The sequence below is a fragment of the Danio rerio genome, chromosome 9, assembly GCF_049306965.1.
Source record: "Danio rerio strain Tuebingen ecotype United States chromosome 9, GRCz12tu, whole genome shotgun sequence".
Classification (NCBI taxonomy): Eukaryota; Metazoa; Chordata; class Actinopteri; order Cypriniformes; family Danionidae; genus Danio; species Danio rerio.
In genome coordinates, this window is record NC_133184.1 from 1,892,971 (window position 1) to 2,037,149 (window position 144,179).

Here is a 144,179-nt window from a genome sequence, read left to right on the forward strand (position 1 = left end):
AGTGAGATTCTCCTCATTGATCGCTCTGAAACATGAGCTGTGCGTGATAAATGTGTGTTACAGTGATCTGAGGGATGGATTTTGCTCTGAAGTAAAACAGCTGATTGATTTTGCTTAGAGTGTTACAGTTTGGATGTGATGCAAGACTGGCTGCGTGACAGAGTTTTGACGAACCAGGCCCTTAAAGGCCTCGCTGAACAGGAAAGAAAGAAGAACATTTGACAAAAACAAGCCCTGCGGGGAACATAGGATCTGCCAGAGGAATTAATCATATTTTGAATGGTTTTTCTGTTCGCACAAGTTGTCTGTCTGAATATTAATGCGTTCATTTTTTTCGATTTCGTGGTGATGCTGTTTAAATTTTATACCTATCGGATTGTTTCGTGATGATGTCATGCTGTGCTTTATTTGCCTGATTCCCGCTGAAGTGAAGTTGTGTGACATTTGACTCTGGGGATGTTCTAGGGGAGGGGTTTCAATGACGTTCCACGAGCTACAAGTCTGACAGTGAAAACTTGACATGATTTCAGCCTCACTGCTCAACCTCCCGGGTGATTGGCCCGGCCCAGCCCGATAAAAGCCCTGGCTCGTACTGGCCCGACAGTGTGCTAATGATTTCAGGAAAATCCAAACTGTTGGACTGCTGTATCTTACTTAGGTCCATTATTTTTGCTAATTATAGTTTTGGGAAATGCAGCTGGAAAGAGTACAGTGGTCTCTCGTTAATCGCGGGAGTTACATTCTAAAAATAGCCTGCAATAGGTGAAATCCGCCGAAAGATGTAGTCTGCTTTATTTTTTACAATTATTAGAGATGTTTTAAAGCTGTAAAACCCCTCACTACAGTATTTTCTGATAGGCATTAACATTTGCTCACATTTCTATCTTGTTTAAACACTTGCGTAACATCTATGTAATGAATATGGCGGATGACCATTTATCCGCCCACCAGAGGGAGCCCTCACCCGAATATTGACTGGGTGCTACCTTGTTGGGGAATTCATTGTCTTGATGAATTTCTGATGAATGTATTACTCTCATTTGTATGCTTATTTGAGTGATTTCAGTATTATTATTATTATTATTATTAATATCTATTGTATTATTACCCATACCTGTGGCATTGTTATCAGGTATGTGTGCTTTGGTAAATGAAAAAGTCATTCTGTGTAAATGCAGTCAGAGATGAGAAGATAAAATAGAAAAGCAGCATTAATGTCACAATGAGGGTAGATTTATGGATGCAAGGCCATAGGGACACCTGCGTCCTGTTCTGTAACTCATGATAAGGCACCTGCACGTGCACCCAAACTCATTTGTACTGACATCTAAAAAATTATGAGTACCTATGAACTTCAGCTGAACTTATACAGTTTACAGCTCAGTGGACAGTGAACAAGATATACTGTTGAGCATTGAGTCCTGACTTTTTGGGTGAGTCCTAACTTTTGAAACAGGAAGGAAAGACCTTAACATGGGTAAGACCCCTGAAAGACCCTGAGATTCTGTTGGTGGCGGGCACCTGAGAGATTTAAGATCCTATTAGCGGAGAAGCTGATGGAGGTGTGTAATGTGTAAATTTGGGTGGAGTATTAAGACACAGAAATGTATTTAAACTGTGTGCAAGCCTGTGTTCGGCAGACACACGAATGACTTGTCTCTGTTGTTACTGATGCTGTAACAATAAACTGCTTCGTCTAAAGATTTCGGAGATCTCAGACTTAGAATATTTTGCAGACCAGAATCTTTTTTTCCACAACAACCTCGGTGGTTTTTCCGGGTAGCCACCATTTATAAGCACTGTGTTTATATCAGATCATTGCAAAGTATTACCAGTACCTCTCCCTTCATTGCGTTTGCCTTGTGTTATGACGCTTGCTCGCCTTTTTAACCATTGCTCATTGTGTTTTGGCCTAATTTGACGGCCTATTTGTGTATTGAACTTTGCCTGGTTACGAAAACTATTTTGTCCGGGAGCATTTGCGCTGTTTGTTTAATAAACCTCCAGAATTTGGATTCATCCAGCATCAATGTCTTCACCTACTGCTCCCTCACAATCTACCTTCCATTAGCATGTTTAGAAGTTCAACTTTTTCTACCGCCTTTGACGGTGCAAAATGATTCGTCAACAATATGGGGTTGCCATTCCAGATGACTTTATTAATCAGTGATTTGAGTCATGTCAGAGATGTATGGATGCAGTCCTCCAAGCTCATGATGGAGTCAGACACAATATTCATTCTGTCTCCACTGCAGCAGGACTTTATATTCTATACTGGAAATTATTTCTGTTCAGTGATGACACTTTAGTCTAAGCAGAGTCAGAGCTTACTGTCCTAATGAAATCATTAATAATCAAGGCATGATCAGATTTTATTGTGCTCAAATAAGCGTCATCTAGAGGCCTTTACCTTTCACCAAGCTACTTCTGATCTAAATGATCAACTAGAAGTCAAGTTATTATTTGCTGTTCTTAAAACTTGGATAGGCGGCAAGACTTTTGTCAGGTAGTATAAATGAACCCTATATCATTTTGACTCTAGCTTGATGACAAAACTTTGACAGAATTGCTAAAGGTCTTTCTAAAGAAACTTACAAATAGGAATGTGCTGGTTAATGTAGTTACAAGGCCTCAGGAGCATTCAAAACCATATGTGCTAGTGACAATCCTGGTGTTTTCAGCTTTGTGTGGATTTCAAGTAATTACCCAGAGTATAACAGTGTGCCATTTGCCAGTGATATTTTTAAAAATCAATTTAGGATTCATTCTAGATCGATTTAAATAACTTCAAGGCTGTTATGGAGGAATTAGATGTGACCATTGCAAGCAAAGAAGTACAGTAACTCGGTTTGCTTGTCCCTTTCTACACACAAGCTCGAGAGGGTGATGTTGTGTAGAAAATAATGTTATTAAAAACACTGGTGCAGCGGTTCATGGAGGCTGGAGGGAAGGTTTATTTCACCCCGGCACACAAATATTATCATGCACTTATTCACACAAACACACACGCGCGCACACAATGTGAGGAAATTCTAATTAATGTGTTAATGACAGTTGGACCTGTGGTTAGCTAGGGGAGTGTATAATAAATTGTGATAATAAAAATGCATCACTGAACCCTTCTGAGGCTTTATTTAATGTAGTTACAAAAATGCCAGCAGCTGATGTGGACCAGAGAGCTTCCCCGTACACTTCATTTTCAACGTCAGACCTCACACCGGGCACAGTATTGCTCTCTCTTCATTTCTCTTTTGCTCACACACACACTGTTTCACTTGGATGCTGGTGGAAGGTGAGTTTAGATTTAATGTGGTTAATTATGTTGGTTTAATGGCTGTTATTTCATGAAATATTACACCTGACTTTTCTTATAACAAAACAAAAATCTGAACTTTTCTAAATGAAATCTAAACCAATTTCACTATTAAGTAGTGGATTATTACCTGCCGATTTTCAAGATGTTGGCTGATTATTAGTAATTATTAAGCATGATCTTATTCTACATCCCTAATCTTTCCCAAAAGCTAAACTACTACCATAATAATGTTATGAAGCATAGGCTGACTATACATGTGTGGCCCCATTTACACTGCCAGTTTCAAGAGTTCACACTTAGCTGATGATTGATTATAAAGCTTGTTTGGCATGCTGTCATATAAGCCCTGAGCTTATATGATCTTGAGCCCGGGGCTCCCTCCCGTTTGCAGGGTGAGAGGGGAGTTTGAGCTCAGGTAGACCTCAAGAACACCCCTGTGGTAGTTCACAATTAAATGAACGTGTAAACAGACAGGCAAAAAAATAGGGAGCAGATATAGGGAGCAAATCAGGGCTTTAAGACCTGACAGTGTAAATGGGGCCTAAATGCAGTTTATTAGAGGACGGGTTGTACCGGGATGAGTCAAAAACAGGAGCAAAACAGGAGCGTAAAGGTAATCCAGTAAACATAATCAAAACACAGGCAAAAGGTCAGGCTAGGCAGCAAAGAATCCAATCATTCTAAAAAACGTAGTCACGTGGACCTTTCTGGAGACCGCGAAATATGTCCCGGGAGGTACGTAAGGCTGCATTTCATTTTTTAAGGGAACACTATGGGCCGGTGTGACGCCGTTCCCTTTCGTGCTTGCCGACTGACCGCTTACCTCCGTGTGGAGGGCTTTCCCGCTGCAGTCAGTTTGTCCGGTTAGCTCATCGTGTGCATCGGCGGACTTCAGATGCAGAGAGGAGGAGTTGACAAAGGTGTCTGGGTTCGAGTCCGGGGAAGAGCGGTTCCAGAAACCAGGTAAGACAAAAACAGAATCCAAAAAATAAAGTGAACGAGTTCATAACAGGTTGAGAACGTGGTCAAATCTGATAACGTGGTAAAAAAACAAAGCAGTCGTGGGTTTTTCTTTTTCTAGACGGCTTTTCTAAATTGTTGCTCGGGTTTAGGGAAGCGAGCGGGCGGGCGGGTCAATCGGTAAAACTGGTTGGGTTCAGGGAAGGAGGAGGGTGGGTCAGCCGATTGGCCGGTCGCGCAGTCAATCATTCGGTCAGTCAGACAGCGGCCTCTGGTGGGTTGACGCGAGAACAGCGCGGCGCGAACGGCACTTGCGAGAGACGTTTGAGATACGAAAAAGCGCGCACAGCGGCCTCTTTCGCGGATTCGCGAAAACAAAAACAGCACAAATATGTACTCCCGGGACATATTTCGCGGTTTCCAGAAACGCCTGCTGGACTACGTTTTAAGAATAAGCCTGGGTTGAAAGAATCAAAATAGTAAACAATACAAGAATCAAAAACAGAGAAAAACGCTTTGTAATGTTCATGGGAGAAACAAGACTCAGCAATGTGGATGTGAATTCTTTTAAGAGTTCTAACTTAGATATGCTTAGCGTTAATAGCAGGTTTGACATGCTGTTCCAGGAGAGAACCCTGAGCTCGGAGATACTTCAGCCCAAGATCAGTAAGCATATAAGAGGATCTGAGATCAGGTAGGTCCAGAGAGCTCCCCTGAAAAGGGAGGAAAAGGAGGAGATGGGGTGGAAGGGGGGATTCTTCCAAATACAAAGACATAAAAAACGATCCATTTATTGTATGTTAGGATCATTCTGATTGGATTACTACTGATTACCAATGAGAAGCCAGTTATGCTCAGTCATATCCCGTGCTCCTCTCAAAATGAGTTTATGAAACCTCACTTATAGTGCTGTTAATCAGGACATCATGAGCTACAGCTGTCTGTGTGAGAGTGTCCAGATTACTCTCAGCTGTTGCAGGAGTTGATGGAGTGCAAAGGCTTCTGGGAGTTGTAGTTCCTTATAGAAATACCGGAAGTAACATATCTATTAATAAGCAGCAAATTAGGCAAAAGTCATAGTTGATGACTTAGTTACTTTTTATGGTAAGTAATGCATTATTATATCATGTAATGCATTATAATGCAAATATTATTACCTTGGTTTTTAAAAGGAATGCATTATTATGCCTTAATATTTTTAAGGAATTTGCATTTCGTGCAATGCTTACCCCAACACTAATTCTTACTGTGGATGTCCTACAGAAAGCATGGGTTCATGGGAAACTGAACTCTTGTAATGGTGAGGAGTCGAGATCTGTGCTGGTGGTTATTCCTGCAGTGTGATGATCTTCATCAGCAGCATTATGAGCATGTCGACGTGTCTGAATGCTGATTAATTACAGAGTCCGCTGAAGGGCATTGGGGGTTAAAGGTGCCACAGTTTTGTACTCCTTCAGTTTGAACTGGAATCATTAGCAGCTGTTCAGCTAAAGCTGTACAGTACAGAGAGAAACGTCTGGAAACTTCCACGCCTTTGATGTGGTACACAAAGCCTCTTCTGTGGAGAGAAATCCTCTCAGATACTCTTACAAGATGGATTGCTAGCACACAATATCTGAGACATCAATTGAAACAGTATATTTTAACAATAACTTTTCATTTTTAAAGGGATAGTTTATCCAAATTATCATCATTTACTCTTCCCTGTGTGGTTTTAAACCTTTATGAGATTCTTTCTTTTTGTTTGTAATGAGTAACGCTGCTTTGACATGATCTGTATTGAATATAAAGTGTTTGTTGTTAATGACTTTGAGTCAATATTAGGATTTGCAAGTAGACTTTGACTTTGATTTCATTTCGTGCAATGCTTACCCCCAACACTAATTCTTACTGTAGATTAAACAAATGTTGACGGAGAAGTCAAAAAGAGTGATTTTTGCGGAGTGGGAATTGATCAGTCCTGCACTCACTGATGGTGCATCCAGCAGCACTGAACACCCTTTTACTGCTGCTGGCCAGGATGCGTAGTACTGTTCTGCTAATTCAGCTTTAGGTAGGATTGTTTGTTCATCTTCCACCAGCCAAGAACATCCATTACATTTCCCAGGACAGTCGTTTCCAACCCGGGCTCATTGTGGAAACGTAGCCCCGCGGACGTTTCTGCGGACTGCGAGATACGTCCCGGGAGGTACGCATTTGAGCGTTTTTTTGTTTTCGCGGATCCGCGAGAGGCCGCTGTGCACGCTTTTTTGCGTCTCGGGCGCCTCTCAGGGGAGCGTGCGCCGTTCTCGCCCACGCTGTTCTCGCGCGAAAAGCCGCCGGATCGGCTGACCCGGCCGCCCTCCTCTTCCTCCTCCTCCTCCTTCCCTAAACCCGAGCAACGGTTTGCAAAAGCTGTCCAGAAAAAAAAAAAAAAAAGGCAAAAGCCCTCGTCTTCGATTTCGACCGCGTTTTCGGATCCCGCCGCGTTCTCGCCCTTATTTTTCGGATTCTGTTTTTCGTCTTACCTGATTTCCGGAACCGCTGTTCCCCGGACTCGATCCTGGTCGTCGTCCCCGCGGCCGGCTCCTCCTCCTCCTCCTCCAGGGCCTCCGCTCCGCCGACGCTGTGAGCTAAGCGGACAAACTGGTTGCATCGGGAAAGCCCTCCACTTAGAGGCGAGCCGTCGGCCGGCGAGCGCGAAGAGGAGGAGCGGAACGGCGCCACACCGCCCCTTAGCGTTCGCTCGAAAAAAACTAAACACGTCCATACGCACCTCCGGCCACGTAAATCGCGGTCTCCAGAAACGTCCGCGGGGCTACGTTTCCAGAATGAGCTTGAGTGGGTGACCTCATCATCTTCCAGGACCGATCAATAATGTTCCTCAACAAAAACACGTAGCATAATCTTTGTGATTAAACGATTTTCAAATTATAACTTAATATTAATTAAATCAAAAATGCATAGTGTAGTCAGAGTATAGGCTAGTGTTGGCATTATTCTTTTATTATTCAGCTTCACCTTCGCCTTAAGGCCGGATTTTAAAGAGAAGTGGTGAAACAAATCCCACAGAGCCTTTATCTTAATCTTAATTTAGAATTTATTTTTAATTTCATTTGTTGAGAAATACTTATTTTTATTGGTGTGATGGTAAGTGTATGTACCTAGGCCTATTCAGAGTGCTACAGAGGACTTATTTTATTTCTTTATTCCAACTTCGAAGTGGCCTGTTCGTTTCTTATGAATAAATTGTTAAAACACATACAGTTGATGTACACATACAGCCCCTCTGAATTATTAGACAGCTTGTTTAATTTTTCCCCAATTTCTGTTTAACGGAGAGCAGATTTTTTCAACACATTTCTTTTTTTTTTTCTTTTTTTTGGGGGGTTTTACCTTTAATGATAAGACAGTGGAGATGTACAGACAGGAAAGTGTGGGGAGCAGAGGTAGGGGAAGGATCGGCAAAGGACCTTGAGCCGGAAATCAAACTCAGGTCGCCGCGAGCATCTCCGTGCTATGTGTCAACGCACTAACCACTAGGCTATTGGTGCCGACTTCAACACATTTCTAAACACAATAGTTTTAATAACTCATTTCTAATAACTGATTTATTTTATCTTTGCCATGAGGACAGTAAATAATATTTTACTAGATATTCTTCAAGACACTTCTATACAGCTTAAAGTGACATTTAAAAGCTTAACTAGGTTAATTAGGGTAACTAGGCAGGTTAGGGTAATTAGGCAAGTTATTGTATAATGATGGTTTGTTCTGTAGACAGCAAAAGATTCAAAGTAAATTGGCACACTGCCACTTTAGCTCTCAAAAAATTTTTTATGTCAAAATTACAAAATCACTACGTTTCGACCGACATGGTCTTCATCAGGTAAAGCGTTGCAAATGGAAGTCCTCCAGAAATAGTCAAACAGCTCTACACAGCACCTGCAGTCAATTATCACAATCAGCTAACAAGCCGGTAAACAGGAACATTTGCATACAATAATATACATCTAAACAATGTGAAAAAACATGCATACCATTACAAACAGACATTTAAAATACAAATACAAATTCTCACTATAGAATTCCTCGGAGACAGTATTCTATAGGCTAAATAGATATAGCGCATCACACCTGCACAAAATCACATCAATCAAACACAAGGCCAGTAGACCTAGGGGCAAAAAACATTATGTACATATTTAGTATACAACAATTCATTCATTAATTTTCTTGTCAGCTTAGTCCTTTTACCAATCCGGGGTCACCACAACAATCAAGAAAAAATATAGCTTAAAGGGGCTAATAATTTTGTCCCTAAAATTCTTTTAAAAAAAATTAAAAACTGCCTTTATTCTTGCCAAAATTAAACAAACAATACTTTTCCCAGGAGAAAAAATATTATCAGACATATTGTGAAAATTTCCTTGCTCTGTTAAACATCATTTGGAAAATATTTTAAAAAAGAAGAAAAAAAATTGAAGAGGGCTAATAATTCTGACTTCAACTGTATACAAGACTCGTTCTTGAAAAAAGGCAAAAGAGTTGTGTGCATGTGCAAATCAAAATGTACTTGTTGGGCTTGGTCCGAATACTGTCGGGCTCGGGCCTTATCGTGACTAACTTTTATAGCCCAATTACAGATCTACTTTGACACACTCTACAATTCACATTCTAGTGCTATAGATATAAGATAAATTGGATTGATCTGGATTAAAGGTTCATCATGGAACCGTTTCACACTGTGCCTATAGAAAATCATCATACCCTGTGTAAATCTATCCCCTTACTCACATTACAGCCTCCCTTCAAAAGACCTTCGGGATAAAGTTGAAGAAAGGCACAGGATAGGAGAAGGCTTAAAACTAAAACATTTCAAAGGCTGGAAAAGTTATGTAGAGTGTGATATGATTTCAGGCTGTATGACAAATAAAACTATTATTTCAAAGGGGTTTGATGTTTTCTATAGGCACTGTACACTGAAAAAGAGGATTCATTGGATTTACTCTTTTTTTTTAGGGTAAGTGGTTGCAAACTATGTATATAGGCTGCATTTAAACTAGCTGAACATTACTTAATTTAATTCATTTGTGTAATTTCAGCCCAAATAAATAGTTTTCAACCATTTACCCTTAAAAAATTCGACGTATTTTAAAATAACCAATGCCTAGTGCATGGTTTGAGATGTTTTTGTGTGTTGACTGGAGATGGTCAGTCACTATCTGGTTATGCTCAGTCAAGTGTGGCACCCCGTCGCCTGGTTCTCAGAGTCCCGGGTTCAAGCTTGGCCTACAGGCAGACTATAGCAGAGGCTGAACATGCACTGTGACACCACTTAACCCTCAAGCTTCATCCAGGTCATCTTGCCACAACATTGCCCTCTATGTGACACTGGGCAGCCGCACCGAGAGCACAAAGCCGGCCTGTAGCCTGCAGCTCTCGCGCAGACGGCTCAATCAACAGTCCTTCATTTCTGCTGAGAAACTGTGAACTCATTAGGGCTTCGCTGACCAGCGCCTCACCCTGCTGGGGTCACTCTCTGGACCAGACACTGGGGGGTCAAAGCAGGGATCCGTTCTGGGATAGATGGCTTGGGTCATCGTGAGGCCCACAGATGAACCAAACTGACGAGAGAATGAATGTGATGAACGGAAATGAGATCAATTGTGTTTATGTAATAAATCACAGAGGAATAACATGACAGACGTCCAGCTCCAATACCGAGGAGATGATGTTCTTAAACGCTGGCTCTGCGGGTGAGGCTTTACACAAAACAAAGTCATTTTATGCCATTTTTATTTGTATTTTATGTCATTTTTATTTTATCTGGTAACACTTTACAATAAGGTTCATTAGTTAATGCATTTACTAACATGAACTAATCATGAACAACACATGTACAGCATTTATTAATCATAATTCAACATTTACTAATGCATTATTAACATCCAAGTCCATGCTTGTAACATTAGGTAATGACAAGCAACAATGAACTACTGTATTTTCATTAACTAATGTTAACTAACATGAACACATACAGTAGTAAATGTATTGTTCATTGTTTGTTCATGTTAGTAAATACATTAATTAACATTAACTAATGAACCTTATTGTAAAGTGTGACCTTTTATCTTTATATTATTTTATGCATTTATGAAGTGTGCTACACATTAGATCTTTGGCCAAACCTGAAGGATCCGGATGGGACCTGACAGGTTTGGGCTTGATTTCTATCATTTTAGGACGTACTCACACTATGCTATTCAAACCGTGCCGAAGCCCGTTTCCTGGATCGTGCTCTGAATCAAAATAGGCAGAGTTTTCGAAACGCGTTTTCGAAACGCTCCGTTTTCAGCGCTCGCCTAAGGCCCCGTTTACACTAATGCGTTTTAGTTTGAAAACGCATTAGTTTTGCTACGGTTACGCCAACCGTCCACACTACGCCGGAGTTTTCGAGCGCTGAAAATGGAGCGTTTCGAAAACGCTGAAGAGGCCGTTTTCATTCTGAAACGCTTCTGCTCCGTCTCAGTGTGGATGGGGAAAGACGGAGACATCTGAAAACAGAGGCGGGGCTGCTGAAATTCGCCTCTCTGATTGGGGCTTTTCCTCAATATTAAGTAGCCTAACACACACAGTTCAGTCTTCCATCCTCTCCCTGTAAGTTCAGACTTCACAAGTTTGATATGGAGAACTGACCCTCGAGGACATGTCGGGTAAATCTTCAAAGGGAACAGTATAACCTTATTCACATCATCCTGGCTACGTTGTTTCACTTTCTCTACAATAAAATTAACACATGGTTTAAGGAACTGCCTATTTTCGATATTAACAACTTAACAGACAGCAGAAATGCTCCATGCCCCATCACTACTGAATTTATTTATTAACTCACAAACTACTTTAGGAGCAAGACCATGTACAAACATGTTTTTTAAAAACGAAAACTTTAAAAAAAACTATCAAAACTTAACAAACTATATTTTTTGAGAATTTGACAATGCACTGTGTCGCTTCATTGCTGATTAGATATTAGCATTAATGAACAGGTACACTTATTAAAGTTTCCAGGTGTACCTAATAAAGTGTCCGGTTATATACTTATAGTGTTATCTTTTTTTTTTTCCTTCTGTTTTCCATTTCAGTTTTCCCTCTTAGTTCCCATGATACTGCAACAATTACTCCCTGCTGCTTGGCGGTTGTGTTGCTCTAGTTGAGAATGTTTGTTTTCCTCTCTCTCCCTCTCTCTCTTTCTGGTGAACAGTATTAATCATAATAGAGAGTGTTATTTATCACCTGCCAGTCCAGAAATGATCGTTTTGGCACCGCTGGGCAGGACAACCAAATGCACCAAATTAAATAAAACATTTAAGCACACATGCACAGAACACACGAACACGGCTGGTTTCACACCACTGACAACCACATGCACAAATAACACACCCAAGTTTTCTTTGTTATATATTTTCTGTGTTCATCTTCATCTCTTTTCTCATTGCACTGAGCCTTGTTCAGCCGCATAGGGTTTACACCATTAACTTTTTTCATCACCAGCCACTGTGGTTAGTAGTTTTCCACCATTACAAGCCACTCGCCATTTTGACTAGCCACAATTTTGTTGTTGGGAAAATATATTTTATATGCATAAACTTGACTTTGGCATGGGTTTCGACATGCTAAAATTACTTAATTTAACTGTTTTATGTTTGAGTTTACTCAATGAGCATGAGCAAATGGGTTATGCTTTCATTAAAAAAAGTGTCACATTGCAATTAGTTTTCCTTCACAGGACTTTTCAGGACTCAACACAATAAGGATTTACCTTTTTTTTTCTCTGGCCACACCAAACTAATTATTTCCTTGCCACAAATTTTAAATAATGTGTCAAAACAAGCAAAATCCTGCTGTATACAGACACTTTTTATTCGACAAAACGGCTGACATTTGAAATATATATATTCTCACGCATCTAAAACTGTGCACAGTGATCTGTTCTGGCTCAAGATCCCAGATCACCAGTTAACTATGAATACAACAACATATTAAAGCAATATTATTGTAAAAGGTGATTAATAAACTATATTAACAAAAATAACAGCAAGCAGTTAAAAAACATTCTGTGTGTGATAATGAAAGGATGATGCCGAGCACACGGTTAGTGTTAGGCCAATTAATAGTCTGTTCAAAGACTTAAAGCGAAAGCGGCAACAACTGCTGCTGCTTACAAAGAATCTCGAGCCCTTGAAGGACTGTGGATGCTCGAGCATTGCACTAGTTTCGTTTCCGGGCACAGTTGCTTCGAGTGAGGAAACGGCACTGGAGCTTTCAAACACTCGCATTCATCAAATCATCTGTGTGCGCGACACTAAAGCCCTCGTCAGTGAGTGAGGAAAGCCTGTCTCACCGTGCACGTGATCCTCTTATTCAATATTCACCTGCTTTCTTTTGCTACCGTGAAAAGCTGTTTTTGTCAGTCGTGCTGCTTCTCGATTCTAAGATCACATTTGTACGCATATAAACAGTCATAAACTACCAGTGTAATCTAGAGACGACGGGCCAGCACTGGCAATTTAAAGATGAATTTCAGCCAGCCAAAGTGGCTATAGTGGGAGAGGCTGTCTAACCCGCCACAAATGTAATGTAATGTAATGTAATGTAATGTGTATTTATATAGCGCATTTATTGTGTATGGCCATACACCCAAAGCGCTTCACAATCATGAGGGGGGTCTCTCCACACCACCAACAGTGTGCAGCATCCACTTGGATGATGCGACGGCTGCCACAGGACAACGGCGCCAGTGCGCTCACCACACACCAGCTATTGGTGGAGTGGAGAGACAGTGATAGAGCCAACTCAGTGATAGAGCCAATTCAATCTACCCGCATTTGGCGGGTTGGTGTTAATGTAAAGCCCTGGTTACACCACTAAAATGTGTTTTGAAGTCCTCTATAATGTGTCTGTTTGAATAAGTTTGGGTTTTTTTTCCTCTTCTGTAAAGGGAATGTGAGATGAGACTCTGATTGGTTTAATGCACGTTATGCTCAATAAGCACAACCCTGTTAGACCATGAGCCAGGGCGCAGAGCGTATTTGTCCGTCCTTAAAATAGCAAAAGTGGATTCAAACACGGCCTTAATCCTTTTGCGGCATGTGCTTTAGACTTTGCGCCTAGATTGTAAAATAGTGCACAAACTCTAAGCCAACACAAGCCCAAGCTAACACACTGAGACACATTCCTCTATAATACAGACAATTCTTGAGCTTTACACCAAAGAAAACTCTCTGTCATTGCGCTCATGTCCCTTCCAGACAGGAAAAAAAGAGAAGGATGGAGGGAGAGAGAAAGAAGGAGAGGCAGTGGAGTGACCTTAATGTAAAACTCTACTTAATCACACTGCAGCCAGATCAATAGAGAGTCCTGGGTGGCCGTCCGTGGGGCTGTTAGCAAACGCAGCCTTGCAAGGAAGGAGAACTTCTTTGATAACCTCCAGGACTGAAAATACACAACATTTATTCTTATAGATGAAACGCCTCCAAACGCTCACCTTTCTGAAGGCATTTCATTGTACAGTTGGCTCATTTGGTCAGTATTTTAGAGCCAAATGGTGGTTTTCTGCATTTTTTGGTTGTACCAAAAACTATATAATACACAAGATGTGTTGCTTGTATAGTTTTGAATGGGGAAAATTGTAACGTCAGTATGGCGAATGAAGCTTTCTAGTACTGGAGCCAATCATTGAAAGGTATAGACCAAGGGTGGCCAAACTTTTTCGTATGAAGGGCCAAAAACTAAATAACATTGAGAGCTGTGGGCCATAGGTAAATATACCAAAGTATGGGTAATTTCCTAATTTATTTTCTAATATTTTAAAATAACTGACTTTAAATCATATTAACTAATTCAGTATAGCTTTAAAGGGCCATGAAACCCCCTTGTTTCAGCAGGGTGTTTTCACACCTCTACTTTGGAAAAAGTCTGAAAAGTGGGCGTGTCCAGCTCTGTTTAGGGGGGAGTTTCGGAGGTACTAAAGTGGGATGGTGTGGGAGTGTCTAATTGGGCGCGCTGAGTTTCAGAGTCAAAACACACACACACACACACACACACACAGGGGACAAAGTGACTGTGTTTACATGGACATCTGTAGTCGAATTATTTGCCAAATGATTAAATGGTGGACTTTAACTGCAGTTTGGCTCTTTCATTCAGGGAATTCATTCATGTTCCTCGCGACAAACGAGATATTTGATTCGAGGAACTGCTCTAAGCGTGTATTTTTCATGCAATGTTTGATACCGCACGGCGAATGAGAGAAAAAAAACCCTCCGCATTTCCCGGAAACTTAGATGCACACAGCAGGTAGCGTCAGAAAGCCGCGTGTGTTATTCCGGTCACAGAATGCTGTGAAAATCCTACATGAGGTTAAAGTTTGGTTGTGGTGCTAACATGTTTACACTCGGTGCAATAGTTAACTTAGTTCGATACGAACAAACTAAATAAACAAAGAGCACTGGTCACTCACTTACCAAATCTGTAGTGACAGGACAATCACCAGCAACTAGAGCCGCGTCTTTATTAAGAGAGGACTAAAGCGAATCCGGATCTCAGCGTTTGCAGATGAGAACAGCTCTCAGGTAAACAATAATCCTCCTTAGACACGTAAGTTATTGTTGTCGGGCGTCGCGTACACTGTTAATCCACACGTGACTCCAGCTGAGCTCTCACAGAGAGAAAATGAAAACAAAACTTCACTGCAGCAAACTATAAAAGCAACACTTCACGCTTGTTTTGCCAACACAACGTGGCGTCTCTGCTGTTTAAACACTGTGACAGTAATGAATATTAATGAAGTTGCACAATAGAGCGCGCTGATTGGTTTGAACCAAGCCTTACTCATGCATTAATGCAGCACACTGTAAGACGTAATAAGACACACTCTGGCACAGACGTCCAGTCTGCACGCTGGAATACACGCTATTATGTCATGACCGTGACGCAGCTTCAAAAGTTTGTTTCAAACCGGAAGTATAAATTTGCTTGAAATAACGCAAAAACAACCAATTTACACTCTTTAGTGAAATATAGGTGTCCTAATAGTGTTTTTAGCAGTGTGGGACACATATACGACTGTCAACAGCTCAACACATGTGTTTTGGTGTTTCGTGACCCTTTAAATGATAACTTATTGCAATAAAAACATTTATAACACAGTGGTGTACACTAGTCAAGCAGACTGCCTTTGACTTGATTTGCTCACCAAAGATAATCTTCTTAATTTACACTATTTAATTGAACCATTTAATTTCAATTAGCTTTTAACAATTAAACAAACAAGGGTTACATTAAATGTGAATTGACAATCTTAAAACCATCCGCACCATTCTCCCTCTCTTCTCCAGACTGTAGATAGCGGTACGTTTTCAGAATGAGCCTCAGATACAGCCTGTGCATTTGAGCGTCTGTATTTCAGATCCAAACGGTGGTTTCCTGCCTGTTTGTTTTTGTTTGTACATAAGGAGAGGGTTTGTTTTGGTGGCTGAATCCACTGTTTTAGCAGATGGAGGTCAGCTGAGATGCACATTCTTGGACACAGATTGTGAGATTGATTTGCAGTACAGTGTGTCAGCAGGGATTAATGAAGTGCTACAGCTTGGCACACAGATGCTGTCTTGAGATGCTCCTGCTTGTTTCAGGAACATTCACTCAAAACGGTATTGGTGCATCTCTAGATTCTGCCTTATTCAGAGATAGAAAGGCTGGATGGTCATGTAACACTGTGTTTGCTGAGACGCCTCCTGGAGTGCATCTGATATGCTCAATGATATATTCAACCTCCAAAACACATGCACACACCTGAGTCTGGAAAGCACTGTGATGGGATGACGCTGGTGGTGAATGTGTCAAGTACATCATTTTTACATTAGCTAATTACACTATTGTCTCTGGTCAGATAAAGTTATTATATAAAGCATATCAAGGATTTGTTACTTTACTAAAAGTGAGTAAAGTCATTGTAACTGTTATGTTTACAATTTTATTTTTATAATTACACACATACAGTAAGGTCCATATATATCGGGATATTGACACAATTCTGGCTCTATACACCAACACAATGGATTTGAAATGAAAGTAAAATGTGCTTTACCTGCAGACTGTAAGCTTTAATTTTAGGGTGTTTACATCCCAATCAGATAAACGGTGTAGGAATAACAACAGTTTGCATATGTGCCTCCCACTTGTTAAGGGTCCAAAAGTAATTGTACAATTCGGCTTTTAAGCTGTTCCATGGCCAGGTGTGTGTTATTTCCTCATTATTCGAATTACAGTGAGCAGATAAACGGTCCAGCATTCATTTCAAGTGTGTTATTTGCATTTGGAATCTGTTACTGTCAACTCTTAAGGTGAGATCCAAAAATCCAATCAGTAAAGCAAGCCATTATTAGGCTGAAAAAAAATGAAACAAACCCATTATAGAGATGGCAGAAACATCAGGTCTGGCCAGAACAACTGTTTGGAACATTCTTAACCTCTCAAACTCTGCAGACCCGGTACCGGGTCCGTGACGTCAACGACTTTCGCTTTAAGATTTAAAGCATCTGAAACAGAATCAGAGGTCTAGCATTGAACCAGAGCGCCTTAAGTGTTTTCATTTGAAAGTGTAGAATCTATATTTTATGCACAAATCTGCATCACTTTGGTTTTTATTCTACTATACAAAAGTTGTTTACACTTAAATAAAGTATTTTGGATACCCGAGCTGGGTATTGAACTATGGTTCATTTGCATATTTTTCATATAGTTCATATATGACACATGTACAAGTTATAGCTCAAATGAAAGCTCTTGCCGGTGCTCATACGGTTCTAGCATTCTTTTTACTGAATTATATTCACATATCAAACAGTTGTCGAATGAATCGCGGTGTTTCTATAGCGCAGAAAGGAAAACAATACATTTATGATCAATAAGCAGCCCCAGATAGCACAGACAGCTGTCATCTCTTACCTTATGCTGTGCGCTTCAGGGCCATTCTCCTCTGTTTTTAAGGTGATGTTCATAAGTAATCCTTTTATATGTCTGATGTGCTCCAAACACAGTGAATTATGTTTGATCAGTCAAAAGAATAGTGAAATATGAAAACAATGATCGCTCCCTGTGGCTTTACAGCACCTCTCATCAGTTGGAATACAATAACTTCTGCATAGATTACGGTGGAGACATTTTTCTTTTTTCCTATGATTACAGACATGTGCAGGAACCACCAACATTAATTACAGCACGCTAGAACACACACAACCTAAAGTGTACACTTTCAAATTTGAGTTCATAAAAAAAATACAAAAAGCGCCTCTTTTTTTAGGTGTTTATTATAACACAGACAACATATACAGATATTGTAAACACTTTCAATAGTGTTATATGAAAATTCAAAGGGTTTTCTTTAAAGTGATACAAAATTTTTGCATTTACACCTCTGCATGTGAATTTGAGAAGCTTTAAAATTAGGGTAGGCAAAATCCAGACTGCAATCCCAAAATAGCACTGGGGTTTAAGAGGTTAAAGAGAAAGTGAGCTCACCAACACCAAAAGTTGTTATTTTTTAATAAGCATAGTTTCTTATTAGGCTATTCATATGCCTTTATTTGTAAATACAGCTGATGTAAAAGCATTTTAAATGTTTAAGATTTATTCAAGCTACTGCAAAAAAAGACTGTTTTCATTGTAACCGAATGTGTGTGTTTATTTAACCATTAATGTTATACTAATTTAGGTGATTGATTGCTGGCATAACTATGTAGAGGATGTAAAGTTACCGTTATTAGCTAGGCAGTCAAAACTTTGCATTGCAGTTAATGTACTTTTTAAAGATACTTTCACTTAGCCAGATTGCTTGAGTTTCCACTTAAGAAAACAACTTGTTGAGTTTGATGCAACGAACATTGTCGATCTCCACTCTGGAAATGCAACCAATTTGGTTCACTCCTCAAGCTTACAATCAGTGTGAGCGCGAGTCTGTGTGACGAGCTACGTGTGTGTGCTCAGCCGAGAAATGTGAAGGCTTTTATACTTAACGTGCTCCCGGTATACACAAGCAATTCTCATGTGAGATTGCCAACTGTGCAGACGGATATCAAATATCGCAAATTAGAAAAGGTTGGTCAGTTAAATCATGCTACTGTAAATAATGTTTATTCAGCAATGATACTCCAGTACCGATAGCATTATCAATACTTCTGTCTTCTATCATCGATACTGATAAAGAACCGAGTTTCGGTACCCATCCCTAGGTATCAGGTTGCTTTAATCTTATATGTCATCAGTGCAGTTCCTCCTGGAAGTGCATTAGACACGGTGTAAGAGGGAATAAGAAAGAAAGACGGAACAAATGAGTGAATGATAGAGACAGAGAACGGCTGCAGTTGCAGCAAACAAAGCCGCTCAGTTTGAGGCAGTAGCGAAATGCTGAAAGAAATCCATTGTGTTAGCTCTGTTTCAGCCCTGACAGAAATTAAATTGTGTCCAGAGACTTTTTATATCGCAGCACAAGGTCTGAGACAATATTGCCAGTGGCTCAGAGTCGCTGTCTTCGCACAGATCTCTCTGTGTTTGCAGAAAAACAGATCGCACCGCCTCAATCCTGCAAAAAAAAGGATCTCTAATTCATCTGAAATCTGGAAACGCTTATATCTTGATTTCATTTTCCAGCAACGGTTATGATCAGGGATTGTGTGTATATAAATATATTAACATACGCTCAATCTAGTTGTTTGTTGGTTGAACTTTGAAGGTTTCCAATAATTAGTATTTAATCTATATCATGTTTGCTTTATGGCTTTGTGAGATCAGCCTTTCTCTTTCATAGTCGCTTGTGTTTCATGAGGTTAAAAATCAACGACATTATAATGTGCTGCTCCACTCAGGAAATTATACACTGGTGTGTTTTTATGTATTTAAAACTTCTCTAATCTGAAAACGCCAGGCCGTACTAATTATAATCACTTTTTTTTAATGCTGTGAGCATAATAACAGGGCTGTGCACATGCGCTGCACATGTACAGGTAGATGTGAGGTCTGATTCTCTTCTGCATTGAATGAATTGGAGCAGCTGTGCTGGAAAACTCACACAGCAGTGTAAACACACAGACACACACTGATGTAATCAGCACTGACAGCGGAGGCTCACAGATCACAGGCTGAAGCGAGAGAATGAGTGATGATAGTGGGAATGGAGTTTATAGCTTTATATTAAAATAGCACAGAGACATGGCAGAACAGACAGAGAGAGCACAGAATAAGACTGATTATACTGAGAGAGATAGAGCCAGTGTGTGGTATGCGAGCTGCAGGAGAGAGGTGTGTAGGCTCTGTTGTGTGTTGTGTTGCGCTATTGAGCGGTGTTGCTCTCTGCTGATGTTTTGTGATGGTGTATTGTGTCTCTAACAATTCTTGCTATTAACAAACCATTAACTATTGTTGTGTCTGAAATCACATACTTCCACACTATATAGTATGCAAACCAAGTAACATGCCCGAATCCATAGTATTCGAAAAACAACACGCAAGAAGTACCAGGATGACCTACTAATTCCGGTGAGATTTTGACGTGATGCATGTCATGATGCACCACAAGAGATTTCATGAATGGTAGTGGAGGGTGCAACTGACGTGGGTAGGTCACGTGGTCATGACAAAATGGTGGATGTAGATTGTCCTAATTCCATTCAAACTGCTCGCATTCATACTATGAAAAAGACACTTTTAAATAAACAATTTAAATTCAAATGTAGTACCTTTTGAGGCCCTGTTTACACTAATAGGTTTTAGTTTTAAAATGCGTAAGTTTGGCTCGGTTACGCCTTTCTTCCACACTACCTCAGAGTTTTCGAGCCCTGAAAACGGAGCGTTTTGGAAACACTGAAGAGTCTGTTTTGGTTTTAAGGCCGTACTTACACTAGGTACAGTTACCTCGAACCGGGCCAAAGCCCGCTTGTCCCCCCTCCCGTCTCCCCCGACGGCCAGCGCTCACACCACAAACGGGCTTCGGCACGCTTACGTCATCGCTGCTGCGCTGTTCAGTAAGAAGCGCGCTCTCACTCAGCAGCACAGTGGAGATTTCTCTAGTTATATCATTTCAGTCGTTTGATATGCCGTCAAATATTTCACCAAACAGTCCTTAGGGATGCGGTGACACGCAGTCAGATATTTCGCCGAACAGATCCGCCACTTTTGGTGCTCATAAACAATCATAAAGCTCTCGTGCTGCAGGGATGAGGAGGTCTGCTGAAGGCGTGCAGCTGTGGTGCAGTGAGGGGTTTACGTCTTTAATAAACTACGGCAGTTTGCATTCAATAAACAGTAAGAATGATTAATAAATCCATATGAAACAGTCCCTTAAAAGTCACGTCTCGCTTTCAGTTTCGGGCCTTGGCGCGTTTTGCACTCACACACAAGCATACCGTGCCAAAGCCCAAGTGAACCGCGCTCAGGCACACCTCTTCCAACTAAGACAGGGCCGGCCAAGTGAACCGTGCTGGAGCCTGATTCAGCGCACTCACACTTCTCAAACGATCCGGGAAACGGGCCTGGGCACGGTACGGATGGCATAGTGTGAGTAGGCCCTAAAACCCTGCTTCTCCGTGTCAGTGTGGATGGGGGAAAACGGAGACATCTGAAAACCGAAACGTGGCTGCAGACACATATTGAGGCTTTTCCCTCAATATTAAGTCCACAAATTTCAATCTTGCATCCTTTCCTTTAATTCAGACGCCACAAGTTTCATGTGGAAAACAAATTTCCCGAGGACACGTCAGGTAAAAACAGTGTACTTTATAATGTCATTCGCATCACCCTGGCTCTGTTGTTTCACTATATCTTAACAATAAAATAAAAACATGATGTAAGGAACTGCCTATAGATTAATAATATATTCAAAAGACAGAAGAGTCATTAGATAGAGACAAGATGAATAAAATATCATGTTTAACAACTTAAGTGAGATGAGATCCAGTGGTAGATCCTTGATGAACTGTCCGACCTGCGCTTCTCTCCCCTGGGGAGGTGTGCTCAAAGCACCCGCTGACTGCCTGGAGCTCAGGTGTGTGCATACGCTGCAGCAAGTGTGTGTGTGTGGTTAGGTGATGTGTGTTTTCCGCTGTGTAGTGTGGACTGAAATCTTTTCAGAAACTCTGGGTGAAACGCCAGTGTGGACGCGGTTCAATTTCATTCTAAAATGCCATTTTGAAACTAAAACATAGTGTAAACGGGGCCTGGGTAGTTGGCGATTTCGGACCCAGCCTTATGACTTAATAATATAGCTATAGCTCAATAAACACCTATTATGATGCTTATTAACACTTCTTAAGGTATTGGTTGCGTTTAGGTATTGGGTTAGGATTAGGATTGGGGATGTCGATTAAGATCATGCAGAATTTGTGCTTTATAATTACTAATAAACAATCAATTTCTTAATAATAGGCGGGTAATGTTACCAAATATACTTCTCAAAATGGTTAACAGATTAAGCCAGAAATACTTGGAATAATATCTTGATTATTGAAATATTGGCCAAAGACGCTTAGATTTTTTTATCAATAAAAAGTCCCATGAAATTAAAATAGTTCCTTAGTTGTTAGTTTCAGTCTTTTAGTTTTAAGGATATCTAGTATGCTCCAAAACAGTGATAAAATTTGCATTTATAAAGTAGTTGGACAGGTGTACCTAATAAAGTGCCCAGTTATTGTAACTGCAGGTTTGCTATGTTTATATATAATAACTTTAACTGTTAAAAGCTATCATTTGCTAGTTAATTAGTTAAAGTTACTAAATAGTAACTTAAGTTACTATTTATTACTTAATAGTAATAACTTAATAACTTAAAAGTACTTATCTACTTAAGTTACTATTAATTAATACTATTATAATAAGTTATGGTAGCTAATAACTTTGATAAAATTTAGATTTTGATTGTAATGAAATAATGTGCACCATTTGTAAAGCTGCTTTAAACAATAATTATTGTGAAAGTGCCATACAAATAAACCTGAATTGAAAAAGTCCATATTCTTGGTATTTTGTTAAGGAATTTTGCCTATAAATGACAATCGCAACAACACAACATTGTTATCCTCCGGGACCTGCACGCTACATTCAAACTAAACAGCATCCAACACCATCGAGTGTTTCAGCATCAGCTCCTGTGGCTGTGGTAATGTGTTAAATGGGCTGAATGGTGTAATTGTGTGTGTAGGTCCAGGGGCGTCTCTAACAGCGCTCTCTAGCTCTTTCTGGACACACCTCATTGCATTACTGGTTCCCAGTCAGCACAATTTGCCTCATATTCCTCTTATGAAATGTTTAGGTCCTCGTGTATCCCACACACTTAACCCTGAATCTGTTTAAGACTGTATTTATGCTTTGTTACCATCTAGCATTAACAGCAGTTTGCTTTGCTGAGACCCACCATGTTGGCGAGTAGCACTAGCAAGGTGGAACCATGTCAGTGTGACACACAGGGGACCAAACAGATGGTGAAACACACACAAACACACACTCTCTACTGGACACCGGAGCCCTCACACAGGCAGACATATTGTTCTTCAGTGCATACGAGAAAGGGACAGTACGAAAGCGAACAGAACGTGTCAGTCGTATAAGCGCAGCGCCCCTCCCCCACACTCGGAAAACAATACAGATTGTTCTAGATGTTGATTAATGGCCGAGATATAAAATGTAAATGTTTGCACTATTGTGCGCGTCCTCTGCCGCTGTGTGGAAATGCGGGTCAGACACCTTAAAGGCAGAGCAGCAGGGACAAAGATCAGCCAGGGGACAGCGAATGTATTCAGATTATACCGCCGCTCAGGACGCATCCCGAAAATCTCCCTGTTTGATTTCAGCTCATTTATCATTATTCTCTTTGGCAAGCACAATGTCATCCGCTCCCAGAAGAATTATAGGATTGCACTGCAGAAGACAAACAATTTACTGGCACTTTGCCTCACTGAACAACACCGTCTGCCTGCCAGCTCCCATCCATTTCACTGTTCGCACCGTACGTCACCACACACACTGTTTGAACAGGCACACTGTACACACCACGCACTCTGAAACCAACACACATCCGTGGATGCGACATGAATCGGACTCAAACATTTGTAACAAACAGAATATGTAATCACGAATCCTGCAAACAAAGGTCAAGCCGTTCACTTCATCTGAGAAGATGAACACTCGTGTGGGCTTCTCAAGTGTGATTGTTATGTGATGCAAACATACTTTCTATTATAGAGTGCATTACAGTACTTTCACATGGGGAGGGTGTGACAGCAGCCAATCAGGGGTGAGTTTCCGAAAACCATCGTTAGCCAACTAAGAGACTGAGAAAGGCTTGAATTAACTCCACAACAAATACAACAAATAATCATTGGGGAAGTTCTTACTGTAGTATTTCTCACAAACGTCACGTGAGATCTGCTTTCTTCATGTCTGTCACTGTGCTGTTTATCCAACGCAATCTCATGGCAATTCGTAACTTTTTGATTTAGTGGCTAATTCGTATGAATTTGTACGATCTAATACATACAATTTAGTCGTACAAACGAAAAAATCATACAAACGATTTGCTCATCCCCCAATGATGGTTGGGGTTAGGGGTGGGGTTAGGTGCCACGCTTCCTTTTTAAAATCGTACATTTTCGTACAACTGAACTTGTATGAATTCGTACAAATTAGCTACTAAACTTGCAAAACATAAAATACTTACGTTTTCTCGTGAGATCAGGCTGGTTTATCTAACACAGCTAGAGACTGAGGCACACTCTGACAGGCACGTGGGAATGGTGGGCGAGGAGAACCTGCATTAAAGGCCACAAAAGCAGCTACAGTGTGTTTAGAGCAGAAAATACCAATATTCTGAGAAGTCTAATAAATAATCTGATGGGTGTTTAAAGCTGAAACTTTACAGACACATTCTGGAGACACAAAAGACTTCTCTTAAATCTTGAAAAATGGTTAAAATAGGTGCCCTTTAAAGATTTATTGTTGTTAAAAATATATTTCCCTTTGGCGAATATTAAAGTTTTTTACTTCAGGAACCCTACTGTTGTGCTGCATTGCAGCTTAATGTACTGAAACAGCTACAAGTGAACCTTTCATTGATAGGTTGATTTAACTGAAGAAATAAAAATGTACACAGCATGTCTTTTGGGTCCACTGAAAAAACGCCACCGCTATTTCTGAACGGTAATGCTATAGTCGTCATAAAGTGCACTTCACCTTTTGGCTATGAGAAAGATGGAGTTTTTTAAAGCTTATAACAAGCGTGCAGATGGGAAAGTGCTTCAGGAAAAGGAAGAAACGTGAACGGTTGGCGTTTTCTGCTGCAAAAAAAACCCCTCCCTGTTGGTTTCTGCCGCAAATGAGCTGTGAGGAGCTGCCGCGGGCCTCAGAACGAGCGGAGCGATGGGAAGAAGGGATGAAGTGGAGGAGAGAAGCCCTGCTCCCGCCCCCCTCGAGTGTCCCACACTCGCTCTGTCCCCCTCAGCCACTGCATTCTCCAGACATTTACATTATTCAAAGATAAATGCATTGTCAATTCTGTGTCTCCACACACTAGATATGTGCGCCGCTCCACTCCCAGTACTGCCAAGGGTCTCTCACCCCTGCTGCCCACAAGACATGCTACAAATGAAATCAAATGGATACTGCTAGAGTGTAGAATAATTTAACCTCACAAAGAGAGAGAGAGTGTGTGTGTGTGTGTGTGTGTGTGCATGTGTGCGTGTGTGTGTGTTGGGTTGCACTATGATTAAAATACAACGTACCAAAAGCTCTGTGAATTTATCACCACAATGTCACTTAGAGTTTTTGCCCCAGATCCTGTAAGAAATGGGCAGTGATTTCAGACTTGCGGTTCGATATATCTCCATGTCATTTCTTGTCATGCGTAAGCGAGGTTGTCCCTGCGAGAGAACGTGATATTGATTAAGTGCATTACTATGTTCTGGCCACTAACAGATAATAACCTGTTCAGTTTCGCCCTCCTTGTGCATACATTATGCATCAGCGGATCCGTATGGTGACGTATGCTTGCTCAAACACAATGATCACTCTCTTTTCCATGAAGACAAATACCCTGTTTTTCGGTATTATGACATATCCCCCTAAAGCTCCATTATCATCAAGTGTGTTTGTGTGTGTGTAAGAGAGAGAGAGAAAGAGAGGGGGGCAAATGTAGCCATGCAATGTCCAGCGAGAATCAGATTTCCTAATGAAGGCAATCTCGGAGCACTCCTGAGAACTCCAGCAAACGACATGGGCTTTCATCAGCCATTTTGTGTGATCATAACATGGACTATAATGGACCAAATCTGCCCAGCACTAATTACCCATCCGGCTCAACCCAGAGGATTCCTGCACGAGCACGATTTCAATGGAAAAAGTCCCAAGAGATACAGAGAGGGCTTAATGTAAATTAGTGTAACGTATACTTCCGGAAATGCTATACGTGTTTACATAATATAAACAACACTGATTCTCAAAGGCTAACACACACTGGAGAAAAAATAACAACTAAAAATCTGAATTAACTGGTTTTATTCAGGTAAATAATATAATAATTTATACCAATAATACAAATTCCATGCATTAAAGAGATGTTTAAATGAACACTTTTAAAGATAAACGTTTGTTATTGTTTTCAGTTGTTTTACATAATGTCCTGTTGATGTAAATTAGTGTATTGTATACTTTCCAGAAATGCTACATGTGTTTACGCAATATAAACAACACTGATTCTCAAACTCTGACACACACTGAAGAAAAAAACTGTAAAATTTCAAAATAAAAACTTTTAAAAATCTAAATTAACTGGTTTTATTCAAGAAATAATAATAATAATAATAAAATTATTTCTACCAACAATATAAATGTTATGCATTAAAGATATGTTTAAATTAACAATTTTAAAGATAAAGGTTTGTTATTGTTATCAGTGGTTCTACGTCCTATCGATGAAAATTAGTGTAATGTATACTTTCCGGAAATGCTATAACTGTTTACACAATATAAACAACACTGAATCTCTAACCCCAACAAACACTTGAGAAAAAATACTTTAAAACAAAACAACTAAAAAATCTAAATTATCTGGTTTTATTCAAGCAATAATAATAATAATAATAATAATAATAATTTCTACCAACAAAACACATTTTATACATTAAAGAAATGTTTAAATGAACACTTTTAAATATAAAGGTTTGTTATTGTTATCAGTGGTTTTATGTCCTATCGATGAAAATTAATGTACTGTATACTTTCCGGAAATGCTATACGTGTTTACACAATATAAACAACCGCAATTCTCAAAGCCTAACACACACTGGAGGAAAAATACTATAAAACAAAACAACTAAAAAATCTAAATTTACTGGTTTCATTCAAGTAAAATAATATAATAATTTTGTTAACACTTTAGAATAACTATCCGTTATAACTAGCTAATAGATCATTAATAAACTGTTAGTTAATGAGTTATAAATGACTTGTTAAATAAAAGTTAATAATTTGTTAATTATTTATAACTGTGCCTTGTAAAACTTAAAAACTGTTAGTTAAGTTATAAATGATTTGTTAACTGTATTTTAATGATTTATAACTACACCTAATAAATTAGTAATAGATCAAGAACCAGCTGTTAGTAAATTACTTACTAAAGTCTTGTTAAGTATCAGTTAATAGTTTATATATGTTATTGGGGTGTTATTCTAAAGATGCGATATTCTTAATTTATTAACTCTTAGTAAATGATGAATAGTTGCAACTTTAGAATAACATCCCAACAACATACACAAGCTGATATCTAACACTTAACTAATATATTAACTTACACGTTACAGATCAGTTGTCATTTATAATTTTTTTACTAACAGCTTGTAAGTTATCTATTAGCCATCTATAAGGTGCAGTTATAAATAATTAACAAACTATTATCTTTTAGTTAACAAGTCATTTATAACTCATTATTCGGGCCAGATGGAATCTGCGGACATTTTTTGCTATTTCTGCAGAGAATTTTGGTAAAAATCTGCGGATTTCTGCGGAATTATTTTGGGAGTATCCAGCAGAGTATCATAACTTACACTTTAATATATTAAATAAAAAGTAATAAATTACTGAATAAAAACTGAATAAATTCCGATTTACACATTTACTCAAGTATATAAACAGAATTTATAATGGGCTAAAAATCTGCAGAAATCTGCGGAAAATCTGTGGAATTTTGCACGCGCAGATTCCGTGTGGGCCTACTCATTATCTAGCACTTTATCAATGGACTATGAACTAGTTATAATGGGTAGTTATTCTAAAGTGTTACCATAATTTCTACCAACAAAACAAAGTTTATGCATTAAAGAGATGTTTAAATGAACACTTTTAAAGATAAAGGTTCGTTATTGTTATCAGTGGTTCTATAGTGATACAGTGGTGTCCTAGAAGGGCGCAAGATGTGTTTGTGGTTCTATGTAATGTCCTATCATTGTAAATTAGTGTAACGTATACTTTCCAGAAATGCTATACGTGTTTACACCATAGAATATATTTTCCGAGCACAATCAAGTTAATAATTAGCACTTGTTGTGTGTATTACCTCTTCTTGTTGAATCACTGAATGCTTCCTCAACTGTAGGTCACTTTTGACAAAAGCGTCTTCTAAATGTTAAAGTCTGAAAGCCTAACACACACTGGAGAAATAAAAAACTGTACGAAAATAACTGACTTTATTCAAGTGAAATAATATTATAATTTTTACCAACAATACAAATTTTATGCATTAAAGAGATGAACACTTTTAAAGATGAAGGTTCGTTATTGTTATCAGTGGTTCTGTGTGTCCTAGAAGTGCGCAAGATGTGTTTGGTGCGATTTGTTACTATTTTCAGATCAGCGCAGCCCTAATTTTCATGTTTTGTCATGTCATGCAAATCCATTTGCACCACTTTGTGCACTCATGGGTGTGACAGTCCATAGAAGTATTGTGTGTTTAAGTGCTTTGTTGACGCATTGCTATTTGCAGTGGCTGCGTCATTGACCAACTAAAAGCTGCTCTAAAGTTCAGCGCAGAGCCTGTTAGTGATGCACCTATGCAAGTCCAAACGCTTACACATTGCTTAATACAAACAGGATGTGCAGCAAAAAATTGAAGGAAATCTTTGCGCTTAACCAACTAAATTAAATATGTTGGCTAATGAATGTCTTCAGTGGCGTGAGTTTCCACCATTTCCTTACTCCACAAAAGTAAAGGAGTAAAGAGTCTGAATGGAGGAGGCTCGTTCTTTATCCTCACTCTGCAGATGCTCTGTTTAACTGTTTTCTCGCTAGTGAAGCGTTCAGTTTTTACATTTACAAAGTCCGCCATGTAAATAGCAAATGCGCCATGACATGATGCAACTGACTCCTAAAGGGAATGTGAGATGAGACTCTGATTGGTTTAATGCTCGTCATGCTCAAAACACACCCTGAACTCATTAAGAGAATAAGCACAACCATGTTAGACCATGCATCGTTGTGCAGAACATATTTTTTGTCCTTTAAAATAGCAAAAGTGAATTCAGACCTTAATGCTTTAGCACCATGCACTTTAGACTTTGAGCTTAGATCATCAAAATAGAGCCCAATGAGTGAATTCCTGGCCTGAATCCTTATCTGAACACAGCTGAGCCAACTAGTCAAGGTGTTCAAGACAAGTTGAGACTATTAAGCAGGTGTGAGGTGAAGGTGGTTGGAGGAAAATATGCAGAGCCGCAGCCCTCCAGGAACTGAGTTTGAGACCACTGGTCTAAATAAACTGGCTTTATTTAATAAGAAAGCAGCTGTTAATTACACACACTGTTTGAAATCTTGAATATTAACTACATTCACATGTTTGGGACCAAGTTTGGTGAGTAAATAGCATTATTATTAGCATTTTGGCTATACGTTAAAACTATTTCCAAACTGTCCATTATAAACAGATCAATAGTAGCTTCTGAGCTAACAATTATGTTGGAAAATTCAGCTATTTTCAATCATTTTTCTGTGGCTTAGTCTCTATTTAAGAGGTCACCACAGCGGAATGAACCGCTAACTATTTTCGCTTATGTTTGATGCATTGGATGCCCTTTCAGCGTACCAAATATCGTGGGGAAACAAGCATGAAGGTCCATTCCCAAACATAACCCTCAATGCACAGAATCGTTCTCAGAAAATGCAACTGAGATTCACCTAAGTTAGCCATCAATTCACAAATAAAAACATTAATACAGTGTGTCATTATTACTGATCAGCTTTGCGTTCCAGCTCAGTTACCTGATACCTCTGTTTGCTCTCGCTTTTCAAATACACGTGTAACATAATCTAAAATATCAACCCATTTTCAAAACAGACTCATGAAGTGGATCCACAGCTGACAGATTTGCCAATTGCAGAAATGATCTCGGGTTTCGTCTTCATTGAGAATCCCGCGACTGGAGGGCTTATTATGGGTTATTGCAGCACGTCTCAATCTACAAACATGAAACCCGATCAGCTCTCGGGCTCAGAAATGCTTGCTGAAAGTAGCTGATGTCATGCAGTGGAGTGGAGAGAGCAGGATGTGGATTTTCTGGCGTTATTACCTGTGGAAGTGAGTATGATAAAGATCTTTTCCGCGCTCAGGTAAGCGCTCAGAAAATGGATCTCACACACGTGTCTTGATAAGATGTTTAATTACCCATTTTTAAGCTTCCCTTTTTAAAGAGAAAGACCGTGACGTTTAAAACCCAAAGCCATGAACGAAGCTGTCCGCCGGCCATTTTTCATATTTAATAGCGGGAGGCCATTTTGCAGAAATAACGTGTCTGGGATTACAAATGAAACGTGGAGAGATTCATTCTTTATCACGCAGACAGATTAAATTCCAAACCCTGTTACTGTAATAGGTGCACTTGTAACTCCGCATAAATTAGAGCATTAATTCAATCGGCCTCTGTTTTAAACAAAATAACGCGCAGCTCAGAATCCAGAGGTGTAATTTATAGCGAAGCCAGGTTCATTTTCCAGAACAATCCATTTCCCTCCGCGTCTCAGGGCTAATATGATGATGTTCTGTGGAATTCGGAGTGTCTGAATCTCTCATCGCACAGCCAAATAAAAGATAAATGAAGATGTGCTTTATTCCGTCATAATTTCCCACTGAGAATGCCATAAAGGATGACATCCATATGGATTGAGGGTGGGGGTGGGCCGTGGTGTTTTTATGTGGAGTGGTATAGTGCTTCTGTAATTTATGGCATCTTTCCTGTGTGATCAGTTTGTCTGTCAGGTTGCTGGAGGAGAAGGGAAGGACCAGCGTTCAGACAGAGAGAGAGAAAGACTGCGTCACACTGGCTAGGTTAAATATCCTAATGATAAAAATAAATCAAAATCATCTGCTGTTGGTCAGTCGAATATTCAGTATGCTGAGAATATGATGCAAAATATACCATATACAAGTACTATATACGGTTGAAGTCAGAATTATTAGCCCCCCTGAATTATTAGCGCCCCTGTTTATTTTTTTCACCAATTTCTGTTTAATGGAGGGAAGATTGTTTCAGCACATTTGTAAGCATAATAGTTTTAAAAACCTATTTCTAATAACTGATTTATTTTATCTTTGCCATGATGACAGTAAATAATATTTTACTAGATATTTTTCAAGACACTTCTATACAGCTTAAAGTGACATTTAAAGGCTTAACTGGGTTAATAAGGATAAATAGGCAGGTTAGGGTAATTAGGCAAGTTATTCTATAACGATGGTTTGTTTAGTAGACTATCGGAAAAAAAATCAGCTTAAAGGGGCTAATAATTTTGTCCCAAAAATTGTTTTTAAAAAATTCAAAACTGCTTTTATTCTAGCCGAAATTAAACAAATAAGACTTTTTCTAGAAGAAAAAAATATTATCAGACATACTGTGAAAATTTCCTTGCCCTGTCAAACATCATTTGGGAAATATTAAAGAAAGAAAAGAAATCACAAGGGGGCTAATAATTTTGACTTCAACTGTATATATATATATATATATATATATATATATATATATATATATATATATATATATATATATATATATATATATATATATATATATATATGTATACCCTTAACATTCTACACACAATCCCCAATAATGACAATTTGAAAAAAAAACATCAGTATTCAGCCTTTGCCTTGAAGCTCTAAATTGAGCTCAGGTTCATTCTGTTTCCACTGATCATTCTGGAGATGTTTCAGCAGCTTCATTGGAGTTCACCTGTGCTCAATTCAGCTGATTGACATGATTTGAAAAGGCTACACCTGTCTATATAAGGGCCCAGGGTTGACAGTGCATGTCAAAGCACAAACCAAGCATGAAGACAAAGGAATTGTCTGTAGATCTCAGAGACAGGATTGCCTGGAGGCACAAGGCTGGGGAAGCTTACAGAAACATTTCTGCTGCTCTGAAAGTTACAATGAGCACAGCAGCATCCATCATCCGCAAGTGGAAGATAATTGGAACCCCCAGGACTCTTCCTAGAGCTGGCCGACTATAAGCTGAGTGATCAAGGGAGAAGGGCCTTAGTCAGGGAGGTGATCAATAACCTGATGGTCGCTCTGTCTGAGCTCCAACGTTCTTCTGTGGAGAGAGGAGAACCTTCCAGAAGGACAACCATCTGTGCAGCAATCCACCAATCAGGCATCTGTATGGTAGAGTGGCCAGACTTAAGACACTCCCCGCCTGGAGTTTGCCAAAAGGCATCTGAAGGACTCTCAGAGCATCAGAAATTAAACTCTCTGCTCTGATGAGACTCAAATTGAACTCTTTGGAGTGAACGCCAGGCGTTACGTTTGGAGAACAGCAGGCAGTGCTCATTACCAGGCTAACAGCATCCCTAGAGTGAAGCATGGTGGTGTTGGCATCATGCTGTGGGGATGTGTTTCAGCAGCAGGAACTGGAAGACTAGTCAGGATAGAGGGAAAGATGAATGCAGCGATGTACAGAGACATCCTGAGTGAAGACCTGCACAAGAGTGCTCTTGACCTCAGACTGGGGCGACGCTTCATCTTCCAGCAGGACAATGACCCAAAGCACACCGCCAACATATCAATGGAGTGGCTTCACAACAACTCGGTGAATGTCCTTGAGTGGCTCAGCCAGAGCCCAGACCTAAATCCTATTGAACATCTCTGGAGAGATCTGAAATCGTTGCTTCCCACCAAACCTGATAGAGCTTGAGAGGTCCTGCAAAGAGGAATGAGCAAAATATCCCAAAGACAGGTGTGCAGAGCTTGTGGCATCATATTCAAAAAGACTTGAAGCTGTAATCGCTGCCAAAGTTGCATCAACAAAGTATTGAGCAAAGCCTGTGAATACTGATGTACATCTGATTTTACAGCTTTTTTTATTTTTAATAAATTTTCAACAATTACAAAAACTCTTTTTTTTCACTTTGTCATATGGGGGATTGTGTGCAGAATGTTGAGGAAATAAAGGAATTCAATCCATTTTGGAATAAGGCAATGAAAGTATGAATACTTTCCGGATGCACTGTATATATATATATATATATATATATATATATATATATATATATATATATATATATATATATATAGAATGTATATGCATATAAGTACATCTGTAATTAATGTCTGTAATTGCATTGGTAATTACACTGTTGACCTTGCCTTACACCAGCGGTTCCTAAACTGGGTTGTGGGACAAAAAAGTCCAAAAGTCTAATCAGTTTTATTAAGCTATTAGATTTACCTCATATTTTCCTCATTTATCATATTTTCCACAACCCACAGAAGATAAAAATACTAGTTTATAGTTGCATAAAAAATCAACAACATGCACATAAAAAGCCATTCGCCTTTTAATTATTTTTCATAGGATTGTATGTTAGATTAGATTTTATATGTTAGATTATCAACACTGATTGATTTCATAGCACCAGGTTAAACTTGACATACATTAAGGATAAATGCAGGCCACAACTGAACATCCTAAACATTTGGTACAAATGCATGAGCGAAGAAAAACGACATGCCTCAATGCCTTCCAGAATTTCCCTCCACAGCAAGTGACATCACTTGGGAGCAAGTCACATGCGTTTTCTACAGATTGTTCTGCCTTTTTAACACCCTGTAGCAGAGTTGACCAGAACACAGAGACACACTAAATGTGTTTTATTATTACTAAAATTACAAATAATACAGAAAATAGATGCTTCATGCTAATGTTTATTAACTTATTAGAGTAAACACTCAAATAGATCAAAATTTAATAATTTTTTTGTTAATTGAAGACAGTCAAAACATATTTACAAGATATAAAATGTCCCTAAATATCCATATGGAAATTATTCTAGAGATAACCTCATGTTACTGTTTCATTAAAGATTTTGTTTTTGTAAAATTAAAGGATAGACCTTTGGGGACACACAATGACCCACAATTCTAGCATCCCCCATATATATATACACACTAGTGTGTGCAAGCTCATAGCTAGAAACTATTAGTCTTCATTATTTTCAGGCTTGTGACAACTGTAGCATGATGCTGCACCCTAAATGGAGGCCATAATGTAATGTGATGATGTATGGAGACCTGCTAACATTAACACAAGCCACACTACTCCTTTCACGTGCTACACTAAAAAGAGAGAAATTGGTGGAAGGGCATTGCTCTTCAACTAAACATCACAAATGTGCCGTTTCAGCAGTGTTACAGCAAATCCGGGAGACATGCCTGACCTTTTAGCATGACTTTATAGGAAGAGCAGGCCAGATATACAGCTTGCTGCTAAAAGACTCCATGCATGAAACCAGCTCCAGTATTTAACCATTGATTCTGAATGTTTTGGTTGACAAGATTCTGTCAGTGGGGATAAAGAAAGATTTGGGTTCTCAGTAATAACCGTTCATGGTTTATAGGAGTCAACCATTTATCCAGATTTCAGTGCAAAATCCCATAGTTCCACTAATATGTGACCCTGAACCATAAAACCAATCATAAGTGTCAGTTTTTGGGAATTGAGATGTATGCCTTATCTGAAAGTGGATAAAATAAGCTTCCTGTTAATGGATATTTTGTTAGGATATGATGTATTTGTCAGAGATACATATTTGTGGCATCTGAATAGTTCAGAAAATCTAAATAATCACATTAAATGACCAAAATTGTAGTTGAATTGTTTTGAATTTGAATTTGTATTGAATTTTTTCAATATTAAAATTGGGAAATGTACAAAGTTTCTTCATAGAACATGATATTTCCTTAATCATGTTCGTTTAATATATCATATTCCTTAATATATCTTAATTCCCAGTATCTATCATCAATGATGCATATTTAAATATATAGAATCTGAATGGTTCAAAAAATGCAAATAAATCACAATAAAATTACTAAATCAAATTTTCATCAAAGTGTATTAACAATTAAAATTTTAGTTTTCATATTTAAAATAGGGAACTTACAAAACTTCTTCATAGAACATGATTTTTCCTTAAGATATCATATTCCCTAATATATCATATTCATTATATCTTAATTGCCAATATTTATCATCAGAGATGCATATATTCTAATATGTGGAATCTGAACGCTTCAGAAAATTTAAATAAATCACATTAAAATGACCAAATCAAGTTTTCATCAAGGTATACTATTAATTAGAAATTTATTTCTTATATTTAAAATAATAAATTTACAAAATCTCTTTTGAGAACATGATCTAATTTAACATGAATTTTTGGCATAAAAGAAAAATATGTATTTACAAAATTCAATTTACTTTTGGTTTTGACAAAAATGTACATGTGCAACATAAGGCTCCAGGTCACACGTCTTTTCTTGATTGTTTTACTTGACATATATTATTATTTAAAAATTAAAAATGTTGTATGCTTAAAATAGGAAGTTTACTAAGTTTCTTTATAAAATATGATATTTCCTTAATATAGCATTTCCCTAATTCCCAATATTTGTCAGAGATAGATATATTTGAGTATGTGGAATCTAAATGGTTAAGAAAATGTAAATAAATCACATTAAAATGATCAGAATCAAGTTCTTACTTAAATATATTATTGATTAAAATTTGAATGTTTACATATTAAAATTAGGAAATTTGCATAAACTAAATGAAGTTTTCATCAAAGTATATTAATAATTAAACATATAGATTTCTTATATTCAAAATTGGAATTTTCAGAGTTTTTTCATAGAACATAATATTTCCTTACAATATCATGTTCCCTTGATATATCATATTCCTTAATATATCTTAAATCAGAGATACATATATTTTAATAAATGGAATGGTTCAGAAAATGTAAATAAAATACATAAAAATGACCAAGTTTTCATCCAAGTATATTGTTAATTAAAAATTGAGTTTTCATATATTTAAAATAGGAAATTTACAGTTTCTTCACATTCTTCATTTCCTTAATATTTCCATAAAACGTTGGCACAAGATCAAAATCTATATTTTTGACTTGTACCATGTATTTTTGGTTTTGACAAAAATATACCTGTGCAAGACCTGTGGTTTTGTGGTCTAGGGTCACATACATCAACACAGTATAATATTTTATTGAAAGAAATGTCAAGCCTGCCATTTGTTATCACAATTTTAATTCTGTCAGGTTTAATCTCTCCATCCGATGCCTGGAATACAGTGTTGCAGTCCTCAATACATGTCACCACATTTGCTCTGAGAGAATTACTGCTAATCACATCACCGCCTTGAAGACTAAACAGTTGATTTGGGCACTCTGGAAAAGAGGCTGCATAATGAACTGACACACATAGAGAGATGCTTACATTCTGCAGTCGGTTCAGGTGTTAAATTATTATTTATAATAACAGTTGAATACTATTTTTATAATGTTAACACAAAGTGCACAATGATTGACTTGGGTTGGGTAACTTAAGGCAGCAATAATAAACTCAGATGTCAGTGTGTGGATTTTTCTATATTCACTTTAGTTATAGACTACTCAACATAAATATCCATCAATTTAAAACCACTTTAGAAGTATTAAAGCAATATATAAATTAATCAAAAGCTGAAAATACTTCAATGATCACTTAATAACACGAATAAATAAACGTGTTTCCATGATAAAAACCCACACCATAGTAACATTTGAATGAACTGCTCTTTTAATTTAGCTCCTGGCACTTTAATTTGGACAGTGAGAGCAATGTGTGGTTACAAAGCAAATGGGGGAGTTGGTGAAACTCAGTGCCAGGTCTTCATTCACATATTCTGGAGGCAGGATCTCATTCAGGATCACAACGCCATATATTACAATCCTTGATAATTGCCCAGGTACTTGTTGACTTGAAACTCCTCCAGTTCAGAGCGTTGTTTGCTGAAAACTTTGTGTGTCTCAGTACTGGTCAATCAGCATCTCTGCCGCCTGCAGAAAATAGTGAAAAGTATTAAAAACAAATAAATACATAATTTAAGTACACTGTAAGAAAAATTATATGATCAATTAGTCTCGACAACTTGTTTTTAGTTCATTGTAACTTATTAAACTAAGTTAATCAAGTTCTAAGTTAATTCTATAAGTTAAGCAAGCTATTTTAAGTCAGTTTAACATAATAAAAGTTCAATGGACTGGTAAGATTATTTTGATTCAACACATTTAAGGCAACAAGGATTTTTTAACATTGTAAGTTATATAACATTTAAACAACAACACTTTGTTTTTTAAAGACATTATTTTGTATTTTCAACCCGTTTGGTGTTTATAAACAAACCTACTGTACTTGAGAGAAACGTTGTGAACTCTCACAGAGATCTATGCATACATGTTGTTATAATTGTTGGGCAAAAATTTGGGAAAGTTGGTTTTACATTAGCACATTCAGACGTTCTCCTTAATATTGTAATCTCTGAAAAGTGTTATTTTCAAATTACAAATAGTGGAATCATATTGTCAACCAATGACTAGTACAACAGTGTATACAGTCAATTAAATAGTGCTAATGTTGTTCTGAAGTCAAACTTGCATGCTATTTCAGACCCAATATTTAAAGTAGAATGCACTCAAAAAAAAATAATAATAAATCAAAAAAAAAAAAAATATATATATATATATATATATATATATATATATATATATATATATATATATATATATATATATATATTTTTTTTTTTTTTTTTTGTGCTTGTTCAAAGTACTTCAATAAAATAAGCTGAATCAGCACAATACTTGAGATTCATTGGGACAACTTAATTTTTTATGTTAAATTTACTTAAATTTGTTTAAAGTTTTAAGTTAATTTAATCGATTTGTGTTGGGACAACATTAATAAATTGTGTGGAACCCTGCATTTTTACAGTGTGTGATAAACAATATAGGGAGCGTGCCACGATTGCCACTTTAAAAAATGTACGAATATGAAACCAACTTTTTCTCAATTAACTTAAACATCTCCTGAGTGATGGTTGAGATGAGAGTCCTATGTTTCCGTGAATGAGGTAAAGTTGGTTTTATATTTGCACATTTGTTCAGTCACAACTTGTGACGTGCGCCCCGCTACTTTGAATACTGGGTCTGAATTGCATGACTTTAAAACAACTCTGAACAGTGATGTACTTGCTAGTGTTAATATAATTTCCCAATTTAGAATATGCAAATATTATTAAGGAGAACGTCTGAACGTGTGAATATAAAGCCAACTTTACCTCAGTGTCCGCGTGCAGTATACATTGACTACATTTAAACCTGTAGTTCGGCAGCCGTGTAAGCCTCACTATAGCGTTTCTATCATAATGCACTTGAAAAGAACCTTGAAGCATGTCCGAGGTTAATCGGGTGTTGACATGATGATCCAAAATGCTTCTCGTCAGTCTCTCCCGGGCGCCTCCGGGCTAAGACGGGGCCGCAGTTTCCCTCTGATCCTGACAGTAGTTGGCCGTGAAAGTCATAAAGTTCCCACCTGGGTAACAGTTGAAGAACGAGGTCATTACGTCTCTTAAAGCGCCACTTTAAACGGTGAATGATAGCTCGCGTCGCTTGTCTTCATTACTTACTGTACTTTCTGGCTCAACATGTAAATATTGCCTACAACAAACGAGGGGAGGGGCTTGTTTTTACTCTGACCAATCGAGATCGACCCATATGCCGGCTGGCCTCCGGTGGTGCTCCGTTTATATCGTTATATGTACATGCCTGTAAGTATAAATGGGTCTGATTTAAATTGTGGATTTATATACCTCCCTCGCCCTAAGATCTCTGAGAAGTGATTTGCTTTTGCTTTGCAGGACTGTCAGGGCCCTCAAATTCACAGGCTATTAACAATAAGGCTCATTATTCAACTAAAACGCACGAATGGCTCTCCACACAGGGGGGTATTGTTGATATATTTATTTTTCTAGACCACACTGAGATCTACCTAGATAATCTAAATTAATCTAATAGCCGAACTGATGTTTTGTTTTGATATTTTTTGTGCATTGTGATATAAAATAAAGATTGTAAACGCTTTTCTCGTCATTATTGCGCGTGATGAATTGAGTGCTCGGTTCTGCGGTTTTTGTCCCCTTTTGAGCTGAAGATAGACGCAGCGCATCTGGCTTCTCCCCTCGGAAGACTCGGAACTGCTGTCGAGGAAAATTGTGCACAATCAGTGATTGATGACCTTAAGCTACCAAATACCCATGACAACTGCAGCACTCAAACTACGACTTGCACTTATTTTCTGTAACGTGCTATTGAACGCTTTTATTTGGAGCCAAAAGAACAGAGTGAAAAAAAAACTAGTGTTTTGAAATTGACGTCGTGTTTGTGAATAAGTTTCGCATATGAGGATATGAAGACTTGTGTTTTAGACCACGATAGACAGCCTCTCCTGTGTCTGCTAGTCAAATCCAATAGGCCTGTTTGTGATTCTGTTTGTCATTCTGATATGAAAAAGGATTACCCAAAGTAAGACACATCTGGAGCTCTTTAATCTTTGTAGTATGATTATGCATTTAAGATCTTAGAATATTATCAGTTCGCAGCTACAAAGCTGAATAACTGTGGCCAGATTTAAACAAAATAAGAGAAAATAAAAACATATTTCTGCATATTCATTAAAGATTTTATTTATTTGACTTAATTATTTGATTTATTTACAATAATTAGGGTGTACGCGGTGTTATTACACTGAAAAAAAAATTCAAAGATGATTCCCTGGGTTTACTCTTTTTTTTTTACGTTAAGTGGTTGTAAACTATTTATTTGGGCTGAATTTAAACAACCAAATTAAGTTGAACAGTATTATTAATTATTTTTTTTTGTTTAAATTCAACATAAATAAATTGTTTGCAACAGTTCTGCATGCAACACTTCTGATTATTATCCATAATATATAAGCAAAAGGATGTAACTCGGTTTTGTTTTGGCCATTGTGGTCGTGTCATTGGCCAATGTCCTCGTTATCCAACTATTTCTTAACTGAAACAAGAGCCAATTCAATGTTAACTTAATATTAAACAGTTATCACTACATTATTTACCAATATGTGGCTCTTTTTGGATTCTCGGAAGATGTAGAAATTAAAAATGCCAAACACAAAATATGTTGGGATCATTGATAATTTTTACGCCCCTCAAAATGGTCTCAGATAGCAGTGCGACATTTTAAAGTTTGATCAATACCTGCTTTAATATGTACATACAAATAATGAACTAAAAACTGCACGAATTATTAAAGAAAAGCCTTGTATCAGAAAGTAATTAGCACAACCAGCAATTATTTATAATGATTTTTTAAAACATATATTGTTCCGAGGACTGGAACGAATAGTGTAGTGGTACATTTAATAATAAGAGGGCTTAATTTTACATTTCAGCAGTCATTCCCCTCATTTAAAGATCGTTGCTTCAGTGTTTTGGATATGTTTTCAGTTCCCAGTCGACGTATTTATTTTTTTCTATTTAAGTGTAGTGGATTAAAGTGTATTAAAAAGGTGGACATTTTATTTAGATCACAGATTGTGAAAAATATACGTCCTTACCCTTAGTGATTGAACCCTCTGCAGCTTTTTGGCAGTGTGTCTTTGCAGTTTTGAGTTCTCTCTCATCCATGCCATGATTGCAGAGTGTGTTGTCACAGTCTCTCTCTCTCTCAGGACAAAGTTTGGCCTCTTGCAGTTTGAAATGTGTTTCCACAGTTGAGAAAGCAAAAAGCTTTGTTCATAAGGAGCTGGAATCAGTAGCGAGACTGAAAGCGACGAGTTTTTGATTAATGAGCTTTGAAATGCCTCGCTAGGGGGAAGCCGGGAAAGAGCCTATTCTGTTAGAGACGGCTTGCCAGTGCTTACAAAGGCAGTGACGCTTTAGGCTATTCATTACCACTTATAAGGTGCATTTTAAAATACGCAGACCTATATGTATTAATGCTCGCGCGACGGTGCAGGTTAATGTTATATCAAACTGTTTAGAAGACGAAACACTTGCTGTGGGCCTTATGATGTATCAGAATTTCTATTGAGAGTCTATTAACAAGATTTGCAATGCTTTAATTTTAAAATGTAGGCTACAAAAATGGCTCTGGATTTGCAAACGGTGCCAATTCAGCAATTTCCGACATCATATTAAAGTTTTGTCATTAATACGTAACAAAAATTTGACTTTAGGAATGTGTAGTCTATATGTGAAACCCAAATATTCAATACTAAAATCTCTGCTAAATTGCCTGTTTATGAATTGTGTGGTTATGCAGATAATTTCAAATGACCAAAATAAAAACGATAGCAATGTCTTGTGGTTTGCTATTGTGTTTTGTGAACAGCCGTCATACGGGCACGCGCACATTCGCGCGCATCTGGATGGGGGTGAGCGCGAAGGTGCCTCCTTTGTTTACTATCCTTATGTTTCCAAAATGGCGCCTCCGCCTTGTGAGTTGGGCGATATCCAAGTTGGATATCTATTAATTTCCACGCCCAGTATGAAGATTTTAATTAATTTATGGTCAATATGAGATTGAAACTCGTGAATGAATATACTGATGTAGAATTCGCAATTTCACGTGTTTAGCGTAAGCACTTTATTTACAAAATGTTCAACACAATAAAATATAACATTTCCATATCGTTACCATTTCATCCTTTTATGCATGGACAGTGCAACTTGCAAAATAGCATTTATAATGAACATAAGGATGTGTCGTTAGGTGCTGGTGCTGTAAGCAACATGATAACCATTGCCAAATTCCCAAGTATAATAATTACAATTTCAAAATTCTAGTTAGTTCTTCATTTTCACAATATTTTATTACTGAATGAAGAAGGGAATACACCAATCTCACATTATTACCTTGTTTGCACCAGTTCAAAGAAATGCCTTCTGCTCCAAAATAAATTCTACACCTGCTATATAAATAATATACATGAGAATATAAATAATGTGCGTTAATTAAAACGATAAATAATAAATATAATACTCAGTCATTATAAATGCTTGTCATACAATCTTGGTGGAAAATAAATAATGGTATGGCGAAAAACCCGTGAGTAACAGACGACGCGATGGTTTTTAATCCTCTACAAAAACCCACCTCTATAAAGACGAATGTCTATACGGTCAAATCTACAGAACTTACCTTCAAGTATAATACGTCATGGAAATTGCCCTCATTATTGCCGATTCGGTTCTTTGGAGAACCCGGCAACAAACAACCTTGTGTGTGTCTTCAACAGTCAAAGAGAAATGGACCACAGCTATTATTATTAAAAAATAATTACAATCATAGCAGTAATAGTAATATCAATAATAATACAGGATAATACGTTATGTTTCTCTCCGAGTGTAGTTTTTATAAATTAGTTTAGCTAGTGAGGTAATACAAAAAGCGACCCTTCGCTTGAGCACACAGATGGGATCCTTACAGGTGCGTGAGTTTGGGCGCATCCTGCAGCCTTCCCTGAGACGCATGATGAGAGCTGAGGTCTGTGTATGTGGGGTGGGGGTCACACGGTCCGTGGTGGTGGTTACCCGGAATCTGAGCGGCACAGCTGTAGTCCACACTAGCGGATGAGGGATGGGGAAGATGACCGAGGTTGAACATGGGGCCGGAGGCTGGCATTGAATCAACGAAGTTTCCCCCGACGTACACGGGGCTACTTTGTAAATTAGCATTAGCAAAGCTACCGTTCCCCTGCATGCTGTGGTGGTCGTACTCTGTTCCCGGGTACCTTTTCTGCTGCGGTATGCAGCCGCCCAATGGCGCCGTGTATGCCGCCAAGCCGTATATATTCTGCTGCGGCTTGGCGAATGACGGAGGCGACGGCGCGTCGTAGCTGAGGCTGTTTACGTTCGGAAGCTGACCAGAATATCCAATGTGATTCGAGCCACTTAACGGCGGGCTCCTGTCCGGAGAGTGTCCTAAGGGAGAGTGCATTATGCCTTTAGATTTCTGATCTTTTTTGTACTTCATCCTTCTGTTTTGAAACCAGATCTTTATTTGGCGCTCGGTGAGGTTGAGCAGATTGGCCATCTCCACTCTTCTGGGGCGACACAGGTAGCGGTTGAAATGAAACTCCTTCTCCAGCTCGACTAGCTGGGCGCTGGTGTAGGCAGTGCGCACTCGTTTCGACGCAGGGCCAGGCGGACTCTTGTCATCGCAGGTTTCTCCTGAACACAAAGAGCAGAAATGTGCAATGGATTAATTGTGTTACACAGCCTATTACATCACTTAAAGGCCAAAGCGAGACAGCCTACTGTAAACAAAAGGAACTGGGTCATAATGATAGTAGCTGTCTCCGACTGTAGTTATTCATCTTATACTGGGTAGATAAAACTATTCTCTCCAGCCGCGCACACACACTCACTCAAGCAAAGCCCATACCTGCTGCTGGGCAGTTGGTGCTTTTCTGCTTTGCATTTTGGCGGGTCTCTTTCATCCAGGGGAAAATTTGCTTGGAGATGACTGGGGTGGCAGTGCTGGATCCATTAGAGCTGGGGGATTTCTTTTTTTGTGTGGAGTTAGTGCTGGGGCTGGGAGAGCTGGCCGCTAATGGAGCAGCCTGCTGCTGCTCACTGATACTCTCTGGCTGACTGTTGCCCTGACTGGCACTTGGTCGCATACAACTGCCATTGATGTCTCCGTTTTTATGGGTTGCTTGCCGGACTGATGTAGTTTGAATTGGACAAATTGGGCTTTGATAGTCATTCTCTATACTGGAGGATGAGAAGCCCTGGTGTGTTGGACCGTACGTGTAGGAGTCAGATTTAGGGTACGAATATCCTCCGAAAAGTCCAGCATTGTCATAATAAGTGGCTTTCTGCATTGCGAAGGTTCAAACTTAGAGATCCTGTGAACTCCTGTCCAATAGCATGGACTTGTGAATCACGTGATTGGAGCTTCCCACAGATTTTCTGTCCTTTGACCTGCTAAGAAAATAAGCCAGTTTTAGTAAAGATTGCATTGACCTTGAAACAATCATGGATACGAGATCACAAAGAATGAGACCTCATATTTAAATAATAAAAACCTCCATAAATGCATACACCACTATGCCTTTTTGCAAATCTAAACATCATGTAAATGGATCCCACTGCAAATTAAATCATGGCCTCTTCACCATTCAAATATCAGATGAACAAAGATTTCTCCCAATTCTGCAATTACTGGTGTCAGATGTTAAGCTTGATTCCATTTCTCCTCCTTATATTGAGGATTTCATGAATATTGCTTAACAAATTATATTTTCATAATGCATTACACCACAGATGGCAAAGTTATAGGAAAATAGTAGTTGTATTTATTGTCCTTTGTTTCCTTAGCTAGGCTATTCATCTCAAACTCTTCTTTTGTCATCTTGTGTCTTTAGACCAACATAACATATGGCCTCCCACCTCTGCGTAAATCAAGTTGGAAAATGGACAGATTGAACATAGTTTTGCACCATTGTGTTTGTTTAATATTTTTCTAAAAATAAAAAGATAAACTTTTACAACACACAAAAAACCTTCACACTTCACCACATCTTAACCATAGAAAATGTAATGTTGTGTGCAGCCACCTTTCATCAATGGCCTTTCCCTCTCTCTCTCTCTTACTCTTGACAAGCCAAACCCCTTCATCTTTTCACTTTCAGAACTTTAGGCAAGAATGCAACACGATGGTTAAAGTTTAACTTGTGCTAAAAGTACCCCATTGAGTGAAACTAGACGGCAACAGAAGGAGAATCAGCATTTCTCTTCAAACAATATCCCTTTCTTTTCTCACTCGTTGCTCTCTACGAGACAATTTGGGGGGTTTTCTGGGCTTTCAAATTTCGCTCGAGCAAGCATTAATTTGATATCACTATATAGGTATATTTTAAGGAAATATCTCTCAACCTTAACGTAAAAAAACAATAAGTCGCTGTTTACCCCTAATTTATACATTTGAAAACATTTAGTAGGAAGTATTCAATGTCATAGCATCATTTGACCAGATCACAACAATAAAGTAGATCGTGTGATGTATGAGACTTGTTTTTTTAAATTATACAACTTAATCACAAGAAGAAAGTGAATAAAATCTTAAAAATATTTGTAAGCAAATGCCATGAGCATATTTTGTGCTCTCTGTAATTTCACACCTGATAAATGTGGACAATTATTATTATTATTATTATTATTTTGTTCTATACTATTGGTTAATTCTCTATTTGATGCCTCAGTCGGTCTTAAATAAAATAATAATAATAATTGCTTATTAATTTGTGTTATTATGACATGGTTATTATTTAAGCGTTGGACTAGTTTCCCACCAAAGGGCCGACGTGAGTTGCAGGTGTGGTTTGGTTGGTATACCAAAGTCCTAACCTGAATATAATATAATTACATCACTTCAAAGTCTTTCTTCCTTTCTTTCCTTCTTTCTATAGTCATATTCTAAACATAGTTTTTTTTTTACCCTAGTGACTGTAGCCCGTGCTCAATACAGTAGTTATTAGACGGCCTGAAGCTCCGCACGATACATATCAATGCACCTGTCATTGTGGAGCCCGACAAAATTTATGACTGGCCATACTACAGCCGTAAATGCCTCACAGAGGGGCGAGAAGAAAAGCACTCCTCAAGACTTGGTACCGTCAGAGGGGTAAAACTCTAAGCGTAGGAGGAAGGCTGGGGGCAAGAATGTCCCGCTAAAGCCAGAGCCTACAGCCCGCCAGTATAAATCCAGCCACTGCCGTAATTCACACACTGTTGTCTTGAACGGTCTTTAACTACTTTGTAATGGGACTCCCTTTACTTCAATTGCGCGGATAACTGTGGATTTTACTGTAAATTCGGAAGAAAAGGGCGGATGGCAATATTTGTATTGGTTTTGCTTGCTTTTTATTTCATTATCGTCACCTTTATTTATTTCTAAAGCGCTTTAGACAATGTCGATTGTGTTAAAACATATATCGACAGGATAATGTTGTTTTTTACACACGTTTAAAAGTGTTGTATTAGGTTATTAAAATGTTTAAACATAGACTTCTATGATTATTATTATTTTTTTTTAATCTACGGATTGTTTTCTTTTCTGGCCCATATATTATTTGCTGTATTGTATTGTATTATGTGCCATATATTACCGTCTCTATATTGTCTTGTGTCTCTATATTATTTCAAAGGTTACCTGGAATAATATAGAGTCACTAGACAACACAGAGAAGCTTCGAAGCAATAAATCTAGCTTTATTTCGGTGCAAGTTTATGAACAAATATCTTACCGTAGTCTGTGGTTTTCTCTCTTCTCTTTCTCCTCAAACAATCCTCATAATTTTGACGGCGACCTGAAGAATACAAAAACATTTTAATTATTTATATTTTTCTTCGTCCAACTCCGAGTTTCAGTCAAGATCAGGGATGTTCCAGATTATTCCTGGTACTTATATGACCAGCACCGTTTTGTATATGGTTTCGATAGCAAAATGACAGCTATTCGTGTGGTTTTGCAATCAAAACGTGAATTTACGTCTATGAGTGTTGACAATTTTTACAACCACAAATTTATTACATTTTAACATGATGTCCCATTTAAATAAACTAATTTATGTTGCCCGTAGATTGGACTGGATTTGCGAAAGCAGCCAAAGCTGTAGCTGAGAGCGAAAAAAAAACTGACATAAGCGATTTTACACAAAGAGATGTTGGCCAAAATATTTAGCACTCATAAGCCTTTTGGGTGACCTTTGGCTTGCTCTCCAATAACTCACTGATTAATGAACAACGGACGGAAGGGACTCAAGTCACAATGCAATCCACACCACACAACTTTTTCACCGGGTATTTTAAAACCAAGCGAGAGCCTGAAGACTAGATTTAAATCCTCATCCTACACGAGCGATGACCTGTTCTCCTCTACACTGAAAATTCTTTAGAAAACATAAGACGAGGACAACAACTTTCAACCGAGCCATGGGATTAATACAACTAATAATGCTGTTGTTTTATTGTGCCGGACTACAGCGTTGCCATATGTAATGTAAACAAGCGGATTTATGTAGCACGTATTTTAAACCTGTGTGTCATGTTCAAAGTCTTAATGGGAATGTAAATGTAGCGAGCAGACCAGCCGAACATGGTCTGCCTTTATTAGGCAACTGTGTTTTCGCCTACGCACTCCCACGGTAAGTTTGGTACTCATAATAGAACAATAGGTTGTGAAAAAATAATAGACTCTCTGGAGGTCGATGTGTAAATATATTCTTGCAAATATGTGTCTTAATTGCATGCCCTTTTTATGTTTTGTGTGGCTAACAATTTAGGCCCTAGTTTTAATATTATGCAATTAAAATATTGTTGCAAGGTGAGGAAAAGTCCTCTAACGCATCAAATAATCAAAAACGAATTTTTCAATTATTTGTATTTGTTAGATATTGCAAAAATAAGACATGCAAGATCAGAAATGCATGTTTTGCTAAAGAAATGCATAACAATATTGAATTACTGTGTGTAAATAATCAAAAGCGCTCGGCTGAAAATGTAAAATAATTTATTTTTGTGCTCAGACATGAAAAATTAAGCAAAATTGAACGTAATCATTCAAAGGAACAATTGAGATATATTAGATATTTAAACTTAAATATAAAACACACTACCAGCTCAGTTTTTAAATATCAAAATGCTTTTACTTCTTGTCCTAAAACTATAAACATTACAATTTTATAAAAAAAAACTATGGCCATACATGGTTCCCATGAACAATTAGAAATTGGGTAATGCAATTTTTTGAATCCCCAAAACTATAAATAACAATGCATACATTGCATTCTAAAATAATGTGAATATATGAAAACAATGATTTTTGAAAGAATACCCCAACCCACATATGTCATGTCGAACATCGCATTGACTATAACATAAATTAAAGTGATTAACGATCTCACAATGTATGACACAGATGTTTTATGCTGTGCATAGCCAACTCAGCTACCGGAATAAATATGTACATCTAAAAAAAACTGCAACTCTAAAATTATATGACTGAAATTACCTTACATGCTAACCTTATAAAACAGTCAAGGTTGCGCAAAGATGTAAACTAATGTCAGTTTTTTTCTACTGTGTCTTCAAATCGCATTTGCTTAGTTGGTAGGCGACGACATTAATAAAGATCAGCTGCTTTGAATGGAATAAATCATATTTTTACGCCGGCCTAATGTAAACCCACGCTTAAAGGTTACGTTTTGCAATGCAATTGCTTACCTGTGATGTCAATTTATTATATAGCCGTGCTTCTTAGTCTCAATATCTCTCAGTTCAGCTGCTCGGATATATCCTTCACCCTTTGTCTATAGACAGTACTGTCTTAAAACTGATCTCGCGCTTTTCCAGGCATTTCCATATACCAATGCAGACAGTATTCCCGAAAGAATGGGAGCCACTCACTCAGCTACCAATAAAAAGCCAAGAAGGTCTTCTTAATCCAAAACGAAATATTACTTGCAATCAGCTTCCCATTTGAAAAGCGTTTTACAGAGGCACGCTCACCGAATGAGTCGACATTAGTATATTTCGGAAACCTTATCATGACAAATAAAGGCGCTGCCTTAAAATACAAGCATATTTGTTCACGTGATCCGGATCGCAGATTGTCCTGATTGAGACTGCTACTCCAACCAGCTTCACCTCACAAATACATTTTAAAAGCAAGAGCACTAACATTCCCTCCAGCTGCACCATCATCGTACAATCATTTTGCACAAGATCTCTGTCCTTTCTCTGCCACTGTCTCACAGCAATAAAGAGCTATTTGATATGGTCTTAAAACACAGGTATACTAAAATAATAATAATAGCAAACGTTCAAAAGAAACACAAATATATTGCTTTTTAAAATTAGGTTTTGTTTTATTTAATTATCGCATAGCCTAATTCGAGGATCATGTTATTATTGTTTTCATATTTTCACCATGTTTTATTATGTTTCTGCACACTCTTTTTTTATTTTACGCAGCTTTTCGGATCAGAGCATTGTTGAAAGCAACAACATTACAATTTTTTGGTTTGTTTTATTAAAAAGGAGCATGATCAGGTATAGCTGGTGCTTTTTGCCCGCTGAATTTACTACATTATAGGCTGCAAGAAACCACTGAAATATTGTTTGACTATTATGGTTTAGGCAATGACAGGAATATATGACCTCGTCAGCCAAAGAGATTCATCAAAATCATCCCAAATTCTACATTGTTCTTCTGGAAAAGCATTGCTCTTTATTTGAGCATGAAGTATACACATTTATATTTTCAATGTCTACATTTTTATTTGTTATGCAAATATGTGCATTTTCTTGTGTTTTCCGATTACAAATGTAATGTATTTTTGAATGCATTTATTCTATATTCACCCTGTACTTTTTAATCCACAAGACAGAATTTCAGCGGTTAAATGCAATCAGTTTGGTTGTATGTATTGTTGTGCTGTTTGGATGTGTGTCTGAACGGTGAGATGGAGATGAAACGATTGGGAACGCGGCCGAGCGCAGGATTGTCCTGAGGAGAGGATGCGAGTCGTCTCCCCTTGCAGCATATGTTCACGGGCTAATAAAAGTGAAAGATTTACAGTCCACGCCCGGCCCCCAACAGCCTCTCACCCTTTCAGGAATTACTGAGCATGATTTACAACGATGCAGATCACCGTCATCCCTCTCCAACAGTTCGAGCCACTTTATGGATACATCTACGATTATAACGCACCATTACTAAACACGTGTGGGCGTTGAGAAGTTTTGGACATCAGTGAAATGTATTGTTTTTTTGATAGATGCCATTATTATTGTTTGGTTGGTGGGGTTGTTTCGATCTTCAAAAATTCCATTTGCATTTAACTTCAATAACTATGCATATGAATAACTGTGTGATGATTGTCCAGTTCTACAGATGAATTCTAGTCTGTGTCGTTTTTAATCAAAACAAACACACATACACACACGTCTCCACAAATGGTCGCGACTAAATAGGGGAAGAAACAGCATCTTTGACGGATTATAAATCACAAAGAGGCCTTCGTTAAAGCCCTGGCGGCTAAGAAATAAACAGCTCGGTGCACTTCGCATTTTTCTCAGAAACGCATCAATATAACATTAAATTTCTAGAGAAAATATTTACTATTCTGCATTCTGAATGCTCTAAAAGTGAACGTGCTGTTACTGAACTGCTCTTATTCATTGATACAGGTTTAGAGACTACATGCTGAAGCTATTAAAGGAGAGAGAAAAAATCACAATGAGCCTGAAGTTCAGTCTGTCCGCGACGAAGACTGAATCAAAGGACACTATTCATCAAAAATCTGACAGATATGTTTATTCGCTGTCTCGCGGCAAATATTAATCTTAAATGTTTACCTACCGATCTTCCATTGGATGAAAAGCTGTACGAATGTGCAGGCTGCGGTGGTGTGAGAAACAGGACCGTTTGGATATTATTTTCTTGGATCTCTTCAGTTTTCAAGTCTGATAGAGTCCTCGCGATTAATGACGATGCCGTGTTTCTAGGGGACGTGCTGCATTAATTATTTAGACAATCACGTGGTCAAACAAAAAAAGATATAGAACGGAACCATATACCGAATTCTGTCTCGGGATGTCGACAGCGCAGTTTGATTTATCTTAACGGCTGGTCTCGATGGGCGAACACATTTTCAGCGAACAGCTGGAAATCAAAAATGGCCGTTTGAGAGGCATTGTGAGAGCGGCGGTGGTAGTCGGTGCAGTGTCATTGCAAATGGAACTGCGTATGGCTCCCATTTATTCTGTTCAGACATCCAGGTCAATACTCAGATTGCCTTAAACACTAAAGGCGAAAACAATGGAGGGATCCCCTGCGTTGTATCACAAGGTTTATCAAGCGAATGTTAGAATGTATATAGAGAAATTTAGAATAGGTTATATAAACCCAAATGTACCAAATTAAATGCAATAAACCCCTGAAATTCAGTCTAGGGTTGAAAAGTAGAGGGTGAATATAGAATAAATGCTCATGAAGAGTTTAGATACAAAAAACTCTAATTGCCATCTATTCTTCTAAAATTAGCATTTTTATCAGGCTCCTGTTAGGCTTGAGTTATATCACTTTTATGGCATAGAATAATCCCTTTTTTGGTCTTCAAAGTGAAACAACTCAACATAAACAAAGGAAGCTGAGAAAAATATTCATTTTCGATGGAAATTTCAGACGGCACTTAGAGGATTTTGCATCTGAACTCATCATATATATATATATGCATACATACATCACATTTTAGGTTTTAGACTATATAATATGGGGACAGTATACATATTCAAATAGTCTATATTCAAATGTTTTATATGGTTGCATGCACGTTTAAAAATCGATCATTGCCCTATTCCTGTTGCAATAAACTTAAAAATGAATGAAAGTGTGTATTGTTCTCTCTCTCTCTCTGTCTCTCTCTCTCTCTCCCTCTCTCTTATTCTCTCTTTAACATGGTTAAAAAGGTTTGGAAAGATCAGTGATGTACAGATACAAAGTATTTCCACATTTCCCCACACAATTAAATGGATTAAATATTAGCAGATATATAGTAAGTACAATTTTACGATGAAAGGTTGGTAAAACATAACCAAATATGCTTATTTTCATGCACACACTTACACGTTTACATAAGTAGGGACCCATTATATTATTATTATTATTATTATTATTATTATTATTATTTTATTTACACACTCTAAAAATAAGGGTTGTATGGATGTATTAACAAAATGTGGACAAACCTAAACTCTGGATAAATAGGTTTTATTTATGATAACATTAAAAGCCCAATGGTTGGTTTTTCGTCCATATTTGACCCAAACGTAGGTTGAAACAACCCTGCAATCTTAGACTGCAGCAAACTATAGCATTAGCGTATATGTGTGCTTAATTTATATATATATATATATATATATATATATATATATATATATATATATATATATATATATATATATATATGTGTATATATATATATATATATATATATATATATATATATATATATATATATATATATATATATATATATATATATATATATACAGTTTTACAATTTAAGACGTCCCTAAATAGAGACTTATTTAGATTTTGGGCGGTTTAGCTCGGTTTTGGGTATACATTTGCCTCCAAAACATGGTAGGTACACAAAGGTAGCCAACACACAAACGCATGCACACTTTTCTAGAGCTGATGGACAACTGTGTTTTGGAATGGAGAACATAAGATGGGAAAAAATGCCAACTAAAAACAAAATTATTATAAATATAACAAGAAACTCTTAACAAATTACCAACGACCATATACGCTTTAACAAATGCACTTTTTTTGCCCAAATTTTGGTAAAATATAGACGAATCCAACCGCTTTGTTAAAGATGGGTCATAGATTCGACAAAAAAATCTCAGCAATTGGGTTTGTCCATAGTTTACTTATATTTTGGGTTAAAATTACCCAGCATTTTAAGAGTACATATATGTGGTAATTGCTAACTAACAGCACAGTTTTATGATATACATTTTTATAAGTATAAAATACTATATACATATTTCTCATAATTCTCTATTTAAGAGCAGAGGAACCCGTCTTTTTCTAGTCCATGAACCATGCACTATAAATATGGTATTAATAAAGCTTTTACATTATATATTTAGCCTGGTAAAGCAAAACAACTGGTGGTGTGGTTATGATTTATATCTTTACTATTATTTACTATTACCACCTTTATTTTATTGTGCAAGACAGAAATTGATTATGCACAAATTTTGAAAACTTACACGCCATGGCAGTCACCGCAAAAGCAAGCAAGCATGAATACAGAGCAAAATATTTGTTGTTGAAAGCTTAAAAACCTCGACACTTATTTTTGATGCATCTGTGTGCAAAAAAGCGTTTGAGGGAACCGGCTGAAGGTCCATCGGGTCACGAGTGTAGAGGTCAGTGCTCGCGGCTGAAAAGCGTCTGTAATGCAACAGAAACTGTGTCCTCTGGATGAACCTGCCCGCAAGGCTTTTGTTGAACTTCTGTAAAAATACCCTTTCATGCTCTCAACGTGAATGCTTCAGTGTGAAGACTGCATGTATGCCTCGTGTTTTTGTTTAAGGAGACAAAGACACCACGATGATAGCAGAGCGTCTAAGTTTAATCACTGCTGGAAAACCATTTCGGACTCAATCCCCTCTTCTGAAATAACACAACATGTATGAAAGTGCTTGATAAAACGCGTTCCTCCCATCTCAAAAAGTTTCTTTAAAACACAACACGAAGCAGTCCATCACCTCTGCATATATTTATTTAATTACTGCAAAATATGCCTGTAGAAAATATGCACAATATACAGAAATATATACATATATAAGAACTTAAAAACGGAATTTGATAATTATGGAACGGATAATTACGTTCACAACATAAAGCTTTTAACATTATATTTAATAAATAGAAGGTTCAAACATCTGGAGGGCTAAACGTGTGTCTAAAATGCTAAATAAAAAGCTGCTTTTCAAGAACTTCAGGCAACATTTGGAAGACGGATAGATTGCTACTTTAGTCGTAGCTATTTGTTTACAAAGATGCCGAGCGGGATTTATAGTGGAGTGTAAGGCAAGGAATATTCGTGTTAAAAAAGATATTTTCTTATTGAATTAAATAGGACAAGAGGCTGCAGTAAACAACTGAGAATCATCTGCAACGAATTTTTAATAAAATATACACAAGTTAAAAATTAAAGACTGAAATAGTCTTAAAGTAAGCAAACGAGGCGCGCACAGAAAGAGGGCTTCGGGGATATTTTTGTTCACCTTTCAGTTCACGAATAAATAATTTCACCAGGCAAGGATATTTTTTCTACTATTAAACTCATTTTATTTTTTTATTATATTATTTGCACCCAGTCGACTTTAATGCAAAAAAAGCGGTAAACATTCATAGTTAATTATACGGGGGGTATTGCCTTGCTTAAGTTCTGTCTAACGATTAAGTTAAGATAAACTGGCGCGCCACAGGCATAAACCTGCCATAATTTCTTTAAAAAAGGACATTTGTGATTAAAATACAGAGATTTTCCAAAATAACGAATTGAATTGGATCACTAAAAGACCATGCTCTCAAATAAATTTGGCAAGTTTGTGTAAAATCGTAAGCTTTATGACGTTTTACTGTACCTCGTGGTGATTTGTGAACCATCATTCGATGCCTCATATCCTCTTTGCCTCTCATACAAAGGGTTACAATATTTGAAATATTGGGAATTGTAACGCAAAGCAGCTTTTACGCTGCATTAAGTCATGGTGTGTGCTTCAGCTTCTCAGTTTTTGGCACTTAGACCCAACATGTCATGATTTTCTACCATGCAATGTCAAATTAAGCATTGTCTATTACATACAGTTCATCTGTACATCTGAAGGGAGGGAGAGATATCCACTTATAAAGTTGTGATCTCTGTCTGGCTGTCCTTCTGAGCGTGTTGTGCATGCTGATTTCCAACTGATGCCGATCTTCCTTTCGTGTTTGGTAGTTTGTGATCCTTTTTCCATTTCATTCTCCTGTTCTGAAACCAGATTTTAATCTGTCTTTCAGAAAGACAGAGTGTGTGCGCGATCTCGATGCGACGCCGTCTTGTTAGATACCTGTTAAAATGAAACTCCTTCTCTAGTTCGAGAACCTGCTGTCTTGTGTAGGCTGTCCGAGAACGTTTGGGTTCAGGTCCTGTGTAATCCGGGTTCACTGTGAAGGACAAAATCACACTTTTGCATTAAACAAAATCTGCAAACATATCCGATCCACTCATTTTCAAATATCTAAACTTTTACCAAAAGTAACAAGCACTTCTTTAAAGTGAAATAGCAGATTTTAAGTGTCTGTGATTTAAAAATAAAAAAGTTTATCATGGCTAAATTGTTTAAATCAAAGCTTCGGGCCAAGTGGACTCTCAATACTGCAAGAGTGGCCAACACAGCTAGCGGCCTATTTCCTAAGCAATAAAAATTTATGGCTGGTGTAATTGGCGGCCCCTTCAGAGGAACCCATAAATATTTCACTCAATGATTTTAACTGTGGCTAAAACAGCAGAATAGGGATGGCCTATGCGAGCAGACAGCAAAGAGAGTGGATCTTACCCGTAGTAACGTGCACTTTCTTCATCCACGGGTAAACTACAGCAGGCTGCTTCGTTGGTATCCCGTTCTGGGTCTTTGTGTTTTGTTGTTGTCCACCAGTCCTCGATCCGGAAATCTGGACCGCGGGACACTGCTCTGTCTGTGCAGGGAAAGGGCTAGGGGTGCTGGCTTGATCCTGCACATGACCCCGCGGCTGCACCGACGAGCCCTGGACAGTGCTACAACTGTAAGGCTGTTCAGAGTAGTTTGACCGTGAATAGATTCCGGGATGCTGGAAATCAGTGTCCTGCGACGGACTGTAGTAGCCTGGGCTCTGTTCAGGTATATAGCTGTTCTGAGAATATTCCTCGCAAGGAGGAAATTTGGGATCCACATACTTGGAGTTCACCATGTACGAACTCATGGCCATTAATTTCTGAAGGTAGGAAATACTAATTTTTCTCGAGTTGTCTTTTTTTCCTCCCTCCATAAAGCCCTCCTACTTGCTGTCAACTGAATAAAGTTAGCCTACCATGTGACCAGCTTGGCCAATCGAGGTGGAGGGACTTCATCAACCGAGAAGAAGCTGTGCACACCTAGTAGTGATTTTTACAAACTTCACATTATCTCTCAATTAGGATGGAAATAACACAATATAAAATTTTATTGATTAAATACCCATATAAAAGAAAGAGACAAGGAGGAAAGCAGTGCTGGGACTCATGCAATAGCCAATTGTTCATCATCATATGGGAGGATCTCTATTTACACATTAGATGCTATCATAAAAACATGTTCTCATGCCACATAACCAAGCATGTGTGTGTGAGTGTATAACATTTTTTGTAAATTAATATTCAACTAAGCTAAATCAAACCCAGCCCAGGCATTTTGACTGGTAAAAACAAAACAATACAAAAGATAAAAACGGTCCAGGGCACAAAAAGAGACGCATAAAGCCTGCAGACAATTGATGAAGACCGTCTTTGTCATGTAGAGGTCACACAGAAGTTACTGGAGTCTCATCGTTCCAGCGCTTCTCATCCTTTCAGCTCGCTGTATAGGGCGCCCTGGTTCGCCATCAATGCGCCGTGCCAATCAATAATCAAACAGCACATAAAAGAAAATAATCGTATGGCAGCTCATAAGGTAAGACCAGGGAGCAAAGTGAGTTAACATTCATACAAAAATATTACTAATGTTAATTACTGCTCCCTGCGTCTTTTAAGAAGAACTAAACTGTAGGATTTGGTATTTAAAATGTTAAAATGTTCAGGAGACCTTTATAAAAAGTGTAAAAATGGGGGTTTGATTGTAATATTCGACACTGTAGAAAATTATATGATCAGTTAGTCATGACATCATGTGTTTTCATTTTTATAAACTAAGTTAATCATGTTCTAACCTAACTTTGTAGCTACGCAAGCGGTTTTAAGTCAGTTTGACATAATATAAGTTCAATGGACTCATAAAGCTCATAAGGTTACTTTAAAAAAAATCAAATTTTTTCGAGTACCTTGGACTGATTTTTGTAGTTTATTCTATTAAATCCCTTACCCAGAGTTAGCATTAGTTAAGCTACATCTGAGCACTTTTTGTTTGATTTAGGATTTTTGGACTCTTAAGGTTAATTTGATAAAAAAAAATTAAGGCAACCAGGATTTGTTAACAGTGTAGAATAAGAACCCTTTTGGGATTCCATTCAGTTCAAAGCTCTTAATAGAACACGTTCTTTTAATGTGAAGAACATTCCACACATTCGTTTGAATTTAAATTAAATTAAATTTCTGGGTTGTTGTATTCCAACGTTGGGTCAAATATAGACAAACCCAAACGTTTTGGTTAAAAATGTTATTTAAATTAAATTAGTAAGAAATTACCCAATTTTTGGGTTTGTTTATAATTGACCAAACATTGCATTACGCCAAACAAGCATTTTCTTTAGTGTGAAGAACGTTTGTGAGATGGAAATGTTCAATAGGCCTAGTTGAACGTCCATCAAGTAACCATCGACAGCAATAAAAAAGTCAATGTTCACTAAGAAAGCGCAGCAAAAAGCATCACAACAGAAGTTATTAAAATAATATGCATAATCAGCATATGAATATCAGTTGATTTTCTTAATTAATGGTCATCTGTGTTGCCAGGTGCCGTCTTCCAACATATATACGCAATTTATATTGCCTGTACACTGTACAAAAAACATCCGGGTTGTCTTAAATTTTAACCTGAATCAAATTAACCTTATTCCAAAAATCCAAAATCAACCAAAAAGTGCTCAGGGGTAGCTTTTAATAATGTGTCGGTGCTCTTTGTGTAAGGTATTCATCAGAATAAACAGCAAACATCAGTCCAAGGCACTCGAAAAATTTGGAAAAATTTTTTTTTTTAAAAGTACCCCCATGAGCTTTATGAGTCCATTGAACTTATATTATGTTAAACTAACTTAAAACAGCTTGCGTAACTTATAAAGTTAAGTTAGAACATAAATTGAGTTAGAACATTTACTTGGTTGTAAAGAATTAAAAGCACATGACTAATTGATCATATATAAATATTTTACAGTGTAGACTACATTAGATAGCAAAACAAACAAACAAACAAACAAACAAACAAACAAACAAACAAACAGTGCATTCAGATAAAGTGTTTTTCGAAGTTATTGCATCGACCATATACTCCCCTAGAATCGAATCTGTGAATGTTATTTTTTCACACAAATTCGGTTCTACAGGGTATATATAGACGACGGCATATATTCACCAACTGACCAAAAATATCGAGAAAAAAGGCTTAATTTCTCAACGTACAATTAAGCCATTAAACTGTTTTCTCTTAGGTTTTCATGAAATTTAATATCATGTCCATGGTACTCGTGGTGCTTAAAAAATCTATTATAATACCCAACATGTTCCATAGCGAAGACATATTTTCAGAAGGAGCTCTCTCATAGCATTATGTCTCAGACCTAATATTTAAATCCGACTACTAATTATAACTAAATAATTTGTTCATTCGATAAATCTAAAAAAAAAAAAAAAAAAAAAACACACACACACACACACACAAGTACAACTGAAATCATAATCCGCCAGGTGAGGATTGAAGACGTACATGCTACTCACTCTGTGATGTGCCATGGCAAGCAAATTGATCAGGTGGTCTCAAAACTGTGCGTGAAGAAGCATATAAAGGAAGGGTAAAGGTCGACGGGTCAAGCCGAATCATTTACAACACACATCACAATGTTTCATTATTTTTTGTAAGTCGACAGCAGTAGCGGAAAAGGAGGAAAGTTCATGGATAATACATGACCTCTTCTGATAAGCAGCTAATGTGGCCCACCGCGCCTGTTCAGAGACAGGCTTCTTCAAAAGCTTGTAGTCTTAAAAAATATTAGCATCTAGAACTAATAATTATCAATCTAATTATATCGTTTAATTTGATTAACACTGACGCTAACCTCATTTTTTTTCTACAGGAGTATTTAACATGATTTAAAAATATCAGCAAAGCCACACGAGAAACACATCAACATATTTTAAATTTGCATTCAATAATTTGCAAAGTATAACAACATTATGCGTGATGTTTTACTACTTAATAGTGATTATAGCATTTTAGCATACAAATAAATAGTAAATTTTAAAAGACGCAAAGGCTTTATAATTCTGGCGGCCTTTCGCTCTTTATATAAGATAAATATAATATTAGATTTTTTGTGTGCGTTTTTATTATCACATGTACCCAGTTAATATTTTTCTTTCTATTTTAAATAAGACATGTGAATCTTATCTATTTTGTTAGACAGCGTGACCTGTGTTTCACCTTGAATTGCGACTTGTTCAGGCGGGTCAAAGCCGAGTTACTGAACAAAAGAATTAGAGAGTCATCATTTCTATTAAACTCTAAGTTACGCTTAAATAAAACGACCTTATGTTGATTTTAATTTATATATTTGTGCATGCACCTTTATATAAGTCGTATCCGTGCATATAGGGTGAAAATGATTAAATTTTCCAGTTAACTAAGTTGGAAATGTATACGCTTGTAGATTTCTAGGTTTAGATAGGTCATTGTTTATTAATCGATATGTTATTGTTTAGTACGATATTTTATACTTATACAAAAAGTTATCTATATAAAAAGAAAATAAGTTATAGAACGATGAAATATAGTTATTTCCCCATTCAAGTGTTTTACTAATATTAAACATTTTAAAAATACACATATTTTTTATTGTTTATAGACTTCACAGTTATAACTCAATAATTAAATAGCACGCAATCGTCATTCAGCTGATATAATGTTTGGCTAAAGCAGTGGCTAAATTATTATGTTTGTATTTACCTTTATAATATGAACATAATTTAATTGCTATTCTTAATCCAAAGCATTTAATACAGGTATTAATTATCATGGCTTTCTAAGCAGACAGTGTTTATTTAAATTTAAATATAATTATTAAAATAAAGTATAAATAACGACAGAAATGACTCTTTTGCCTGGGGGCGCTAGAGAGCTTGTCAATATAACCCCGAAAACCTGCTTATTAAAGTTCACTTATAATCCAGGGAAGTGCGTGTATAGTTCAATTCAATTCATCTTTATTTCTACAGCGCTTTTACAATGTAGATTGTGCCAAAGCAGTTTAACATAGATGTTCTAGATAATTGAAACTGTGTCAGTACAGGTTTCAGAGTTAATAGTGAATAAATAGACTACTACTTCGTTTTGTCACATTTAATTCTGCACATAAAGCCCCGCAAAACAACCTGTAAAGTTGTGACTCTAATTTGTAAATCAAATGCAAAGCAAAACATTTATATATACCATATAGACTAATATAAAACATTCAATGTAGTGCAGTCGTATTTATAAATACAGTCAGCAAAAGACTACTCTAAATATATGCGTATTTCACACTCTGAAGTCATTATAGACTGCAATAATATTTGACATATTAAACATTCCCAAGGCTTTTAAATAATTGCATTTTAATACATTTAGTGCATTTTAAGAAATAATATTAATAATAACAGCAACAATTCGATACAAGAAAACCCCCCAAGAGCAAAGGAAACGATCTTTCATAACGTGGCGCCACAACTGCATCAAAAACGGACTACTGCATAACATTTACGTCATCTCCATTACAACCATTTTTCCCCCTCTCCATAGTTATCCAACCACCCAAAGCTGCGCAACAACACACGATGAGTTCACAGAAACAAACCAGAGCTGGCTTTGAAGGCTGACTTTAGCTTTGTGAAACCACAGCAAACATCACAGCACAATTCAGCCAAGTTCACTGAACCCAAGCTTACCTCCAGAAGCAGGCGTATCTCCAAAAACGCATCGGCAAATTTGTATATCCATGATCAAAATACGCGTGGAGCGTCTTTCCTCGGCGGCGATGCTGGGATCTTTTCTAAAACCGTCTGAACGACCTTTCTAATATACAATGTGAATTATATTTTGGCTTGTCAACTCCCTGGCCATAAAACAAAGTTTAATGGTATCACGTGCTTCCCCACAGCCATTCATGACAGCGCGCGGGTGCCATAAATAATCCTGAAAGTTGCACTTATTCAATAATGGCGATTACTCTGATCTCAGGAGGAAATAAAGACACGGGGTGCAATTCCCATTCACTGCACTCAGAGGGGGGAGAACTAGACTGTCGAAAACCACAGATTATTTCTTAAATCCTAGTAGGATAATGTCTGAAATATATTTTGGCGAATACGCTGCATAATTCCTAAGCAGGGCTTTGGCGTGCGCGTTATTTCGAGATCCTTCGTGGGACAAATGAGGTGTTTGTGAAATCTCTGACGTGTGAATTAATAGGGGCATTTTTCTGACTTTAAATCCAAGGTAAAATAACATATAATAAAACGCACAGTGAAAGCGGTGGGGAAAATACGCTTTAGCGCCAAATGGCGATTCATGTAAGTCACACAGGGCAGCTGGGAAACTTTTTTTATGCAGACTATATAGGCTACTAGTAGGAGACTTTATTTTTTTCCGGGAATTTAAAATTAAAATACATATAATTCTGATGAGTTAACCATAAGAGACACTGATTACTCAATTAACAGCTCAAAATATTTGCTATCTAATAAATGTAACCTATTAAAGGCTAAGCAATATGTGCACCTAATTTTTTTTTTAAAAAATCACACACATTAAAAGTACTGCATGCAGTGTTTGTCTTCAGCCTTAAAATGAAACATTTCTGTTAATATGAGAACAGTCAGGGCTGCGTTTCCCGATAACGATTGATCTTAGCACTTAAGAGCGTTTTCTACGAGTCATTTTGCGAACGTTCGTTATTGTTTCACGTGCGTTTCCCAAAAATGCACTTAACACAATTGCACGTAGCCCAGCTTTAAGTGCAACTTAGGAGTCGCTATCCGTTTGTTAAGTGCTGAAATGTCACGCTATAGAATGGCTCGTTATTGTTGCACATGTTATAGCAATCCATATAATTCTTCTTCTACTTGTGTGAATGTATATTCAACTCGAATAACATAAAAAAAAAATATTTTTGAGCCAGTTTAAAAACATAAATTAACTGGAAATGTCGTACTGTAAAAACACTGTCTTGCTCCAATCTCGCATAAAACTAATTCTAACAGTCCTTGCCGGAAATGACATCAGCATCATTTTCGATATTTATATGAAACCTTAATTAAGTAGAATTATTTATCAATTTCTTTATCAAAAATTGCTTATCTCACATCAAAATAAATAAATAAGTAAATAAATAAATAAATAAATAAATAAATAAATAAGCTCTTACATTTATTTTTGAAAAGTTTAGCCTAATTATTAATTATTATTATTTGTATATTGAATTGTGTAATGTGTAGAAAATATAAATGAATAGAGATATACGTACAAATAATATGAATAATGACTTTGAAGAGAAGTAAATTGTAGGTGCAATTTGCCGGTTGTCCAGCAGGTGCCCTCATAACTCTGTCTCCTTACGATGCACTTAAGGCTTTACGATTACTCCAGAGCACTCGTAGATCCACGAAGATTTTCAAGTGCTACTTAAGTTACGATGCTTTTGGGAAACAGACCGTAATATTAAGATCAGTCGTACGATCATTTCTACGAACTTCTTAGGCTTACGATGCTTTTGGGAAACGCAGCCCTGGCTGTTTTGTCACATGACTGCGACAACCAATCACAATCACAGGAAATGACCTCGAGGACAAAGATGCAGACAGCGGGCAAGCAAGCAGCATAGTGTTAGACAGCAGCACCACCTGCCGACCAAAGCATGCACTGCCTAGGTGTTGGCGAGCCTTCCTCATTATGGAAAACCTTTTTTTTCTCGTTCTTTCAAATTGCTAATACAGTAGTACAGCACTGCTACAAGATTTTATCTTACTATTTTAGAAGTTACTTTGAATGTCACATAACTATTACGCTATTTATAGCTATTAGTCGCAGAAATGCTGGATTATTTAAACCCAAATTGGGTAAAATTTGGTCCTATTCATTTAATAATAAAAAAATAACCTAGCAGTTGGTTTAGTCCGTATTACACCCACAATTGTGTTGAAATAACTGAGCATGTTTAAAGTGTAACTATTACATATATTTCTTAGATAATAATTCAATATAGTTATACTTGGCAGCCAAGAAGTTATGCATGCTTTAAATATATATATATATATATATATATATATATATATATATATATATATATATATATATATATATATATATATATATATATATATATATATATATTAAAGCATGCAAATATATATTAAAGCATGCATAACTTATTGGCTGCCAAGTATAACTATATCTATATATATCTATATATCTAAATGAGTTTTGAAATAAGAATTTAATTTAAAAGAATAAAGGAAAATTGGTTGTAAGTGGTTTGCAATTACCTTCTCATAGTTATGAAGGAAATAGTTTTTATAAAAGCACGTTTTTATAAAAGTTTTATATATAATAATCAACAATATCTTATTTCAATAAACTATTTGCCTGTATTACAAGTTAAAACCATCAAAAAGTAGCGTATTTAGTAGGCTAAGTGAATAAATGTTATCTTCGTTTTGGTTACGGTTTCCTCGTTTGTAGGCTCCTCTCGCCTGTTTTTGCCGCATTGCAGAGAGGTTGTAAATACCTCTGCAGCGGCCTGTCAGCTGACTGTGAAATACTGTCTTTGTTCCGCAGACCCTCTCTCTCTCTTCCCCAAAAAAACTGCGCCATTCTCACCATAAAGGGTGGCATACATTAAAACGAACAACATCTGCACCTCCACAGTTTCATAAACTTTCAGAATCAACAGTTTTACAATGCAAATCGCTGTTTTCATGCATGAGTAGATTATTGTGGAGGAAATAATGCCTGAACATAAATACAGAATCGTTATTTTAATGCACAGAATGAAGATATATATTTTGCAACTATATATAAATGCCATAAATTGTGTTAATGGTCGAATAAATTGTGTTATCGACTTGTAAATTTTATAAGTAAACGTAGTGGCAAAATATAGTAAATATGCGTTAGCAGTTGGTGGTGAACAGTGTTAATTTGAAGGTTAAATAAGATTTATAACACTAGGTAGTGACACAATAATAATACGAACACTAATGCAAATAACATCAGTGATTTTGAATTAAGCATTCATTCATAATAATGTAATAATAACAATGATGATATAATAATGTCTCAAATTAAACATTTCCAAAATGCAATGCAGTACAATACAGATTGTAAGATCTAATGAAGACCAGCAGCATTATTTTATTTAAAAATATAATTGAGCTTAAAATTAAATTAAACAGAAACACAATTTTAATTTAAAAACCAAACATCAAGCAAGATAGTTTTTTTAGCCTACTTATGCTGCTGTCACAATGTAAAACTATTATTATCACAAACGAATAACCTGCTGATCCTGTAGCTTCTGAATGACACGATGGCATTTTGGTTTCCAGCAAGTTCAATATCTTATTAAATAAAAACTTACCAAACAAAGCCGTGTAATCCATGGTTTGCCTCCGGCGATGGTGCTGAATATTATGAAGCGTGCTTCAAAGTCTGTCGTCCAGTACTGTAATGCTTGCTCTGTTTAGCTCTTGTAGCACACATCAAGCTAGCATCTGACAACACACGCAATTGGTAATGCAGGTTACCAAAGCCTCGAGTTTGTCTGCTCGATCTTTAACATAGAAAATTACATGAGCACACAGTGTATTTTGTATTTGGAGGCTTTAGCCACAGAATGTAGTGGAAAAATCGCTTGGGAAATCAGGAAAAGGGGTCATGAAGACGTTTGCGTGCTGCACATGACCAGTGGCATCCAATGACAGACGAAATAGGCTCATAAAAAGATCTATTACGAAGCTGTAAATTGTCTTGTAACAAAAAAAGGAATCTGGGCTGCCGCAAAGCCTCGAGTTTTTTGCGCATAATGACTGAGCCAGCTGCACTTCCTCAGCAAAGAAAATACAGTCACAGACATCTGCTAAGAGAGAGTGTGTCTGTGGGTGTGTGAAGGAGAGATAGCAGAAACAGAGAGACTGATAGAGAGAGAGAGAAATGGTAGACGCGCTAAAATGAATTTTATATGTGTTCTTTCGCATGAAATGTTTCAAATAAACTAATTTGATGTAATTTATTAAAGAACACGTTAGCCAAGTAAACTGGGGATCTAACAACAATAAATGCACATATAATGATTATCTACGTGCCTAAGTTTAACCTAATACTCATAATAATAATAATATACGCTGTAAATATACGCGAAAACGGCATAGACTAAGAATACGTGTATTTAGTTAATTTCTAAATGTAGGATTACCCTATGTTATATTTATACCATTAAATATAGTATTTATTCAGATTTATTAAGTCACCATAGAAATTTAAATTTAATTATAGTGGTTGGTTATTTAGCTTTTTAGGAAACCACAATGCACGGTTACAATGTTCTTTGATCAATACATATCAATCTGTTTGTCTACGTAGTTTATATAGGCTACACATATACAGACAGAAACATGGTCAATATTTTAGTTATTTTGGTTATATTTTTGTCGTCTTTTAAAACCTAAATTTAATCCCCTGCATTTGCGTTAATCTCTATTGTCTTGAGGGGGGGAAATACTGATATAGGCCGACAATGTGGACGGAGGTGTTAGATGAGATATACATACCAGGTTATTGCCGAACAATTTTTATATAGAGAGAGAGAGAGAAATCCTGATTAGGCCTATATTTAGTGTAACCTTTTTAGCACAAATAATAAATAGCTTTCGGACGGAAGTAATACAATCAAGAATATTAAAATCACTATAATAGTTAGTAATACAATTTGTATTGCTTAATAAACTGCATTTTCACCAAGAAATTGCGATATTTATTCTTTATAACCAGTTTTTAGAATGGACCACCTTCAAAAATACGCGTTTTTTGTACCCAATTATGGGTGTAATATGGACTAACGTAACTGCTGGATTTTTTTCATTAAATTAATAGCACCAAATTTAACCCAATGTTTTGGGTTAGTCAACATTTTACCAAATTTGGCTTTAAATAACCCTACATTTTTTAACATTGCAATTTAGCTTGTTGTTTATTTGCCGTTTTAACCCGTGTGCTGTAGCCTGATTATTTGTAGTTTACACTTGATTTACTGGCATTGCATGAAGCATACAACGGATGACAAAGCTTCTGAAATGATACGAACTAAATAAACAATTTAATCGTGGTGATCTTTGTGCATTTTGTCTTTCTTTTTTAGATTTTTTTTTTTTACCTAATAGGCCAAAAACGTGGGGGTAAACGGTCTTGAATGTAAACTCCTTTGTAATCAAAGTGAAGCTATACGCTAATCTGAAAACTGATTTTATGGCACACAACCTTGAAGTTTCATCCGGGGGAACATCTGAGATGCAGGCGAGCGCTGATTTAGGCACGCTGGTTCCGAGCCAGTGTTTCTACGGGACGATTTACAGGCCCGGTACTGTGGCGACCCGGCCGCTCGGAGTGTCGTAAAGACCCCGCTGTCTTTGAAAGTTATCGTGCGCGTAAAATTTAGAGCGGTCGCTGTGACACGTAATTCCGCGAGGATCCGACTGATAACTGGCGCTCTGTGCCGCAGATTTCCCAAACAGATAAAATTATCGCATCAGGGCTGGCCGTCGCCAAAACGCCACCACACAGGCCTACCGTGCAGCATCTGACTTGTGGAAATGTTGATCCGCAGGAGAAAATACTTCACCCAGTGTGTGTTATGCGGAGAGATCGACGGAGTGAGAACTCATTGATGCTGTCAGATCGTTATTATTAATGCCAGTGGAATTGGATATGATTGAGAGCTGCTGTTATTGAATGGTGTATTTGGCTCGAACAGGCCCATAGCCAGATTCTGCGGTCCTGCATGCCTCAAACACGTTTGCTTTTAGTTACAGATCACATGACGGACAGGGAGGGAGAGGAAGGAAAGGAAAATTAGATTAAGCCTATGTTTTGCTCTTTTCCATTTACGTTCAGGAACTGTACTTGTTTTGGGTGCATATGCGGCCTTTTGCATTAGCCTGCATTTCATTTATTAGTTAAATGCATTTAGATTTGCTTCCTACTCAGAAACCGCCAGTAAATTTCGCGGTTTATTGAAAATAATTTGCCATTAAAGATTAAAATTAAACTTGAAGTACAATTCAAATACCAGGTAGCCAATACCAGAAAGTTGCCTCGCTGTTTTAAAACACACACATATTCGACTCAACATTTTCTGTATAACAGCAAATGCATTAATAAAGCCTAGCTACTGTTAATGTAAAATATTCCACGTTTAACAGCTGAACCATTCACTTTTGCCGTAAATATATTTATTTTTTGCGATAGAGCACACGAGAGGTTATTACAAGTAATACGGCAGGTAGTGTGTAGGCTATTTATGCTGTTGTATCTTTTGAGTAAAGCTTATTTTTTATTTCTGCTCTGATTTATAACCTGATAATTACTTTTATCAAGAGAATGTAAAATAATCTAGCAGTCGCTTAGTGCATTTATTTTCTATTAATAATATATATATATATATATATATATATATATATATATATATATATATATATATATATATATATATATATATATATGATCTAATAATAATAATAATAATAATAATAATAATAATAATCATAGAAACTTTTAGTTCGTATTCTCGAGCGAAAACGTTGTAAGGTGTAAAAATGCATAACAGTTGCCAAAGTATAGCTACTGTTAATGGAAAAATACTTTATATAAGAGCAAAAACATTTCCTTTTTATTCTCTATTATTAATATATATCCTAATATAATAATAATAACAACAATAGCCAGTTTGATAGTTTGGAATCTCGATCGAAACCGTCGTAATAGGTAGAACTTTCCACAATATTAATTTAGGCCTATGCATTTATCTGTTTATTCATATTTTTAAAACCTGAAATATCCACACAGATGTATATCGCTAATATACTCACAGGCCAGATTCCTGTTTTTGTTCTTCATCTAGATCTATAGTTTTATTCAAAACAGACGCTGCATAGTGCTACAGATGCGCTATATCCATGTAAACTGGCCGCGAATGTTCATCCCGTAATATCATCATTCTTTAATATTTTGCGTATTTTGTATTTTTGCCAGTAGTTTTCATGCTTAAATATTTCATTAAGCTCCTTTAAGTAAGTGTGCACAGCCTCTGGCAATGCATTTGTACAGAACAGGAATGCCCTCTAGTGGCAATAATGTGCAGACCTGTTTAATAATGCACACTTTGAAAATTGCAGAATGCATTATTTAAGCTTCTGTCTTTCCTTTTTTATTATTTTATTTATTTCTATTTCCATTTCATCTTTGCTAGCACGGTGCATGTGTTTTTGGATGCACTTAAATTAGTGTTGTAGCTATATTTTCAGTCTACGCAGCTTGCGTGTACCACTGTTTAGTAAACCCCTTTGCTAAACTTTAAAACATTTGTAAATCCCTGTTAAATTTTGTTGTAATATCAACACTCAAAACGTGCAGAGGAGATGCCTTTCGTGAATAAACCTGACTTTCAGTGTAGTGGGGGTCGATGGCACTTTAGACTCACTATCAATAGCATCGACCAGACGCCCCGTAGGAAAAAGTGTCTACGTTTTGTTGTGTGCAAGTTACACACACAAAGAACCAGTGAGGTTAGTTTCAAAGAGAAGAGCAATTACAGTCGTGTACCATAAACTCATTTAGTCCAGACGTCTAGCTCTTTCTATAGCTTTATTGGACCCCGTTTCTTCCTGCTCTAAAGCAATTCTTGCTGCAGGTTTGACGATAATTTGGGCTTTCTTGCAACACCTTTTTCTAATCATAAACTTTTTTTAAGCAGTATTCGCTAACAAAGATCTCTATTTTGTGTTCAGAATTAAACTAATTGTTCTGTCGCATTATGTGGCATTGTATTGCTGTTATTTAAAATATCGGTACACAAGTAGTGTGCTGTCGGATTTTGGATTTATTAATTAAAATTGGTCTAAAAGGAAACATATTTTCACAGTAGTCTATTAAGTGCACGACTTGGGTATTCAACAAAGGGTTTACGCCCAAATTCACTCTACAGCACCACCAAAGACAAACAAACAGGAATAAAACAGACCAAAAATGAGTTCGTTTTAGTTTATAATTTAGACCTTTTCGATGCGACAACAGTTTCAACGAGAAATACACTAGAATCAAAATGAGACTGTACAAAAGGTCCAATTAAAAAAAGGAAAAAGTAAAATTAATGGCACAGTAAATGACTACATGTGGCTGTATGAAGATGGAAGGTAGGCTATTTGCATGCATTGTGGACAAATATTTAAATCTCATCAGATCATCAGATTAAGAACTAGCAGATGTCCTAATTACTTGCAAGATATTTAAATGAGTATGAGTATGCTGACACTGTGCAAAATAAGAAATGCTCAGACCTGGGAAATACAATTTAGGAGGATTGAAATACCCTTTTATTTAAAGTTACTCAAATACTAATTATTATCTGAGGAAAAAATATATATATTTAAAAATATATCAAATTAAATAGAATATACGCCAATTTAATCTTGAGTGACTAAAACAAAAAATGGACAAAACTTGTATCCTAAACCAAGCGTGCTAAAGAAACGCGCATTAGCTTCTTGCACGCTTTCCATTACGGATCTTTGCTGCTCCTCTCTCGGTTCATCTTCTTCATTTTCATTCTTCTGTTCTGAAACCAGATTTTCACCTGGCGCTCTGTTAAATTCAGGATTCGTGCAACTTCATAGCGACGATCCCTCGTTAAATACATGTTATAAAGAAACTCCTTTTCCAATTCCAGAGTCTGATATTTGGTGTACGGACAACGCTTCTTTCTTGTTGATCTCGCATGGATCCAGTTGGCAGCAGGGTTGCCTAAAAACAGAAAAATAAGACAATAAAATAAACAGGCTTCACATCGTCAAGTCACTCAATTAAAGGTCACGTCCAAAGCACAATGTATATATATGGATATATTTTAATATTCATCCATTCAATTATTTAGTAATTTGTGTATTAAATTAGTTGATATGTAAATACAACTATGTATAATGCTTTAAAATAGCCACTTTTGGGATAAATGAAAAATTTCGGCCCGTGGTAAACGCCTGGACACTTTTATAGGTTTGTAAAACCTCCAGTTTAGGACACTTCGACAGCTGTAAATCACGGGGCAATTCATTTTACTTACTTGGGTCAAGTTGTTGTTGTTGTTTTTCGTCTTTAGGCTCACCGTGACTCGAATTATCACTTCCAACTCTTTCTTCGGTAGCTTTGTCCGCGCTCTCGGACACAGCATTTAAGCTAAACTCGGGAACCGACGGTGTCTCCGTTTCAAACGCGGCGCTTTCGGTCCTTTTCGGGGGTAAACTTTCAGTCTTTGTACCGCTGTGCCGACTGTTGGGGTGGAAGCCCGTTAAAGAGATATGGTTTGCGACTGGCTCTATCCAGGATCGGACGTATCTGTTGTCTGAAAGATGGGTCTGGTGAACGTATGGATGGTAAATCCCGGACACAGCAGCAGTAGATGGCTGATGAACCGAGGACCAGGACGCAGGGAACACGGCTGATTTGGGAGCGAAGCTGCACGAGGAAAAGTCCGCATTTTCAACCACACCTGACGGCCTCGCGGGCGCGGTGTGAGAACCCTGGATATAACGCGCTCCGTACACATCCTCAGCCTCGTGCCCCATAATAGTGTCCACATAATAACTGCTGAGAGCTGAACTAGTCGACATTTTTGGATCCCTTCGAACTCATATAAAACGGTACTCTGTTTCCGAAACCTTGCCTCCGAACAATCGTAGTATTTTTGCTGCCTTCACCTTCAGTGATTGGTTACATGAATCACGTGATCATATTTACTAATACAGAGAGTAAATCAGTCCTCTGATAACGGTATGTTGGATTTTGTACTCTTGGAAAAAAAATTATATCAGATAAATAATGCTTATCTAAACTTAGTAGCTAGCACTAATCTTCATTCGTCATGTTTTTAAACTATCCGACTTCATTTTTTTTTACAAGGGCAGATTAATGCACCCATTTATTTCAGTGCCAGCACTCAACACTGATACATTAACAAACGATTCTAGCAGTGTAAAATCTTGCAAAATTTCGTCATAAAGGTATGTCATACTCTAGCCTTGTAAAGTATTTTATAGAGTACCGAGTTGCAAGTCCTCGTAAAATAAATGTAATAACATGCTGTAAAACAACGAACCACCAGCCTCAAAGATTCTCATATTTTACAAACGCTCGTCACTGCTAAGATCTGTAATTTGGTCTTTGTTGGTTTGATACGAACTGTGAGGTGTTGTAAGATTGACAGAGGAAGCAATATTTGTATATTTTTGGTACTTATTGAAAAGAGAGTCATAGCATTTTATGTGTATCAATAAAACATTTTATGAGGTGCATTTGATTATGTATTAATGTTCCCTTAATAAAACAGACTCTTGGCATTTAAAAGTGTCTTGACCTACATGTCTATCATTACATAAAATAAAAATAATAACATGGCAATATTGTAGCCTTTTTATATACAACAAGCTGAGCATTGTATAGTGGCGAGCTCTTTGTGGTATGACTGATTGTAAAAAAACGAAAAGAAAAGCGGATGTTGCTGCGTCACATTATAATTTAATTAAAATAAAAGTTTAAAGACCGAGTAGATCATTTGCGTGGAGAGGGATTTAGAAAGCACGAGGGAAATATAAAACGGAATGCACTACATATTTCTTCTTAATTTAAGAAAATAACTTGAGCGCGAAAAACAATGTGGTATAATGTTATTAGTCGACAAGTTGTCACTAAGTGCTTAACTGTTACAATTTTGGTCAAAAATATAAAGTGTTGCCATCTGTGGCCACACACTTGAACACATCTAAGCATGTGCAGACAAACTACCCTACGTATGGCATTGTGTTTGTGTAGTCTACATTATAAAAGGGTCGCTGCTAGGGACTAAAATGCATCACAGTTGCTTGTGTGTGTATATAACAATGTATTTATGTATTTTAGTTCCTACCCTTTTATTATATATATATATATATATATATATATATATATATATATATATATATATATATATATATATATATATATATATATATATATAAAGAAAGAAACGATACATATATAGTCATAATATGGCAAATTTATTTGTACTATGGCGTTTTGAAAACTAATGCTATGGCAAGCCTCTTTATCCGTTTGGTGCACTTTATCTAAAATTAATTTGGGAACTGGTATACCCCAAATTGATGTTTTAGACGTACAGGGAAATAGCTATTTTTGGTGTTTTAATTAAGGCCAAGTTTTATTTTATTTTTGGTGTTTAAATTAATTTGCATTGTCCGATTCCTTTTGTGGCGATGATTTCATTTTGATTATGAGTTTCCGTAGCATCAGTAAACAATTCCAAGGCAAAATAAGCATTTCACGACATTTTCGTTGATCAGAACACATAAACTTTCGAGAACAAATAGGCTAAAACGCTAGTAGGTTCAATTAACACTATTATATACGTGTAATAATAGCCGAAAAAGAACAAGAAGGTAAAATATATAACAGTAAGACAGAGGAAACCATGAAAATGTGTTAGTATACATAAAACCCGCTTATTTACATGTAGGATTGCGTGTGTTTTAGCTTGTATGTACTATTAAAATATTAGTAGATGCTTTTGTATTTACTTGTCATTCATTGCGCGTGTGTATATGTGTGTGTGTGTGTTTTGGAGGTTATGGTTTTGATGTGGCTTAGAAGCGCAATTATACCAAATATGACACCAAACGCTATAATGACATAATCAATTTATTAGTCTATTGACCACATGCCACAAACATGCACTTATACAGACATATTTAAACACCTATTATACAGAAATACATTATTATTTTGAGACAAATGTACGTTTTCACTGGAGAAAGAATGGGTAATCTTCACTTTCAAATGTGCTTTCTTGTCCAAGACTTTTTGTTTTTTAGAGGCTGACGCAAATGTGTTTGCGACATTTTCTTCTATCCCCGCTGAAATGAAGCCGTCAGAAATAGCCGGTTTCTATCTTCTTTTATAAGTTAAGACCTAACACCACTTGTATACCCTGTGTAACATGATAATTACACAAAGCTTCACATTTCAAATGTACATTTCAAAGATGCAGCAATAAATGACAAGGATTTAGCGACGATCACAAGACTGCAACGTGAAAGTAGCCAAAAACAATGCACACTGCCATCATGTCATCATTACACAGGAGAACATAGATGGACCGAAATGAGGGACTAGGTTTTTGATTTGCACTTGTCTGCGTGCTCACGAAAAAGTGAGATTGGACGTCAGTTCACGGATACGGTTTTCTCTGCTCATCTTCTTGAGTTTCATCCTGCGGTTTTGGAACCAGATTTTCACTTGTCTGTCAGTCAGGTTGACGCTTTTGCTTATCTCTAGACGGCGCTCCCGAGTCAGATACATGTTGAATAAAAACTCCTTTTCTAATTCCAAGGTCTGGTGTTTTGTGTATGGACATCTCTTTTTCCTTCCACTCTTCGCGGTTAACCAGTTGCTCGTCGGTGTGTCGTTTTTAGATTCTGCAAAACAAAAGCACACAGTGAACAACAGCGCCAGCCATGCACAAATGACAATAAAACATTTTTTTTTTACCAGATAAAAATTAACAGGGGATTCAAACAGATATCATATTTTAGCATGCACATGTTAACGCACTGCGTTATACGCATATGCCCAATGTGGCCTCGCTTGTTCTTTCATCACACAATTATTCCCACTGAAGTTAAGTAATAAAGCGTTAACTAAATAAATGTTAATGTTTCATCATTGTATTATGTAACACATGAGCTTGTGTTGTTTTTATAAGCTAAATCCCAAACTATCCAGTAAAACCAGGTTATAATCAATTCACTTTATAGGTATGAGGTTTTCATATTTATATTCTGCTCGTCCACAACCCGAGCTTTACCTCGGTATCAAATGAATGGCAACTGATGATTACTATATATTAAACAGAACGTTAATTTCCGTGCTGAATGGACGAAGTCACAAATACTTTCCACCGAGGCTGTGCTTATATTGGCCAAGGAAGAATGTCAAGTCACTTGCAACAAAAGGTATTTGATGTTAACGCGCCCTCGCAGCGCCGTTTCCTGTTAAGGCTTTTACTGCAACCTGAGTAAGACTCCCATTAAACATTACGACTTTCGGGTTGTTTGTGTTTTATATTGGGTTTTATGATGCTAGAGCGTTCGCATTACACCAAGACGCGATTAATCCGTTTATTGTACCCACCTTTGCCTTCTCTGTGTGGCAATTCGGGGCTGGAAACAGACGCCTCAGTTGAGCAATTCTTCTCCTCCAGCGTGCTGACTTTGGGCTCTGGACTCTGCGCCGGGGAAGAGCTCCTTGTGTCCCGATCGTGCGCAAGCTTTTTTTCCACCTCGACAAAGGGCGTTGACTGTGCCTTTGGAGTCGCCCTGTTCAGCTGCATTAACGTGGTGTTTGGGCTCATCGTCTCGTTGTCATAGTCCGGGTTTTTCGCCGTCGCGTAAGTTTGGCTCAGTCTAAAATAGCCAGGGACCGGAATCTCAGGACTATCAACAGAACATGATTCGGGAATCAGGCTGGAGTACGCGGGTATCTCAGACGAACTGACCTTTGCTCTCTTGTCGGAGTACATACAACAGTTAGTCTCTTCTTTTATGCTTTGTGAAAATGTGCAGGTGGACATCTGGTTGAGCGGTTGCTCTAATCGGCAGGACCTGCTCGGATCTGCCCAGGTATCAGTTTGAGGTATGTACGAGTGGACGGTCATGTCCATGTTTTGGTGGTTTACTTCCCCCCGTTTGCCAAGAGCCGGCAGGAGTCCACAGGTTTGCATTCCATAGGTTCCCATTTCTGCAGTGGCTGCTGGCATGTACATGTTACTGCTGGAATAAAAATCTGTTCTGCACGCCCCAATCAAGGAATCTACCAAAAAAGTGTTTGCTGCAGGAGAGCTGTTGGGAAAGGACATTTTGGATTTTTTTTTGTTTTCTTTTTTTGTTTTAAGAAGCAGAGAAGTGTCCTCTGTAAGCTGACATATCTAGCAAAACAATCCCTGTATAACCCAGCGAGTCTCTCTGCAACCACATGACACTCTCACCAATGAAATTTGAAAATGGCCTTGAGACGCAGGCTCTTCCCCGTCACGTGGGCGGATTGACACATGATTTGAAGTTTCAGACGTGGTCAACAGCGACACCTAGAACAAGGACTTGAAATTGATTTCAAGACGGTCGAAATAGCGTTGCTAAATCCATTTTCAGGACACAATTAAGACAAAAGAACTGGACTCATATATTGGCCGGCTGCATGGTGAACAAAGAGTACGAACAAGGAAAACAAATCACGGCGTTTGAAGCTATCAAGGTCTCTTTCGAATTAAAATTCAAGGTCAAGATAGGAAACGCATGAGCGTACTGCAGAATAATTTTCTCATAGTTCACTGTTTCTTTAGGCAAAATGCAGAGGACAATGCAGAATGAAATGAGCCTGCGGGCGTCGGCCTAAACACCGCTGTCGCAATCTGGATTGAGGGTGAAAAGCACAACTGTTATTCAGCCTTTCTTCCTTGGCTTTTATAACTACGTGTTAATCGACACAAATAATGTTGCTTGTTCTCTAGTTACACATTTTTTTTTCCAGACACGAAGCGAATGTAATTCTTTGTAATAATTCATGTAATAACTTGTTTGTTGTTTGCTTTTGTTTTCTAAATTAAAACCAAGGGATTAAAGCGTGTACTTCTTTAATTATAATTGTTAGCGGGTTAGTAAATTGTATCATGTTCCCAGTACATTATAATAATGCGGTGTTAGTTTCTTAAATAGCAAAAACTACAATCCAATTCAAATGTTAAAATTAACTGAATGTTGTGTGATGCTAAATTTGCTGTTTCATATTTTAAAAATGAGCATTCATTTTCAAAATAATTTTGTCTTATTAAAAATTAGAGCATTTACAGGTTGCAGACTTTAAAAGTACGCACATCTTAAGCAGTAACACATTGTTGCCGTTTAAAAAAAATAAAAGCCAGAAACATGTATACTAATATTTGCTCACTTTGATATGCAAATGCATTAGCAGCATTTTACAAATGCTACCAAATAATCTTGATTTAAATATTGGATTCATTGAAAATGCACATTGATTTATAAATGCAGTTGAATTAGATTAATTGTTACAGATGTATAATCTAATGTTATAAACTAGTAACATTGTATTTTCAACATAAAATACTAAGATATTAAATTAGGTTTACAGTGCAAGGAATGCGTTTATATGGAGATCTTATCGTGATTTTAGGCAAATACACAATGACGCATAGATTAATATAGACAAAAGACGAACGCATATGCGCGCTAAATCATTAGTTTTTCTAACAGTAATGTAAATAAATTTAGAAAAACTAAATAAATACAGTAAGTAAATAAAATTGCACAATAACTGAATAGGACCGACGTCTAAAAAAGCAGACATTAACACTCATGTAAGACCACATTTTTCATATTAAAGAGAATAGTGATAACTTCTAAATGTCTGACATTTGACTACTACTACTACTACTAATTATGAATTATATTACTATTTGACCTCTAAACTAAATGCACAATTTCGCATATCAATTTACAGAAATACGCATGTACATTCTACTAAAAAACTTATAATTAAAGGCACAGCTTTCGCTTATTTTAATTGCATACAATTAAATTTACAAATGCATTTAGCATTCATTCTACTTAATAAGGTATAATTGCAGGTAGCCTACCGTTTTGCTTATTTTAATTGCTGGTTCACATGTATAACAATTTAATTAAATTAAAAGTATTATAGAGGATCTGGTAGAGATGCGTGCAAAGTTTAATACATCCATTTTTATGCATCCTATGGCTACAGTTATTAGGTAAATTTAATTGTATGTTTTTATTGCACACGCAAGTCTACCGTCTCCATGCAAATAGCGCATTTGAAAGAAATAATGAAGTTGAACAATGATTAAACCCTTATAAAACGTATCTGCCAAAACCGGCTGTAAAATTATTGTTAAATTAAATATAATCACACCGACGAAAAAGTATAAGAATGATAAGTATAATTGTGATGCTGCATGGTTTTGATTTATTTGAGTGAAATGTCGACGTTTAAAAAAAGCAATAGTAACATCCAATGTTAAAGTAAAAATCAAGCTAACCTCAGAGATTAAACGAAAAAATGTTCACTGAAATTGACTCTCCCAAGTACAGAGATAAATATATCCTCCGCCCGGGACTAAAATGTATGTTTCAGGCTTTTAGGTTACTCTGGGATGTAATGCAAAAGCGTAAATCTTAATAAAATAAAGGAGAACAAAGCGAATAACAGTAATTACGCATTGCCCCTAACAGTGCATGTGCGAAAGAATAGATTAGAGCACATAACTCCGCTCAAGATCATAGTCATTGTTTTTTAGGACAGCTACACTTGGATTACACGCAGCACCAGGTCCGATGATTGCTGTAAGTTCGCCCTCTCGTGGCTTCAAGCTGCATCAGCAGAATGTAAATAAGTGTTGTAAATAGTGAGTTGTATATTATAGAACACACAAATGAGGGTGCATTGTAATTGTTTTCTGTTTAAAAAACACTGTATTGTACACTTTAAGCAAGAAAGAAATTAGCCTAACAGTGTCAGACTTCAGAGTTGTATTTTCAGTATATCCTGTCTCTACATAGAAGTCACTTTCCACCTAGCAATTCTGTGAATAATAGACGTTTAAGCATTAATGGCCATGCTAAATCTGGGATCTAATAATCTAAGAATATCCCAAAATTAGACTGATCATCAAACATAAAGAATAGATAAGACTTCACATGTGTAGTCATTTATTCATTTGCATTTGATGACTACACTCTAAAAAATGCTGGGTTATTTATACCCAATTTGGGTAAAATATGGACTAACCCAAACATTGGGTTACATTTGGTCCTTTTATCCTATTAATTCCAAAAATTGACCTAGCAGTTGATTTAAACCGAATTGCACGCAGAATTATGCTGAAATAAACAAGCGTTTTATAGTGTATAGTGTAGTTTGGGCTATTCCTGTACGTCTATTAGATTTTCGTTGCAAGACCAAATTGTATTGAGTCAAGACGTCTATATTTAGACGTCTATTAGACTTCTTTTTAACACAAAAAATGCTTGCTGGCCTTTTGTTTATTAATAAAAGAAAACAATTAACATATGCACCAACAGCATTTTGGGTTTTTATTAATTCTGTGAGCAAATTTACTAGAAAGCTCTGTTCTATTGTGTTGGTATAGCATATTACGCCATTGTTGCTTTTGCATTAAATTCGCTTCATTGGAAAAATAACAACGTGATGAATTTGTGATTTCAATGTATATATATTTACTTAATTAGACATTAGACGTCCATTATACTTTTTTAAAAAGCAAATTTATTTGCTGGCCAATTGTTTATTGGTAAGAGATGACAATTAGTATGCACCAACAGCGACATGGATTCTTAGAAAGAAAGCTCTGCTCTATCGCTATAAGCATATTATACGGCATTATTGCTTTTGCAGAAATTTCCCTTTATAGGAAGAATAACAGCGAAAGAAATTTGTGATTTTACTATATATATATATATATATATATATATATATATATATATATATATATATATATATATATATATATATATATATATATATATATATATATATATAATGCTCAGCATATATAAGTACACCCCTCACAAATCTCTCTTAAATTCACATTTTCAATAGGAAGCTCTACAATATAATATTTGTGCAGATACGTTAGATTAGTCAGTACTAAAGCCAAATCTGGAGCTTATCCAACAAAATAACTTACGATAATGGTCCGAAAACTAATACACCCAAATATATATTATAGAAGAATAATAAATACAAATTTAACCAAGATAAAAAACCAAGAGCAGCAAAAAAAAAAAAAAAAAAAAAAAAAAAAGGAAAGATTTAGTTGAAGTTTAGTAGGGTGTAATTTTTAAAACATAATTTGCTTGAATTTAATTGTTTTCTATTTCAATTTTTAAATGTGTTTAGTGAATAAAATATACTTTCTATTTAACACAAACATGCTTGCTGGCCTATTGTCTATTGATAAGAGATGACAATTAACATATGCACCAACAGCATTTTCGATTCTTATTAATATTGCGAGCATACTTATTAAAAAGCTCTGCTCCATCACTATAACCCGGCATTGTTGCTTTTGCATGAAACCCTCTCTATGGGAAAAATAACAACGAAATTAATTAGCAGTTTCACTGTATATTTTTAGACGTCAATTAGACATATAGACTTATTTTTAACATACAAAATATGGCTGGTCTATTGTCGATTGATAAGAGGTGTCAATTAACATGCACCAACAGCAACGTATTCTTATTAATACTGTGGGCATTCTCATGCTCTGCTCTATCTACGGCATTGTTGCTTTTGCGTTAAATTCCCTTTATGGGAAGAATAACAACAACCAGATGAATTTGTGATTTCACTATATACTTAGACGTCAATTAGGCATCTATTATACTTAATTTTAACAACAAAAAAAGTGCTAGCCTATTGTCTATTGATAATTAATATATGCACCAACAGCAACATAGATTTTTATTAATTCTGTGAGCATACTGCTCTGCTCCATCACTGTTACCCGTGTAGCATATTACGGCATTGTTGCTTTTTCATTAAATTCCCTTTATGGGAAGAATAACAACAACAAGATGTTATAGTATAAGTCTTTTAACACACAAAAAGCTTGCTGGCCTATTGTCTATTGATAATACATGACTATTACCCTATGCACTTACAGCATTTTGGATTCTTGTTAATTATGTGAGCATAAGAAAGCTCTGCTCGATCACTATAAGCATATTACGGCTTTGTTTGTTTTGCATTAAATTTCCTTTACAGGAAGAATAACAACAACGAAATTAATTTGTGATTTTATTGTATATAAATTCATCAGGCCAAACTGCATCTATGTGGAGCTGGCTGAGTTAACGTAGCCAGAAAGCGGTAGACTAACTGAGGTATTTGCAGGACGACCATTGTGTTTCCAGTGAGGGGCTGCAGCGGCCATATTGGGACGTGCTGCACTGCGGCGCCTCTGAGAGGGCGTAGTTTTTCAAAGAGAACCGCAAAAACGGCGCCTTTACTTATTCAAAAAGGTTAAGGGTGACGACCTTGACATTACAGAAGTTCAAATACATTATTTGATTCGACATTTTAAGATAGTCAACAACATCCAACTTTACAAAGCTCGAAAATTACGCTGGTCACTGTTAGTGCTCACGTGTTACACTTGACGTAAACAGCCTCGAACCAGAGACTCTTGTAGAAATGAGGTGATGTGTAATTCCAGCCAGACACTTGGCCTTTTTTGTAACATAGTCTGTAATATATGTTCACTCATAGCTGTTTGTCCACATTTTTCTGAGAAAAAACACATCTGCACCCTTTGTGTTTCAGGGCAAAGTCGCAGTTGAAGTGGATAGAGGGTCCAATAGCCCCAATTTAATTTACTGCCCAAAGTTTATTGTACTGTCTAGACTGTTCAAGGTTTAGTAAATAGCCATAGTGTAAAACAACATACAAGGGAAAGAATTAGCTAAAGCCTCATAAAATGTACCACTGGAAAATCCTCTATCTCTCTCTATCTGTTAAAATCAAAATCGTCTGAGAGATAAGTGGGACGAACATTTCGCAATGCAAGGGTTACATCAACTTATTTAATAGCTGAACATAATTGTTAATAAACTCTGTTGCTGAATTACACGACCACATACAATTAAGAGGCGTCAGTCACATCAATAGATATAAAACTGCAAAGTACGTCCTGTATTTTTATTTAATACACTGATACATATACATGCTTCAAATGAATAAATGCATACACAGCTTTACCTCAACGAATTCATTTGATATAACCAAACCTGTTTGTTGCTTATTACGCAGTGCGAGTTGTTACTTGAATGTATTGAATGTAAGAACTGAAATTAAAAAAACATAATAAATAAATACAAACAAACACAAAGCAACTGCATTTCAATGGCAATCACAGAGTATGAAGAGATTGTCGGGGTACCTATGAAAACTGATAATGTCCATCTCTGCGGATACACTGCAATAGGTAATTTGTGCAGAAGTGCAGTTGCGAATAAAATGACTCTTTTGTTTTTGTTTGATATAGCAAGTATTTTGCATAGTGGTACAAATACAGGGCTGAGGTGAAAATAAGTCCGACGAATGGTTGATGTCCCACAAGCATGACAGAATAGCCTTGGTCTCCTGAAGCGGCCAATATCATGACTTTCAGAACAATGGGTTTCCAGTGAAATACTGGAGTCGATCTCGGTTCAGCTTTTTCTCTTTCATCCTGCGGTTCTGGAACCAAATCTTCACTTGTCGGTCTGTAAGACTGAGCATTCTTGACAACTGCAGGCGTTTCTCTTTGTTTATGTACACATTGAAAAAGAATTCTCGTTCAAGTTCTCGGATCTGGTATTTGGAATACGGGCATCTCTTCTTTCTGGACTTTGTCGCACCTATAAAAAGAACATGATAACATTAGAATGAACTCAAACTCAGTGACAATACAACTACAAATTCTTTAGATGATTGCACTAATATGCTAAATCCATCAACACATCAACTAGCCTACAAATTATCTATATTAATAATCATTGTTATTCACAGTAACATTTGCTACACACAGCACATGTACAAAAACAAAACACTTAGAGAAATTAAAATATGCCGGAAAAAAACAAGCTCTGCCACATGACATACACACGAATGCAAGCGGCCCACACACACACACACACACACACACACACACACACACACACACACACACACCCACAAACACACACACACACACACACACACACACACACACACACCACGTCCAAACGCAAGCGCGCACAAGAGTAATCCAAACGAGTGTTTTAATGCGATGTTAATGCGTTTAGGTTTAAAGCTATTTTGTGAAATTATTACATAAACCTGAAACTAGCAACAGGCTCGAGCTTTGTAAATTAGGATTTTGAGAAATGTGTTAACTGTCGATTCACATCACACCTATCATTTCTCAACATTTCTGATCATAAATCATTTTGTGTGTAAGATATATATATATATATATATATATATATATATATATATATATATATATATATATATATATATATATATATATATAATACACATCATATATAAACAAACACACACACACATACACTCGAGAGAGATGCAACCAAAGAGCCTTTCCCATCGTAAATATTTTTACAACAGCAAAGAGAATCTTACTAGCTACATAAAAACTTTTGCATGCTTATAAAGCGGCACATAAAAGCTAACCGACAAAGTAATATAGTAGACTGAAGCGCCGTGAAACGCCTGGACTTACTCGAGCCGCTGTTCTTTTCTTCATCGCAGGTTGAAACGGAGGATTCCTCCTCCACGGTGTCTGTCGGGTCCTGTTTGGTCTGCTCCGCGCTATCTGTAGACGGGTTACATGCAGCATCTCCCGGGACACTCGTATCTGGCTTTTGTTTGGACTGCTCGGGGTTGGGCTTCTCGGAGTTTGCCGTCTCAAAAAACTGATCAAATCCTTGTGGAAGTACCCCGTTTCGGCCGACGTTGGTGAAGAAACTGCACGAGGAGTTAGTACCAGCGTGATGGCTGTACATGGAATCGTTCTTAAAAATCATTTCCGCTCTGTTTGTGGACTGCAAGAGATCTCGGTGCATTATCTCCTCCGTTGAATAGTACGAAGCGTAATTGCCCCTGTAATGCCATTTGCTCGGATGATCCAGTCCATAGTCCCTAAAAGTCACTTCGCGAACAGGTTGGACTTGCGCTATGTTCGAAGAATAGGGGAAATTGACTTGACACGACGTAGTTTGAGGCAAAAACGACGAAACCGACGAGAAATCGGGAGTAGAGACGTAGTATGGTAAATACATATTAGATGCACAGTTGTTGCGATCATCGTAGTCCGTCATTGCTCGCTTTAGCCGTAGAGAGGGGGGAAAATTCGTCTGCTTGACTGTTAAACTTTGCCCATCTATTGCACCATATGCGTGCGGATAGGACTCGCGAGGAAGAAAAAATCGGAAACGTACGCTGACGTGCAATTCATCTTGATCGATTCTTGAGGTAATTGTGTCATGTGATCCGGTAAAAAAATTACCATATATCAATATCAGTCATTAAGAGAGCGGCTCATAGGTAACCGCATGAGGCAGGTCATTGGTTGCCTACATTTCTGAAACTCCCATGTTGATTTCCCCGTGTGCATTACAAGGCATTAGTAAACAATCACAGAAATACCACGTTAGCTATGTTGGTCACAACCACACAACAGTATATTAAATAAAAGACGTCCATAATTGTAATTAAATTAGTTTCCATGCGCCACATTGCGATGTATTATCCAGTTTAAAGATTTTTCTAGGTTTCATAGCCACTTACCTCCATGGCCGAAAGAAAAATTCGACTATACCGAAGCAACGTTTTTAGTCTCTCCCTCTCTCTCTTTGTCTGTACTCTAAAATGGAGATCTGCAAGCCTTACGATAAAAAATGCATGGTTTATCATTAGGCTTGTGCTTACACGTAGGCTATTTTGCTATTATCATAATTGCTACTCCACTTTTCTGAGTTTGAAAGTCAAAAGCCATACCTTATTAAACGTTTGGCTACAGCTATTTCAGAAAAAAAGTGAAAAGGGATAAAAGAAAATAAAGTAATAAACATCTGAAAGAATTGACAGAGAAATCAACAGAACGGCAATTCACCAAACACAGACTATCTGTTGTTATGTTAGCGAAAACTGTTTCCTTAATTCTACACAGACAGTAAACATTTAGTCACAATGTAAACAGTGTGCAATAATGCTCCCTTTACCAAAAAACAAAACAAAGCAGCAAATGGTAATGCAATAATAATATTTCCAACTGTACCTTTCTTTTAAGCGTGAAGTAAAACTCAAAGTAGTATTCCAGTACCAATTTTGTAGGGGTTTAAATAAAACTCTTCGGCACAATTACCGAGCGGAAGAAAGGGAAGAGATACACGGATTCACACTGCCAAGTACAAAACAACTGTTCTGGCTTTGAACGTCTGTGGTCTGAGACAATGCGCACTCGGCAATCACCAATAACCGTCAGCCAAATCATTTTATTGCACAGACAAAAGGATGTGCTGTGGTGTACTGTTCAGGGTGGAGGTAAATACAGACAGCTGCCTTACTACCAATAGTAGTACTACACATTTAACTAACATTTATTTTATTTAAATATCTACGTCTTGTAGGTGAGACGTAAACGCGTTGCACAACACATAAAATAAAACCACAATGGTTATTTATTATTTTACGCGATTGTTATTATTAGTTTTCTTTTTGTCTGGTAACTAACCATGGTAGCATATTCTTGGCAGATTTTAGGAAAGCTCAGGACTTTAAAATGTGATGCATTTGCACACACACACATACACACTCTCACAAAATACATTAAAAAACTATTTATTTTACTTTCAGGATTTTAAATCGATCAATAGCATTTTTTAGCATGCTTGAATCCCAAAAAATGTTTGTTTTTTGTAATAAGTACGATTTATGGGCTACGTTAGTCATTTATTTTCCCCTCCGCTTATTTGTTTTGCAAAGAACCAAAGTATTAAAGCATAGCAAAGTGTTAATTGGTGTACTAGTAGATGTCTAAAGATTTATACTCAAGCATAAGTTATATCAATGAGTTAAATTAGAATAAGCAGCAAATATGTCACGCAGTTCGACCTCGTGTACGTCTAAAATGTTTGCATCAAACCTTTAAATCTACATTTAAAACAATGCTACTCATAAAATTGTATCTAAATAAATTATGCATACATGTATATAGCGTCTTTTAGTTGTTGTAATATGGAAATTGTAGAAATATGCAGAAATCTGTCGAGATTTGTCTGTTTTCGAGACGAAAAAGGAAAAAAGCAACTAACTTGACCTTAACTTTGTATTGGCGCCCCCAGTTTCCATGGCGGTCGCAGAGCGTCTGGCAGTGCGCTCAAGAAAATTCCATTCCGCTTGTTTCTTGCTTGTTCAGTCTTATAACTCATCGCTTTTAAAATGGCTTGTTGAAATGCTGATGACATATAAGTTGGACCAAACCTATTCATTTTGGACTTTGTGTATTTATTTATAAACTATAAGAAATGCTGGGGTACCGAACTTGGGTAAAATGTTTACTAACACACACATTAGGTTAAATTTGCTCCTATTAATTTAATAATAATAATAATAAACAAACAAATAACTTGGGTTAGTCCATATTACAGACAGAATTGGGAAGAAACAGTCCGTTTTTTTTCTTCTTTTCTTCTTCTTCTTTTGAGTGTAGTTTTTTTTAAATATAAATAATGAACATTTTTAATAATGTTCAAGATAATATACATTTGCTTTGTTCTAAAATGAGTTTCCCCCCTCATTACTACTGAAGAACATGTTTTGATTCCCCAAACAACCTTGTAGCGAACATTTTTTTATTAGTATGAAGTACATTGTAATAATTAAAGGACGTACATTTCCTACAATTTTATTGAATTGAAAGGTTGCATGGATCTTAAAGGCTCTTCAAGGATTCAAAGATCGCTATAAAGATCACCTTTAGGTGTTTATATATATATATATATATATATATATATATATATATATATATATATATATATATATATATATATATATATATATATATATAAGAGTATATTATTATGTGAATAAAACATGACCTAAATTGGCCGTAGTGTTTGTTTGTGTGAATAACAGTTTATGGGTGTTTCCCAGTACTGGGTTTTGGATGGAAGGGCATCTGCTGTGTAAAACATATGCTGGAAAAGTTGACGGTTCATTCCGCTGTGGCGACCCCTGATGAATAAAGGGACTAAGCCGACAATATAGCACAATTAAAATATTTAGTGAAGGTGTACAGTGGTAGTGTTGTGAGTTTAACCACGGGTTAGTTTTGTCTGTAAATAGTTAAGACTAGTTTGCTTACAATAAATACATTTGTATTTTAGAACTAAATATTTATTTACTTTATTTTATGAATATAATTAATTTATCACTAGCTTTTGGCAAAATAAACTGACATTTTTAATCGAAATCTTTATGTATTCGCTTTATACATAGACAATAGTGTCGCATTGTTTACATTGCAGATGAACAGAAAATCAAATATATACGAGGAAACAAATCTGTGCATTAAATAGGTATTACAGAGCCCATATATTTTACAGCATTTCTTTATATATGTCCAGGCGTACAGAGTTGTAATTCTGGTGGTATTAATTTATTTTCCATATCTGGTATAAAACAGTTTTGTCTTCGTATCATGTACACGTGCACGCAAAAAAACAATCTACTAATCTTCTCCCGTTTGTCCTGTTCCATATACTTGTTTTAGATTATTGCAATTAATAACCAGTAAGTTTATATATAAACATTTTGAACGCAATTTGAACTGAATTCTTAAAGCCAAAAGCTAAATAAGTAAAGTTACAGTTCGCACGTGTAATCACATATTGACAAGCGTAAATACGGTCAAAAATAATTATTTGTAAATTCCAACATCACTGATAAATACAAATTTACTATATAAAAGTTTACTTCATAGTTTAATTCTGTCATATGTATTGGTAAACTTAAAACGACTTGAAGAAGACCTTAATCACGAGAGCCGATTTAACATAAGCGACCTTGAGCTTGGACTCGAGACGCAAATCCTCCTTATTAGAGAATTTTACAAACACCCACTGAAATTAAACAGACAGACATCACACAATAATGCAAAAGTTTATTATAAGGCAGAATTTACAACATTTAATAAATATTTTACATTACACTTTTGGTTAAGAAAAAACAAAACAAAACGTATTCAGTGTGCAAGATACAAATTAGGTTTTTAACACAAAGGTATGTTATGGAACATCTGAATATTTAATGAGCCAGTTAGCTATATTAGCTGCCCAGTGTAGTTTTAATGGGGCCAGAATGTATGTTTTTAATCCAACATACACGAGCCTAAATTTGCTGTGGTTCCTAACCATAAAGCTCACTTTATTCGGATATATACATCATTCAGATTCTCGATTCACACCACCAGACACATACACATGCAGCGATACTAAATAAATAAAAACTCAAAATATTCCGATTGAATATTAAATTACTTTTAATTGGTTTGTGGTAAATTTTAATTTCCAGTTAAATAGATGTATTTTTATCAGCGTAAAAGAAAAGTCACTTGTATGAAGGATCCCCTAATAAATCCAATTACAACAAAAAATCTTAGTATATAGTGAAGGTATGCTCGCGCATCATGAGTCTCTTTTTCTTCATCCTGCGATTCTGAAACCAGATTTTGACTTGCTGATCACTCAGTTCCAATCTGTCCGAAAGCTCCTTCCGTTTCTGTCGGTTTATAAACTCGTTCATCATAAATTCGTTCTCCAGTTCGGTTAGCTGGGGCTTCGTGTAAGGTTTTCTCTTTTTTCTTGACCTCACCTGTGAGGGACACCACGGCAGTCCTGGGGAGGAGGTTAAAAAGGATTAACTATCATCGTTATCATCATCATTGTAATGCTTTTGAAAATTAATGTGAAACATAAAGCTCTGGGCTATTTTAACCCAAATTTGGATAAAATATAGACAAACCCTAATATTGGGTTAATATTGGGCCATACATTGAATTCAAACATATTAATTCAGCAGTTTGGTTTGTCCACGTTTAAAGCAATTTGGCTTGAAAAAACCCAAACAAAAGTAAAACAACTCTCTGATGACCCTGGCACATTTAAAACGCCAATTCGAGAAATGTAAATGTGTAACATTATTTAAAATGTGCCTGAAAACCAACTCAATAGAGCAGCTTTATACCTCAAGCAAACTGCACTCTTCAACATTGGGTCAAATATAAAAAAAACCCGCGAGGTTTAAAAAAGAAAGTGTAATTTAACTTAAACACAAAAATAACCCAACTTTGCATTTGACCAAATTTGACCCAACGTTGTTAAAACACGGATTTTTAAAAAATAGTACAGTGGTCATGGCACAATGTCCTGAAGCACGTGCAAACAGACAGCATTATTTAAAATGTGTCTGAAAACAAACCCTATATTTGATTGTAACCAAGCAAACTCCTAGGTTGTTTTAACGCAACGTTGGGTGAAATAATGGACAAACCATACCACTGGGTTAAAATTTTGCTAAAATCACAATTCAAACAGTTTAGTTCAGCAGTTTGGTTTATCCAGATATTACTTAATTTGAGCTGAAATAACCCAGAATTTGTTTTAGAGTATACAGATTCAGTATAGCACGATTTAGATAGCCCTTTCATATTTGAAACACTGTGTCGTGCAGCATATGTAAACAGACAACATCATTTTAATGTGTCTAAAAACAAACTCAATATCTGAAATTGCTTGATTATAACCAAGCAAACTACATTCTAAAATAATGGGTTGTTTAACCCAATGCTGGGAATAAATATAGACAAAAACACGACGAAATAAATGTGTAATTTAAACGTAATACAAAAAAATAACCTTGATTTAAACACTCAAATAAAAAAAAAAACATTGAGGTAAGGCTGGTTTTATATTTGCACATTCGTTCAGTGACAACTTGTGACATGGTCCCTATGTTGTTTACCATGGTGCTTTGAATATTCCGACTGAAATCATGTGTAAATATGACTTCAAAACAACATTAGCACTATATAAATGTACTTTGATAGTCATTGATTGCTATATATGATTTCACCATTTAGAAATTGCACAGAATGCTTTTCTGAAGTTATATCATTAAGGAGAAAGTCTGAATATGTGAATATAAACCCAACTTCACATCATCTAAAACAACCCAGCATTTGTAGTAGGCTAACATCGCACACATAAAAACTACAGAGTAAAATCCACTGAAATCAAAGTCTCAGAGTGCCATTGGTGTCTATGGCGGAAGGGTCATTGGAGAAGTTGAGCGTACCATCGGTGAAAGCTGGTCTGATATTCTGGGCGCTCAGTGACGGCTGGAATGGAGCGATGGAGCTGACAGACTGCTTTGAAGCATCGCTCTCTGGCTGTTCAATGCAGCTCAGTTCATTGGGTGCAACTGCGTTCAGCTGTCGCCTTTCCAGGTTTGAAAGTCCATTGCTGGCAGAGCTCTGCTCACTTGCGTAAGCTGCATTAGGTCGACCTGGCTCCTCTGATTTGTGGCTGACATCTTGGAAGTAGTACCTCCCGGATTCCTCCAGTGAGCCCTTTTTGTGGGTGTTGAGGCTAGCGCTCACAGCGGCTGAATTGCTGAAAAACGGCTGAGAGTAGCCACTGTAGGCGCGGCTCTGGGCCGGAGCAGTGCACGAATTTGAAGAACTCCACGGGAGCGAGCACACCTCTCTTCTACTGTAGGACATCTGCGGGAGCCCGGAGAGATGCACTCCATTGCCTCGCAAGTTTTGGAGGTACAAGGAGTCTGGCGAGTGGAAATTCAAAAGGGGAGCGACATAGCCAGAACTTAGGAGATTGTGCTCGCACATTTCTGACGAGCTCGCAGGAACGCTTCTTAAAACCGTTTTTAGTTACCCCTAAAGAATACGAGCAAGGTAATTGTTGATTTGTTAATGCACCATCACGTGATATGCAAAGTAAAACGGCTAACCACGCCCATGTGGCAGTAGTGCCGCAAAGTCATACATTGGCAGTGCATGAAAAGCATTTAAATTAACAAACAGCCAAACATTGCTTCGGCCACACTCTAAAAATGCTAATTGTATTAACCCAACGTTGGGTTGAATATGAACAAAACCACCCAATAGATTAGTTAATTTATTTCGATTAAACTTCCCAACTGTTGGGATTGTCTATATCTGGCCAACTACTATAACACAACATTTTTAGAGTGCATAATTTAACATCTTGCCAATTTATTTCAAGCGATTTATTTTGTATTATTTGTCCATGAACAAGGTTCATTGTTATTATTTTGTTTTAAATATTTAATGTAACATCAAACATTTAAAATAAAAAAAATAATAAAAAGATAATTGTTACACTGACATGCCTCTGGAATATAAAGATGTAGAGCATAATATTGACAACGCTAATTTAAGCGTAAGCGTTTGGCTTGCTTATGCGATTCAAACATGCATTGAAAGTCATGCCACAATGCAAGTGTATGTTACTAATTATTATTAGTATAATCGGTAAAAGCTATAGCATAACGTAATTAAATTTAACCAATGTAAGGCTGTTACTAACAACACATTGTGATTCCTCTTTTAAATATGTTTTGCTTTGTAAAGAGCTCTACAAAACATTCAGTTTGTATTCGATGTTTTATTAAAGTTGGTCTCAAAAGCAGCGCTATGCTGTATAAACTGTATGCATGAGGAAATGTGTGCTTTATTAACATTTGTACAATTTTTTAATAGTAAAAACGCGCTCAACACTGCTGTGATATACCTTCCTTTTGCATATCCGAAAAAGGGATAAAGTCAAATAACATATTTCTGCAACGTTTAGTTTTAAGTATATAATTTAAAGTTCTTCATAAAATTAAAAAACGCATTTTACACATTTTGAAGGTTTCACACATTAAAAAGTATTTTACAGTTTTTGAGCAATGTTTATGCACATTAATTAATTCAAACCCTTACATTTCATAGACCACAATTTTAATCTAATGCAATTGCTATTTTGTTACTGAAAGAACAACATCTAAATTATATATATATATATATACAAACTGGTCTTGAGATACCGAACCATCAAGAACTCAAATAGCTACAACAAGCAAATATCGGGTGTGTAGAATGTTTCCTAAATTGTAGTATATAGTCCATGCAAGTTACATTTTACCTTACCTTCAAAGGTTTGTCCGAATGATCCTGAACACGTTTAAAGAAAGTGCACGTGCAGTCAAAATGACTATTGTAAACAGGCAATTTCCGGAAAGAGTGGCGACAGTACAGCCTCCCACTATTTACGGGTCCAGTAAATTCATGAAAACCTTTCAAATGGGATTGCTTTAGGCTATTTCAGACACTGTTATTTGCTGAAATCCCAGAAACGTCAAATGTTCAACTTAAAAAAAGATTGCTTGTATTAATCGTGTATGGTACATCAGGATAGTTCAAGGTCAAAGTCCAGACGCATTTTTTAGCAAAACAAGTCCAAGTGCATTTCACCTGGAAGCCAAAGTAAAATGTGTGAGTAGTTTAAAATTGTCCTGATTGTAGATACTCTGAAACATGGTTGTTTTAAAATCTGAAAACAGCTCGATCTTGAGATATAATTCATTTCATACAATATTGAAGCATACCTCCGCTAGACCCTTGTATGGATTCGCATGCAATAAAAAACGTACAGCAGTTACGTGTTGTGTTTTGCGAGTTCTCAGCCCTCCAAGGGAAGTTTTTGTTCCTTATTTACCAAAGGTAATGTTGAGTACTCCGTACTTCAAAACATTGCACGTTGCCACCTTTCTGACAGATCAGTTTAATACTAGGCTTTTTTATATAACTCATTATATTACATATTAATCTTAACGCCATCGTCGGTGCATAGCAGTTAGATTAATTCTCAAAATGTTTATTTCTTTTATATAAAAGTGAATTTGATCTGAATGCAATGCACAATGCTGACCGATAGATGGCGGCGCAGCTTCATGAATTGGTTGCAAGTATTTATTTATGAGACCTCTTGCAGTCAAGGTCTAGTCTGACAAAGAGTCTCAAGGTCAATGAGAAGAAAGAAGTTTCAAAAAAAGAAGATGATGTTTAGGTATTTTTATAAGTGCAGTTTTATCTTAAAATACAGCACACATTTTTGAGCAGATTTTTAAGGAGTTGTTTATTCCCCCGGAAGAATTAACTTGTCACTTGATTACCAAACAACTATCGAAATGTATTATGTGTGTGCATGTATAAAATTGTACTGATTGCGTGCTTAAAATATGCTTTCATTAATAGTGCACACTTCATATTAACTTATTCAGACACCGAGTCTAAAATTCACAAATTGCCTACTCAGTTTATACTTTAACGCGATCGTGTGTTTATGTAGACCATTCACATCTAAAGCACTCTTTTATACAAATTATTTGTATGTTATGCTTATCAAAATACACCAACATAAAATTATAGTTCTACTTTTAAAAAAGACCACAAAACTACATTTATAGAGGTGTGAGCTTAACGAAATATAAATACATTTTGGGGGGCGGAAAACAGCCGAGATCGTATGAATTTAATAGTTTCACAATAGTATTCTGTATAATGCTTTTATATTCAGTTCAATGTAATTAAACTTGTAGATATAAAGTACATTATTATTAATTGTATTTTATTTGAAATCAATGTTATAGCTTTTTTGCATATAAAAGTCTGATATAAACAACTATGGCACACAGTTATGCACTCAAATTTAAGGAAATGTAGAGTATAACATTTTGAGTGTATGGGAAAGAGGAAATTGACGGGAGAATTCATTGATTGACAAATACAACCAACTGTTTAACATTACTTCTAAGTATAATTTACATTGTATCCCACTATAATATACTCTTTACTTTATGCAAACCAACTCTACAAAGATATCAATGGGATTAACATTTGATGCAGACGTCAGGTCTCTTCTTATCCTTGACCCGTCGGTTTTGAAACCATATAGTTACTTGTCTCTCAGACAGGTTGGTAGAAGAAGCGATCCGCCGTCTGTTCTCCTTTGTAATGAACTTAGTGGTGTTGTATTCACGCTCGAGCTCTTTCAGCTGAAATTTTGTGTAAGGAACCCGCTTCTTTCTCCCGCGCTGACAGAATGAAGCCGCTGCTGCTTCCTCTGAGGAAAAAACAACAACATCACAGTTTTAATCACTTATAAGCCTTTTTAGTTTAAAAAAATATTTAATTATTTTAATGTTAACAATGATGCATCTTAAATTAACGTCGCATTTGTAAAAGAAAGGCCTTGTTATCATTGAAATCCAAAGAGAATGTGTGTATATTTTTATATAATGCCATATCAGCATCTCGACTCTGAAGCAAATCTGGTTATTTTAACCCAAAGTTGGGTCAAATTCGGACAAACTCAACCGTTGTGTTAATTTTGTCGATTCAATTTAAATTAGATTTTTTAAAAGTTGGTTTTGTCTATACTTGACCCAATATTGGTTTATTACATCCTTTTTTTGTGATTTAGATTATTAAAATTTGTACTTCTACACTCTAAAAAATACTGGGTTATTTAAACACAAATTGGGTAAAATATATACTAACCCAAACATTGGGTTACATTTGGTCCTATTCATTCTTATTTGAAAAAAACAAAACAAAACACCAACAAAAACACAACAGCAGTGGTTAGTCCGTATTATACCGAGAAGTGGGTCGAAATAACCCAGCATTTTTTTAGAGTGTAGTTATTAAAAATATTTACACTCAAAAATGTTGGGTTGTATTAATCAATGTTGGGTTAACACAGACCACCATTTGTAGAGTGTAGTTTCATGGCAAAACAGAAAGTCTGTATAAGTCATTAATGTCTGTCGAGTTTAATTATAGATTAGATTATTAAATTTTTGCTCCTGGTTATTACATAATCAATTTATCTACACTTCAAAAATGTTGGGTTGTATATGTTGGGTTAATACAACCCATAATTTTTTTGAGAATAGTTTCATGTTAAAACTAAATCTGAATGTCTGAAGTGTTTAATTATAGATTAGATTATTAAAAGGTGTGCTTTTTGTTATTAAATACTACATTTATGTACACTTTAAAAATATTGGTTGTATTAACCAATGTTGCAGCCCACCCTTTGAGAGTTTCATGGTAAAACACAAAGTCTGAATCTTTGTAATGTTTAATTATAGAATTGATTATTAATACGTGTGCTTCTGGTTATTAAATAATACATTTATGTTTATGCTTATTTTTGAGTATAGTTCCATGGTACAACACAAAGTCTGAATGTCTGTTATGTTTAAGATTATTAAAAGTTGTGCTTCTGGTTGTATTTGTTGGGTTAATACAACGCACATTTTTTTTGGACAATAGTTTCCTGGTAAAACTGAATCTGAATGGCTGTAGTGTTTAATTCTAGATTAGATTATTAAAAGTTGTGCTTCTGGTTATAAGAAAATATTTTTGTACACTTTAAAAGTGTTGGGTTGTATTAACCAATACTGGGATAAATATCGGCAAACTCAGCCGCTGGGTTATGTATTTGTTATTATTATGACTGATTATTTCCAATTAAATTTAAACAATTATTTTACAATTTTAATACTTGTTTGTCCATATTTGACCCAACATTGGATTAATACGAAACCTGCGTTTTTGGAGTGTAATTGACATGAATTTAAACAAATATGGATCAAAAAATTAAATTAAAAAATCAGAGAGCGAAAATTTAAGCTTTATTTTGTAACGGTGCAAAACAGGGAATCCTCTGTATGTAAAAACAAAGGGAAAAAATAACCTCTTTGAATTCGAGATTCTCTTGCTCCCTGGGTAAGATAAATTGTGAATGATTTGTGCACGATTATAAATTCAGTTGCTCTTTAGATCAGAGCCTCCTTAATGTGTCCACAAAAATGCTCTTTACGCGTAGCTAATGAAGAGAGGCGAGGAGTGAGTCAAAGCAGAGCTGAGGTCTTACCTGTTAATGATGGTTTCCAGATATGCGGGCTCCGCGTCTGGTCTTGAAAGCAATAAAGTTGACTGCTGCAATTGTTTGACCAGTCCCAATGTTGGTGGCCTTCCATTGTCAAACAAGTCTCATGTCTAAGATCTCCCATCATTGCTCTCTGAACCACAGGTAGATCAATGAAGGCAGGGATTCTCGGATAGGAGCGCGCGCAGCCTTGATAAAAGGCGAACTCTTTAAGCCAGCTGGAGGCTTCACCGTGGTCCACGGGTTTATTGGCGAACTGTCCGTTTTGCTTCGCAACACCAGGCGGGAACACGGCGTTCTGTGGAACTTTGTAACTGTTTTCCAAATGGCATCCAAACGTGAAGGAGCCAGAGCCGATATTGGATGGAAAAGAAAAGTAAGGACTGATAGACTCATTGCATACAGAAGTCGGTCGATCAACAGCGGAGAGCACCGGCGCTCCTGATGTACACCGGCTTGAGTGAGTCCCGAAGGCAGATGGGTAAACATTTATAAACTCTTCATCCAGTCCTCCTCCGTCCATATTCCTCAGTGCATGGGATTTAACTCATGTCTGTTATGGGCTCAAAACCAAGAAAAATGCACGCAGAAAATAACATCTCCGTTGACAGTTAAGCTTTTATGTTTATTTCCCGGACTAATTACATAGGTCAGAAAACATGGCATGTGATTGGGCAGCTGTCACCATGTGACATGCAAATAGTTAAGCTGAACTTGAACGAAAGCACAGAGTAGCCTAGTTTTTATGTGTCTGTGCCTGGACATGGCTTAAGGAGATGGGTTTGAATAACTTTTTGTCTGTAATTGCGTTTATTTTTATGTATAAAAGCTTGCAGAGCAGCTTTGCCTCGCATTAGCACATTAAATATTAACATATAGCACAAAATATATGCATTTTAAAAATGTATGGGTTGTTGTAATCCAACATTGGGTCAAATATAAACAATCGCTGGGTTAAATTGTTTTATTTAAATGTAAGAAGGTCGCTGGTTCGAGTCCCGGCTGTATCATGTGGCATTTCTTTGTGGAGTTTGCATGTTCTCCCCATATTGGCGTGCTACGGTTTCCCCCACAGTCCGGTATAAGTGAATTGAATAAACTAAAATTGGCCGTAGTTTATGTGTGTGAATGCGTCTTTCCCAGTACTGGGTTGTAGCTGAAAGGCATCTGCTGTATATGGATAAGTTGGCGGTTCATTCCGCTGTGGTGACCACTGATGAATAAAGTGACTTAGGAGAAGAAAAATGAATTAATGAACAAAAAAATTCACCCAAAGTTGGGTTTGTCAATATTTGAGCTTATGGGTTACATCAACAACAGCACTTCAGTGTATTTTAGAGTGTGCCAGTCATTCTGTCCAGTTTGTTGTTAATTCTCAGTCTTTTGGATTTTGGAAACATTGTTTTTAATGGTTTTAAGCACTTTTTATCAACAATAATCATACAAAAATAGTTACAAATTAAAATTTTGGAAGTTTCTCCATTTATGGCCATTATTATTCAGTGTTAGAAACCAATAAAAGTCTAAATGTTTTATTATGATCAATACTATTAAGAAACAGTCAAGCTTTATAATAATTTATAGAATTATATTAGTTTGGTTTCAAGTTTTTATCAATGTTCTCCAAGATTCTTTGATAATAAGAAACTTTAAAATGTTATATTAGATTAGATTAGATTCAACTTTATTGTCAATACACATGTACAAGTACAGGGCAATTCAGTTTAGGTCTAACCAGGAGTGCAATAGCATCAAGTGCAGGATATAGGTATGAGTTATAAAGTGCAATTATTGAAAAACTGTGGTTATATTTACAGATAGATGTACTATGAACATTATATACAGGTTGTTTTAACTATGATCAGAGTTACAATAGATATTTAATAATATATTCAAAATATATGTACAGGTTGCTATTAATAATCAGATGCAGATAAATATGAACATAATAACAAATCTATATGTGCAGTGCATGAATTCAAGATGACTTAGTGCAACGAAGTGCAATTGTAAATGTGCTAATATTAAATAGTGCAGTGATTATGGGGAGTATAAGTTATGATAAGAGTGTGGGGGTGTTTTATATAGTAAATGTCTCGCGTTTGATCAATTAAAGGTGCCTCTGGTTATTCAAGAATTATATTCTTAAACTAAAATACACGCATGAACTGTAGTGAGACACATCACACGCATTGTAGACAATACAGGAAATAATCGCTGATTGCTGTAATGTCTTTTAATCACTATAGGTGGCTCTCTAATTTAATTTAGAGAAACTATAGAGTGGGATGAGCTGTTTCCTTTTAACCATGTAGTAAGTCAATGCGGATGCGTTTTTTTCTCAAATACAAATTAGCATAAGTTGTAAACAAGATCATTTTCACTCAGTGTTAATATATTAATATCATTGTGTTTGGCCCTTGAGTGTCATAGAGGAAGACGCTGAAAATGGCTGGGCAGGACATACAACAGTGTTGCGCAACACTTGACGGATTTCCATGCATGCCAGAACATTTATGCTTCCTTTTCCCAAATGCCTGTAAAGCACAGACATTTTTCCTCCTTAATTACTTCCCGAATTTACCCTACTTCTGTCCCAATTTTTTTAAACTTACTTCAAATATTTGAAGTGTGATTTTTGTGGCTGTCCTGAAGCGTTCAATCCATCTATAGCACAATCGCGTGTGCGTTTTATTTGAGTTTTGGGGATTTTCTGAGAGGATCCCATTGCGAAACACCTGGGAGCAGCTCAAAAGCACACAATTAGCGCCGGAAGGGAAACCAGACAACCTGCAGTTTTTTTCTTTCTGTAGGGCCCTCACAAGAAGCATCTAGTTTGTTGACATACCACGGCAGTAAAGCTAGCAGTAAAACCCGATTGAACACACCGTCAACAATGCCACAATTAAATACTCTGATGTTTTTTATGCAATGGCGATTTGTTTAAATGAAATATTATAAATTGCAATATTTTTATATATTAATGCTTAAATATACAGGTCCAAAAGCGATGACTATGACATTGCAATTATCTTGTATACGAGTATATGAATGTGATTGTTTTCTCCAGAAGAATAAAACTTCAGAGTTTCCTGTGAGGGTTGCGTTTAGGGACAAGGTTGTGGCTGAGCCATAGAGAATATAGTTAAAAACAATGGAAACCTATGAAATGTTCCCACAATTCACAAAAACAAATGTGCGTGTGTGTATTTATAAATTATTTACCAAAACAATAAGCTGATATAAGCTATAAGCTATAATAATAATAACAATAATAGGCTTAATAATAATAATAATAATAATGATAATAATAATAATAACAACAATAATAATAATAATAATAATAATAATAATAATAATAATAATAATAATAATAATTATTATTATTATTATTATTATTATTATTATTATTATTATTATTATTATGGGCAGCACGGTGACGCAGTGGGTAGCACAATCGCCTCACAGCAAGAAGGTCGCTGGTTCGAGCCCCGACTGGGTCAGTTGGCATTTCTGTGTGGAGTTTGCATGTTCTCCACGAGCATGTTCTCTTTCTCCGGGTGCTCTGGTTTCCCCCACAAGTCCAGGGATATGCGGTATAGGTGAATTGGGTAAGATAAATTGTCTGCAGTGAATGAGTGCGTTTGGATGTTTCCCAGTGCTGGGTTGCAGCTGTAAGTGCATCCGCTGTGTAAAACATATGCTGGATAAGTTGGCGGTACATTCCGCTGTGGCGACCCCAGATTAATATAGGGATAAGCCAAAAGAAAATGAATGAATGAAGAATGAATAATACTATTAATAATAATAATAATAATAATAATAATAAACAATGACTAAAAGGTAAAAGGGGAGGGCTGTATTGAATACATTACAAAATAAACAAGAAATAATTAGATTTTTAGAAGTTACTTGAGAAAGCAAAATAGTTACAAATAGAAAATGTTTTAGAGCCATTTTGTTTTAGACAATCAATGAGAAGCACTGCTCAAAATTATTTACAGTAATAACATTGACAGAAACCAAGGTCTGGATATTCGGATGTGTGATTTAGGCATGGGCTAGTATGAGTTATTGACAGTATGATAACTCTAAATAAGTATATCACGGCTTCACGGTATGAAGATATTGTGATTACAGCTCTAAAAAAGGTAATTTTCAAATGTCTTAGTAAAAAAAAACACATTTTCACAATTAAACACGATATGCAGCATTTCATTCTCCATTTACAATTCACATTTATAATATTTTGCAGCAGTAAACATGTCAGGGTAAATAATTCAAATAAATCATTGACTTCTGCTGTCTTTGATTTCTTTACAACATTAAAAAAATACATAAAAACCTTTATGACTGGTATAACAGTATAACATTTTTGCGGTTTTAAAACCTTGACTTATTCAAACTGTGGTAAACCTTGAAACCAGTTACCATCCCATGTCTAGTGTGAATGTGGAATTTTGTGAGCAGCAACTTCTGATTTATTACATAAAACCGTTCTCTTTAAAATGATCCCAGTGAGCAAAAACCCAATCCTACATCCCTTCAAAACAAAACACATTCATCATAAATCTTATAACTAATTACTTATAAAACATCTAGCTAAATATGACTTTTTTTAATCAACTCCTAAAGAGGAGAGCAACCATTGTTGGTCAGCTGTCATAAAACTTCTAACAGCCCACTCTCACCATTGAGGAACTACAACCCCAGGCAAAAAGTATCACCACTTTTGGAAGATGTTCATTCAAATGTTTAATTGTGTGGGGGGGGACACCAAGCACATACAGTACATGCCACAAAACTGTTTTCATTAAACAATCCAACCTTCTGGCTGTATGAAACACTCAGAAATAAAAAACAGTTATTACAGATCAAGCAGAGGAAAAAATATGATCACACAAATAGGGTGACACAGTGGCTCAGCGCCTTATAGCAAGAAGGTTGTTGGTTCGAGCCCAGCTGGGTCAGTTGGCATTTGGCGTTTGCATGTTCTCCCCTTGTTAGTGTGGGTTTGGTCCAGGTGCTTCGGTTTCCCCCACAGTCCAAACACATGCGCTATAGGAGAATTAATTAACTAAACTGGTCGTAGTGAATAAGTGTGTATGGGTGTTTCCCAGTCTAGAGTTAAGTCTGGAAGGGCATCCTCTTAATAAAACATATGCTGGATAAGTTGGTGGGTCATTCCGCTGTGGTAACCCAGATTAATAAATTAACTAAATGAATGAATTATTGAATGTATGGTATCACCAATTACAAACACCACTAGTACTTTGTTGCACCGCTTCTGCCTTTGGATTTAACTATTAATAAACAGTATTATTCATCAATCTGTCTCCAACTTTGTCTTATTGTTGTTGAAGTCTTGTCGTTGGCCATTTTCTTTAATTTCCACCACAGAATTTCAATTGGGTTGAGGTCTGGACTATTTGCAGGCCATAAAGTTGTGGCCACTTTAAGACTCAAAATCACCTCAGAGTGGATGACAACATCCCCAAAAGCACACAAGGGCTAAACACCCTTGAGCTACCATTGGTTTGTGAGGACTATGCAATTAATGGGTGTGTTCTGGAGCTCTGCCTTCTTAGGCATGTTTCGTAACCCACTGAGTTTAGAGTCAGACAGGAGTAAAACATCCAGCGCAACAACACTAGTGATGGGAAGTTCGGATCATTTTACTGACTCGGATCTTTGAGTCTCGTTCATCAAGATGAACAAATCTTTTTTCGAGTAATTTCGTTCATTTGGTTCTATTTGCCAAAATGTTTTTAAAATATTGCTTCCAAACACATCTATAACTAGCCCAAAAGGCTGATTGCACGACAAATAAGTCTTAAATAGAATACTATAAGACGGAGAAAATAATAATTCAATGTTTACCTGCTCTTTTATCTATGAAGGTATTGTTGTCTCTTTGCTCAGCTCATCTCTTCATGTCTTCAAATGTCAGTGGTTCGTTCACGTTACTCTGACAGTCACATATAATCTTAATCAATGCACAGTCTAAGCTGATAGGAGCCATGACCGTTCGTTCATCACGTGAGAGAATGACTCAAACCCGAGGACTCGAGAGATGAACGGTTCAATTCTTTTTTCCGGCTCTAAACGCGTATGATTGGCCCGTGATGAACGAGTGACTCATTCCCGATAGAGGACTCGAGAGGTAAACGGATCAAAACTTTTTCCGGCTCTAAATGCATATGATTGAATTCTGCCAATGTGAAGACTTGAAATTAATGATACCTGCACAAATGTGCGCACTCGCGGATGAACGAATCACTCCCTGAGAGGACTCGTAGTTCCCGAGTCATTTTGAAGATTCGTTCTGATCGTCATCACTAAACAACACCAAGTTAGCCACATGAATACACTAGAGAGTCGAGTAGAGAAGCTGGTACAGATGCATCCGCATATGTACTATCACTCGTGGAAATCACAACTGCTTCATGTTACGACTGATAAAATGCCAAACACTGTTCCATTCTGTGTCTGTCTATGGGAAATATAAAGCAATGTGACGATAACCGGTTTCAAGGTTTACCGCATCACTGTTTTAAAACCACAAAAATGTTCTGTTATAGTGTTTCTGGGATATATACGTTTTGTTTTTTATGTGTCGACACTGTAAAAAAAAAAAAAAAAAAAAAAAAACATTTCATAGGGTAACAGTACCTCCAACAAAACCACACTACCAGGAACTACCAGAGACCAGCATGGATACAAAAAACCTGAAGAACATGTGGCCATGACACAGAAATATTTGTGTTATGAAGAATTAGTCAGCGCTATCTCACAGCAGTTATGAACTTTTTGATTTAGTGGCTAATTCATATCAGGTTGTACAATCTCATTTGTACAATTTTTGATTTGCTTATGCCATGTTGGCAGCTGGGATTGGGGTTTGGGGTTTGGTGCCACACCTTATTTTAAAAATCATACATTTACTTAAAGCTGAACACATACAAATTAGTCACTAAATGGATCTTGTAAGATTAAACTGGACCAGCAGATCGGGAGTCTGGGTGAATAGCCAGGCAGGACCTGAAGTCTGTGTACAGGTAGACTTGCTCATGTCATGATCCCCAGCAGAATGTCAGGATGGTGCCAATGGGAGGAACCAGGGGGCTTTGGCAGAACACAAACCCCAAGGGATGCCCAAGGAAAGAGGTAAACAGAACCTTTAGGTATTCGCGGCTGGAGAAAACATTGGGACATGCATGTGCTCAGAAACAGAGAAGGGCAATGAGAGCAGGAGGCCTCCACGATTACAACAGGGTATGACAGAGACCAATGCAGTCAGATCTACCAAGACCACAGAGGTGTAAGCTGGTAGCCCTGATGGTGATATCCAATTATTGCAGTCTTCTGGACAGAGGTAGGTATTTGGAGATTGGGAACTGGATGCAAAACACACCAGTAATGGCCCTGGCTAGATGCTAGATTTTAATGTTGGTCCATTCTCACAACTGCCAATTTGTTCGCACTTGTTTAAGATTATTATCTTGGTTAACTGTTTGACACATTCGATTGACATCCAGCAGATAATAATCTGTCATGTGTGCTGCTAAAATTTACTTTAATTTAAGCAGATTTCCCAACATTTTCCACCACATTCCCCACCTGCTGGAGCCACAGTTTCTAGCACATTCAGGGGTCATCTCTTGAATGGGGAGGGCTCTGATGGCTTATTGTGCCTTGAAGGGATTCACCACACTAATTTTATGCGATTGAATAATTTTGGCGACACAAGGAGGACTGGTTTCTTCTCCTTCCTGATCTCACACTGCATATACTGGAGGAAAATATCATTGGTAATATCTGTGTGTGTGTACCCCCATAAGTAATCTGCTGAGGTCACAACAGCCGAAATGTGGTCAGTAATATTATAATTGTTTCAGCTTTCAGCTTTTATACACCTTGGACTACACTCTTACTCTAAACTAGGTGTGTTCCAGAGTGCAGGTGGCCTAGATCATATGCAGTGTGAAGGTCTAGTCGTCTTTATTTCTATTACAATTAGTGTCAAAAGCAGCCTAATACAGATCATCAATACTTTTAAGTTCATCAGCCTGAAACAAGATCAATAAATCAAAGTCCTTACTCAGTTTTAATTACAGTTCAATACCACTGTCAGTGTTGCAAGATGCAAATTAGTTGTGCTATTGTAAACCCACTAGTCCTACTGCACCAAACCCACTCCGAGCTAGGATCGAACCAGTTACCCTCTGCATGGGAGTCAGTTGCTCTAACAAGGAGGCTAAAGTGCATGGCATCTAGCGCCTCTTAGAGCATCTTTAGAGGTCAGAGGAGTGAGGTTTACCTGCACAGCACGTCACTAGCTGGCCTCCACTACACTCACCCCCCAAACCTCACTCCCATCCAGGTCCCGGCACCAATGTAACCCTGCCAGTCCTACTGCGCCCAACTCGTTCCGAGCTGGGATCGAACCGATGACCATCCGCATGGGTGTCAGTTGCTCTAACAAGGAGGCTAAAGACCATGGCCTCTAGTGTCTGTCGCTAGAGCACCTTTAGAGGTAAGAGGAGTGAGGTTTACCTGCACAGCATGTCACGAGCTGGCCTCCGCTACACTCACCCCCAAATCTCATTACCCATCTGGGTCACGGCACCAATGTAAACCCGCCGGTCCTACTGCACCCAATCCGTTTCAAACTGGAATCGAACCGGTGACCGTCGGCATGGGTGTCAGTTGCTCTAACAAGGAAGCTAAAGACCATGGCCTCAAGCATAGAGCACCTTTAGAGGTCAGAGGAGAGAGGTTTACCTGCACAGCACTTCACTGGCTGGCCTCCGCTACACTCACCCCCAAACTTCACTCCCATCCAGGTCACGGCACCAATGTAACCCAGCCAGTCCTACTGCACCCAATCCATTTCAAACTGGAATCAATCTGGTGACTTAGGTATGGCACCTATCCCCACCCCTAAACCCAACCGTCATTAGGAGATAAGCAAGTCGTACTAAATTGTATGAATTAGATCCTACAAATTCATACGAATTAGCCACTAAATCAAAAAGTTACGAATTGCCGTGAGATTGTGTTGGTCCTGCTGGTTATCAAACTATTTTATAACTGTAACAAGAGGCAATTAAATTAATAACTTAATGTTTAAACAGCTCCCATAACATTATTTATCAATATGTGGCTTTTTTTGGATTCTCGGAAGCTATGGAAATATGTTGGGACCACTTTTTTTGTTTACATGCCTCAAAAATGTTGTGAATTGGATGAAGTAAAGGCTGTAGTGTATGAGTGAATGTGTGTATGGGTGTTTTCCCACTACTGGGTTGCGGCTGGAAGGGCATTTGCTGCATAAAACATATGCCGGAATAGTTGGCGGTTCATTCCACTGTGAAATAGAGACTAAGCCGAAGGAAAATGAACGAATGGATTCTTGTGAAGTGCTCAGATCATTCAACCTTAAGCTTTAGCTGTATGAGTTATTTGCTTTTAGAAAATATTCAAAATGACAAGTTTCTTTTCTTGCTATACTTGATAATTTAATAATTTTCTAGCATTTAATAATAATAAAAAGAAGAAGAATCTAATTGACTGCAAACAATTTGGTAATACTTTTGTATGGAACAGTGTGTTATGTGTACACACTGCTTTGGTCATTTGATTGCAGTACAAGCTTCCAATATCCTTTGGTGATATGATTGCCCTGTGACTGATCCAATACTGAATAAAATACTGATACTATATTCACACTATTCTGCCAGTATTATATGTTAAAAAACTGATTAAAGTAGTGGTAGCTAAAATGTATCAATCAAGCTCTGCACTTTGCCCTTCACATCTCTATTATTAAAGTATATTATTAATCAGTATGTTTATGTAATTGTCATGTATTAACGTAATCAATTTTGCGCTTTCATTAATGACGTAGATAAATGTAAAGATTCAAACATTACAGTCGTCCATGTTCGGATGTAATTTTGCAGTTGTCCCGCAGGTGGCTGCACGTGTCTGTGTCCGTTTCAATACCCTCACAGGCTCTGTGGGGAATACTGCATGGGCGCTCGCTTTTAAAACAGCCCGTAAATACTTCTTTAATCCTTTTGGGAAACGCAACCCTGCGTGTAAGTTCGCATATTTATATAAGAACATGTTTCATTTTCACGTTATAACTTCTTACATGTAACTTTGTTTAAATCTAATTATTACGGTCGATTATTTTTTAAGCACACAGGTTTAAAGAATGCTGTCGGGATCACTGAAATGTTTGGTGAGAGCATGCATTTGTGCACAGATGGATTATCGTCTTGCTAGAAATTTCCCAATCGTGCATTCCACAGTTTTAATTAGTATAATTTAGGTTGCACACTTTGAATTAAAGTCTTTATATTACAAAATATTTCTGAATTGCATATGTGTGTAGCTAATAATAGGCTATCACAACTATTTTACATTGTGAATCAAACCAAATGAGAAATGTTTATGACTAGCAATTCATTTATTAATTTTCATTGGGATAAGTCTCCACAGGGGAATGAACCAACAAATATTCAGGCATATGTTTTAAGCAGCAGATGCACTTCCAGCTGTAACCGGGTCATGTGAAACACCCATACACTCTCAATCACAAACACACACATACACTATGGCAAATATTTATTCAATTCCCCTATAGCGCCACAACACAATACCCCAGCACCCGGAGGAAACCCACGCCAATACGGGAAGAAAATGCAAACTCCACACAGAAATGCTAACTGACCCAGCCGGGACTCGAATTAGCGGCCTTCTTGCTGTGAGGCAACAGTGCTAAACACTAAGCCACCTTGCCGCCCGACTGTAATGTTTTACTTAAAAAATGATCAAAGATAATCTGAAAAGTGCATTAAAATACGACTGACTTGATTTAGAAGATGAACCACAAAACTGATATCTTATTGTTCCAGAATACCGTGTGTCATTCATGTGTGCCCACCATGTCATTCATAACCTGTATGAACTTTTAAGTGCAACACAAAAAATAAGTCAGTATTGTTTTTTTTTTTCAGTCTTATGAAAACAAGTAAAACAAGTCTCTTATCTTCTATCGTGTTCCACGTAGAAATGCACACAAATTTGGGTTTTAGCGACGCTAGGGTTTGTTGTAAAGAACATTTTTTTTTGTTTGTTTGTTTATAATTAATTCATTTTGCTTAGGCTTATCCGCCATAATTTTAAATAGGTTTAAAATAATTATAAAAATGCATTTCATATATATATATTTTTATATACTGGTTTTCCCCAGTCCAAACTCATGCGCTATAGGGGAATTGTTGAACTAAATTGCCCATAGTGTGTGAATAATTATGGATGTTTCCCAGTACTGGGTTGCAGCTGAAAGGACAAATGAATACCAAAGAAAAAAATAATGAATGAATATTCTATGCATTACTTTACAATACTACAATATTTCTGCAAAGGATATTCACTTCACAAACCGTGCTGTTATTTAATTACATTGATAATCTATTTTGTGTCCATTTTGGCAGACAAATGGGATGGAAAGTGATCAAGGCTCTCGTCAAATTACACACATCAGGGACAGTTTATAGCAATATCTTATTTTAAGGCATTATTATTATTATTATTATTATTATTATTATTATTATTTATTTTATTCTTGTCTATTAACCAAACATGCTATTTGAGTCTGTGTATCAAAATTAAGATATAATTAATAGGATACTAAAAATGAACAAACTGGTAAGTGCACTAATTGGATATAGGCTGTCTATGAGAACGTATTTGAAGAGCACACAGAAATTAGAGGTGTTGTATTATCTGTTGAAAAACTGGCGAGGGCGACAAAGAACGCAAAAAATATTTCAGTACGCATTTCGGTCAGTCTCTCTCTCTCTCTCTCTCTCTCTCTATCTATCTCTCTCAAGTGGATAACTTAACCTCGCCTTAAAGAGACGCTTACGCCCCCGCGTTAACACTTGATTTGAGTGCACAGACTATAGCCTCGGAATTATAGATAAACTTTCTGTTTTAATTTTTATTTCAGAAATTCTCTGAATGACAAGCATTCACAGTGCAGGGCGGTAATAAGTAAATATTATTGCTTTTTGCATTTGCATCAGATTTCTTGTGTGTATATGACCAGCGATGTTTGACTTGTTATTTATCATTATTATTAGCTATAATCCCTGTAGAGTTTTGATACCGGCAAAACTATAATTATTTAGAAATACACATTACAGATGCTAGGCTATCCGTATATCCTAATGCTAAAACATGCATATTTGTTCCTTCTTTTCTCTTGTCTTATAATAAATGTTTAATTTCGTTTATGCATTTTAAACATGTATTTAAAAACGACATCGTCATTTATTGTCAGAAATAAAAAAAAGGATGACATTATTAAAAAATAAATAAAAAACATTGCATCTCCTGATTTCAGCAATATCAGCTAAATAAAACACATTTTAGAAAACGTCCATCAGTAAGAAAATAATAAATAATTTTATCAATTAATAATGCGCAAATTTGTAGTTATGTGTGCTGTTTTTTTCCAGAAAAAAAATATATAATTAATCTCCAACAAATACAAGAAAAACAGCATCGTTTAAATAATAATACTATAAATGCAATGTGTCCGTATCGTTATTTTGAAAAGAAACAACCATATTCGCAACGGGATCTTCTAATTGGATGCAAAAAAAAAAAAAAATCTTTAACTAATGCCTCTCATTCGAAAACGTCTGTGTGAAATAATCGACAGAGAAAGAAAAAAGAAACAGAGCTCAGAGAGGGAGAGAGAGAGGGAGAGGGAGAGCCAGAACAGAAGGAAGGAACAATAGAGAATCAAAGCATAATGATATTCCTAAATGAAGAGGGAAATGTTGCCGCGCTCATTTTATTAATCAGACTGTCAATTTCACCCCAGAGGCCAACCCCAGGAGCCATCTAAAACAGACTCAGATCAGAAGCTGCTCTCTCCTCACTTCTCCTCTCTCTCTCCACCTGGATATACGCGTCTGGCCGATCAAGGGCCGACTCTATCAACCGATGACAGTCTCTCTCCTATTTATTTGCTTATAAACCTGTTACAATAAATGATCATTCGAGCCGCGTCACGCGCACCTTTAACGACGAAGGCGCAAACCACTTTTTGATGAATGACTTTCTGGACCAGAGAGGATGCGCGGGTCATTTTGAGCAGTCATTCGTTGCCCGCACTGGCATTCCTCTGTTTTTTTTTGCCTTCCAGCTCATAAAGGTGTTATATTATTTAGAGGCGGCAGCTGAGCTGAATGCGGATTAGATCCGCCACCAGTCATCGGAGCACCAGCCCTGGGACTTTGGATTTTTTCTGCACGACTTCATGATGGAGAGGATAAGAAAAGAAATGATTCTGATGGAAAGGGGACTACACAGTCCAGTGGCAGGGAAGAGGCTCTCCAACCTCACCGACTCGGCCGGGAACGCGGTGCTCGAGGCCCTGGAAAATTCCCAGCACGCAGGTCGCCTCAGCCCGAGAATAACTTCCGCCTCGCTGCATGGGGATATTCCCACCAAAGGCAAGTTCGAGATCGACAGCTTATTTGGGAACCACCACAACGACAACACTTCCTCAACAGAAGTGTCGTCCTCCGAAAGCCGGAAGAAAATAAACCTGTATCCTGAAGTTTCTCCTGACTCCGACATGAACAGCGATGTGGAAGTGGGCTGCCCGTCTCATCGTTCCCCGGGCAGCATCAGCCAACACAAGGAGAACAACAATAAAGGTAAAGAAATTGCGTGAAAAGGCGTTTTTTTTTCAATTTGTTTATGTCGATATTTATTTTTTAAAGATAACTGCTTTAGAATTTGGTTTATATTAATGGTTTAAATGTGCTTAGTATTTATTTTTTTTATTGTGTGTTCAGTAATATTTTAGTGTTGCATTTTTCCTAATGTCTGAGTGCTAGCATGTCGATGCATTTATCGAAATAAATTGTCTGTCGTTGCATTATGTAGTGTACACATTTAGCGTTTTAAAAAAAATATATATGCAAACGTTTGCATTTAATTGTGTATATGTAATTGCATTTTATTTTTTCCTTTAGATCTTTCGTTTATTCAAAATATTTTACACTGAATCTCTGAGTAAAAAAAATGTAATGCGATCCCAAAACGTTCCCGTTTAATTTAACTTATTTTACAAATGCATGATTTTCTTTGTTCATTATTTTAATGTTCAAATTAATGTGTTTTTTACCTCAAAATATATTTGTAAAATATTTATACATTTGAATTGTATCTCTTTCGTTATCCGATTTAGGTTTCTCGGACAGCAATTCAGGAGGCTCCAATACAAGTTCATCCTCTCTATCGAATCTTAACGGTAATTCCATGGGAAACAGCAGCTCGAGCTCGGACCAGGTGAGGAGGTACCGGACTGCTTTTACCCGAGAGCAGATTGGAAGACTGGAGAAAGAATTTTACAGGGAAAACTACGTCTCGAGACCCAGGAGATGTGAATTAGCCGCAGCATTAAACCTGCCCGAAACAACAATAAAGGTAATGCTCTGATTTTGTTCACCAGGATATAATTTGTACCTGCTAATTTATAATGTTTAGCAAACAAATATTAACTGGTTACATGCTCTAGCACTATAAATTCACGCATTTAAATGCCCATTGCCAAATCTAAAATAATAATCCATTCTGTTATATATATATATATATATATATATATATATATATATATATATATATATATATATAAAGAATATTTCTATATAGTGGACATAAATAATGCAGGGATGTAGCTAAAGCACTGTGTAATACAGACAATTTTATTTTGTCTGATGCAGAACCCCGTCTTTTTCATCTGAGCTCTCCTAAGATATTAAAATTAGTTGCATTTGCAAAACTATTTGTCGAATTGCAAGTGACACCAATTTCTCCTCTCTTAACAATAACAACAATAATAATTCGTTTCTCAATAGATCAGCTACATTAATTTACAAATATTATTTATACACAAGCCATGAGATTTCAAAACTGTGATGTTTAATTTTCCCCACCTGCTCACCTGATCCCTAATTGTTACCTGTTCTGTGGATACGTGTAGGTGTGGTTTCAGAATCGACGAATGAAGGACAAGCGGCAGCGGCTTGCCATGTCCTGGCCACATCCCGCCGATCCCAGCTTCTACACCTATATGATGACGCACGCCGCCGCCACCGGAAGTCTGCCTTACCCTTTTCATTCCCACATGCCACTACACTATTACCCCCATGTCGGTGTCACGGCAGCAGCTGCTGCGGCAGCCGCCTCAGGAGCCGCATCCTCACCTTTTGCTACCTCTATACGTCCCCTTGATACTTTCCGTGCGCTTTCTCATCCATATTCGCGCCCAGAGCTGCTGTGTAGCTTTCGACATCCAGGACTGTACCAGTCACCCGCTGGTTTAAACAGCTCGGCGGCTGCGTCGGCGGCAGCGGCGGCGGCGGCAGCGGCTGCGGCGGTCAGCGCGCCCTCGGCTACCGGGCCGTGCTCGTGTCTCAGCTGCCACAGCAGTCAGGCCGCCAGCGCACTGGGCTCCAGGAGCTCCAGCTCTGATTTTACCTGCACGGCGACCGGGCAAAGGTCTGAGAGCGGATTTTTGCCATACTCGGCGGCAGTCCTCAGCAAAACCGCGGTGCCCTCACCGGACCAGAGAGAAGAAAGCGCGCTTAATAGATAGCTCACTACTGGCATACACACTTCTTTTATTTAAAGCACATGCAATTATTAGGATTATTGTTATTATTTTTAAATTACAAAAGGGACAGCATTTTCATTCCAGTGTACGCCCAGAATTATTACAAAAATATCTATTTAAAATACACTGTTAAGGCCTTTAAGATCACCACACACACACACACTATTACATTTGATCAAATACGGTTATTTATACCAACATGCTTTACTTTTCAGTATTACTAGGCACATGTTTATTTTATTTTAAGTATTATTTGACTTATTTGTATTACTAGGCACATGTTTAATTTATTTTTAAGTATTATTTGGCTTGTTTGTAATACTAGGCACTGTATGCAAGTGTTATTTTGGTTACATCCACACCGTGTGCAGTAAAGAGAATAGCTATACACTGGTTGTGCCACTTTAGTAGCATCAGTTATAGGGGACCAGGCGCGAGATGTAACGATGCTATTCTGAAAGTGTTGCTGCTCGAGGGACTCTCCCTGATGATCTAGGAGTGAGGCGCATAAAATGTGCACTACTGCTACAATGTCAATTCTGCTGTTAATAATGTGAAGATTATGACGAAAATTGCCAATCATGTACCTTGATGGACCTCCTTTGAATGTGGAAATGTAAGAAAGTTCCCGTTCAGAGACTCGCTGTCAAAGCATAACAACCCGCTGTGGGAAGTCATTAGACAAGATAGATAAAAGACCTTGAGCATTTCGCATTGTTCTTGGTGTGTAGATTGTACAGTATTAAACGTGGTATTCGTTACCTGAGATTTTTTTATGATTATTATTTAAAAAAAAATCCCTTTCCACCGAGTCCTATTTCCAATCTTCTTATTGGAACCTTGGCCGGCCTGGGTAGACTTTTCTCTCAGAGATGTTCCGCTGATGCGAGCAGTCTCATTAAATCCAAACCGATATTTCCATAATACTCCCAGTAGAGACTCTTCACTCACAATATAATGGGATTATCCACACAACCCCAAACTTCAGACAAATTGCTCATGCATTTCTGTCTGCATACATTTTTTTTTGTCACTGGGCGGAATTCTTCCTATAAAACCTCATTTTAAAGATAGCAAAATAGCACTTGTACAGATCAAAATGGTGAAATATTTTGTTACGACACGCATAGGTTTAAATTGCATTAAGCCAAATGCATTTTGACTGCCATCCGAAATGATTAGCTTTTGCATATTATTATTATTCTCATAATTTATGTGACTGTCTGGGTGTTTATTTCAGATGTTAGGATTACTCAATCTGACATTACCTCACCACTACAGAAATTAAATGCGAAGAAATAGGCCTCATGTCGCAAGCCAAAATGATCTGATCCATTGTATATAAAAAGCATATCGCATTGCTGTTACCGTTTAAAATGAAAGAAGATTTCTTTTTTTTTTTTTTTAAATAAAATAGATAAATAAATGTTACCGAGTTGGAGAACAGGGCTGGTTGCCGTCTGTTCAATAAATGACAATACTAAAATCCCAGTGTTTTGCTCCTCTCCCAAGGGTTGCCGTGATACACGACTCTGTACATTACGTCTCTGTATTTTACATATTGCCGACTGTATGAATTTTCATATTTTCACTTGAGAAAAATGTGCAATATAAAAAAATGTATATTATGTTATTTATTGATGGTGTTGTTATTGTAAAATAAATATTTAAAACGCACTTTCTAAAATCGTTATCATTGTGCACAATGTATTTTCCTGAACGAGCAAATGCCAAAAAAAGGAGGCATAAATACATCTATTTTAATTAAAAGCTTATTTACAAATGTCCACTATATAAACATGTACATTAAGCACGATTTCTGATTAGGATTGAGTAAATTCTGAATTGCAAACACAGATAAATTTAATTTGCTTCATGCATATTTTTTAAAAATGTGATTTTTAAATTAAGTATTTAAAATTTTTCCTTTTAAAATATTTTTTTAAACGATAAAAAAATGTATCCAGTAGTGTACAGCAGAGCTCCTGCTCTGTTAACACATTTTCCCTTTCTCCTTAGTGAGAAAGTGAGTCTGGCATTAATTAAAACGACACTAAAACTATGGGGAATATGGAGTCTGCGATCACGGGTCATTCCGGCCCTATAATTTACCATTATTTTTACATTACCTCTAAATGATACAAGCTGATACTGTCGTTAATTGCAGCCTGGTTAAATATATACCGGCACACTCCCGGGGGACTTTGAGATAAGTTGCTTTCTTTTTGAACGTCCCCATTAAAGAAATGGGATTAGAGGCGCAGCAAGAGTGTGATGTATCGCCATGTTTCGTTATGCTCTTTACCAAGGCGAGGGTTACAACCCGTACAACAAAGGCATTGAGATAGATGGAGAGGCAAACTGGAGAAGACAGAGGGCAGAAAAACACTGGCCACAATAACGCCATCAGTTTTGTATCCAATGTGCAAAGACTGAAAAAAGAATTCATCATAAAATGCAGCAAACTGTCTGTCACCTTAGGCGAATTGCTTCTGACAAGAAAATAAATCTGCGGGTTGTTTAATATATTTTATTTTTTTCTTTATTTCGGTGCTAATAGAAAACCCAAATTAAATGTCCACCAGCAAGATAGAAATGCAAAGATCGATGATCCTCCCGCTACTGTCCAATCACGCCCGTTTAATTGACTGTATTTTCTGGGTAATTGAACTGCTTGTTGTAAATTGGAGATTTTATAGAAACGACATAAAAACTACATTTACTGACATTCATCGCATCTTTGACATTGATTATCTGATCAGCGCGTGTCATGCTAACCTCCAATTCTTCATTACACACTGTTTATGAGCTGTTGCAGAACAACTCGCTTGTTCCACTGTGATTGATTGCCTTATTAACGCGTGTTCTTGTAAGTGTGACCGAACTGATTACGATGCATATGTTTAGAATAATGTTTCATTTAGCTGACTGCGAGTAATGCGAGGTGACAGCTGCTGCGGGGAGGACAAAATCCGAACTACAGGGAGCACGTGGGGCCAAAACACTGTTGTTTTAAGGTGGAACTTCACAAATACGAATCGCGGGCGCAAAGCGATGCCCTGCGACTGAACTTGCGCGCTACATTTTTTGGAGAACTATATAACGCATTGTGCCGTGGAGAGTCAACGCTGCCAATCAGACAGTTTTTAATCAAATACGTAATAGAATAATTTGGTAAAGCCCACCCAAAGCTGTCAGGTTGTATTATTTTCAGGTGGTCTGAAAGGGGTGAGGGTGATCCCATCCAGTTGCTGCGATTGAACTGAAACGCTCGACGTGCTAACGATAAATGAAGTCTTTTATGCTGGGGGGTGATATTATAGGGTTTACCTCGCCATATGTTATCATGCATTTTCCTGTAAATGAATTGCATCCAAAAAATGATAAAAAAAAACATGGTCTTTTGGTAATATGGAGAATTATATCAGATGAAACGTGATTTAAATAAGTAAACACAACGCGCATCTACTACCCAGAAAGCATATATATATATATATATATATATATATATATATATATATATATATATATATATATATATATATATATATATATATATATATATAAAGTCTATTAGCCGTCTAAACATAGCCTAGGCTTAATTTGGGGTGTCAGCGAAGATAGACGTCTAACCATAGCCTAATATTAGACAGGTCTTAATAGACGAATATATCCGTATAATAGCCGGTGAATTTTGATCTAGGCTAAAACCAGGCTAAATTTGGCCTGTCAGTGAAAATCTAATTCACGTCTAACCATAGCCTAAGTCTTCATTTATACACCTACACAACGACTGATAAGCTGATAACACCGAGTCAATGATCGCCCGTTAAACAGTCCTCAACAAAGCTTTACTATTTGCTTTGTTTTTGTTGACACCATTAAAGGGAACAGAAGGGAAAGGTTCGTGGTAACACAAGCACCGGCTGTGATGAGGAGATTTATGCATCAATTGAAACTATGGCCACCCTTGTTTGTCTCAAATGAACGCTTCTGTTCAAATGTTGCTTTCATATATTATGTGACATTAATTTAACTATAGCTCATTAAGACGGAATGAAATGGTTAAATTAACTTATCAACCCATAATGATGATGAATGGGGTAGTAATTCAGATACAAGCTGGGCAATTTGCAAGTCTGCACATTTTGATAGTTCTCAAATAACATTTTGAATAGCAGGTCATCCCCTCAATCAATTGCATAAGCACGTTAAGTCTCTCCCTCTCGCAAAAAAAGAAAATGGTTTTCATGCATATGTATTAAAACATGTTCGCAATTATCCTTGAAAATTGCCTTCACTTACTTTAACGGCTGAGCTGTCTGCCAATGAGAAAGTCTAGTTTGCAGGAGAAAATGAGGGTCAAAATATGATTTACAAACATAACACGCTAATTATATCACATTTTGCCAATGCATATTTTCAGTCGAACACCCGTGCTCACCTCAACACATTTGGCTGTCGAACATTTGCACCTATATAGGCTACATCATGTCGTTAATGTCACCTGGCACATTCCGGAACATATTTGAATTCATCTGATGTGCAGAAAACGTTCACGCCTATTGCTTCCCTTTCCCTTTTAAGCCTGACAAGCACTTGAAACACATGTAGTTTGGTGACTGTCAACATAATACTGTTCATTCTGTATTAGTTGAATTAATTAAGCACAAAGTTAACCCTTAGTTTGATTGACGACAACTACAAAAGAATAAGTGACTTTAATTTCAGCTTTTTGATTGATTTTTGCAACGTCCTAAACGCCTGCATCTATCTAGACGAGCATCATTACAACAAAGTCATGAGTTCAGCGTGCCAGGCGCTATGAAAAGACATCCAATGTTTGATCCCACCTTACAAGTATAATTAAACTTAAACAAAACGTATAGTGTCGTTGTTGTGAAGACTGCGCTTGGAGTTATTGAGCTGGAATAAGGGTAATTTGGTGGGTTAACCCTTTAACTGCCCCACCAAGGGGAAAAAAATGGATTGCATTTCTTAACTCCTAATGTCACTCGTTAACACTAGTTAATTTACTAAATATCAACCTCTACCAAATGTCGGTTTATGGTAAAAGTATACCGGAATCAATACATTCATTCGTTCATTTTCTTTTCGGCGTATACCCTTTATTAATCAGGGATCGCCACAGCGAAATGAACCGCCAACTTATCCAGCACGCTGCGGATGACCTTCCAGCTGCAACTCAACAATGGCAAAGGTACTAACATACTGTGAAAATCAGAAAAAATTAAATATAAGCACGATTTACTTAAAACAATCAAAATAAAACGTTTTTGAATACAAAATTATTTATTTAAACATTATTTTAAATATTTGTTTTTTGAAGTATGCCATTAAATATTAACAGGCTTTTTTACAATAACACCAACATCGAGTGTAGTAATGCAACAGGATTATGTTTGTTTGATTTTCTTTTGTAAACCAACAATGCTTTGTAGTGCAAGCCATTATTAAAACAGTCAGAATATTGTCAACCATTTGGTAGAGCAGGCAGCTAAAGGGTTAAGGTTTAAAAGATGGATCAACAGTATAATTATGCATGTAATTATAGAAATTAATTACGGATACATCCGTACAATTTTTAAATATAAGCACAATGTAAAAAAAACACAAATGATAACAAGTGCCTTGTGCAAAATGATTAATTTAAAAGTAAACAGTAGTTAAGGCCACTTAAGATAAAGTGGGCCATAATATTTCCCCCCATTTTGTCACAACGATAACATGTTTTTAATTGGATTCAATGGACTGCAAGTTGTGTAAAGTTCTTCAGAGCGACTGCGCAGTCGGGTCAGATCAAACGGCGTTTAAACTTGAATGACGTCAGGTGAAGGATTCTATTTTGGAATCATCAGAGTTCTAAAAATGAATATGATTATTTTACCCTCGTTATTTTCAAGATGCAGTGATGTTGATGCGGGGCGGAGCTAGACGGTGGCCTCCATTGACTTAAGCTCGGTCCCCCCGTAGAGATGCTGTTTCTGCTCGCATTTGTCTTTTACAAGAACTGCGTTTATTTAGAGGGATATGTAGAGATCGAGCAATCTTACAGCACGCAAGAGACCTTTCAGACACGCACTCCAAAATTCCCTTCTTAGCGCCAGGCCCAAGTCAAGCCAATGTTGAAAGGGACAATTTAATGTGTAGGCGATTAAAGCAACGCCAAGCATTTGTTAAAGAAATGTACAGAAGGAAAACAAGATATTAACTCAAGTATCGAATTAATTGATCATGTTTTGGTCAAATGCTCACATGTTAATGTGTCTTAGTATGATTTATTTTTCATTAAAATGTAAGTTTAACATAGATTTTTCCATGTGTGATATAATTTGTTACTTTTCTCATGACAAACATAACATAGAATTTATAGGCAATGTATTTATTTTACTGGGTAAATATTATATTCACAAATGTAAATTTTCTTCATCAATACCTAAGTTGCAGAATTTTCTTTGTGACTTAATTTGTTTAATTACTACTTTACAAAATGTTTACAGCAAGAAAAAAAAAGAAAAAAAGTGTTAAAACTGTGAAACTTTATAAGGACATTGTAAATATTATTTTATTTGATAGTTTGCATCTGTACCGTTTTTTATTATTATTCTATTTTATCATTTTTTGTTATTATTATTATTATTAATTTTCCTTGTTTATTATTGTACTTGAGGTAAACACACACACACACACACACACACACACACACACACACACACACACACACACACACACACACACACACACACACAAAAGAAAAACAGGATATCATATAATAAATATTATGCATTTTTATTAGTAATTTAATGCACAAATATATGCGCACACTGTGCATAATAAGAATATTTTTTTGTTCGTTATATGGTAAAGTACAAATAAAAATTATTCACATTTAAATGTGCATAAAAGAAGTACCTTAAATCACATTATTTAGGCCATGCATTGCTGGTGCACTTTTTTTAAAACCTTTTTACTTACTTTATAATTTTTAGTTTAGGTATGAATTAAATATTGCAATCATTTCAGATTGTTCTGAAACAGAATAATCAGAGTTTACAGATTATCTTAAATTCATTAAAGGCTGACTAATCTTTCAACTACAGTATGTGGTAATGTGTATACTGCACATCCACTGTTCATCTATGAAGATGCAGATTGAGAACAACAAGCATTTGGGTGCACAAGGTCTATTAATATTTCCAGAGGTGGGGAAGGATGAGTAAAAATGGTCAAAATTCATGCAGTATTTCTTGATCTATTCCACTAGCACCTCATTTAGAAATAAATATGAATTTATTGTACACACTTGCATCCGAAGCACCAAAACAGTCCTGTGTTTTACACCAACTCATTTTTATGTTGAATAAATTAATGTTTCTGTGCTGCTCCAGAATGGATGCCGGCCACCCTTATGAAAACATCCTGGCTCTGCCACTGTGTTTCACTGACAGCTGCTACTTTATGAGAAGTGCAGCAGCTTTGCACACTAATTCATAAGCGTCTATCAGTCTCTCCATTTGTTTCCATCTTACTAAAACCGCAGTCTCTCGCTTTAAATGAAACCCACAGACCGTGGTCAATGTTATGCATATAAATAAAGAATGATCTTATTTAACAGATAAGCGGGAAAATAAAATGACCAATTACAGATTTGACCAATATTTAAACTGAAAACAAACAGACCTTCTATAAGTGCAAACACTGATGTTGAATGGGAGATCTCTAATTAGTCTCAACAAATGAAGAACTTTTTGAAGGCATTAAAAAGTGTATTGGCCTGAAAATAACTACAGAGCAAACTGTATGTTCAAACAAAAGTAATATGAAACAGAAAGCAGAGTAATTTGCATGTACAATATACCTTAGGGCTGCACAATATATCATTTCAGTATCAATATCGCATACACAATAGTCACATCGCAAGATCTGCAACGTTGATTAAGGATAATAGTTTACCAGGAGTTCAAACAACAGTATTAGTGGAGTCATTGCAGAGTTTAACCTTAACTGAGAGAAAGGTTTTCATTTGCATGTGAATGTGTGATTGTTTAAAGGGTTTAAAACATTCAGGCACTATACATTGGTCTGCAAGATACAGACCATTTCAATGAGGTCATGTCATTGGCCCGTGAACGTTTCCTATCAAACTATTTCATAACTGTAACAAGAGGAAATTCAATCATAACTCTAAGTTAAAACAGCTGTCATAACATTATTTATCAATATGTGGCTCTTTTTATGTTTTTGGAAGCTATAGACAATAAAAATGTAAAACAGGAAATACCCTGCACTCATTGTGGCAGTATCTTTTTAAAAGATACATATTTGTACCCAAATAGTCCACAGTGGTACCTAAAAGGTGCATATTCGTACAGAAATGTAGCTAAAAATACCTTTGAGGTACCACTGTGGACCCTTCAGGTACAAATATGTACCTTTTGAAAAGGTTCTGCCCCAGTGACAGCTCCTGTACCTTTATTTCTGAGAGTGTGGAACCAATGCTTTTGTTTACATCCCTCAAAATGGTCTACTGGAAAAAAAACTGCCAATGCATTGGAATTACTTTGCATAAGAGTATAAAATCATAAAACATACACACATATATATATATATATATATATATATATATATATATATATATATATATATAACTAAAATAAACAAATAAAGCATGGATTAAAACTATAGGACAAAGGTAAAAATGAAATACACAGTGCTTTATGGTTTTCTGAGAATTCTAACAGTGTTGAGTATTCAGCAGTGCAATACACAAATGTTAAATAACACTGCATAGTCTTCATCTTATTTATAATTAAACACAATTAACCTTTGCTAAAGTGGCAAACGTCATGATTTGTTGTGTCCACATAGTTTAAATTCACTTTAATTCTTAGTTACAGGCCTTCAAAACACATCCAAATAAAGAATCATTCACACTATTGGGTTAGAGTTAAACTATGACTACCCATTTTATGTGTTCAGAACTATGGTTGCTGGTTCTTTAATCCAATCTTGATGTTGCAGATCTATTGCCGAGTCTCACATTGGCTATGTTCACACTGCGGGCAAATGCAGCCTAAATCGGATTTTTTTGCCCACATATAGGATTCAGATCTGATTCTGTTATGACAATGTGAACAGCCCAAACCGTATGCAATCTGATCTTTTCGATTCTGATTTGTGCACTGTAAAACCCAACAGTCAACTTTATCAAATTAAATGAGTGCAGCTTACTTAAAATGTACTGAAAGTTAATTCTACTCATTTGAAAAGAGTGGAAACACAACTGGCTTTGGCTCGCCCTGGCTCGCTCACTTTAGGCAATAGTAAAAACACGGCTATTGTGATATCGATGCATCAATGATACATTGTGCAGCCCTTATACATTGTACCACTTATAACTTTAATAAAAAGAGTTATTTTACATCTGATCATTCCATTTCCGTACCTGTTAAACACAGTTAGTTACAGTTTATTTTATTTGTATCTTTGCTTTATTGTATTTATTTATAATTTTTAATTATTATATTTTATGCATTACTTGGTTCCCCACAATATTGTTTTTTTAATCATTTAAAATATTAAATTAATTCCAAACAGAGCTGTTCAGAGTGATCTGATGAAATTGTATTCATATCGCAGTATATATGAGGCAAAAAATATTTATACCCCTTGCGAATTCTGACTTAAAGTTACTTTTATTCAACCAGGAAATATTATTTTGACTGTAAATGACGCAGGCTTCTGCCAAAAGATAATAAGACATGTACAAGAGTCATCATTGTGAAAAAAAACATATTTCTCAGCTGTTATTTTCATTTGATGTCAAAATTTGCCAGGTGTATGAATAATTTTGGGCTTGACTGTATACATATACAGAAAAATTAAATATCACAATGTCCGAGTTTTCCAATATCATGCAGCCCTAAAGTGTGATGTGCTCGTTTCATATTGTAAAATTGAAATCTCTTTATGAAGAAACAGCCATTCATTCGCATTGTTTTCAATACTACATATCATTCAGTGAGGATTTCAGAAAACAGCATAAGCTCGATGTGCATTAGAAGTCGGTCATGCAAAAAAAAAAGCGTGTGCATCTTTTATAGATTTTATGTTATGTGAGAACAAGTGACAGGCCACTCAGCAGCCTCACAGCCAGTGTCAGAGGATAATAACCTAAGCTTTTAAAAATACACTAGCCAGTAAGACATCCCATGGCTTCCTGTATATCTTAAAGGCACAGTTCTCTTAAAATGGCAATGTTGTCATTAACTTACCCCCACGTCGTTCCACTTGCATGACTTTGTTTCTCCTGAGGAACACAAAGGACTCTAGAGAAGTTTGATGAAGAAATAGTTTTGTGTTACAAATGATAGGCAATGAATTCTTCCAAATATAATGAAAATATGTTATGCATGGCATAAATATGTATGTGTTTTGACCCTACACTGTAAAAAAATTATCAGTAAATCCAATTATCAGTTTTCCATATTTTGCGTTTTATGTTTTTATGTTTCCCCATTTAATTGCATTTTGGGGCTTTAATCTTTCTTTTAACAACTTTAAACCTTCAAAAGTGACTTGTAAAACATTCTTAATAGATTAAACTGATTTATTGTCTGTGTTGGTGTTGAATATTATGCAACAGAAGCATTGCGATTTCTCTATATATTATTTCTTATACACTATATTATTGCTAAACTACTAAAATGTCAACAAAAGTCACTTAGACTGTAGACTGTTAGACTGTAGAGTTGATTTTTCAACATCAAAAGTGGACAGAGCAGAGATCGACATCTCTTCACAAATGTAAATAAACAGAAAACACACACAAAAACACAGAAAGTGTTAATAAGCAGACATGTCTGTAGTTATCACTCAAAATGATGCAGTCATTTGAGAAGGCTGACATTAAGATTATATATATGCTTATATATATATATATATATATATATATATATATATATATATATATATATATATATATATATATATATATATATATATATATATATATAATATAAGATATATAAGATATATAAGATTATATAATATTATATATATATATAATTAAATATATTATTATATATATTATATATATATATATATATATATATATATATATATATATATATATATATATATATATATATATATATATATATAATGTTTTTTTTTGTAGTACAGTGACGTATAGATTGTTATGAAGACATATAGATGTTATTGCAGTGCAGCTGTACAGATAACAGCTTCACTCAGGGGTTGTTATTTTATGGTGAAGTAAACTGGGCACTGGATTCAATCTGTGCACACTGAGACTTATCAATTTATAAGCGCAGTTGCTGTCCGTGGTGCTGATCTTCACTATTCTGGCTGAGGCAGTGTGGTTGTTCAGACATGCAGTTTTCATTACAAAAACCCAATGCTTTCTATATTTTAAGAGCTATTCGATTTTAAAGGAGAAGCACTAACTGTATGAAGCATTGACAGTTTTAAAAACGCTCGTCTGTTTTAACAATCTTATAGCAATTTAATGTCTATGTTAATATCTACACTGTAAAAAATGCTGAGTTCCACGCAAATCAATTATGTTAACTTCATTATTTTTACTAAGAGTGATTAAACATAAAACAATTAAGCTGTCATAAAAAAAACTTAAGTATTGTGTAGTTTCAAATCCTTTTTAAGTAAGTAGTTCGAACAAGCAGCAAAAGTCATTATCTTAAGTGTGTGCTGTATATTTCCTAATTAAAAATCATATAATCAGCAAATCAACCTAACTAAGGAAAATTTGTTATCAGATTTTAGGTTAATTGGAGAATTAAGGATCGCCTGACAGTAAGAAGGTCGCTGGTTCGAGTCCTGGCTGGTCTGTTGGCATTTCTGTGTGGAGTTTGCATGTTCTCACCATGTTGACATGGGTTCATTCATTCATTTTCTTGTCGGCTTAGTCCCTTTATTAATCAGGTCACCACAGCGGAATAAACCGCCAACTTATCCAGCAAGTTTTTACGCAGCGGAGGTCCTTCCAGCCGCAACATACATATGCACACACATATTCACACACACGCTCATACACTATGGACAACTTAGACTACCCAATTCACCTGTACCGCATGTCTTTGGACTGTGGGAGAAACCGGAGCACTCAGAGGAAACCCACGTGAAGGCAGGGAGAAAATGCAAACTCCACACAGAAACGCCAACTGAGCCGAGGTTCAAACCAGCGACCCAGCGACCTTCTTGCTGTGAGGCGACAGCACTACCTACTGCGCCACTGCCTCGCCTGACATGGGTTTCCTCTAGGTTTTCCAAAGACATGTGGTACAGGTGAATTTAATAAGCTAAATTGGCCTCAGTGTATGTGTGTGAATGATAGTGTGTGGGTGTTTATCGGTATTGGGTTGCAGCTGGAAGGGCATCCCCTGTATAAAACATGTGCTGGATAAGTTAGCGGTTCATTTCGGTGTGGTGACCCCGGATTAATAAAGGGACTATGCTGAAAAGAAAATGAATATGTGAGAGTTAAGTTGAAAGGGTCTATCTGTAGAAATAGCCAACAATACATAGTACAAGTTAAAATAATTGATTTTCTAATTTTAATTCCTGCCAAAAAATTACAATATTACATATAGATAATGATCATGTAAGTTTCATGAAGAGATTTTATAAATTTCCTTTTTCTATTTTATTTTTCTGAGTTTACAATATTTTACGTTGATTATGATGATTTTGTAGAGTGCATCTGCATTAAATATAATAAACAAATCAAAAGTATTGATAAAAGCAGCAGAGCAAAAGAAAAACATAAATTTTTTTCTGGGAGTTTAGCAGTATTTAGGTACACATTGAGTAATCAAATGTAAAATAACAGTGCAGTTCTTATTGTGTGTATATTTACTCAAGTTCAATCAACTTTTCTTAAAGTTAAAAACATTATAATTTCTTGTACATGAATGCTTTTCATCCCTACACAATCACAGGCCTTAAAAACACGACTAACTGTGATTCCTGGTCAACTATAATCCCGCCTCAACATTGCAGATCCTGCAATGTGACTACTGCAGATGTGCGCACTGCGATATCAATGTTAAAGCGGTATATTGTGCAGCCCAACATTTTCTACCATAAATGTATCAAAACCTAAACGCTGATTAGTTTTATGCACTGCAAAGAACTTAATTTGCACAGCTTCATTTCTTAACATTTTGGGCTTTCTGTATTTCAAATAGTGAAAGGGTCAAATAGTGAATGATGACTTTTTATGAAGCAACAATAGAGTCTATTTTAAGATACGGGATCATTGTTTGGTTTGGGAATCTGACAGTAAAAATGAAAACCCAAGTAAATTACCTGATGAGAGTGGCAGGAAAAATCATGGGAATTAAGACACTTGGTTGACTAAAAGACATCTTTGAGTTGTGCACAATCCAACAAGATTTTATCTGATTCTTCACATTTGCTGTCTTTGGAATATGAGCTGATGAATTCTGGCAGAAGATATAGGGTCCTGTTGTGCAAGTATAATAGATATAAACATTATTTTGTTCCTTTTTCAATTAAGTTGATCAACGAGCAAGCAGGGAAGGACCGTCAAAGAATAAGATAACGGGATTGGTTGGCACAACAGAGGGCAGTGGGGCACATGGTATTTTATTTTTATAAAAAAAAAATTAAATTACTGATTTTATGGAATCATATTTATATTAGGAGGTATTTTAGGATTAGATTTGAATGTTTATGTATGTTACATGTTGTCTTGTTGGTGTCTATGTACAGCAGAACCTTTTTTTCTAAAACAAATTTCTCCTACGGCAGACAATAAATTTTACCTTACCTTAAATTTTACCTTACCTTACCTTAGTGAGATCTCAGTCAAATATTGTCCTATAAAATATTGTGCGAAATATTATCCAGACAAACTATAGGCCTACAAATGGAAAGCTTACTTGCCTATAAAAAGGTTTTTAAAAAGTATCTTATGTCTGGTTTTGTAGTCAATGGTCACATATACACTCACTAGCCACTTTATTAGGTACTGGAAATATTCCCCGGAGATTTTGCTCCATATTGACATGATAGCATCACACAGTTGCTGCAGGGTCCAAACTTTTAAAGTGCATCCAGTGTCTTCCAAACTCTTTAATACCTCATATCTTGTGTTGACTTTATTATTCATAACGTTATGTTTATTAGTTGATTATACTATAAATTCAAAGTCGCCTTGAAATCAAACTGAAACAATAATAATACTATCTGAATATTTACCTCCGGGTTTGGAGTGGCGGACCTTAAGTTGACGGGTTTCTATAGCAACTGCATAGTAATATGCTCTTTTTTTTTTTTTTTTTTTTTTTATTTGCAAAAAAAACAGTTGACAAGTTTGTAACAATATTTGTTTACAATGCAGAATATGAATTACATTGTCAATGAAAAGAGATATGAGAGAGAAAGACAGAAAAATAAAATAAAAATAAAGAACATGATATAAACTTGAGGGTAAGACATTTAAGAATCAAGAACAGTACATAAATTAAAGTCATTACAAAATGAAATAGTTCTGTTTGCTTTCTTATTTTTAGATAATGAAATTAATTGTATATAATGACTAAATTCTTGCAAAAACACAGGAAAATATGGTTTAGTATTAGTAAATTTGCATTTGTGGATAGTAATATGCTCTCTTGAGGTTAGTTTGCTATGAAGAAGCGACGCACAAAATAAAGCACCGCCTCCTACTCAATATTCAATTTCAGTTGGAGGTACACCAACAAACTAAAATAAAAGCCCGATTCACGCAGACTTTAATGGCATGCTTTTTATTAAGGATGTGTTTATGTAACATTTCTAAAATCCTCAGTTATAAAACAGCTTTTACATTATATATTTGTTGAGTATTAATATTTAAATATAATTGAGATATTTTCTGTTATATTACTATAGACTATGTTCTAAAAGAAATACAGAATATTAGCAAAGCATACCTGTTTTTCAAATAAATCAAATAATTTCTGCGGTGACGTGGACTTCATTCATTCCTATTATTCATTCAATGTTCCCGCGCTTTGAGAGAAAAAAAAAAAACATTGATCACGTGACAGAGCAGTGAAGGAGAGGAAGTCCGTGCCGCGCGGGGTTGTGGGAACACTTTGGTGACGTCCACTACTCAAGTAGAGGAATAATATTGCAGGTCTCCGCTGGATTTCTTATTCACGGGTGAGGCTCCTTCAGTTTATGTGTTTTGCGATAGTTTGTGGCGTGGTTATGCACTTTAAAGTCGCGTCATAGTGCGTGCGCGAAACACAACATGTCGTCTTATCATTTCCGCTGTATCAGCTGACAGTTGCAAGTTAAACTGTATCAAAGTGGTTATTGTTTAATCCGCCATTAAAAGTTATAGTGTTTCTACTTGTATAGTTTTAGGAAGCACCAAATGTGGTCGAGTTTATCTTTAATAACGCCTACAAAGCGCTCTGTACAAACAGAAAGCGAGTTATAGTCATTCATAGCTGTTGTTTTCTTATTTTAACTTTATTAATTAGCATTGTTTAGGTGTATTGGTCGATTGTGTTTATAAAAGACGTCGCAGTCATATATAAATATAAAACGTTTGGTTAGTTTTTCGAGCTAAACGCTTCTTAAGTTGAAAGAGTGTGGCTGAATGAAGTTATAAATAAAGTGACTTTCACTGGTCCTCATGTACTCATGCACTGATTGAGGTAACGTAAAGTTGGTTTTATATATAACTTTAATACAGATTAATTATCACGACGCACTTTTGTGAGCACAACACGTTGTTTTTGTAACTGAAACTCTTTTAAAAAGTAGTTAAGCACTATGATATCTATAAAGCTCCATAGAGGTTTTTTTTTTTTTTTAATATTCACACATTCGTTCAGTGACAACTTGTGACACGCTCCCTATATTGTTTACCATAGTACTTAATATTCGGTCTGAAATAACCTGCAAGTATGACTTCTAAACAACATTAACACCTTTGATCTGACTGTGAACAGTGTTGTACTTTGATAATCGTTGGCTGCTAATATGATTTCGCTATTTAGAGGTTGCAAATATTACTTTTATGAAATTATATTATTAAAGAAAAAGTCTGAATGTGTGAATATAAAACCAACTTTACCTCTATTGAAGTTCCCTATATTTGTCCCAATATTGTTTACTAGGGGAGAGCGGGGCACATAGTAACACTTTTTTTTTTTTACAGTAATACACTAGCCTCTCATACAAATGAACACTAAGTATGACCTCCGGATCTATGGTTTCTGTACAATATTGCTAAAAGTGCCAGCAGTAAAAATTTTAATATTTACCCAACCTGTGGGGCAAGTTGTCACAGAGTTAGTTGTAACACATGCTTAAAAAGACTGATTTCAAACAATTAATTTAAATTCAGTTTACTTTAAATAGTGTTTAAAATAGTTATAATATATATATATATATATATATATTTATATATATATATATATATATATATATATATATATATATATATATATATATATATATATATATATATATATATATATAGCACATGCTTACCTATGTATTTATCTATTGGATAAACACATTCAGATGTATTTACATTATTATTCATTATTATACACTGCATTTATTTGCATTATCAGCAATAAAATAATTTTTTTTCTATTAAATATTTTCTATTAAAAACATTTTATATAAAAAAGTTCTTAACATTACACTCTAAATCCAACAATTATTTTGTTAGTTTAGTTGATGTTCAACAGTGTGTGGCCCACAGCATGGTGTTTTCCTCAAAACTGGCTAGCAGTCGCTGTTTTTTTTTATTTTATTTTTTACATCTTATAAAATGGTTACATCTTTTAGCCTAGGTAATCACATTGTTAGTCTTAAATCTTTTTTAAACAAGTCTTAATTTTTCTTTGTTCATGTATTGCTACCCAATTTAACCAAAACCCATACAATCAACAACAATCCATCTCAATAAAACTTTTTTTTTTAAAAGGTTTTTTTTTTTTTTAACTCTATCATATTTGTTTAATTATTTCCTTACATTAACATTTCTTTAAAAGTTCTCTATGCATTTACTGCTGAGGGCACTGACCTGGTCAGATTGTTGTGCATAGATTTAGTTTATTATGTTTTTAAATTTTTTTTAAAACATTTGTTTTTTATTTTAAAGAAAGTTTATGTTGGGAAAGAAAAGTGTGTGGAATGGACACAAGTAGAGCTTGCTTGTTTTTACACGATATTTAAAATATTTAGCTAAGAACTAAAATCTACCATATATAAATGTATATTATTATTATTAATCTATTATTGTATTATTAAATGTGTTAAATTATAATATTTTTTGATAAGGCAGATAAAAATCTTTTCTATCTGGGCTTTTGAAATATTCCTTAGCCTTTAGCCCTTAATGAGTCTAAAATTTCACTCATAGTGGTCTTAAAAATGTCTTAAAGTCTTAAATTTAACTCTGTGAACCCTGCAGAAACCCTGGTAAGCAATGTGTTTTGATAGTAATTGGCTGCTGATATGATTAATCTTATTTTGAATACTTTTCTGATATTGTATTAAGAAGATGAAAGTCTGAATGTGTGATTATTGAACCAATTTTACCCCAATGTACCACATCTACATGCTCTTGGATTCAGCTCTTATTATTGAACTTGATTAATAAATCCATTTACTCAGAGTCAATGGGGTTTAAGGCACCTCTGTTTGTGCTCTTGAGGACTGTGTGGTTTAAAATAGAGGAGTGTCTTGTTACTTTTCAGAGCCTCCAGATTTTGTGTGAGCCATGGTGACATCTGATATCACTCATCTTGTGCATCTAAATCTGCCTGTGCAAGAGACGCTGAAGTCTAGAAGGGATACAGCTGCTGATAGTCACATCAATATAGCATCATTTTTGTTATTACACTACAACAAAATATATTTTTTATTTTTACATTACTGTGATGGGTTAGAGTTGGTGTAGATGTTAATAAAATAGAAATAAACTTTTTCATTAAATAGTTACGGATGTGAAACGTGACAGAAGCTGCGTGATGTCTTAAATATGTAGCTTATAAATCAAAAGGGCAATAATGTTATGAAAAAGTAAGGGTAATTATTTATACTACAGACTCCAATCCTTCTGCAGAATGATTACTGTTAACATAAAGCATGGAAAAGGTGAGACTTTAACTCCTTTTATGAAAGCATGAAAAGTGGTTGGATGATAATGAAATTTACCACTGGCACAATCCTCGTATTTCATGGATAAACAAATCAATTTCCTATAAAATTCAACAAGAGCACATCAAAACAATAAAATATAGACCTTAATAAGCAAATTTAAATAGGTTTTGTTATTTTGGTCAAAAGTTTTATTTTTTCATGATAAGGTTGACATTTTCATGGAATTGCTCATATATTATTAATATAATAATTAGTTATAATTACTGTTTTACATTACCTTGAGGGTTTGGTTTAGAGTTGGGGTTGGGGTATACCTTAATAAAATACAAAAATAGGTATTTCAATAAATTATATAAATAATTATTATTAAATTCTGTCTGCAGCTGTATCCTTTATAGAAACAACCTTAGAGACAGTGATTACAGAAAGTGTTTGCACTTTTAAAATGTGATTTAATGCATGCTATTTCTTCAGAAAACAAAATATAAGGTCAAGTGATATTTATCGTAAAGAACGGTTTTATGTTTCAAGTGAAGCAGTTCTCAAAGTTTATTTATATTTCATCATTTTGAAATGGTAAAGATATACAGTTGAAGTCAGAATTATTAGCCTCTTTATTTATTTATTTATTTTAAAATATTTCCCAAATGATGTTTAAGAGATTCAGGAAATTTTCACAGTATGTCTGATAATATTTTTTCTTCTGGAGAAAGTCTTATTTGTTTTATTTTAGCTAGAATAAAATCAGTTTTTATTTTTTTAGGGACCATTTTAAGGTCAATATTATTAGCCCCTTAAGCTAAATATTTTTTTGATAGTCTACAGAACGAACCATCATTATACAATATCTTGCCTAATTACCCTAACCTGCCTACTTAACCTAATTAAACTAGTTAAGATAAATGTCACTTTAAGCTTTATAGAAGTGTCTTGAATAAATAAGTTATTAAAACTATTATGTTTAGAAATGTGTAAAAAAAAATCTTCTCTCCGTTAAACAGAAATTGGGGAAAAAAATAAACGGGGTCTAATAATTCAGGGGTGCTAATAATTCTGACTTCAACTATAAATAGATGTGCTGTTGAAAATTAGGACAACGTTTGTACATGCTCATGTTGATGCTTGATTTAAATAATTAAATTAGATAAGTGAATATTATTAATTAGATATAAAGATATCCAAATAATTAGGTAATTAATCTACATCTGTGGTTACTGATCTACTCCTGTGTGAAATTGAGGAGTACCAGCATCATGCGTTTGTTCTTATAAAAGCCTCAATTAGCATTTGTTTTTGTTGTTTATTGATAATGCTGCAATATTCTTACATTTGTATCTGTACGCGACTGCTATTTATAATTAAAAGTCTACAGAGTCTTTATAATCCGTTCTCTAATCCTCATATCATATCAAATCAAGTAGAAAACCAATCTATCATGAGCTTGTTTGTTAGTGTAATGTTTCCTTCATTGTGTGAACAGGTGTGTGGCTTTGGCCTGGAGTAATAAGTGTAACAGAAGCCAGGCTCTGAGAGGAAGGACTGCCCTCACAGGATGGGGGCTGTGGTGTCTCGGTGGAGGGTAAGTATGTGCTCCTGTCATTTAGTCTTGTTAAGGATTTACTTTGAAGGCCTGTTTGCTAAAAGAAAACCAAAATAAAAAGATCTAAAACTTGTTCCAAATGTAAAAGATCAGCAGAGTTCGTCATGACAGCAAACATGAGTCAGTCCCTTTTATAGGGTCATTTGCAGAAGGTTTTCAACTAAACAACCTTCATTCATTCATTCATTCTACTTCAGCTTAGTCTGTTTTTTTGTCAGAGCTCACCACAGCGTAATGAACCGCCAACTATTCCAGCCTATGTTTTAAATGGCAGATCCCCTTCCAGCCGCAACTCAGTACTGGGAAACACTCATACAATCTTGCAATTATTCTCTCACACACACACACACACACACACACACACACACACACACACACACACACACACACACACACCAATTTAGTCAATCAATTCACCTATAGCGCATGTGTTTGGACTGTCAGGGAAACCGGAGCACCCGGAGGAAACCCATGCCAACATATGGAGAACATGCAAACTCCACACAGAAATGCCTGCTCCAGTCTGCACTAGCGACCTTCTTGCTGTGAGGCGACATTAACCACTGAACCACCATGCTGCCCCCTTTCTGGAACAGGAACAACTAAATATTCTAATCACTTTTGGCATAAACTAAAATAAATAGAAATTTTAGTTTTATAATATATTGTTGGCAATTCCTAAAAATGTACCTGTCCAGAATAAGGTTGTCCATGGGCACATGCATGGATTAAGAGTTCATGTTAGTTAATGTGACTTGATTATAAACTTCAAACACAGACACCCTTTGATTCACTTCCTACCAGTTTTAGTTGTGCTGAGGTTGTTTTATTCTGAGAGTTTTTTTCTTGCTAACACTTGTGTGTCCATTTCCAGGCTAAACCATCCACTGTAGAGGTCTTGGAGGGTCTTGATAAGGTAAAAATACTTATCTAATGATTTTCTGCTATCACTCTTTCTGTCTTTTATGATACTGAAGCATTCAGCTTTATGAATGTTCTGCAACGTCCATGTGTTTAATCATGTTTATGGGACTGTCCTGATAATTCAGAATGATGTTTTAAATAGTGAATGATTTTAAACACGTTTAAAAAGATGGTAGGGATTGTTATTATGATTATAATTAATGTTATAATGATGAAGTGTTGTTTTTTGTATTTTATTAAAGTCATCACCAGCTATTGTGACTTTAAAATCTCTACTAATACTACCTAATATCGAAAGTGTCCTTCTGCAGTTAACCAACAACATGATCTCTAACTGAATCATGACGTTGTTATTATTGTAATGTTTTTATTTATATAGATGCATGAAGTAGTCATACGTTGCTGATGTTGCAATGAAAAAAAATAAACAAACAAACCAACAATAATATTTGAGGTGAATGCGTATGTTGCCAGATTGAGGTAAAAAATGCTTTGAGAACATTATGAAGTGTTGAATAATGTTTGTTGTGTATTATTTATCACCAGTTGTAACTGTTGTGAGTTTAAATTATCTACTACTACCTGATTTTGAAGGTACCCTTTTGCAGTTAGTCAGCAACAATATGATCTCTTACCGAATTAGGGTGTTGTTATTATTGTAATATTTTTTTAATCTATATAGATCTGTGAAATAGCCATGTGTATATATGTAATCTGTATAGATCTTGCCATTAAATAGCCATATGTTGCAATAAATAAATAAATAAATAAACAAACAAACAAACCAGCAATAATATTTAAAGTGAATGCATATTTTGCCAGATTGAGTTAAAAAATGCTTTGATATTTAAATAACAAAGTGTTGTTTTTAGTATTTTATTTAAATCATCACCAGCTGTTGTGAGTGTAAAATATCTACTACTACTTAAAATTGAAGGTTTCCTCATGCAGTTATACACACACACACACACATATATATATATATATGAATGATCTCTTACTGAATTATTACGTTGTTATTATTTGTTTTATTTTTATCTATATAGATCCTGCCATAAAATTGTCGTGAGTTGCTGATGTTGCTCTATATAAACAAACAAACCAACAGTAGTCTAAAATCAAACAAAAAGTGCTTAGGTGTAGCTTAATTATGTGTCAGTGCTCTTTGGGTAAGGGATTCATCATAATATACACAAAAAATCAGTCCAAGGCATTTTAAAAAACGTGGAAAAAATATATTAAAAGCTATTATTGACATGGCTTTTGCTTAAAACTGTGCCTATGCATTTTGGCAAACAGTTGCTTTTATCAGGGTTACTTGCCGAAATGCATAGGCGCAGTTTTAAGGAATAGCCATGTTAATAAATAACTTTTAAAATATTTTTATCAACATTATTCGAGTACCTTGGACTTAATTTTGCCGTTTAAATCAACAGTAATATTTAAAGTGATGTTAATGCTTTGTAGTTTGCCTACAGTGCAATGCATATGTTGCCAGATTGAGGTAAAAGAAATGCTTTTGAAATTGGAATACTTTAAAGGTATTGAGCTTCATACAAGATCTGGCAACTTGACAAATATGGACAGAAAAGAGATTTTTCATAAGTAGCTTGGGTCATATAAATTATGGGAGTTTCCTGGGAGAAATAACAAAGGTCGGAGATGGTTTGAAAGATGGGAGACAAACAGGATAAGAGAATAACACACAGTTACAGACGGACACAAATGTCAGCCATGCACTGTAAACGCCCAGTGCATGTGTCATGAGTTATTTTAGGATGGGGTTTACAGTAGTAGCTCACTCAGAGGTCTCTTCAGGTCAGCTGAGCACTGTATGAATGATTTGTTTGTACATTTGCTGTTTAAATGCCAAAGCATGTGATTTTTAAGCCATTTGACCTGGTTTTGTATTTAGACAAGATTAGATCTTTGTGTTATTAAATTAATGTTGCGGGCTGTGATCAGAGCCTCTATGAACTTCTGCTTTAGATATCTAGGTCATAGAGATTTGATTCAAGTTCTGACAAAACAGGTTTTCCATCTACGCTTACTGTATGCCGGAGGATATTTTAAAGTGTATCATCAGTGTTTCAGTGTCTTTAGGCCGTCATGCATCCTGTTATTTGATCTGTTCCTGCTGAAAACACACCCTCATATGATGGATCTCAATACTCCACTTCTACATCTTTGACTGTGCATATTTAGGCCTGTTACGAATGCTGAATTATTGTCTGATCATCATGGTTATTAATTGCAATTCTTTAAAATGATTTTTTTTTTCATTTATCTCAATTACGTTTTATTAGTAAAAATGTGTGCATTAAAGTGTCTGGTGTGTTGGTGGTGTAAGCATGGGAGTGCGTTTCCCAAAATCATAGTTATTAGCCAACTAAGATTGCAAGTTCTGTTACAAATGTAGTTCATTGGTTCCTATGAACCTGCGCAAACACTACTATAATAATGAATTATTGTCTAAAATTGTGATTAAGTGATTAATTCAAATAAAAACATTAGCTTACACTTTTGTCAGAATTTTTTTTGAAACCAAATGTATTATTTATTATTAAATAGATAATTTATTTGTAATTTTTATTTATTTATTTTTAAATAATTATTTAATTTGTTTTTAATTCATTTTTAATTTATTCATTTTTAATTAATTATTTAATTTATTTATTTAAACATTTTTATTAATTAATAAATTATTTTTTTTTATTTTTAACTATTTTTATAAATAATATTATTTTATATTATTTTATTTTATTTTATTATTTTATAAATTATATATATAATTTTTTAAATTTATATAATTTAAATAAAAAAATAATACATGTATTTATTTATTTATTGTTTATTTTTATTAATACAAATATTTTACTTAATTTATTAATTTATTTATACTTTTTAATTAATTAATTTATTTATTAATAATACATTTATTTATTTATTTAAAATTTATTAATAAAATATATTTTTTAAATAATTAATAAGTTAATTAAAATATATAAATATATATATATATATATATATTTTAAATGAATTGATTGATTTGGTTATTTATTTATTTTAAACGTAATTCAAACAAAGGTTCAAGGATTGAATGAAGCTGACTACCTCCAGTCCTTATGTTGTGTTTTATTGATCTCTTTTTTCCCTCTTTCTCTCAGGATATCCAGGTCCTTGAGGAATACAGAGAGAAGAACCATAAGCAGCTGAAGCTATGGGTTTACAGACTGCTGTTGTACTCCGCTCTGCTGTACCTGATGGCCTGTGCAGTCGTATACGCGTGGTACATCCCGGAGCGGATGATAGGAAAATTAATAGTGGCATCACCCTTCTTACTGTTCCCTCTGCTGTAAGTATGTAAATTCAGACTATCAAAAAGTTTAAGTACCATTAAGACAAGATTTTTATAATGAAAACACTTTAGATGTTTTAAAAGGGTATTACCAGGACAGACTTTAAGTAATTTAACAAATGTTGAATTAAAAAATCATATGTAACTTTTAGTATACAGTTTTTGTGAATTTAACTTATTTATTTATATTTTTAAATCATCTATATCTTCTTTTATTGAAATATGAAGTTGATTCTATCATGTAATGGTTTTTATTTATATTGATCTTGCAGTGAAACAGCCATAAGTTGCTGATGTGGCAAAAAATAAATAAATAAATTGAAGAATGGTAGTAAATTCAATATATTTTGTTCTACCAAATGGGTAAGACCCTGCTCGAGGATGTTTTGCGAGATTTCTCCCTTTGTTAACCATTCAGTGGACTGTCCTTCTTTAAATTTTCGTAGATTTTTCTATGAAGTGAACTCACTTATTAAATTATTTGGTAAAGTTTTGTCTAAGGAGTTTTGTAGCATTTAAATGCCAAAAGTCTGATGTCATATAACTTTTGTTTGTTTGAATTTATATGATATAGTTTTATTATATTATATTTTATTATATTATATTATATTATATTATTCTGAATTGTTTTTGCAATGAAGATAGTCAATAGACTGATATAAAAACTTATTTTTTAATGGTTTATTTTATTATATTATTTAGAATTATTTTTGCCATGATTGGCTATTTAAAGCAATAAATTATTAAATACTTATTTATTTCTGTCATGATGCCAGCACAAAATATTTTACTAGATATTCTTCAAGACACTTCTATACAGCTTAAAGTGACATTTAAAGGCTTCACTTGGTTAATTAGGTTAACTAGGCCGGTTAGGGTAATTAGTTAAGTTGTAATATGATGGTTTGTTCTGTAGACTTATGAAAGATATATAACTTAAAGGGGCTAATAATATTGGCAATATTGTTTAAATTATATTTATAATTATAATATTAATATTGATAATATTATCAGACATAGTAAATAAAAAATATAATATAAATATGTATATAAAAATTTTAAGTACATAATACATGTATACAATTTGATAATTTTTTAAGTGAAGTTTTTATTTCTTGTCTTATTTGTATTAGTGTTGTTGTTATTATGATTGAGTAACTGTTTGAATGTTTTTTTAGTAATTTAGATTTTCATGCCTTATTTTTTATTGTAAGTGTATAGTTTGTCTGTATTTCTCCAGGTATCTCATTTGTATTAACTACTTTAATTTTCTTGTCACCTAATAATTTGTTTTATTTTTGAGTAAATATTGTAGTTTGTAATAATAGTTTGGATTTGTGTGTCTTGTTTTCATTTTAATTGTAATTTTATTTGTTTTGTATTTTTTTTAATTTAATGTTCTTTCTAATTTTTTAATAAAAGTCTTAAGTGGAACTTAATGAATGGTAAATGTTTCCTGTCAACAAGCTGAAAGTAATGTTAAGATTAATAAAGATTCATATTAATAACTTTCCTTTTCTCTTCTGAAGGATTTGGCTGCTGAGGAAACTGCTGATAGTTTTATACAACAAGCGAACAGAGAGAAACAGTAAGATTTTCCTTCCTGGGTTTTAGATGATCTCATTATGAGTTCTGTTTTTCTGTATTGTCTGTTTAATTCAGTGTGATGAATTATACCTACAGGTTCAATTCTGTTGTTTTTATTTACTGTTTTGTTTCTTAGATGAAAAGTTAGAAGAGCTGAAAGCAGAGAAAAAGAAAATAGTGAGTAACTTTCTGCTGTTGTGTCTTTTAATTTTAGGCTGCTTTTTGTCTGTTTTGTGTTTGTTCTTCTGTTTGGCCTTTTTACAAATGTCTGTGACGTTTCAGCGTTAAAATACACATCAGATCGTTTATTATATAGCCTGTTAAAAATGTACGTTTTTGGGTGAGAGATTATTGTGTTTTTTTTTGCCTGTGGCTTTAAAGGCAAATAAGCAGGTTATAACATTTAATTTCTGAGAGGTATAAATGGGGTAGGATGTAATGATAAACTCAGTCACAAATACCACGATAAGATGAATAAGCAACACACAAATGCAATTGCAATGATCGCAGTGTGCGCGCACACACATGCGTGCACATATAACAGGTTGTGTTTTGTTGCTCAAATGTGCATACCTGTCAACCCCCTTATTTTTCCCAGGATTCTCCTGCCTTTTGCAATTCTATCCCGCTATCATCCTGTAAATGTATTTTCCCATATCTATGAAGGGTGGCAATAAACAAGAGCCGATCCTCCCTATACGCAACCCATACCGCCGAACCACCAGGGGATGCCCCTTCCTCTTAAATGTGAATCTGTTCTGTACTTTTATTTTATTTAGGCATGAAAACACTTTGAAATAAAAATAAAAATGGCAGGATTCCCTTACTTTCTATTACAGGCGCCATTGCCCCTCTCATGCAATCCTCAAAACAGTCGATCATGTAGCGGTGCGTGACTGTCAGACGCAATCCATATTGATAAATAGATGCTATTTCCAAAACGAATTCTGAATACGTTGTTTGAAGCAAAGCGAAAGTGGATACTCTGGGTCTTAAGTAGTGTGTTTGAACAGACTCATACACATAAAAATAATAATAATTACAATAATTATAATAATAATAATGATGATGATGATGATGATGATGATAATAATAATAATATAATAATAGTAATGATAATTACAATAATGATAATTAAAATAATAATAATAACAAAAATAATAATGATTATGATGATGATAATAATGATAGTAATAATAATGATGATGATGATGATAATAATATAATAATAGTAATGATAATTACAATAATGATAATTATAATAATAATAATAATAATAATAATAATAATAATAATAATAATAATTACAATAATTATAATAATAATAATAATGATGATGATGATGATGATGATAATAATAATATAATAATAATAATGATAATTACAATAATGATAATAATAATAATGATGATGATGATAATATGATAGTAATAATAATGATGATAATAACAATAATAATAATGATGATGATGATAATAATTATAATAATGATAGTAATAATAATGATAATAACAATAATAATGATAATAATAATGATGATAATAACAATAATAATGATAATAATAATAATGATGATAATAACGATAATAATAATAATAATGACAATAATAATAATAATAATATTAATATTATAATGAGAATAATAATAATTTTTATAATGATGATGATAATAATAATAATAATGATAATAATGATAAAAATAATAATAATGATAATAATGACAATAATAATAATAATAATAATAATAATAATATTAATAATGAGAATAATAATGATTTTTATAATGATGATAATAATAATGATAATAATGATAATGATGATAATAATAATAATAATAATAATAATGTCTAAACATGTCCATCTTGGTGGGTTTTCTTTTAAACACAATTTTGTCTTAAATTAACAAAAAAATTATTGAATGCTTTCACTATCTGTGCATTTTTAAAGTGACACCTCTGTTATGTAATGTAGTCAAATGAAAAATCTAAATGAGAGATTCATTCGCTGCTCTTCAATTAGAATATTTAAATTATGCAGTGAAGAATCTGGTGTCCATTATTTGACAGTATGCAAATGGGTAAATATGCTTCTGGTTAGAGATATTTATAGCCAAGTTACTGTTCAAAATAAACCTGATTTAGCGTTCTCAAATCGGGACTCCTGTTGTGTGATTGAAGCGTCCTTGTTTATAGTTGTGTAAACTATACAGCTATACCTGACCAGTTTGATCACAGAGTTGGAACAGATCTTTTAATCTAAGTTTCTTTGCAAATCCTGTCATGTGGACATTTTTATACAAGTTAATACTGACACATTATAATATGCGCCTATCAATCAATAATGGTGGGTGGGGAAAACAATGCTGCTATGTCAAATTGGAGAACATGCAAACTCCATTCAGAAATGCCAACTGACCCAGACGAAGCTCGAACCAGTGACTTTCTTGCTGTGAGGCGATCGTGCTACCCGCTGTGCCACCGTGACACCTCCTCCTGATGTAATGTGAAGGAATTTTTTAAAAAAGATGCTTGTTATCTTTCATATCACTCCAATATGACTCTAGACACACAATGCTGTTAAAATAGCTTCCACAAGTCATATTAAAACTGCTTGAGTGCATGTCCTCTCATATATGCATACATCATAACATTTTAATATGAGCGAGCTAGTAATTTTACCCAGTCAGGGTGCTTCCCTCTACTGTTAGCTTTACACTAATGCCAGGAAAACAACGTCCTGTTTTCCTTCTCATCATATCGAGCTCCTCTGCTGTCAGCGAGAGAAAGAGATCATTTCTGCTCTTAATAAATAATCTGAAATCAATGAAGACAGCGGGTAATTGGCACAGAGACTTTACTTGGTAAAGTGCTTGGCTAACGACTTGTCTTTAAATTAATAGTGTTTAGTGATGGGAGGAAATAAATCTGAGAAATTGCTTGTCATCCACTGTCATGTCTAATAACTTTCAATAATTACAGCTGATGGATTTTCACACTCCCCATTATCGCAGTAGGGCTTGTAATTATTCTATTCATTAAAGTTAAATAATTAGCACTATTTGCTCTTAGCCTGAAATGAAGTTTTAAGATGAAACTGAACCGTAGATGTGAGGAAACGGACCAAATTAGTTTCTGCCTTTAACCACCCCCCCCCCAAAAGGCGCAAGATTAACCCTTTATTGGACAGTTACCATAAATTAAAATGATTTGAAATTCCGGATATTGTTATGATTATTCAGCATTCATTACTGTTTGATGTAATTGTGCTGATGGGATTGTCATATTTTCACTTTATTTCAGCTTGAACAAGTGATGGAAACGGAGACCTATAAAAATGCCAAGCTGATTCTTGAACGCTTTGACCCAGACTCAAAGAAGAAGCTTGTAAGTATTATATTCAAATTCATCATCTTGCTTATCAAAACATGCTCCTTTTTACAAGATGTAAAATAATGTAAAATAAGTCTGACGTCCATAGAGTGTTTACGTGAAGTTTCAGCTCAAAATAACACGCATATAATGTTTTCTAACTCTCTGAAACTGACCCTTTTACACTTTGACACTAAATGTGGCATATTGGTGACTGTCGCTTTAAATTCAAATGAGATTATGCTCTTTTTTCCAAAGAGGGAGGAGCTATGAATGCCTGTGTATCAGCAGTGTCAGATACAGAAACAAAACTAACATCCTATGCTAATGAGGGAGAGATGGTCACTAGTGGGCGGGGTTTCCCCCCTCTAATGACGTCATACAAATGGAGAATGTCAATCAAAGTGTTTCTGCAGACGGCTTTTATCAAGTGTGATTATAATAAAAATAATATATACATGGTTACCATTAGAAGCTGGTTATATTCACAGACTGTTCCCACACAACTGTGTTTAAACCAATTAAATTGTGGTTAAATTGACTTTTGCATAATAGTTCCCCTTTAATACAGATGTGATGGATTTAATGTGTGTGTGTGTTTTTTTTTTTTTTCTCTGAAGGAGTTAGAGACTCAACCCATTGGCCCGACTGCCACTCCAAGACAAGGCCAAGGTGAGCAATCAAATCCAGTCCACCTCTAAAGCTAGAAATTGGAGATATATATGCTTCATAATCTTTTATCAGAGTTTAGTAAATTGTTTTAGTGACATGCCATGTGGGTAAAACTGGATGAAATCTAGGCCTTTTACAATAATTAATATATAGACTCATCGCAAAAGACATGGACATGATCTCAATATATATTGGTGATGCAATAAAAAAAAAAAAAATTATATATATATATATATATATATATATATATATATATATATATATATATATATACATTGTCCATTCACAAAAAAAAACTATTCTAGCAACACTTTAGTTGATTGTGCAACATCTTTATCTCTATTGGAGGTGTCAGTGTCAGTATGGTTAAAACACTAGTTTTAACACTATAGACCATTTTGAGGGATGTAAAGTGTTATTCAACCGTGCGTTTATTAAACAGGTGGGTAATGTATGTAGACACGATGATAATGATGCGAACACCTTTTGTTTTTGCACTTTTTGTCATAATAAAAAGGCTTATGTCTTTTTTATGGCCGTTTACATAGAGACACATTTAGCTGTATACTCAAATGTTTTATTTTTAGTGCTGGACAAAGATTAATCGAAATGAATCACATCCACAATAAAAATGTATGACCTAATGCACCTGTGTGTACTTTGTATACTTACTCTGAATATATAAATACACATGCATGCATATGTTTGAGAATCTATAATTTATAATAATTAATATAATTAATTTATAATATCTGCTATTAGATCTATTTTCAGTTGTCAGACACCCAAATGAAAATATACTATATTAACTTATAGTAAAAACTGTAGTGCTTTTTTCATATACATGTCTATGATACAAATTGTATATACATTTAAATTTGTATGTAACAAAATTGTTTTGTATAGTTTTGTTCCAATGTATGTGTGTCTAGTGAATATACATAATAAATATATGTACATATAATGTACACACACATCTCTTTTGTCAAAATAAACTTTTATTTTGGATGTGATTAATCACACACAATTTATTTTATATTACAGGGTTTAGAAATTTATAAGATGCAATGAGCGTTTGTGTTATTGTTTTTTTTTTTTTTTTTTTCAGAGCTACGTCATCGGCTTGTGTCTCCTCGTCCCACTGGTCGTCCTCCTCCAGTCCCTGTACCTGGCCCGTCAGTCCCCGGCACGCCACTGTCCGCTCCAGGAGGACCACCTGAAAAAGGTCTGTCAGCCTCGACCCCGCAAGCTCTGATCAGGCGGCCCGGGACCCCGGCGGGCACACCGATTCCTGTGATGGGTGAGTTTCATCTGCTCATTCATCTGATTGAAAGCTGTGTTAATGTCCTTGGCTGATAAATATACACATTTCTTTTTTCATCTAGTCTTAAACTCTTTACAAAAGTAACATTTTATATATATATATTAACTTTATGAAGATATAAATACGTCTTTTAAAAAATAACAATGAAATGCAAGTATTATGGCAGCACAGTGGCTCAGTGGTTAGCACTGAAATATAAAAACATCCCAAATTACTCAAAATGCTACTTGAAATATTCGAAATTCTAATATAATTGTTTTAAAAATTAGTAAGTTAATTTATTAAATTCACATACAACCACTATTAAACTTAAAAAGAGCTCATACCAAATAACTAAAGTTTAAACACTCACCGGCCACTTTATTAGGTACACCTTACTAGTACCGGGTTGGACCCCCTTTTGCCTTCAGAACTACCTTAATCCTTTGTGGCATAGATTCAACAAGATATTGACATGATGGCATCACACAGTTGCTGCAGATATGTCCGCTGCACATCCATGATGTGAATTTCCCGTTTCACCACATCACAAACGTGCTCTATTGGATTGAGTTTGGTGACTGTGGAGGCCATTTGCGTTCAGTAAACTCATTGTCCTGTTCAAGAAACCAGTCTGAGATGATTCATGCTTTATGACATGGTGCGTTATCCTGCTGAATACACTGTGCTCATAAAGGGATGGACATGGTCAGCAGCAATACTCAGGTAGGCTGTGGCATTGATGCTAAATTGGTACTAATGGACCCAAAGTGTGCCAAGAAAATCCCCCCTCACCATTAAACCACCACCACCAGTCTGAACCGCTGATACAAGGCAGGATGGATCCATGCTTTCATGTTGTTGATGCCAAATTCTGACCCGACCTTCCGAATGTGTCAGCAGAAATGGAGACTCATCAGAGCAGGCAACGTTTCTCCAATCTTCTATTGTCCAGTTTTGGTGAGTCTGTGTGAATTGTAGCCTCAGTTTCCTGTTCTTAGCTGACAGGAGCGGCACCCGGTGTAGTCTTCTGCTGCTGTAGCCCATCCGCCTCAAGGTTGGACGTGTTGTGTGTTCAGAGATGCTCTTCTGCAGAGCTCGGTTGTAACGAGTGCTTATTTGAGTTACTGTTGCCTTTCTATCAGCTGGAGCCAGTCTGACCATTCTCCTCTGACCTCTGGCATCAACAAGGCATTTGCGCCCACAGAACTGCCACTTACTGGATATTTCTTCTTTGTCAGACCATTGTCTGTAAATCCTAGAGATGGTTGTGCGTGAAAATCTCAGTAGATCAGCAGTTTCTGAAATACTCAGACCAGCCCGTCTGGCACCAACAACCATGCCACATTCAGAGTCACTTAAATCCTCTTTCTTCCCTATTTTGATGCTCGCTTTGAACAGCAGCAGATCGTCTTGACCATGTCTACACGCCTAAATGCATTGAGTTGCTGCCATGTGATTGGCTGATTAGAAATTTGCGTTACCGAGCAGTTGGACAGGTGTACCTAATAAAGTGGCTGGTGATTCATGTAAAAGTAAACGTCAATTATAAATAATAATCAGTAATAAGTTTGTATACACAATGCTAAAAAACTGCCAGAAGTCACAGTGAATTTCTCTTCCATCTTGCGTATGAAAATGTAGTTTTAGGATTTTTTATGTAATTAGTTTATGGTTAATTGAGCGTCTGTTAACAGTGAGTGACAGATGACACAGGCCCTGCTGTGTTTGTCACGTGGGTTTTTGCTGTATGGAGCTCTTCTGGGCCCAGTTCAAGCAAACACCTTTAGCAAGAAATTGGAAGTGAAAAGCACCTTGGTCCACTGCGGCGTCTCCATATGCTGGTAAATGAGTAAGCAGCAGGGATCCCACACTATGCCAAGTCTGGCAGAAATGACCAGTCTTCTGGCTATGATTGCTCTTGATGTAAAATTATATTAATTATGAGTGTGGATCACAGCGGGCGTAAGGAGGGAGGTCCATATCAGTGTCGTTATTAAAAGCTGTCCCTCTTATCAGTCATCATTGGCCATGCAGCACTGAGCCACAGATACCAGCACACTACTGTGGAGACGTCTGTGTGTGTGTGAGGGTTCCCGCTCTGAGCCTGATGTCAAATTCCTTGACTTTCTCTGACTACAAAGCTGAGTTTATATGATTCATCATGAACAGAAGACTGTTGTGTTTGCTGAGCGGGCAAAACAAACAGACACAGCTTAGTGAATGCATTTGACTTGAATGACTGCTGGCTGACAAGCAGGCAAGGAGTAAAATGGTGCTGATAAATAGAGGAACAATGGGATCAAACGCATGATATAGAAGAATAAAACATTGCATTAAATCTCCTGGCTTTAGATGACTGGAACAGCCCTTTTAAAGTTCCATGATTTTCCCATAATTCCCTGACCACTGTTTGTGTGTGTGTGTCTGTGGGTTTGTGTGCGTGTGTGTGCTTGTGCATGTTTGCGTGTTTTTGTGCACGCATTTGTGTACTTGTGTCTGTGCGTGTTTGCATGCATGCATGTTTTTGTGCTTTTGCGCGCGTGTCTGCGCTTGTTTGTACGTGTGTGTGTGTGTGTGTGTGTGTGTGTGTGTGCACGTGTATGTTTGTGAGTGTCTGTTCATGTGTATATATTTGTGTGCACTCCTTTGTGTGCTTGTGCGTGTTTGTTAATGTGTGCATATGTTTGTGTGTGTGTGTGCGTATGTGTGTGTCTGTCCGTGTGTGTAAATTTGCTTGTACTCCTTTGTGTGCTTGTGTGTGTTTGTTAATGTGTGCGTATGTTTGTGTGGTTTGTATGTGTGTGTGTGTGTGTGCATGTACGTATGTTTGCGTGTGTCTGTCCTTGTGTGTAAATTTGCGTGCACTTCTTTGTGTGCTTGTGCATGTTTGTTTGTGTGTGCGTATGTTTGTGCGTGTCTGTCCGTGTGTGTATATTTGCGTGCACTCCTTTGTGTGCTTATGCGTGTGTGTGTGTGCGTATGTTTGTGTTTGTGTATGTCTGTCCATGTGTGTGTATTTGCGTGCACTCATTGGTGTGCTTATGCGTGTTTGCTTGTGTGTGCATGTTTGTGTGTTTGTGTACACCTCTGCATATGTGTATGTTTTTTTTGTGTGTCTGTGTCTGTCTGTATGTGTGTGTGGGTGTGTGTGTTTGTATTTGTGCG

At 36.0% G+C, this 144,179-nt stretch overlaps 9 protein-coding genes, 1 long non-coding RNA gene and 1 other non-coding gene across 15 annotated transcripts in view; 2 read left to right on the forward strand and 9 right to left on the reverse strand.

The window, feature by feature from the left end:
* Positions 1 to 35,887: 35,887 nt before the first annotated feature.
* On the reverse strand, positions 35,888 to 40,486 carry LOC141376042 (uncharacterized). 2 transcript variants are annotated; one of them, XR_012385098.1, is made up of 3 exons: positions 40,335 to 40,486; positions 38,121 to 38,270; positions 35,888 to 36,736 (listed from the first exon to the last, which is right to left on the reverse strand). It is a non-coding gene; the product is annotated as an uncharacterized lncRNA (long non-coding RNA). The 2 variants fall into 2 exon arrangements; XR_012385099.1 differs by lacking the exon at positions 40,335 to 40,486 and adding an exon at positions 38,365 to 38,513.
* An 855-nt stretch (positions 40,487 to 41,341) lies between these two features.
* hoxd3a (homeobox D3a) lies at positions 41,342 to 64,001 on the reverse strand. Of its 3 annotated transcripts, none has more exons than XM_073911581.1 (4): positions 63,908 to 64,001; positions 46,032 to 46,094; positions 43,166 to 43,707; positions 41,342 to 42,951 (listed from the first exon to the last, which is right to left on the reverse strand). In XM_073911581.1, the coding sequence occupies exons 3-4, from the start codon at positions 43,605 to 43,607 to the stop codon at positions 42,203 to 42,205; spliced, it is 1,191 nt and encodes a 396-aa protein (XP_073767682.1). In that variant the 5' UTR covers positions 43,608 to 43,707; positions 46,032 to 46,094; positions 63,908 to 64,001; the 3' UTR covers positions 41,342 to 42,202. The 3 variants fall into 3 exon arrangements, with proteins under 3 accessions (XP_073767682.1, XP_021334277.1, NP_571200.1); XM_021478602.3 differs by having other exon boundaries at positions 43,166 to 43,710; NM_131125.1 differs by lacking the exons at positions 46,032 to 46,094; positions 63,908 to 64,001 and having other exon boundaries at positions 41,569 to 42,951; positions 43,166 to 43,607.
* On the reverse strand, positions 53,971 to 55,609 carry hoxd4a (homeobox D4a). Its single transcript, NM_001126445.2, has 2 exons — positions 54,913 to 55,609; positions 53,971 to 54,520 (listed from the first exon to the last, which is right to left on the reverse strand). The coding sequence occupies exons 1-2, from the start codon at positions 55,379 to 55,381 to the stop codon at positions 54,219 to 54,221; spliced, it is 771 nt and encodes a 256-aa protein (NP_001119917.1). The 5' UTR covers positions 55,382 to 55,609; the 3' UTR covers positions 53,971 to 54,218.
* Positions 57,561 to 57,638, reverse strand: mir10b-1 (microRNA 10b-1). Its single transcript, NR_029923.1, has one exon. It is a non-coding gene; the product is annotated as a microRNA 10b-1 (primary transcript).
* A 4,569-nt stretch (positions 64,002 to 68,570) lies between the features above and the next one.
* Positions 68,571 to 70,223, reverse strand: hoxd9a (homeobox D9a). Its single transcript, NM_131126.3, has 2 exons — positions 69,656 to 70,223; positions 68,571 to 69,339 (listed from the first exon to the last, which is right to left on the reverse strand). The coding sequence occupies exons 1-2, from the start codon at positions 70,200 to 70,202 to the stop codon at positions 69,098 to 69,100; spliced, it is 789 nt and encodes a 262-aa protein (NP_571201.3). The 5' UTR covers positions 70,203 to 70,223; the 3' UTR covers positions 68,571 to 69,097.
* A 2,046-nt stretch (positions 70,224 to 72,269) lies between these two features.
* hoxd10a (homeobox D10a) lies at positions 72,270 to 74,611 on the reverse strand. The gene is made up of 2 exons (NM_131166.2): positions 73,774 to 74,611; positions 72,270 to 73,058 (listed from the first exon to the last, which is right to left on the reverse strand). The coding sequence occupies exons 1-2, from the start codon at positions 74,495 to 74,497 to the stop codon at positions 72,784 to 72,786; spliced, it is 999 nt and encodes a 332-aa protein (NP_571241.2). The 5' UTR covers positions 74,498 to 74,611; the 3' UTR covers positions 72,270 to 72,783.
* Positions 74,612 to 80,383: 5,772 nt separating this feature from the next.
* Positions 80,384 to 82,656, reverse strand: hoxd11a (homeobox D11a). The gene is made up of 2 exons (NM_131167.1): positions 81,962 to 82,656; positions 80,384 to 81,098 (listed from the first exon to the last, which is right to left on the reverse strand). Exons 1-2 carry the CDS (start codon positions 82,557 to 82,559, stop codon positions 80,866 to 80,868), a joined length of 831 nt encoding a protein of 276 aa, NP_571242.1. The 5' UTR covers positions 82,560 to 82,656; the 3' UTR covers positions 80,384 to 80,865.
* A 3,728-nt stretch (positions 82,657 to 86,384) lies between these two features.
* hoxd12a (homeobox D12a) lies at positions 86,385 to 89,172 on the reverse strand. Of its 2 annotated transcripts, none has more exons than XM_005172513.6 (2): positions 88,597 to 89,172; positions 86,385 to 87,137 (listed from the first exon to the last, which is right to left on the reverse strand). In XM_005172513.6, exons 1-2 carry the CDS (start codon positions 89,144 to 89,146, stop codon positions 86,899 to 86,901), a joined length of 789 nt encoding a protein of 262 aa, XP_005172570.1. In that variant the 5' UTR covers positions 89,147 to 89,172; the 3' UTR covers positions 86,385 to 86,898. The 2 variants fall into 2 exon arrangements, with proteins under 2 accessions (XP_005172570.1, NP_001119958.1); NM_001126486.1 differs by having other exon boundaries at positions 86,448 to 87,137; positions 88,552 to 89,170.
* A 2,763-nt stretch (positions 89,173 to 91,935) lies between these two features.
* Positions 91,936 to 94,877, reverse strand: hoxd13a (homeobox D13a). Its single transcript, NM_131169.3, is given in 2 exon segments — positions 91,936 to 92,447; positions 94,269 to 94,877. Coding segments are annotated over 2 exon segments (771 nt in total). The 5' UTR covers positions 94,807 to 94,877; the 3' UTR covers positions 91,936 to 92,214.
* A 12,389-nt stretch (positions 94,878 to 107,266) lies between these two features.
* On the forward strand, positions 107,267 to 111,672 carry evx2 (even-skipped homeobox 2). Its single transcript, NM_131232.2, has 3 exons — positions 107,267 to 108,031; positions 108,568 to 108,806; positions 109,363 to 111,672. The coding sequence occupies exons 1-3, from the start codon at positions 107,629 to 107,631 to the stop codon at positions 109,975 to 109,977; spliced, it is 1,257 nt and encodes a 418-aa protein (NP_571307.2). The 5' UTR covers positions 107,267 to 107,628; the 3' UTR covers positions 109,978 to 111,672.
* Positions 111,673 to 125,129: 13,457 nt separating this feature from the next.
* The window catches only part of lnpa (limb and neural patterns a), a gene marked incomplete at its 5' end in the record, with an annotated part of 25,580 nt that continues 6,530 nt past the window's right edge, over positions 125,130 to 144,179 (forward strand). Inside the window, 9 exon segments of the mRNA NM_199480.1 lie at positions 125,130 to 125,229; positions 129,680 to 129,778; positions 130,674 to 130,715; positions 133,891 to 134,078; positions 135,611 to 135,669; positions 135,805 to 135,845; positions 138,968 to 139,051; positions 139,657 to 139,708; positions 140,817 to 141,008. Coding sequence (NP_955774.1) covers positions 129,752 to 129,778; positions 130,674 to 130,715; positions 133,891 to 134,078; positions 135,611 to 135,669; positions 135,805 to 135,845; positions 138,968 to 139,051; positions 139,657 to 139,708; positions 140,817 to 141,008 — 685 coding nt within the window.

Excerpts from the sequence above, each read along its gene's own strand:
- hoxd10a (NM_131166.2), bottom strand. The coding sequence starts at position 74,497 with ATGTCCTTTCCCAACAGCTCTCCTGCAGCAAACACTTTTTTGGTAGAT. Across the intron at positions 73,059-73,773 it reads GCCACACAGAGAAGGCAAAG|AATCTAAAAACGACACACCG; the intron begins GTGGGTACAATA and ends TTTGTTTTGCAG.
- hoxd11a (NM_131167.1), bottom strand. The coding sequence starts at position 82,559 with ATGACGGACTACGATGATCGCAACAACTGTGCATCTAATATGTATTTA. Across the intron at positions 81,099-81,961 it reads AGAAAAGAACAGCGGCTCGA|GTGCGACAAAGTCCAGAAAG; the intron begins GTAAGTCCAGGC and ends TTCTTTTTATAG.
- hoxd9a (NM_131126.3), bottom strand. The coding sequence starts at position 70,202 with ATGTCGACTAGTTCAGCTCTCAGCAGTTATTATGTGGACACTATTATG. Across the intron at positions 69,340-69,655 it reads ACAACAACAACTTGACCCAA|GCAACCCTGCTGCCAACTGG; the intron begins GTAAGTAAAATG and ends TTCTGTTTTTAG.
- hoxd12a (NM_001126486.1), bottom strand. The coding sequence starts at position 89,146 with ATGTGCGAGCACAATCTCCTAAGTTCTGGCTATGTCGCTCCCCTTTTG. Across the intron at positions 87,138-88,551 it reads TTCCGCCATAGACACCAATG|GACTGCCGTGGTGTCCCTCA; the intron begins GCACTCTGAGAC and ends CCTCCTCCCCAG.
- hoxd4a (NM_001126445.2), bottom strand. The coding sequence starts at position 55,381 with ATGGAGGGAGGAAAAAAAGACAACTCGAGAAAAATTAGTATTTCCTAC. Across the intron at positions 54,521-54,912 it reads GAAAGTGCACGTTACTACGG|TGAACCCGGATTACACAGGA; the intron begins GTAAGATCCACT and ends TGTCCTTCACAG.
- evx2 (NM_131232.2), top strand. The coding sequence starts at position 107,629 with ATGATGGAGAGGATAAGAAAAGAAATGATTCTGATGGAAAGGGGACTA. Across the intron at positions 108,032-108,567 it reads CAAGGAGAACAACAATAAAG|GTTTCTCGGACAGCAATTCA; the intron begins GTAAAGAAATTG and ends TATCCGATTTAG. Across the intron at positions 108,807-109,362 it reads TGCCCGAAACAACAATAAAG|GTGTGGTTTCAGAATCGACG; the intron begins GTAATGCTCTGA and ends GGATACGTGTAG.
- hoxd3a (XM_073911581.1), bottom strand. The coding sequence starts at position 43,607 with ATGCAGAAAGCCACTTATTATGACAATGCTGGACTTTTCGGAGGATAT. Across the intron at positions 42,952-43,165 it reads CACCAACTGCCCAGCAGCAG|GAGAAACCTGCGATGACAAG; the intron begins GTATGGGCTTTG and ends CTTTGTGTTCAG.